General features: G+C 33.5%; 5 protein-coding genes, 1 long non-coding RNA gene and 1 pseudogene across 9 annotated transcripts; 2 read left to right on the forward strand and 5 right to left on the reverse strand.

Moving 5' to 3' along the window:
• Window positions 1-11,672: 11,672 nt before the first annotated feature.
• LOC143603880 (transcription initiation factor TFIID subunit 5-like) lies at window positions 11,673-15,706 on the forward strand. Its single transcript, XM_077080547.1, has 19 exons — window positions 11,673-11,944; window positions 12,075-12,156; window positions 12,242-12,320; window positions 12,404-12,501; window positions 12,603-12,659; window positions 12,773-12,860; window positions 12,958-13,067; window positions 13,150-13,257; window positions 13,335-13,486; window positions 13,555-13,665; window positions 13,754-13,823; window positions 13,895-13,931; window positions 14,033-14,197; window positions 14,288-14,364; window positions 14,441-14,557; window positions 14,628-14,893; window positions 14,975-15,070; window positions 15,160-15,235; window positions 15,421-15,706. Exons 1-19 carry the CDS (start codon window positions 11,784-11,786, stop codon window positions 15,472-15,474), a joined length of 2,004 nt encoding a protein of 667 aa, XP_076936662.1. The 5' UTR covers window positions 11,673-11,783; the 3' UTR covers window positions 15,475-15,706.
• A 36,986-nt stretch (window positions 15,707-52,692) lies between these two features.
• LOC143603892 (uncharacterized) lies at window positions 52,693-57,749 on the reverse strand. Its single transcript, XM_077080558.1, has 13 exons — window positions 57,331-57,749; window positions 57,020-57,159; window positions 55,855-56,058; window positions 55,589-55,770; window positions 55,383-55,509; window positions 55,104-55,292; window positions 54,887-54,934; window positions 53,728-54,816; window positions 53,381-53,638; window positions 53,206-53,304; window positions 53,064-53,137; window positions 52,925-52,976; window positions 52,693-52,859 (listed from the first exon to the last, which is right to left on the reverse strand). Exons 1-13 carry the CDS (start codon window positions 57,602-57,604, stop codon window positions 52,743-52,745), a joined length of 2,853 nt encoding a protein of 950 aa, XP_076936673.1. The 5' UTR covers window positions 57,605-57,749; the 3' UTR covers window positions 52,693-52,742.
• A 1,403-nt stretch (window positions 57,750-59,152) lies between these two features.
• Window positions 59,153-63,572, reverse strand: LOC143603901 (sister chromatid cohesion protein PDS5 homolog D-like). Of its 2 annotated transcripts, none has more exons than XM_077080571.1 (12): window positions 63,477-63,572; window positions 63,141-63,329; window positions 61,917-62,120; window positions 61,655-61,836; window positions 61,447-61,573; window positions 61,164-61,379; window positions 60,529-61,092; window positions 60,258-60,440; window positions 60,079-60,152; window positions 59,938-59,989; window positions 59,773-59,865; window positions 59,153-59,694 (listed from the first exon to the last, which is right to left on the reverse strand). In XM_077080571.1, the coding sequence occupies exons 2-12, from the start codon at window positions 63,237-63,239 to the stop codon at window positions 59,188-59,190; spliced, it is 2,301 nt and encodes a 766-aa protein (XP_076936686.1). In that variant the 5' UTR covers window positions 63,240-63,329; window positions 63,477-63,572; the 3' UTR covers window positions 59,153-59,187. The 2 variants fall into 2 exon arrangements, with proteins under 2 accessions (XP_076936686.1, XP_076936683.1); XM_077080568.1 differs by having other exon boundaries at window positions 60,216-60,440.
• Window positions 63,573-65,537: 1,965 nt separating this feature from the next.
• Window positions 65,538-66,527, reverse strand: LOC143604679 (uncharacterized). Its single transcript, XM_077081082.1, has 4 exons — window positions 66,436-66,527; window positions 66,302-66,353; window positions 66,143-66,232; window positions 65,538-66,064 (listed from the first exon to the last, which is right to left on the reverse strand). Exons 1-4 carry the CDS (start codon window positions 66,525-66,527, stop codon window positions 65,612-65,614), a joined length of 687 nt encoding a protein of 228 aa, XP_076937197.1. The 3' UTR covers window positions 65,538-65,611.
• On the reverse strand, window positions 66,226-94,250 carry LOC143604686 (sister chromatid cohesion protein PDS5 homolog C-like). The gene is made up of 7 exons (XM_077081090.1): window positions 93,936-94,250; window positions 79,833-79,931; window positions 78,211-78,417; window positions 77,939-78,129; window positions 77,732-77,858; window positions 77,446-77,643; window positions 66,226-66,808 (listed from the first exon to the last, which is right to left on the reverse strand). Exons 1-7 carry the CDS (start codon window positions 94,248-94,250, stop codon window positions 66,560-66,562), a joined length of 1,386 nt encoding a protein of 461 aa, XP_076937205.1. The 3' UTR covers window positions 66,226-66,559.
• Window positions 68,525-69,915, forward strand: LOC143602958 (uncharacterized). Of its 2 annotated transcripts, none has more exons than XR_013147955.1 (3): window positions 68,525-68,656; window positions 68,722-68,943; window positions 69,732-69,915. It is a non-coding gene; the product is annotated as an uncharacterized LOC143602958 (long non-coding RNA). The 2 variants fall into 2 exon arrangements; XR_013147956.1 differs by having other exon boundaries at window positions 68,748-68,943.
• Window positions 94,251-106,443: 12,193 nt separating the features above from the next.
• Window positions 106,444-110,251, reverse strand: LOC143602968 (NADP-dependent glyceraldehyde-3-phosphate dehydrogenase-like; annotated as a pseudogene). The gene is made up of 9 exons (XR_013147958.1): window positions 110,090-110,251; window positions 109,142-109,335; window positions 108,261-108,389; window positions 108,049-108,168; window positions 107,823-107,959; window positions 107,537-107,692; window positions 107,022-107,401; window positions 106,670-106,786; window positions 106,444-106,578 (listed from the first exon to the last, which is right to left on the reverse strand). The product of XR_013147958.1 is annotated as an NADP-dependent glyceraldehyde-3-phosphate dehydrogenase-like (transcript).
• Between the last annotated feature and the right edge of the window lie 3,511 nt (window positions 110,252-113,762).

Genomic DNA, 113,762 nt, shown 5'->3' on the forward strand with positions numbered 1-113,762 from the left:
TACCTGGCCGCATGGCGCTCAGTATCTCGTGGCCTGGCGGGTAGGCCTCCACAAACCGATCCGCCGTCTGTTCGAGGATGGGCAACTCGTTCTCGTCAAGAGCACGAGTACCCAGCCGAGCGGGACCACCAGCTTCCCGCGGATGCAAGAGCGACTGCAAGTCATTCCCCTCTGAAATAAAAAGAGTTAGAATAAAACCCTAAATCAACAAAGAAGACGGAGCATACCGTAAGGGATAAAGTTCAAACCGTATTCAAGGACGATGGGAATCTGTGGCGCCTCCGCCCCAGCATCCTTCCACACCCGGCTCATACCGAGCATCACCATCCCGGACTCCGTAAAGCGGTAAACCGGAGACTGGATCCGGGAAATCTTGGCAAACCATTCCGCCTCCTGGTAGTTGGAGGCGTGAAGGCTGGGGAGTGCTCTCCCGTTCTTGAATGTCATCGCAATAGGGACGACACGGGCAGAGATGTAAAAGAACTCCCGCTTCCAAGACCGAAGACTGCGCTCGGTAGCGCAGATCTTCAAACCCTTGATCCGGGTGACCAGGGTGTACCAGCCTTGGATGCACCTCCAGGAGTAGAAGGTCATCAGGCGGTCAACATGGGGCTCCATGACAAGAATGAGGCACACCCATTCAAAATGGCGGATCTTGGCGATCGCCATTGGGCGTACCTCCGTCAGGTGTACACCGTGTCTCTCCAAGACACGGTATACAAACTTCGTCAATGGGAACCTGAGATTCCCAAAGACGAAGAAGGCGGCATATAACCCTATTTTGCCCTTGGGGGCATCATACACAGTCTGGTGAGGCTCAGGAAACTCAGGCTCGAATGGCTCGAGCATGAACTTCCTGATGATATACTGGTAAAGCTCGATGGGAAGAGCACACTGGCATTCGCCAGCAGTGCTCTTATCGTCCTTATCAGACGTAGACGTCGGGTTCTCGACGTACACGTCAGACTCTTCGGCGGTAGCTTCAAGATCGTGAGCAGAAGACATGTTTTAGAAGTAAAGAATGAACGATTTCAGGAGAATGCTCGACAAAGCTTAGAGTATTCGCCGGAAATCGTTTAGAAGAAAGAAGAGAGAAGTGAAAGTGTGGATTAAGATGAACCCTCTCCCTCTTTATATACTCATCGCAATGAATGCGATGAATTTAATGCGGAGGAGAGAGAAAAGCGCTGGTGCAATGAAACTATGACACGTGGAAAAAGCAAGCTGGCAACAGCTGTTGAAAGGACGTGCGCCGTAAAATCCGCACCCACGCGCCCGAAAACTCGTGCCCACGCGCCTGAAAAAGCGTCTGGAATGACCACATACTGTCACGTCGTCATAACTTCCTGCACGTCCTAAAACTGTCAGAAGAAACCGTCGGACGCTAACGTCCCTTCAACAGTTTGGACTGTTCTTATCCTTTCACCAACTCTTCGAATTTCAAAGAAATTCAAAAAGATTCAAAGATTCAAAAATAAGAGGGAATATACCCCCTTACCTTGGTATCCAAGAAACCGTAAGACAAGTGCGGGTACAGTGTCAAGGCGAAACCCTTCACATACCTAGCACCTGCAGGGAATTGAAGCCAAGAATACCTTGGTATCCAAGAAACCGTAAGACAATTGCGGGTACAGTGTCAAGGCGAAACCCTTCACATACCTAGCACCTGCAGGGAATTGAAGCCAAGAATACCTTGGAAGAAAAGAAACTATAAGACGAGTGCGGGTACAGTGTCAAGGCGAAACCCTTCACATACTTAGCACTTGCAGGGAATTGAAACCAAGAAGGATCTTCTGGACCGTGCTTGCGGAAAGAGAAATAGCACATCCACATAGCGGGAACGTTGATAACTACCTTGTTTGAAACTTCAAGGCGGAATTGGTGGTTTAACATAACTGATCACTATGTCCGAAACTACCAAAATCTTGTGAAGAATCTATGCAAGTGAAACTCAACGCTCCCGATGTGCGAAGGGGTTAAACACCTACCCGCATCACAACCAAAGATCAGGCAGAAAAGTCGGGAATTTTTGCGAGTGGCATTAGGAAAACCGCGGGAAGAATCCCCACGGAAAACCTTAAAACTAAAAACCCTTTTCAAAACCCCTTGCTTAAGTCCAAAAGTTCACCTCACTTATTAACAATTCATGAGAAGAACATTGGACTGGGGGGACTTGAAGAGGTAGGTCCCAGCAGAGCCCAGTTGGACCCGCAAGACTCACCTTGAAGAGGGATGTCTGCGCAAGGACCAACTGGTTCCGCAGGACCAACCATGCTCAGAGATGAAGACCTTACGCGCAGTACGCCAGCTGTTCCCGCAGGAAAAGCCTCCCAATGGTGAAGTACCCCGCCTGTTCCCGCAGCTGCGGGTACAAGCCATCAGGGAAGGCTATCCGCACTAACAGCAAGGCTACACGCATAAGGCACTAACTCAATAATTCAGTAGTCACTTGAAGGAATGAGCAAGGCGGGAACACTCCCGCCCAAATGAGCCAGTCCGTACGCTTCTGGAAGGTCTTTTGTACTATACCTGCCAAGGTATGGACAAAATAGACAAGATCTGACCAGAGCGGCCCATGAACCAATCACAGGGTGACAGCTCACCGACAACAGTACGAGGAGCACGCTCTAGTACAAAATGTCACTATCAGCCGCTGCCTACTCACCAACCCTTGCGTGGCACGTACATAGCCTGCAGTTGGTGGAAAAGGAACAGTACACAGCCGGCCATGTCACTATCAGCCGCTGCCTACCCACCAACTACCAGCATGGCACGTGCGTAGCCCACAGTTGGTGGAAAAGGAATATTATACAGCTGGCTGTACCTGCTTGGAAACCTACCTTCGGCTATAAATACTCCAACACCTTGGAACGGTATCATTATCTTGTATCTTATCTTCTCTAGCAATCTCTCTTTATATACACTTATATTCAGAGCAATCTAGTCTGATTCTCACGCCGGAGGGTGGTCACAAGGAGGAACCCCCCCCTTCTCAGTGACGAGCTCACGGTGTCTGTTTTGCAGGTCATCAGAATAACCATCTCTGCCGGACCTAACCCTCGTGGAAAACATTACTTAACCCCCAGATTATCCATAATCTACTCGGGGTCGCCTAGTGTTTCTTCAGAACCAGTTTTCCACCGATTGTTACCGTGTTCCCTATCAGAACCCTAGGTGGCGGTTGTGTGGTGGTTCTCTGCTGAAGCGATGAGTGTTACCTACGGTGGTCTGAGTCATTGTCGATGATGTTCTCCGATGGCGCAAGGTAACCTGTATCTCTTCATCATCGTTGACCGTCGCCGCCGGGTTCTTCCGTGGAACCCTAGGTGGCGGCGATGTCGGCGTGGTAATGATGTGGTGGGTGGGAGCTGTTATCGCCTGTGATTCGAAGCTTCCTTTGTACGTTCTTCTCTTCAGTGTAACATTTTATTACTAATTTTGATTTTGTTGAATGGATAGCATCAACAACTATGAAATTCCGGCTTCGTACAAGCATATGTTATGTGGCACAAGCTTACTTTTTGATTTTTAAACTATATTTATATTTTAGTTTAGTTGGCCCTCAATATATGCTTTTTCACGTAACGGCCTACATTTGTTCCAGATTCAGGGGTATTGCTGGTATATTTATTTATGTTTTGTATGAGTTTAGATGTTGGCTATGATGATCACTTTAAATAATGAGATTTCGATGATCCAAGTTGTGTCTTGGCGGGGCAATTTCCGGATGGCACTGTTATGGTCTATGCAACCGTGAATTTGCAGCCATCACGTAACCCATAAGTTCTCTTTCGGAATCTCGGATATACAGATCTGAGCCTGTTTGTTTTGTTGTCTTCGATTTAATCTAGGAAAAGCCCCAAAAATAAGTTAGTACGTGAAAACCCTTTTATACCCACTTGGAGTTAAAAATTGGATGCTTAGTGACTCTAAATTCAAAACTTTTATGCCAATAAATCTATTATTTTTCAGTGAATTTATATATATAGTACTCAAATGCATTTTCCACTACAGTATTTTTTGGGATTCTCAATTTGGTAATCGGGTTAGAAATGTTGCTGATACGGTTAACTTTGCAATCTTCATACTGATTCAAAGGTATTTTAGGTTTGTTTACAAATGGTTTCAAATTTATATTTTTACCTTAACAGTTTGTTAGGTATTTGCTAACGTACATGTTAAGTGATCTGTTTATAGTTGTGGACAACTTCATAGTTAAACAATTCAATCAGTGTATGTGTGTGTGGGGGTTTTTTATATGTATCTTTTTCTTTCTTTTCTATGTGAGTTTTCCGTTTGCACTATTGTTGTCATGATGGCTAATGTGGTTTTGTAGTGTTTGGTTTGGGTATATTTCTCATCTTGGTTGCTGTTGTTGCTCTAAGATTTAAAGGTACATGCTTTTTATTGTTATCGTTTCGTATAATATTTTGCGTACTTATTTAGATATTAGGTAGATCCCCGCAAGATGAACTCCAAAACCATAAAAAAAATCGTCTTTACAGTTAAGTTATTAATACGAAATATGGTCATGCCATATATTATTGTACGTTTTTATTGCAATCTTTTTTTATCGAGCAAAGTTTTGATTTCTTTGGGTTTATGTTGGATGCAGGATTTGGCAGACTGTTGTCTTTGAAAATGGAATTCGTCAGTGAAGAGGTTAGTTATTTTTACATCCTTTTTTTCCGATTGTTCGTCTCCTAAGGTTTATTATTGTTCCAAAACACGTGTTGTTCCGGACACGCAAACCGGCCCACGCCAGACCGTCCCAGGCCCATCACGTGAGAGGTAAATCAGTCTCACTCAGCGGCAAGACGATTGGCGCTTATTGTTCCAAGTCTTACACCTTCTTAACCAACTAAGCTACACGACGGGGACCCTAAGGTTTATTATATGTTAGGCTGCTTTAATTTGTTTATGCCTAATACATGTTGTTTGTTTGCTTTGGGTGCAGCTCTGCTAATATTTCTTCTGCATTCTACATAGGGATGAGATCACACCTGACCGGTACGGGTACCGAAAATACCGATCCCAAATATTGCGAATTTTGTGTACTGGTGCCGAAATGCTCGGTTCGGTATCAGTACCGGGATGACACCAGTATTTAATGTAAAATTCGGGAATACCGGTACCGAAACCCACAACTTTAGTACCGATTTTGGTACCGGTACCGGTATGAATCGGTATCGGCATTACCAAATTTGTTCATCCCTCATTCTACACATATAATTTGATTTACAACTTAAAAAGTAAGTTTGATATTGTGATTATTTGCATTTAACGCATATTTTTTTATCTATAAAGGTAGTCGGCGGGATGTGTGAAATGTTTGGGCTTCTATGGAAAAGATTCTTACTTGATACGGATGCGATATTTATTTGTAATCTTTACTTATTTTATGCGTAGTAATTGGTTATATTCATATTCGTATATTACACAAGGAAACAAGTTGGACAGTTTATATTTAAAGTTATCCTTTTATTTTAATTATTCAGGGTATTCGCTTTCCAGGTCTCAATTCATGAATGCCAGAAGGTACTGCAGCTGTGCAGCATGACGGCGAATCGTCAGCAGAGGATCTTCTTTTGACCGGAAAGGTAAACTGATTTTGTTTAGTTAAGTGGCACCATAGCAGTGTGGTGATGGTGGTGGAAGTTTGGACCTCTTTTGGAGAATACATCACACTTTCATGCTTCAACGATATTCTAACCCTGCAAAGATATAAGTATCATCATTCTTTTCAGTTAGTAAAATTGTTTTTATTAACAATTTTCTGGTGTGAAATAGGTGCGCTTTAAAACATGTCTAGAAATTTGGGACAACACAAATGGAAAACACATTGTTATAGATAACTGGATATTGAATGAAGTAGAAGACAATTACTACAAAAAAGGTGATGCAGAAGCATCCGGTCCATTAAGTCGGCCCGGCCCGGCCTAAACGTTTATTTTTATTTATAAATAAAGTTGTTAGGTCTTTAGTTTCGTTAGTTTTTGATGAGTTTTATATTAAAGAACTTTGTTCTTGGAACCTATGTTCGGTTATCGGTTTTTGATTAACTAAAGTGTCATGAGCCATTTGAATGCTTCCGTTCCCGCATCATTCTCTCCACCTTTGAAAAAACTCGCCATCGAGTTTTGTCTTTGAACCGTAACCACCTGGGTCAAAGGGACCATCCATCCAAGTCATGTTAAATACTATCACCACACCTTCATCTTTAGGAGTTATATGTATGGGTCTATCACATATAATTACCACTTCATGTAATTCTTTTATATTTATGTAATCATCATTCACTTTTAGGCCCATCATATCAAGCTCAAACATAAAATATTTTTCTTTGACCTTCAAATGTGAGAAATAGTTGATATTTACGATAGGCAATTTCTTAAAATTTGCATCTTTATTTAACTCATTAATATGAAGTTTCAAAATAGTGGGAGATACCATGTATATGGAAGACAAATTCGAATCACCATTAACCACAATATCACCACCATTTTCTACCGTACCATCCCTTAAAATTTCATCAAAAATACATGAATAAATTGTAGACCACTCATGTTTTCTTTTTAAACTTTCAAGAACATCACCGGTTGCCCAAACATACCATTCCTCGTCCTCGTATTCATCAAACACGGGCCAGAAATCATAGATATTGTCCCCCTCACAAGCCATACTGAGCCAGGAATTCGGCTCTGATACCAACTGACGTAGCGTGGAGATAAAATTGGATGTCAAGCACGTTGATTCTAAGAATACCCGTGAAGAACTTCCCAAAACTCCCAGAAAAGACGTAGATAGTAAATAAGATAAATAATTGAACCTGTTGATTCACACGAATACCAGGATCAATTCTTCCAACTATCGTTGATTCACAAAAAATACCGATACTTAGGTCTTTCACATACTAACACACACTGTGATAGAGAGGAAATGATTTTTTTTCATATATTCCAAACCTTATTTTTTACATTACAAATCTCAAGTATTTAATAGAAACAGAAAACCATTGGGGTTTATAATGATTAAACCAAAAGACATAAATATTAATTTTAAACTCTTGTAATTCTATAACTCATTTCGTCATTATTTGGTAAACTTTTGATCTCCTCACATCATTAATGGACCGAATGCTCCTGCATCAAAAGGTCACCAACATATGCATGTTAAATTGTTTCAACAAAGGTCACCAACGATCGCGTATCGCTGTTGACACCTTCCAGAACGTTTGACCAAGCCCCAACGCGATACGCGATGGGCTTGTCCTTTTGTCCCGTCGCGTATCGCGATAGGACAAGAAAACATAATTTTCACTTTAAACCCTAAGGTTTGGAATTTGGTAATTTTAGTCCCTGTATTTTGGAAAGTTGACATTTTGAACTCGAAATTTTCATGATGTTACATCTTCTGTTTTGTTTCAGATTGTTTAAACATAAAATTTTGAACCCTAATCAGAGCTCGATTGAGTGTGTTATTTATGCAATCCCATAATCGATTGATGATTCTAAATACTTCTACACATCAATTCGATTGACTAAAATCATCATTTTGGTGTTTATTTTGGTCAAAACGTATAAACTTTGAGCAGAACGTTTAAACATGAACCCTAATCATAGCTCAATTAAGTGTGTTAATCTATATTTTTATAATCAATTGATGATTCTAAAGCCTCTTACACATCAATTCGATTGATTAAATCATCAATTTTTGATCAATTTGAAGATTTTTAATGTTCAGTGTCGTTCTATTTCAATTTTGGTTTTTGACTTTTGCGATTTCATACTGTAAGTTGTGATTAGAATTTAGAAATTGGATGAGATAGATTAAGGAGTCCTGAATTTGGATCAGAATCGATTTTAAATCGATAAATTTGATCGCGAACTACTGTTTGGGTTATTTACCAAACTGCCACCGCGTGAAATTGAAATCGATGATCAGGAGTGTCGCGTACGTAATGTACGATAAGTCATTATTGTACAATAACTCACCCCACCTCATATATATATATATATATGGTTGGTATTATTTAAGAACCCTACAAAAGTTAAGAACTCTTAGGAACTCTAAACAATCAAATATTTTTTTAATTTTTTTTATATATTAACATTATTTAAGAGTAGTTTTATCATACTCTATATAAAAAATTTTGATTACATATATTAATTACAAGTTTACATATGTATAAAATTTATGTACTACCAAATTTACATAGGTGTAAAACAAAACATATATATGTATAAAAACTAATTTTCAAAATTGTAATTGTAAATATAGATATGCAAAATGATGAAACTACACTCAAATAACATTAACATACAAAAATTTTTATAAAAAAACATCAGGTTTCAATGGTTCCTTTAAGTTCGTAAATATTTTAACAGTTATGTAATGATACTCATCCTCTAAATATATATATATATATATATATATATATATATTATTTTTATCCATAGAATGATCCTAACATATATTTGCACCCACTTACTTAGGTTGGTTCTTACTTTTTAAATCTTTCAACTTTTAGAATTTGGCATTTTTGTCTAGAAATTTTGACGGGTGTTATACATAACCGTATGTTCATTAGGTTCATTTTGACATCAAGTTTACAACTTTATGTTTCGTTTATAGCCGATCTACCTTAGATTTAAGTTTCAACATTAACCGTTAATGAAAATGAAATCTTTAGAATCAAGAAAATATGTTCTTTTGGTCTTTGATTAACTTGTTTATGAACTCTAAATTTTATATATAACTTGTATAATAAAGATCTAACACCAACTAACGCTCGTTTTGACTAAACAAAAACAATAAGACGGACATTTTTTGTTTATTATTATTTTTTAAAACATTAATAATTTGGAAAGTAATATTTTCCAGTTATATCAATCGATGCATAAGTTGCACACGTAAAAACAAAATCATCAGAAGCCCCAAATAAATAAAATACGAACCCTAATTTACCCGTATATCTCAATTGATCTCATATATCATCACCAATCTCCAATGATCATTCAATTCATCTCTCACATAACTGCTATAACGCTCTAACAAGCATCCAATTCATCTCGTCAACACACAATTTCGAGGTATGCATGTGTTCTACATCTCTGTAATTTTAACTGTTACAAATTAGGGCTATGTTTTTAGGTTATATCAAGCGTTGTTTTCACCCGTACCAATTGAAGTAGTTTGCAATCAATTATGCAACGTCATGTTCTATTTGTATTAAGTGAAACCCTAGCCACACTGTACCGTAGGTTTTTGTGGAATCAGGTTATTAGTTGTTGCTGTTAGTTTATTGAATAATGTGCAGAGCAAAAATTGAACCTTTAACCGAAACATTAACCAAATTATCATAACTGAATAAAACTGACTAGGGTTGAGCATGGTTTGGTTTGGTTATTAGGCGAAACCGAAATCGAAATTGAAGTCATTGGTTTTTTGAGTATACAAACCGTTTGGTTTTTGGTTATTTTCGGTTTCGGTTCGGTTATAGTCGGGTTTTTTTTCCAATTGTGTGTAGAAATGAAGTTGCTAGAGTAATAGAGTTTAAAATTCAACAAAGTTTTTAATCATAAAACACTAAATGTTTATGGTTATGGTTAATGTGTCTCTGTTAACAAGCGCTAACCGAAACTGGACCGAATCTTGTATGTTTATGGTTTTCCAAGTTTTTTCTCTATTTCCAACTTTTGTACATATGTTTCTAGCTTCGAACATTTAACTTTATGCTGCAACTGTTTATAACGTAGCTTGGAACATCATAAAAGCTTGGAACCAACATATTTTAGCTTTGGAAATTGAAACTTCATAATTGAGCTTGGAACACCATAACCGAACAAATTTTAACTAGAACAACTGAACAAAGGAAAAAAAAACATAGAAATACATTGGAAAATCACAGAACTTAACCGAAACCGACCCGTAAACCGACCATATTGTTATCGTTATGGTTAAGCAGTCTTCCATAACCCGTAACCAAACATTGGTGATTGTTATGCCCCTATATCCGGACTGGCTTTGCACACCCCTAGTTTTTTATTAAAATATTGAATATGACAAATGTGCTTTTAGAAGATTAACAAAAAAAACCCCTAAGAAAATACCAAACCATCAGATGCATATCTTGATCCTTAATTCCACACATTCATCGGGATCCCACTCACCACACCAGGAAACCACCGTTCTTCCATTGTCTATCCTTGCTCCGGTGATTGGATTTCAGATTGAAGAACGGGTTAGGACCATCGAATTCCAGTAGAAGTACGAATTTGATTGTGTGGAATTGAATAGCGGGTGTTGTGGGTGGGGTGAGGCTCCCATTCTGCCGTTTGTGGCACCGGAGGGTCACACCACAGCGTTGAACGCCGTTGGCGAGGCTTGTGAGTTTCTGAAACAGAGTAAGGCCATCAGTTCGGTGACGTGTTGAGAATTGCTCAACTACATCCTGGGCATGGTTTTGCTTCTTTGAGTATTATAATATCAAAATAAGAGCTGAATTTGACTGAATTATTTAACTGTTACTTTGATTCATCAATTCTCGATGATGGATTTCAAAATTCCCTTTAAATCCAATGCTTAATTCCACACAAAAGAGGTAGTTTTTGTTTGTTTATTTAGTAAATTAATGAACATGAATTTCATGTTATTTAATTGGATGATTTCTTTGTTATATAAATTGAATACAATCAAGACATTCTGCTCATTTATGACGGTTAATTATTTGACTGCATGATAGTTATATGTAACTTTTTTCATCTAATTTTCACAGACTATGGCAGAAGCCAATCTTGTGAAAATTTTAAAATGCTTGTAAAATGGCATTTATGATGCTTGATGAGTAAACTGCAGAAAAAGATTGAGATTATTTGATTTGGAAATTTTGCTTGAAAGTGTTGGCTGGTAGCTTATCGAGGTGATGGCTTCAGTTAGAAATTAGGATGTATGAGATAGACTTGATTCATTTTAATAGATTAATTTTAAGCACAAGCGTGGTAAAAGAAAAAAAATTAAAAGAAAAGAAACTGAAGAAAAAAATCTTAGTAAAAACACAAGTAACGAGTAAAATCATACAAAAAAGTAAGTTAAAATAGTTAAATATGCAATTTATAAAGTTATTATAAACGTAAGGGTAAATAGGCATTATATAAATTATTATTAATAAAATAAATCAAAATGGGTAAATTTGCACATTTTTTGGTTAAGGAAGGGGAAATATGCATTTAAAAGTTTGGGTTGGTAAATATGCATTTAAGCAGTTTTAGAGGGGGAAATATGTCATTGCCTCGAAAAGGGGACAATTGCATATCCCCCCCCCCCCTCCCACTAAACCATGTTTACTACGTATTTTTTTTTTACCTTTTTAAATAGTTGAAATTAGTAGTCTCTTCCATAATTTATCGTTATTGGTACATGCTGCTTACAACTGTGTTATGGACATGAGATATAAAGTAGTTAAAAGAGTCGTATTCATGTTTGTATCTGTGAGATACAACTGCCCCTAACCTGTTTAACACGATAAGACCTGTTTTGCCAGCCCTACTTTTAGGGATGAGTGAGTGTTTTGAAATCTAAGTTAACAATGCTAAGGATTTATCTTTTCAGATAGGTCTTTTGATTAATTGTGCTTAATATTAGCTAGACGTGATGTCAACTTTGTTATTTGTTCGTGTTTAATATTATCGTTTTGTGTACTGATTTGAGTTTATTTTGAACAAGTTTGGATTTGATCTGACAATATTTTATATTTTAGTTACAGAAACATAAAGGAAACAGAAATGGAAGACGAGTTAGATAAAATTGTATTTCAGTATTTGAAGAAAAAGGGATTTACACAAACTGAGCAGATTTTACAACAAGAAAAACAGAACAAGAACAACAAGAATGCCAATGATGCTTCAGACTCGGATCTTACTAAACAAATCCTCACATTCTCTGAGTACTTTCTTTACCCTCTCTTCACTTTGTTCCTGACTGTTAATTAGTTATTTGTCATTAGTGCATGCAATCTCTCTTGGAGGTTAAAAAATGCCCAATAAAATATGAAAGGATTTTGCTGCAAATTTCAGGTCTGAAAATATCCCTGCAATGTACCACGATGGATATAGCAAGTTGAGATCGTGGACTTATAGTTCACTAGATGAATACAAGGTGCTAATATACCGAATCGCTTCATGTTCTCTACATAGTATATATGTGTCATATCTTAACTTTATATGTGTTTTAACAAATGCAGCATGAATTGCTTCGTGTTCTCTATCCAGTATTTATTCATTGCTTCATGGATCTCATAGCAAAAAGTCATCTTCAAGAAGGTACCCACATTATATCTTGAATGTACTACATATTAATTGGATTGTCCTTTCTACTTTCTTAAAACTTGTGCTTGGATTTTCAGCCCGAGCATTTTTCGATACCTTCCGTGAGGATCATGAGATGATGCATTCACGTGATCTCAAAAAGTTAGCCGGTGTTCTTTGTCCGTCTCATCTGGATGTTAGTTATCTGATACCTTAAACCTCTCACCTGTGCTAATTGTTTAAAAGTTAAAACACTTTCATTATGTCCGAATAAATCCTTCTTTTATGAATACACAGGAGATGGAGTTTGCTCATACTTTAAGGCAGAGCAAAGTGAATATAAAGATATGTCAGGTAATACCAAAATCATGGTTTTGTTCTAATATGCAGATGATGTTATGTACTTAGCAAATTTGTTATAAATTTATGTTTCAAACAAGTTTTTGTAAATTTTTATTCTTGTGCAGTATTCTTATGAGCTTCTTCTGCAATATCTACACAACACTAAGTCGATTACAATGCTTGGTATTATCAATGAGCACATAAACTTTCAAGGTGATTTCTTATTTTCTTATTACAAATTAATATTTACTTTTGTATCCATTCTAAAATTGATTCCATTTGCTAATTAAACTTGTAACTGTTTTAACAGTTTCTCCTGGACAACCTAGCTCAATTTCTGATGATGCTGAAGCCTTTTCACTTGTTGGAAGTGGTCAAGATGCTGCTAACCTAATAAATCAGAAAGAAATACATTGGGGGGTTGGTCAATTTTCGGTCAATTTGCACATAGTATAGCGTAATAGAGTTAAATGATTATTATTGACCCTAAAAAGTTCTACAGTTGCTTGAAGATACAATAGAAGATCGGCTTGATAAAGCAGGCGGTTTGCTCTCAGATTCAGAAAAGACAGAAGGTGATGCTAAAGAAGGGGAGTTGGATGAAAATAAGGTATTTATTTGCATTTTAGCATATGCATTCTTTTATTTTTTTGTAAATTACAGATAAGCTCTGTGTTTATTGTTCAGAAAAAATCAGCAGAGGGTGGAAAGCAAGGTGGGCCCCTCAAGAAGTTAAAGAAAGACAAGGTTGGTGCTGCAGCTGTGAAAGGTGCTAAAGGGGAGGGTGACAAGTCAGCAGCTGCTCCACGTGTCAAACCAGAGCTTACTTTGCCCACAATGTATGGTTTTTTCTTTGTCAAGTTCTAATATTTGCTATATTTTATTGATTTTTTATTTATTGTCTCAGACCAACAGACGTTGAGAATTCTATACTTGAAGACCTTCGTAACCGTGTACAATTGAGCAATACAACACTTCCATCAGTTTGTTTCTACACATTTATTAACACACATAATGGGTATGTAATTAAATAATTATGTATGACTATGTGACCCTCTTGCAAAACTTTATATTTTACTAATTTTATCTTTGTATTCTTGCTTTAGATTAAATTGTTCATCAATATCCCATGATGGATCATTGGTTGTTGGTGGATTCTCAGATTCATCACTCAAGGTTTTTTAGCTAATGCTTATTTATTTTTATATTTTTATCTGATTTCTAAACTTTTAACTATTTGACACCAGGTGTGGGATGTTGCAAAACTTGGGCGCATGGGCAGTTGTAAGTCATTCTACTTGTTACCTATATTTGTTTTTAAAATTTTTGGAATAATAAAGACTTGTCTCTTGATGATGTATGACTAAAATATGGGATGATGTCAGCTATGCTTCAGAGTGAAAATGATTCGGGCCTGAATGAAAACACACTTGGTTCAAATGGTGGAAAAAGAGCTTACACATTGTATCAGGGCCATTCTGGACCTGTTTATTCAGCTTCATTTAGTCCTTGGGGAGATTTTCTTCTTTCATCTTCTTCAGATTCAACAGGTATGTTATTAGAAAAGTTACATCTTCTATCATCTTCATCAGATTTAACAAAATATATGTATTTACAAGATAGTTTATGATCTTATGCAGTACGATTGTGGAGCACAAAGTTCAATGCAAACATTGTTTGCTACAAGGGTCACAATTATCCTGTTTGGGATGTTCAGGTAAAAACCATTATTCCTTTACATATTGTTCCGACTTTCTTTTAACATTTTCCTTAATTTCTTTTCGAGTATGCAGTTTAGTCCACTTGGGCATTATTTTGCGAGTGCATCTCATGACAGAACCGCAAGAATTTGGTCAATGGATAGAGTACAGCCTTTAAGGATATTAGCAGGACATCTATCTGATGTTGATGTGAGTAATAATAATCGTATCTGTAACATTACATTAATTATGTTTATTAATAGTGGTTTATTTTGGGCAGTGTGTACAATGGCATGTGAACTGCAATTACGTCGCGACTGGATCGAGTGACAAAACAATTCGCATGTGGGACGTATCATCGGGAAACTGCATGCGGATTTTCATTGGTCATAGGAGTTCAATCTTATGTTTGGCCATGTCACATGATGGTAGATATTTGGCGTCTGGTGATGAAGATGGTACCATAATGATGTGGGATGTTTCTAGTGGTCGTTGTATCACTCCCCTTATGGGCCATACATCCTGTGTTTGGTCCCTTGCTTTCAGGTAAACTATCTTATTATTCATTTTAATCATATCCAAACGGTCTAAATGTGCTAAAACTCAAATGTTACCTAATGTTTTCAGCTGTGAAGGATCACTCCTTGCATCTGGTTCTGCTGATTCATCTGTCAAATTATGGGATGTAAACACAAGTGTAAAACCGCCAAAATCTGAAGACACGTAAGCTTTCTAGTCTACTTGGTTCTTTTCATTTTGTTGTAATGTAGACACCTAATATATCAATCATTTTTTCTGTTTTTGGTTAATAGTAAAAATGGAAATACAAACAGACTCAGATCAGTGAAGACTCTGCATACCAAATCTACTCCAGTTTATTCTTTAAGGGTAAACACATCACACTCGGTCAAACTTTTAGTTGATCTTAACAAGAATAGGAGTGTAAACAAGCCGAGCTTGAGCTTAGATGAACTTGGGTTTGGCTCATTTACATCTATAATTCAAGAAAACATCATTTAAGTGGATCATACTCTTTTAAGTTGTGCATTGAAAATAGTTTTGTTTTGTGACAGTTTTCGCGAAGGAATCTACTATTTGCTTCCGGGGCTCTTTCAGCAAATCTGTAAAATGTTAGTATGGAAGTTTTCCAGTGTAGTCTTTCTTTTGTTGCTGCAACTACCATGTAGTTTTTTTTTTTTTATTTTATCCTAAGTTGTAAAACTCTTATCATCGAAGCTTATTATGAGTATGTAATTTAGCTTTCGGATTTAAGCCTTAGAACTAGTGTACTTGTAACAATGTTCTAGCTATACACAAAGTATTGCCTGATTAATGACAAGCTGGCTGAGGTTAGCAAAAATATTGTTGTTTGGATTGGAGAAGGTGAGTTCATAAGATGGTATGATAAAAATTTAAAAAATTTTAAAACATATTAATTTTGGTCAAAACACCAACTCGTCACTAACCTTATTATTATTGATAGATCTTATTAACAAAAAAATTGAAAAACAAAATATTTGTCACTAGGACATATTACAGTCGGTACATGGGTTAGTAAAAAAATTGGTCGCATGTGGGAAATAGAGGTATACAAAAAAACTGGTTCGCAAACCGTTTCAAACCGCCAGTTTCAGGACCGGTTCATCTTAAGATCTACCAAGCTAGTTTTAAAACCAATCCGGCTTGAGGAAACCGGTTAAAACCGGACCGAATCGATGTGACCAGGCCGGGCTATCTTGCTTCTAAACCAGTTTATAAACCAAATTGGTTTTGTACACCTCTAGTGGGAAACATACTATGATGGACTCTCTCTCAACAATCTATCTGTCTATAACATTGAAGATAAGATTTCAGATAAGATTCTTATCCTAGTTTTTTATGTGTTTTTTAGTTGTTTGTTAAGTGGGAGACATTACTTTTGGAATACAAGTTAGTAAAAAAAGTTGTCACATGTGGCCATGTGGGAAACATATTGCGATAGACTATCTCTCAGCTATCTGTCTATAATACTGAAGATAAGATTTTAGATAAGATTCATATTCAATTTTTTAGGTGTTTGTTGGGTGGGAGACATTATTGTCGGAACATGGGTTAGTAAAAAAAATCGGTCGCATGTGAGAAACATATTGCAATGGACTATCTCTCAACAATTTGTCTTTAATATTAAGATAAGATTTCAGATAAGATTCATGTTAAAGTTTTTTTTAGGTGTTTGTTGGGTGAAAAGATGCTTTGAATAAGATTTTAGAAAAGATTCTTATCCAAGTTTTTTAGGTGTTTGTTGGTTGGGAAAATGGTTTGAGATGAATAGATGATCCCTCATAAATCCGTTTATAAAAGTGAAGATAAGATTTCAAATAAAATTTTCGAAGGTTTTTACTACAAAAACTTGCTATAAGTGTTTTCCTTTTTGTCTCAAAACCTTCCTATTTTCATGTATTATACCATTCTTGTTAATTTGGTGGTAATTATTAATTTGGAATTGACGGTCTCCAGAAACTCAGACATGGGATTGATGTGGACTTTGAGCATCCACGATAGGGTGTAAAACCCAAGATCTAGATGATGTGGATGATATAAGACAAAAAGGACATTACCTTTTCTTGTTATAGGCTAAAAGTTTGTTTCATAAGTTTGAGACTGCAAACTTCATACATACATCATACGTGGCAACTCACAACCACACATAATATGATTTTAACATTATGTGATGGTTTATGGAGGTTTGTTAAGTGAAGTTTTTAAGAAAAATTTGAAATATGGTGTGATAGTTTGTAGAGGTTTGTTGTTGTAGTTGCTCTTAGAATTAAATTAAGGCAATGTATGACAGCTTTTGCATCCAACTGAAGTTAAGGTAAACTAGCATACTTTTCAATCTAACTCTACACGAAGTCCATTGTTGACAACTTCTTTGAATACAAGATAGCTAGTAAGCTACATGGTAAGCAAACATGTTTCAAATCTCTTTAGTAGTTCTTCCAAGTTAAGGTTTTGAGAAGAAACAATAACTTCTTGTTCCTCGAAATCAATTTTTTTTATCTCAATTATGGTACTTTTGAAAATTTTGGAAATGCAGTATAATACAAAAATATGTGTATTTTTATTTGTAATATCCAAAAAATGCAATACATAATGTACAATAAATATACACATGTCTTTAAAACCAAAATGACTTGTTATGACCTAATATGACTTCGTGCCATTTAAATCATTGAACTCTCACATGCCAAAACCCACTAAAGTCCAATGTGTAAAGTTAATCATATTCAACTTTTTAACATTAAATAATTTGTTATCACATTACTTGTTTTGTGTAACCTAAATAAACTCACTAACACATTCTAACGCTCATAAGTGTACAAATACTCATAAACATACCTTTTAACAGCAAAAAAGGCTTGTTATGACCTAATATACAACTAATCTAGTAACCTGAACTAACTCAATTCACTAACACATGACAAGATCCACAGTGTAAAATTGATCCAGAGGTAGTACCATCTTCTAAAAAAATTATTTTTTTCGCAAATCCGACTCAATCACCCATACCGTACCAGCTCAATTAGAAACGGTCCAAACCCACTTCACCGAACCACCAAGGTCTGATCCGACCTAGAAAGCACTCCGAGAAATCGTAGTCAAACTATACAGATTCATGGGAGTACATTTTGGTTTTAAGACTCTTAATGAAACTAAATCTAAGAACATAAAACACTTGATAAATTCCCTTCAGCATTCCATCCACTACATTCAATTCAAAATCAATAAGAATAGAATTAATCAAAACTCATCTCCTCATGTAGTAGTGTATTTAGCTATAAAACTATGAAATGATGTCTTTAAATGTTGTGTTATTGAAATTAAAAACTCAAAACCTTTCAACTTTGAAACACCAGACAAAAAAAACCCTCGAATATAAGGTGACAAACATTACCCCCATAAAATGTTAGGCTCACAGTTTGTTTGAGTGTAATCTTGCGACTCATTCTGCTAGTGCCAAAGCGGTATAATGTATCATCTATATCTACTAGGCCGGTTCTAACTAGTGCGTTTGTTTTTAATACAATTGTGATATGTGCAGTTAGAAAAAAAGGAAAACATCGAAAATAGTCAAGTTAACAACCCTAAATCTTCAACAAATAAGCAAATCTAAAAAGATCGTTCGACATATATATAGAGCACCCGTGTAGCCAACACATAATAATCCGAGTTAGTCCATATCCATTAGATGTTGGTGTTGAATATTGTGTGACCGTGGCGTGGACCCAAGTGTCTCTGTGTGTTATGCTATGTCGGTTACGTACACAAGTGCCCCTCTACTCAACGTGCTTAGTTGATAATTAATATGGAGATTATTTTTTAAAAATAACTAAAGTCCGCCTAAAAAAAGCCCGCACAAAGACAGAGTTCAGCTCCTAGTACGAGATTGGAAGGATTTTATTTACTTACAATATAAAAAAGACATGATTTAAAAACTTAAGTTAATTAAAATACATCTGCAAGTCTTCATAAAAGTTTATATAAACCCTAATAGAGCCTAAAATTTCTTCATAGATGCTGAATGTAGCAACCATTTCAGGCAAATTGCATAGAAGATGCCACACTTAAGAAACATATAAGCAAGGAGAAACATCTAGTTAGTTAGTTAGTTAGTTATAGTACATTCAAGATGCAGTAGATTAAAAACATATAAAATACAATTTAAATTGTATAAAGACAATTTTAAAAGTTTACAAATAAAGGAAAATTATTATTGTAACATGCTGAAAGCAAACACTTAGCAACAACTTTCAAGTTTCAACTTCAAGAGCCACATCGAGCAAGCCTCATTGGGGTCCCCCACAGCCCCAGGCCTCTTCCAAGAGCCATTACAAAACTAATATTTAAAACTTAAAAGCCACTTGATCATGCACTTAGTAGCCTTTTAAAACTTGAAATCAGCTTAATCTTTAAAAAGCGCCATCTCTTTGAAAACACAATACAGATTGCGTATTTCGTATTAGTTTATTGTGATCATAGTACACTAACTAACAACCGGCCACTTAAAATAAAAGTATATAAACTGACCAGAAGCAATAAACAAGTATATTATCTAATAAGTGCATTGTTCACTAGAGCTATATATAAAGAAAAAAAATACAAAAATAAGAACGTCAAAACAACACTGTTATGCTAAATTGAATAAAAATTTAAACTACAATGTACGATTTGCTGAAAAGAAACATAATCGACAAGATCAAAATGAGACATGAAACTGCGTAAATTTAAAAAAAAAATACATGGAACTTACCAGAGTGTGTTTGCTAATTCAATAAAGAATAACATTGATCCAAGTGATATATATCACAACCTTCCAAAAGCACAAGCTGATGCATTAAGATCAAAAGAGGTGGCCTTCTTTAAAAAGATTACTACGCTGCAAACTGTGCTACAGAAACGTAAAATATACGCCCACGCGCGTGTATACAACAAACTAGCAGATTGAATCAAAAAAACCTAAAAATCTACATCAGTTAGTATATATGTATTTAGTATAGTGAAGATCTTAGCTAATATAGAATTTGACTACCAATAAGTTCAATGGCTATAAAATTAAACACAAACTACATAAAATTGATGTGTCACCTCTTAACGTACTGGTAAACTCTGATCAAGCAATTAATGTAAGCGTGTGTTGCCAAACAATTAAAATGCTAATACTTTGTGAACAGTATATATAGATTTCTCTGTACTTCCACAAGTTTGAGTTTTATACACACACTTGAGAAGTTATGTTGTCAATTTTTTCTTAAATCCTCAATTTGTTAATATGAACTCAATTAAACGATATTCAAATAGTGGGTTCAAATTGATCACATATATACAACTACATTCACTATATTCATAATATGCATTTAAATTACTTTTTTATTATGATAATTAAGACACTCTTTATAAGCATGCCAATATGCCACTCTTAAAATTCAGCTAGTAATATCAATAGCCCCAAATAAACTAAAAACCTTCTAAAATCTAGACTGAAAAACTCACTCAATGTATGAACGGAGATCATATACAGGTTTATAAGAAGTTCTCTATAGCAAACAGATATGAGGTTATTTCAAGACAACAAACCATCCCACAGAACAATTAAAATTACTAAACTGTAACATATAAATAAAGCACAAAAAAAACATGTTTGTGTTCGGTCGTCCAGCTTTAACCGATTAAAGGAACGAACAAGTACTCTTGTTCATCTTCGACCACAAATAAGAAAATAAGTGTGTTCATGTTTGTTTAATTCGGTCAATAACGGTATAAACAAATAGTTCACAACACAAAAAAATATTAAGAAAGGAATATACACATATAAAATTTAGATGAACGAATATAAACAAAAAATACAACTATACTAGGCAACCTAAATGGGCATAAATTGCAACGGGCCTAAACAATTTAAACGAAGACATAAACAAACTTAAAACAGTCAAACTTAAAAGAGCATAAACAAACAAACGGCACGTGCGTGCTCATATGTGCGTTCCCTTTGACTAAATGAACAAAAAGTTTTGTTCATGATCGTGTGTTTATTAAATAAATGAACATCATGTCAAAAGGTTCACCAAATGTTTGGTTCGTTTTCAGACCTATAAATAACTTTTGTATACTAAAAATTTTAATTACTTTCACAAATTTGATTATTCAATAGACTTTTTAACTTTATAATTTTAAAGAAGTGAAAATTTCGGTAAAACCTTAATAGCTAGTGATCAAAAACCAATATCATGTATTCCAAATAAACAATATGCAAAATTAATTCAAAATGCAAAATAGTAGAAAAAAAAATAAACGTAATTAAAAAAAAGATTAAAAAAACGCATCATCTAAAAAATCAGAAACGCAGTCAAAGTGATGTGATGTAAAGATAAAATAGTCAGAAACTGCCTTAATTAGGTTACAACCAAAGAAACATGTACACCCTGATTATGGTAACTTTCTGTGGGTAAAAATCAACTTGTTTTACAATCTTGAGGTGCTTAATTATTAAAATCTAAAAATGAATGAAAATCAAACAAAGTAAAAATAATTCTCAATTAATCTAAGATAACCCAACCTAGTTCTTAAAATTTTGTTAAGATTCTAACAAAATACTATTAAAACCTAAAAAAATAAAATTAAAAATAAACATAAAGATTAAAAAAATATAGTGAATTTATAGCTAGTCAAATACTAGTCAGTTTTCCGTTGATTTAAAACAGTAAACCATGAAATGTAACATTTTCCTAAAACTAAACCCTAATTAACTAGTCTTATCAATACTCAATAATATATTATACAAGTACAATCCTCAATATTTTATTCATTGAAATCCCAAACAAAGACCCTAACAAGAGACTGTTTGTGTATTTCAAGCCTGTTTTGCTTCTGTATTTCAAGCCTGTTTTGCCGGGAAAATCCCAACAAAATTAAAAAAAAAAACATGTTTGATTTTAATTAACAAAAAAAATGTACACCCCTTGAGCAGATTAAGAATGAAGATGACAGATAGAGCAGTGAGCACCCAAAACAATCATACAACATTTGGTACAACTTGACTTTGTGTGCTCACTCTCTTCTGTCAACTATATCTCTCTGTCCCAAATAAGGTATGAAATAATAAGACCAAAAGATTTCAAAGTCAGATCTGAGAAGAGAAAGCGAAATAATATACATTTAAGGAAATGTAACATCTAGGGTTTGGTATGTTAAAAAAAACAAAAAATCCCAGAAAACTAAAACAAGAAACATAAGTACTAGACTCTTACTCGTATCATTAAAAAATGTTACTTGGTGTACTTTGGTGGATGATGGGAGATATGAAACAGTACCGGTTTCTAGAGAGAGAATGGATGGTGAGGGTAGAGAGATGAAGGGAAGTGAGATGAACAGTTCCAGTGACTTTCGGGTTCTTATCGACTTGCTTTTGGTATTATTTTTGTTTATTTTATAAACATATTGTAACCTCTTAAAATTGTTATGTGAAAAAAAAAACTTGGTTCTCTTGGATGAGAGTTATTATCATTATCTATCATTTATCCATTTAATTTCGAACGGAACGGATGTACTTTGTGATGTGTTAAAATGGACGGAAATCTAGGTAAAAAAATAGGCTTCTGTGAATTTCTGCCAGATTCGCGTGAAGGTTTACTCTTCGATCTGCGAACATTCTTGTGTTTGGATGGGCGGGGATGCTTGTGTGGACTTTACTGGGGTGTTCCCTCTTGTCGGGCTTAAGGACACCGGGTTTGTTACAAGGCAGACTGTGCTAAAGGCAAAAGCAAGAAAAATTGCTAAACACGAGAAGGCGTGTGTTGAGAATCAACATACCTTCATTCATTTTGCTTTTGATACCTTTAGGTCTCTTGCCCCCGATATTGCTACGTTTTTATAAAGATGGGTCGTGCACAGTAACTCAATGACACCGAAGAACGATAACTTGGTTTTTAGTATGATCGGTTTTGCCATTCAGAAGGGGGATGGCGGCACAGGTTGTTGCCCGCTTACATGCCTCTCTATTGTAATTGGATCCATTTTTAGTGTGTTATATTATATATTTAGATTAAAATTTTCGAAACATTATTATAAAATGGCATGTAAATGAACAAGTTATGTCGTAAACATATGTTGAATAGCAAAACATATCCTACTAAGAACACTGGTTGTCTTTATTAGGAATGAGTTACTATACAAATGAGAGTTGTTGTATAAAGGATACAACACAACAATGGCACGTGAAATATGGTAGTTTCGAATATGCAATAATTACGCATAAAGTAAAATAATCAGGAAAAATATAATAATTTTTTTTACCAACACTAACTATATGATCATTGTGCAACCTAAATTTAAAATTACACACATAAATAATTAGCAACTTATGATAGTTATGCAACTTATTGTCATAATTACATATATACATAATCATCTATGTAATACGCACAACACGTGTCAGACCCTAACTTAGGCTTAGGAGTGTGATCAATAGTTGATACGTATTTTGTAAATATATCAGAGTTTAAGGTTGTAAAGCGTAAGTTTTAATTAAAATGTTAACATATTTCAAAAGTCGTGAACTAAACACCTGATGGTTGGTACCAAAGTGTTTAAAACATAAAAACCATAATTTACATTATTTTAATAGCAAAAACTTCATCTCAGCCATCAGATCGTCTAATGGTTATTCTTCATCTCCAAACACATATTCCTGATTACCGGTAAAATATTTTATAAAATACGTCAGCAACACATGCTGGTGAACGTGCTGACGCAAAAGCATTTATGAAAAACCTTTAGTTCATACTCGAAACAATTAGCGGTCCTTTAGACCGGAGTACCAATAATATCACATTAGTCCAGCCCTCACAGTCCTATAGACTGGCTCAGTGAGACGGGGACTCGGTACCACACGTGGTGGGGTATGCCTACCCTCTACCCACATATGTAAGGATCCTGACACAAGTATAACTCATACTCGAAACAATTAGCGGTCCTTTAAACCAGAGTACCAATAATATCACATTAGTCCAGCCCTCACAGTCCTATAGACTGGCTCGGTGAGACGGGGACATGGTACCACATGTGGTGGGGTATGCCTACCCTCTACCCACATATAAAAGGATCCAGACACAAGTATAACTAGCCCGATTGCCAGCAAATACTAAATTTTTAGGGATACATTACCCCTTGAAACTTGGTTTGGCCATCGCGAAGCCGCCCGCTAGATCTGATTGGTCACCTAGTAGCCTGCGCCCTTGCGCGTCAGGTGTTTCACACCTTCCGCTAGGACCACTGGTGCATGCATGACATATAAGAATATTATCATAGAAGCTTATCTCTTTATAAAGAGAGCTTCCAAATTTGTCTCACTTTTCATGTGGGATGAAATTTATCTTTCTTATTTATACCCATGTGAATGAATTCCATTTTCTTCCTTCTACGTGGGATGGATTCTTTTCCCCCATTTTCTTAATATGAAATTCTTCCAACTTAATAATATTATATATATATATATATATCTTATTATTTCTTTACCATATTTATAATAAAAATATTTTTGGGTCCTATTTTCAAAATTAACATTTTAAACCCAAAAATAAATATGATATTTTTCGAGATATTACATCATCCTCGCATTGGAACGAATCTCGTCCTCATTAATAACCTTAAACGAAAGAGAGAACCCCAAAAAGTAAAGTCGTGATGTATGTGCTCAAAATGATATCAACACGTGTTTACAAATGTATACGGCGCACATGGTAGTTGGTACCGGTAATTTTGATACCGATATGTATAGTGTTCGATCGAACATAATCAGTTTCACTAGGATGCTCATATATATATACTCAAACAAGATACCTAACAGTAAATTTGAACTTTAAAATACCCAAGATGTTTTGTTACGCAAATTTCAATACTCGTGATTGCTGCTTTCTGGACAATTCACAAGCCTGCTCTTTAAAGTGGGTGGCTGATGGAATCATAGCAGACAACTCTTAACAAATACCCATCTTCATTAATTAGTAGATATTTAATCCATTTTTCTACTTTAACCTCCAGCATCAACACTAACAAGAGAATATTATCATTATATTAAGAGTAAAAAGCTTACACCTTTTCCAATAAGACTGAATCATATCATATCAACCTTAACAATATTTGAATTTAAAATACTATTATTATTTATTAAAGTATTGCAGTATGTTATCATGCATGTTACTGTTCATTGCATCCGGACATCATAAAGCTAGAGACCAAAGATCAGATTAAATTATACGCAATTATTAAATTATCAATAACCAATTAGTGTCTCTCAAATATTGGACGGCTACAAATGCATAACGTCATCTTTCATATATAATAATTAACTATATTAGTTTTAATGGAAAAGGGTTGTACATAACTTAAAAACGAATCAAAAGACGTTTGACATGATGGTTAACTCTTGATTGATTTTTGTAATGTACTTAATTTACACGGTACATGAATGCTTTTTTTTTCTCTAGACTTATTGCTAGTGTATAAATGTGTTAAAAATTATGAATATTTAAGATGGTTAATAACAATATAATATACAATTAACTAGTTTGAGGCCCGTGTATTACACAGGTAATTATTGAAAATTTTAAACTTTGACCATTAAGTAAAATATAGTCAACAAATTGATCATATATTGTTAATACAATTATAATTAAATAAAAATTACTGAAATTACATAACTAAGATTACACAAATATGTTATAAATAGATAAAAACTTCCTTTTACATTATATTTGTGATTGTATTAGCAGGTATACATTGTTTATCAAAAATCAAAATTTTTAGTTCATGTCTGCTTGTAACTCTTAATAAAGTAACATATAAGTCTGCCTATAACTCTTGATATAGCTATATATAGTTGTCCGTGTGACAAAAAAAGGTTCTCCAAATACATATAAACTCTAGATAAATAATAATATATATCTATGATACTAATAAAAAATATTCATACACATAAAATATTATTGCTTTTAATCAATTATTATGATGTCATTTGAGAACATCTCCTCATGTTTATCCAAAAAAAAACATGATTATCCCAAAAATCATATACCTGAACTTTGATTAAATAATTATCTTTAGAATATTTACAATTTGAAATTGATTGATCATGATAAATTTGTTGTTATTAATATTCTGTGTATGACAAATTTTTAATTGACTTTATATTTTACAATTATAAATTGTATAATCAAGCAACATAAAATCCAAAAATTTAAATATAACAAAATGATTTGTTTATTTCATATGAATGTAATTGCCAAGAAAATGAAAAATACATACTAACATTAAAGCCATGTTCAAATAATAGTGATTATTTAGAGTTAAAAGAATATTAGAAGATTTAAAGTTGCTTAAAATGAATGTAGTGATTCTTATTTATAACTGCTGAAAGTAGGTCTGCCACTTTTACCCGTAACATGAAACTTAACCCAAGAAAACCCGTACTTGAACCCAAACTAACCTAACCCGAGAAACTCGAACCCAAGAAAATACTAACCCGTACTTGAACCGAAGTAATTCGGGTTGGTTCTTGGGTCCGAATTCTAGGTTTCGGTTTAACCCGAAAACTTTTAGTTTTAAAATCATATGTATTTTTAGGTATTAAAGGCTAAGCCTTAGCCGCTGACGTTATCAAAATTTAGTCCAAGTCGATTGTTCTCATTTCACATTTTATGAATCGAATGTTTATTGTTTATTATTTTGAATATAAACCATAATAAACCCTTAATTAACACTTCAAAATTCACTAATCGTCTCTTGTCAATCCATATGGAGAATACTTATTATATGTAGTAATGGATTTGGTTGGAATAAACCTATAATTTTAATGTCAAATATTGAAATGACTTAAAACGTAAGGACCATATATGAAAATTGGTTGAAAAATGTGAGAAGGGCTATGGTATTGACAAGTGAAAAAAATGGTAGGCTTTTATTAGGATAGACTAGGTTAGAACCCGTGTAATACATGGGGTGGTACTAAAATAAAAACAATAAAAACAAATAATATTATAATATAAATAATTAAAAATGATTAGCATCTTTATATACTACATGAGCTGAACAGCCAAAACGAATGCGTGTTTGTACAACTGAATAACAAATTCATCATTTACTTTTGTCACTAAAGTAATGACATTTTGTATTAAAAAACATTGATCTCAGGTTGAAACGTCTACAACTGTTGCATAAATCAATACAATAATAAACTAATAGCATTTCTATTCTTAAATCAGTACTATTAAAGTGTAAAACTTGCTAATAACTAACTCACCTGAATACAACATTGGTATATCTTCTATGTATTCCTTTGTTTAAGTTTCTTCCATGCATTCGAACAACATGCATGATGTTGTAATACACATGATTACAAACCATTAGCATCCACATATACTACATGCACTAATATTATGATAAAATAAACATCCACATCTTAGTTAGATAACATGGTCATGGCTTTTAAATCACCTTAGAAATCAGAAGTCGAACACTCTACCATTATCTTCTGCTTGCTTTTCTGAGTGCATGCTCTTTAATTTTCTTTATTGCTTTAATAGCTTCAATAATAATCGTTCATGTCACACCCCGACCAAAGGTGGAACATGACGGGGCGTAACGTATTGATTGGACAGTAGCTCAAAAGACACTAATTAAAGTGACAATAATTATTTAATTCATTAATATCAAAACAAGTACACAATTATAATAATCAAAACAATTACATCATATGTATTGTTTGGATAAATATCCTAAGTTAAAAAAAACTAATATCTTCAATCTTGATCAATGTAAATTACTTGTACCTGTAGCATGTATAAAAATAGAGTTTGACAACACGAATGTTGGTGAGAATACATAAGTTTTAGTTTTATATATAGAGAGAGATAAATCATAATTCATATGCAAATGATGAGTATTGCAATTCTTATGAAAATATAAACAACTAAATAGATGTGGACTCGTTCTTATTGATACGAAATCAACGTACTTGGGTAAATGTATGATCATACTAGATGAGGATAGATGAGGATGAGATACCAACCACCAAACATAAAATAAACAATTAAGCACATAGAGCATTATCATAGAGCATGCAATGATCACACATAAACATATATTGAATTGTGTTTTGAATAGATGTGAAATAAAAATGAGTAAAATAAAGTATACATGTTACCCCCAAAATATAAAAGATGGAAAAAGGGGGATATGTAAATTCACCTGATCAAATAAGCAAAGCGGGAATGAATATGACAAGAAAGCGATAAACCACGCTCGACGAGGTATATCAACAACGAATTTCCTAAGTAATATTAATTATAGAAATAATATAAGAATTCAACAACGAAACTAAAACTAGATAGAGGTTCGGGATTAAATGATCGAGTGAAATCTTACAAAAATTATTTATTTCATTAATTTATTATCAAGTTTTATTATAATAAATATGATTTAATTATATAAAATTACATAAAAATACTTAAGTAAATATTTATAAAATTGTTGGATAAATTATATAAAGAGATTTGTTTTAAATGTTTATTTCAGCTAAAAATACTTTTAATGTATTTATATATTTTTTTATTTTTAATAAAGATATATTTTTTTAACTATATTTTATAAATAATAGATATTAAATAACAATATCTTTATCAATCCTTTAATACTAGTATATATGCTTAAATGTATATACACGAACGAAAAAGTGAGTTAAACGAGTATCATAAAGTCGGTTTTTATTAAAATGGTCTTGATTGGTTATTATCATTATTAATATAACTAAAAAAATGATTTTAATAAATGTTTACCAAAAATAAAAGAAAACGAGATGGCAGAGGTTCGAACCCGCGGCCTCTACCCCCATAATCAAGTGTCAAACCAACTGGGCCATCCAGCTACTTGCAAACTGATTTAGTTTCCATTAATTATGAACACAAACAAAAACAACCAGTTTTGATTAACCAAACCCTAGAATCGATTTGATCAAATAGGTTATAACTTATCAAATTAACCATAGGGTTAATGATCAGCATCAAATCGCGATCCTAAACATGTGTTTAATTACCTTGTATGATGAACAAAAGCGGGAGAACGAGGAATAAATAGGGCCGGCCAAAGATGGTGATGAACGAGATATCAATTGATCACGATAGTCAAATTAATTATGGGTAAAGGTTAGCGATGGTCGAATGATGTTGTGGACGAGTTTAATTGAAATATAAACGAGTATTTATAGGGTTACCATGGTCAACAGGCGCGTATTCGTGATAATGACTAATTGGTTGTCACATTCTGTTAATTTCCATGTTTGCATGATGATTGAACGCGTAATAGACTCATTAACATGTGAGAATGGCCAATTCCGTATTTCCTGGCAGATTTTTATGGATTTAAATCACAAGGGGGGGGGGGGGGTCGACGGTGATAACGGGAAGGAAGAAGGAGGGAAAAGGGTTGGGTTATTTTTTTTGCAATCTGGTCCTTGATGTTTGGGTGTGGAGACAGAAGAGGCAAAAACAAATGTTATGGGTAGTTTTCATACTAATTAAATAATTATAAAGATTCAATTAATAAAAATAATCAAAACCGAGTGTCGGGTAATAATTAATCATCAAAATGATTAATAAATTAATGACGAACAACGATAGTCCGGGTAATAATAATATTATATAAATAAATAAGTAAATAGATAAATAAATAATTTAAAACAAGTCGGGTTTTCGGGTCCGAAAATTGACGAATGTTACAGTATTCACAACTTTTTGAAATTTTCGGCCCGAAATTATAGAAGATACATAACATAAAGAAAGAAAGTAATTGTCAAGAGATCCTCTTTTTTTAATATAACACAGATCTTCAGGTGACCCAAATTACGCTACAAACAGAAGACATGATAAAGACACTTATATATAGGATGTACCAGCGAGGTATCCACCATGCCCTTATCATATCAATATTTGTATCGTTACCCAAAATCACCCTTGGTTCTGAGTTATGACACACAACCGTATTCACTATGAGTTTCATGCGAGGACTTTGATAATTATGTACACTCATAATTATTTAGGTCGTCGCATGATGCACATAGTTCGTCCCGTTGTGCGGGTTCGAAAAATAAGGTAAATGAAAAACTTTTTAAGGAACTATCTGAGCAAGAGCAATAAAATAAAAAATAAATAAATAAATGAGTTAAATTTGATTAGCATAAATAGCTGGTAACAACTTTGCAAAATAAAGAAATTACTAAGTTAATCGTCAAAAGTAATAATAACTAAACTAAACAAATGATAGAGGGAATTTTGAATAGAAATACTTAGGATGACAACAAAATTCATGAATGAGTATTCACATAGACAATTCCACATAACAAATGAATCACATGATTAGAGAACTATAATAACATATGAGGCTCGAAATCAAGACTATAACATCGAATGAGAAAAGAGTGACGTGGGAATGAGATGAGCTTGGAGGGTTTGGGTAGTCATGCATTAAAATATCAAGATAAAATTTGTACATGTGACTCCTATTAGATAACTATGTACAACACATGTTCATAGTCCCAATTTCCAACACGTTTGTAGTAAATCGGCCATAGTTAGTTTATGATACAAATACGATACCATTAGATAACTATGCACATCACCGTGCATATAGTCCCGGTAAATAACCGGTCATATACCACTTAAATCTTGATAATAAATCGTGTAATATTAAATAGTGTACTAAACGACATAATAGGAAAACCTGAGAGATTGAATACCATTATAAATAACCAAAATTCTCATTCATAATAAAACTGGAGATTTAATAAAGTTAATAGATTAGATTTAAATGAAAAGAACTAAATAAAAGAAACGTCTTTTGCGTAGCATGTCTTCATAAAGGGTTAGGCTTAAACTTGGGAACCGTTGATGTAACACACTTGTCCTTGAGTAGCTTGGTCACTTGAGGTTGATTGGTTGATCGAGGTTTGGTTGACTTGAGTTGGTTGAATGGGTTGGACTTGAATTTCTTGGATGGGTTGAGCTTGGATTGGATGAAGTTGATTTACTTGGGCTTGGTAAGCTTGATATTGAGCGGTTTGGGTTGGGTAGGATTGAATGTGGTTCATGTGTGCGAGTCTTGGGCATGCATTGCGATAATGGTTAGGGTCTCCACAATTGTAACAAGCTCTAATAGTTGAGGGGGATTGATTAAACAGTTGAGCATAAGGTAAGTGTTGGGTAAGAGGTGAGGTAAATGGTTGCATCAGAAGTTGGTTGCGTTCACGGCATGTGGTAAAAAAGTGACCAAATCGATTGCAATGGATGCATTGTCGACACTTGAGGTCAGGCGAATGGTGAAAGTTACACGTATCACATAATGGGTGGGGTCCTGTGTAGGGTTTCTTGGTGTGTTGGGCTTATGATTGGGCCAATACATAGTTTTGGGAATTGGACTTTCTTTTATTGTTGCGGTAATGAGGAGAGTTGCTGTGCTTGAAGGATTCGGGCTTAGTAGACTCGGGTTTGGGAGATTCGGGCTTGGGTTCTTTGGTTGGCTCAGATGCAGACTTATCATTGGGCTTCTTGGAATTTTTCCGCGTCAAGGTCCGGGCCTTAACGTGGTTTTCGGTGAGGGTGCCGGCTAAGGTGATGGCATCATGGAGGGTTTGAGGGCCACGACTTAGGACGGAATCTTGGATTTTCATAGGCAAACCCGAGATGTACTTGTCGATTGAACGTTCAAGGGGAGTGACCACGTGAGGGATGAGAAGGCTCAGTTCATGGAAACGATCGTTGTATATAGCGCCATTTCCACTTTCTTGTTTCAAATTCCAAAACTCCTCTTCCAACTTCCGAAGCTCATGTTTCGGGCAAAACTTCTTGAGCATGAGTTTCTTGAGGGCATCCCATGGCAAGGCCATGACAACCTCAGCGCCAAGCGTGCGCTTTTCACCGTTCCACCAATTGAGGGCATTCTTCTTGAGCATGCTCGAGGCGTAAGTGGTTTTCTTGTCCTCAGGACATTCACAATAGAGGGATATGCTCTCCATTTCTTCGAACCATTGGAGGATAATGGTAGCACCGTCGATACCGAAGTATTCGGGCGGGTTGGCACTCTTGAATTGTTTAAGGGGGTAATCAATTGGGTTCGGAGTTGTGGATGATGAAGAAGCATTCACAGTTTGCAATTTAGATTGGGAGGGATTCCACGATTCCCTTGGCGATGCGGGATGACATGCTACGGCCCGAGTTGCTGGTGCGACGGTTACGGTTGATAAGGCGGGAAGAAGACATGCTACAATGACGACACGTGAAAAGTTTATTATGTTTTGGAAAAAAAAAGTTGTATAACTATGTGAAATTTCAAGTTTTGTGAAAATTCATGAGAATACCAGATAAAATTTTTAATAACCTTAACTTAGAGTATTGATGAAATTGATAATTTGAAAAAAAAATTCATTCTTAATGATGTGTTGTAAAACACACCTATTTTCCGCACCTTTTTACCATCTTTTAATGGCTTAATTATATAATAAATAATGATTTTCAATTGTTTTAGTATGATCTTACAAAGTTATTTATCTTTCGTAGGTTGCTGGTTTTAAAGGGGAAAAGAACCGAGTTGTTGCAAGACTTAAAGGCCATTTTATGATAAAATCTTGAAGAACCAAGTTAAAGCCTGACCCGAGCCCATTTATGTTAAGCCTTTCATACATATTATTATATAACACACAAAATAAAAAAAAAAAAACCCTAGCACTTTTTACCGGATTCCATCCGAACAGTATAGAAAAGAAAAGAAAAATATTAAACTAGATATATTAATCTCGATCGGAGTGGGGCAAGAAACAAAGAAATCAAGGTTTAATTGTTTTGGTTGGCTGGTCAACCATTGTGAGCTGATCATCTGGTGGAAAAGAATAAAAAAAAAACAATAATATTCAATCCTTAGATTTGGTCCGATTGGGCAGTTTCACAGACAAGAGAAAAAGAAATATCTTCTTTGAAATTCTTGAAGCTAAGGAAGAAGAAAGGAAGCCAAGGGGAGTCGAGATAACAACCGCAATAGGGAACATTATTTTTCTTCAAAGTGGTTTGCATTATTTATTTTATACGTTCATCTCTATAATTCTTGATATGATGATTATGACTTTTGAATCCGTCAAGTTTTCTTTGGTTATGATTATTGGCTAAATATTTGCACTACCTAGGTTTTGATGATTATTGACATTGTTTGACGGTTTATTTAGTTTTGACTAGTTACACGACGTGTTATTATTGAAAGCTTTGTATAATTTAATCTTTGATGTGTTAAATATTGTCTTTATATAATTATTGCTTATTGATTCAGCGTATTACTTTGATTGACTGATTGTGTGTCGTTCGGTTAGGGTTCTACGTTTAGGTCTTAGACTTGGTGTTTTTGATCTGTTTGTGGTTAGCGCGACCATAAGAATCTTGAGTGCAATTATTTATTAAAATTCAATAGTTTCACCTTCCTTGCGACCGAGAGGTAATAGGGAGTCGGTTTGTCTCGCGTCTTTATTTGGTTAGGTTAGAATTGCGCGAGAGCGAGTTTTGGTCTTATCCGGTTTAGTTTTGCGTGCAAATAAGTGTCTTAGATTGGGTTAGATATTGTTACCCCTTAATCCCTATTATTGTTAGTACCAATTTTAAGTGGGTTTTGTGTCGTTGAGTCCGAGAGGAGATGTGTCAGTAGGGTTCCTTAGTAATCTTTTTACCGGTGCATTTATTAAATATTCTTAGATTTGTGAGGGTTAGTTGGTGAGACCGAGAGGTAATCTAGCGAACTTTAATAAGTCTTAGTTAATTATTTTAAGATCCCGATGTCGTGTGATTAGTTAATTCCGTTAGCCGTTGAACCGTCAATAGGATTCTTGCCTAGGTAGTCGTTTCTCCACATTTGTTAAAACCTCGTTTAATGCAGCTAAGTTTTCTTGTTAGTTTCGTTAAGTTAAGTAAGTTAGTTTTAAATTAATTAAAATAAAATAAAAAAATAATAAAATCAATTACAAATATTATTAGGGTAGGACTTGGATTAGGGTCTATTATTTGAGCCGTTCTCACGTGTCTTCGAGTTCGATATCCGGACTTTCCTTATCTTTTTTATACGCGACCGGTAATTTGCCGTTTGTGTGAACTAGGATAGATTGTTTGGTTTTTAAAGCTTAGTTGCGATTCGTGTTTTATTTATATATATTTTTTCGCACATCAAGTTTTTGGCGCCGTTGTCGGGGACACAGTTTGAGGCGATTAGAGAACGACCCGAGTTTGGGGACTTACCTGTTTTTTTTACTTGCTTATTTGTTTTTAGTTTATTTCTAGCCTATTTAATTTTAGTTTTTCTTTCTTTCTTTAGTCGTATGCGTCATACCCGCTCGCAAGTACCGCCGGATCTTGAAACATCTGATGATACCGAGAAAATCCAGCCTGAGAGAGAGCGTTCTGTTTCACCAACAAGTTCCGATTCTTCTTCTTCTTCTTCTGTTTCTTCTGCTTCTCCTAGGGATAGGAACATGGGTGACTAACCGCCTAGGAGAGTAGTAGCTGACTATGGTAGGCCAACAACGAACCCTCATTCAAGCATCACTTTACCGAATGGTGCCGCAGCTGGCAACTGGTCCATTCATGCCACGTCATGCAACTCATCAAAACTGCACTCCAATTCGAAGGGCTAGAGAGCGAAGACCCTTCAAACCACATCAACATGTTCGTTCAAATCTGCGAAACTTTCAATATCGGCAACATGAACGATGAAGCCATCTATCTCCGTCTTTTCCCCTTCTCACTTACTGGCAAAGCCTACAAATGGTTGAAGTCACTACCTACTGGATCCATCACCACTTGGTCGGGCCTTCAAGAGAAATTCATGACCAAATTCTTTCCGCCATCTAAATCCGCTCGACTCCGTGAAGAGATTTGTTCTTTCCGCATGAGGTCCGATGAGTCTTTCGGGGAAGTTTGGGAAAGATTCAAGGACTTCCTTCTTAGTTGTCCTCACCACAGTTTAGACAAGTGGATGCTCATCGAGAAATTCTACAATTGAGCCACACAGCACGTGAGAGAGATGTTGAACCAAATTTCCAACGGGAACCCCCTTAAGAACAAAGATCCAGATGAGTGTGTCGTCCTTTTTGATGATCTAGCAGCGAGCTACGAGGGGCACGGGGGCAGAAATTCTTCCACATCATCGAGAGGAGTACTTCAGGTCGATTCGAGCACTAGCATGCAGGCACAGATTGATGCTTTGAACAAACTCGTTAGAGATCTTACCGTTAAGAGCTTCGCAAAGTGTGAGGTTTGTCGAGGGGGTAACGACACCATTGACTGTCCTGTTAACCCGGGTAGCAATCAGGAGGAGGTTGACTTCGTCAACAACCCCTTGAGATATCAAAACCCCGCCTTCGGCGGGAACACTGGCTGGAGAAATCAGAATAACTATCGAGGGGGACAAGCCAGTGGCTACCAAGCCCAATACCAAAACCAGCGTCAAGAGAATCTATTTGGGCAGGAGAGTTTTGGCAGGAGAATTCGGAACAAGTGAGAATTCGGAACAAGTGGGGAGAGAGGAGAAGAAAGCCTCACTGGAGGATATGATGACGGAGCTGCTGAAGCGAGATGAGAGGAACCGAGTGACAAATAAGGCGAAATTTGCGGAACACGATGCCATGTTTAAGAACCAAGCCACGTCTCTAGCTAATCTTGAGCGTCATGTCAGAGAGATTGCCAACCAGTTATCTGAGAGAGCACCGGGTTCACTACCAAGTAACACCGAGAAAAATCCGAGAGGGTTCGCCAAAGCAGTGACTACTAGGAACGGTGTTAGAAGAGAAAGATAGGCCGGTCCTTCGAGAGTTGTCACACCTGTGATTGATGAAGAAGAGCAGGTGGACGAGGAGATCCAGATGGAGCCTCCTCCGGCCGAGGCACACCAGCAGACTATTCCAGCGAGTACGAAGCCGACCGAAATACCTTCATCATCATCTAACCCACCTCTCAGAGTCTACAAACCCAAACTGCCTTATCCTGGGAGACTCCGATCGGACAGAGACGATGAGCAAAACTCCAAGTTCCTTGAACTTCTCAAACAGCTTCACCTGAACATTCCTTTCCTTGAGGCGCTTACTCAGATGCCCAAATATTCCAAATTCCTCAAGGACATTCTTTCCAATAAGGAGAAGCTAGCTGAGGTCTCTGCTATTCCGTTGAGTGCTGGGTGTTCTGCAGTTTTGCAGAGCAAGTTGCCTGAAAAGATGGCCGATCCTAGGAGTTTCACAATTCCCTGCATCTTAGGCGACGATACGGTTCGACATGCTTTGCCCGACCTTGGGGCAACATCAATCTCATGCCGTATTCTGTGTTCAGTAAGTTGGGTCTTGGCGAACCGAGGCCAACCCGAATGAGTATCCAACTTGCTGATCGTTCCGTGAAATACCCGCGAGGGGTGGTCGAGAACATGCTTGTTCGTATCGAAAAGTTCATTTTCCCGGTGGACTTTGTCATTCTGGATATGAATGAGGATGATGGTATTCCTCTTATTTTAGGCCGACCATTCCTTGCCACCGCACAGGCGTTGATCGACGTCCGTGAGGGCAAACCGATTCTGAGAGTTGGGGATGATAACGTCACCTTTGACGTGAGACAGTCACTCAAGCACCCCAAGTCGGCGGACGACTCCCTGTATTTTGTTGATACCATCGTATCGCATGTGCGGGAGTTTTTCACTGACATTTGTGGAGGACCTACCTTGGACCCACAGATTCTCGATAGGGAGATTTCAGAGGTCGAGATGGTTTCCATGACCACTCCACCATTGATGGATGACACCGTGTCACCACCCCTAGATTCTGAGTCAGTTGTTGAGATCGTGCGAGATGATCCGAGGGACCGACCCTCTGTTGAGAGACCTCCTCCTTCATTAGAACTTAAGGATCTACCCGATCACTTGGAGAATGCATTTCTGGACGAGGAGAGGAAGTTACCCGTCATCATCGCGTCTGACTTGACGGAGGTCGAGAAATTGAAGTTGTTGAAGGTGCTGAAAGCGCATAAGGAGGCGATAGCATGGAAGATTATCGACATCAAAGGGATTAATCCCTCATTCTGCACTCATAAGATCCTCATAGAGGATAATTTCAAATCCGTCGTTCAGCCTCAACGGAGGCTTAATCCGAAAATGCTAGATGTCGTTAAGAAAGAAATCATTAAACTCCTTGATGCGGGAATCATTTTTCCCATCTCTGATAGCGCCTGGGTGAGTCCGGTCCAAGTGGTTCCCAAGAAGGGTGGCATGACTGTCGTCACCAATGAAAGGAACGAGCTTATTCCCACTAGGACCGTGACCGGTTGGAGAGTCTGCATCGACTACCGCAGACTGAACGATGCCACTAGGAAAGATCACTTTCCTCTACCCTTCATTGATCAGATGCTTGAGCGTTTGGCAGGTCAACAGTACTACTGTTTTCTGGATGGTTTCTTTGGGTATTTCCAAATCCCGATCTCTCCCGATGATCAGGAGAAAACCACATTCACATGCCCCTATGGCACGTTTGCCTATAAACGCATGCCCTTTGGACTTTGTAACGCTCCAGCTACTTTCCAGCGATGTATGGTGGCGATCTTTCACGACATGATCGAAGATTCCATGGAAGTTTTCATGGACGATTTTTCTATCTTTGGGAATTCTTTCGATCATTGTCTCTCCAACCTTGATAGGATGATGGCTCGTTGCGTCGACACCAACCTAGTCCTCAACAGGGAGAAGTGTCACTTCATGGTACGCGAGGGCATTGTTCTAGTACACAGGATCTCGAGTGCGGGGATCGAGGTCGATCGAGCTAAAATTGAAGCCATTTCTAATCTTCCCCCGCCCACATCTGTAAGATCCATCCGTAGCTTCTTAGGCCATGCTGGTTTCTATCGCCCATTCATTAAAGATTTCTCAAAAATTGCGAGACCGATGACCAAGCTACTAGAGAAAGACACTCCATTTGTCTTCTCTGAACAGTGTATCGAGGCATTTGATCTTCTAAAAGACAAACTCGTTAACGCCCCAATCATGATTGCTCCCGACAGGTATGTGCCATTCGAATTGATGTGCAACGCGAGCGACTATGCCGTTGGAGCCGTGCTTGGACAACGGAAGGAGAAGCACTTCCACCCGATCTACTATGCGAGCCGGACCTTGAACAGTGCTCAGAGGAATTACACAACCAACGAGAAAGAGCTTATAGTTGTGGTGTTTGCATTTGATAAGTTTAGGTCATATCTTGTTTTGTCCAAAACAATCATCTACACGGATCATGCTGCATTCGTTATCTTTTCAGCAAGCAGGACGCTAAGCCTCGTCTTATCCGATGGATCCCGCTGCTTCAAGAGTTTAATATCGAAATCCGTGATAAAAAAGGGGCTGAGAATGTAGCGGCCGATCATTTTTCACGTCTTGAGAGAGCCGAGATTGGAGATGTTGGGGTCATCATCAATGACCATTTCCCGATAGAGAATCTCATGTTTGTCAAAGCCCAGGATGACGGCTACCCGTGGTTTGCTGATATCGCGAACTTCCTTGTCGACGGTTCCCTCCCTAGGAGGATGTCTCACCAGCAAAAGAAGAAATTCTTTGCTGACGTAAAGTTCTACATCTGGGACGACCCGTTTCTTTTTCGTATAGGTGCTGATCAGCTTGTGAGGAGATGTGTGGATGTTGAAGAAGGGTAGCGAATTCTGAGCCACTGTCATGAGAGACCGACAGGAGGTCACCATGGTGCTGTTCTTACAGCTAAGAAGGTCTTCGATTCAGGATTCTATTGGCCTTCGATTTTCAAAGATGCTCATGCGTTCGTTAAAAGCTGTGACCGATGCCAGCGTGTCGGTAACATCTCATCCCGAAACGAGATGCCCCAGAATGCTATTCAGGTTTGCGAGGTTTTTGACATTTGGGGTATTGATTTTATGGGCCTGTTCCCGTCTTCTAGAGGGAACAAGTATATACTTGTGGCAGTTTATTACGTTTCCAAGTGGGTCGAGGTCAAAGCCTTGCCCACTAATGACGCCCGAGTTGTAGTGAAATTTCTGAAAAATCTTCTCTCTTTATGGTGTACCGAAAGCCTTGATCAGCGATCGAGGTACTCACTTCTGCAACACGCAGATGGAGAAGGCGTTGCAACGATATGGGGTTACCCATCGGCTTGCTACTGCCTATCACCCACAGACTAATGGGCATGTAGAGGTGAGTAATCGGGGCATTAAATGCATTCTTCAGAAGACGGTTGGGCTAAACCGAAAGGATTGGTCCAACAAATTAGATGATGCTTTGTGGGCTTTCCGTACAGCGTACAAAACTCCGACCGGTTCCACACCATTTCAGATGATTTATGGGAAAGTCTGCCATCTACCTGTTGAGTTGGAGCACCGTGCTTCTTGGGCACTTCAAACAGTTAACCTCGATCTTTCATCCGCTGGCGAGAACCGTTTTCATCAGATACATGAGTTAGAGGAACTTCGCGATCATGCCTATGCACACTCCTACAATTATAAGCTGAAGACCAAAGAGCTGCATGATAGAAAGTTGAGAGGTGATAAACAGTTCAAGTGTGGGGATCGGGTTTTGCTATATAATTCCCGATTACGGTTATTTCCGGGAAAGCTGAATTCCCGATGGTCAGGCCCTTTCACCATTACTGAGCTATTCCCGTTGGCACAATTGAGATTGAAGACGAAAGCGGGAATTTTAAGGTGAACGGTCAGAGGTTGAAGCACTACATAGGCGAGCCGGTAGCAGATCAGACAGTCGAGGTGTTCTGCCTTGACCTGTTCACCGAGGCTGAGGCATAGACGCGTTGGATGCATCACTCGGGAGACCGCCCGAGTTGTAGAGTGTGTATTATGATTTTCTTTGTTATGTGTTTTATTTAATTTTTGTTATTTAAAAAATCAAAAATAAAAAAAATCAACAAAAAATAAAAAATCAACAAAAAAATTAAAAAACTACAAAAACACAAAAATATGTTTATTTCTTATGTTTTGTTTTCTGTTTTGTACGCCGCTACATGCGAGCGAGTTTGAGTTATTACAGGTATTATTTTGCGCATGGTAGCTCTGATGGCGTTTTGGAATTGGTTCTCCCGATTTTGCGGCCGTGAATGAAATGCTATACAGTCGCTCGATTGATACACAACTGATGAAGATTCTGCATATAAACCAGGGGAGTAACCCGTTCTCTGTTTTAATTTTGATTACTTTAAGTTTTTATTTTTATTTTATTTTATTTCTTTTCCTTTTTCTCATCGAGGACGATTTCGTTCTAAGTGTGGGGATGGGAATTTATTTTACTTAGTTGTAAAAAAAATTATAAATTATAAAAAAAATAAAAAATTAAAAAACAATAAAATAAAAATAAAAAAATAAAGAGTTTTAAAGAGAAAAATGTCCCTTGAAAATTGTTTTTTTGTTCTACGTTAAGCAGGAAATGATATTACTACCAATGTGCTAACGAACTCTCAGAACTTTTGAAAAATATTATATAATAATAAAAAAAAGGGATGGTTTGCATATCTGATTTGGGATGTGTCGGTAGGTCCAACTAGCTTTGATAGTCCTCTTTAGCATGTTTTTATATATATAATAATTTAAAAACGGTGAAACCGAATTTCGATGCTTAGGGAGGATTACCATAATCTGAAAACAAGTACATATTTATAATAATCAAAACAAGTACATCATATGTATTGTTTGGATAAATATCTTAAGGTAAAAAAAACTAATATCTTCAATCTTGATCAATGTAAATTACTTGTACATGTAGCATGTATAAAAATAGCGTTTGTCAACACAAATGTTGGTGAGAATAAATAAGTTTTAGTTTTATATATATAGAGAGATAAATCACAATTCATATGTAAATGATGAGTATTGCAATTCTTATGAAAATGTAAACAACTAAATAGATGTGAACCCGTTCTTATTGATACGAAATCAACGTACTTGGGTAAATGTATGATCATACTAGATGAGGATGAGATACTAACCACCAAACATAAAATAAACAATTAAGCACGTAGAGCATTATCATAGAGCATGCAATAATCACACATAAACATATATTGAATGGTGTTTTGAATAGCTGTGAAATAAAAATGAGTAAAATAAAGTATACATGCTACCCCAAAAATATAAAAGATGGAAAAAGGGGGATATGTAAACTCACCTGACCAAATAAGCAAAGCGGGAATGAATACGACAAGAAAGCGATAAACAACGCTCGACGAGGTATATCAACAACGAATTTCCTAAGTAATATTAATTATAGAAATAATATAAGAATTCAACAAAGAAACTAAAACTAGATAGAGGTTCGGGATTAAATGATCGAGTGAAATCTTACAAAAGTTATTTATTTCATTAATTTATTATCAAGTTTTATTATAATAAATATGATTTAATTATATAAAATTACATAAAAACACTTAAGTAAATATTTATAAAATTGTTGGATAAATTATTTAAAGAGATTTGTTTTAAATGTTTATAACAATATCTTTATCAATCCTTTAATACTAGTATATATGCTTAAATGTATATACACGAACGAAAAAGTGAGTTAAACGAGTATCATAAAGTCGGTTTTTATTAAAATGGTCTTGATTGGTTATTATCATTATTAATATAACTAAAAAAATGATTTTAATAAATGTTTACCAAAAATAAAAGAAAACGAGATGGCAGAGGTTCGAACCCGCGGCCTCTGCCCCCATAATCAAGTGTCAAACCAGCTGGGCTATCCAGCTACTTGCAAACAGATTTAGTTTCCATTAATTATGAACACAAACAAAAACAACCAGTTTTGATTAACCAAACCCTAGAATCGATTTGATCAAATAGGTTATAACTGATCAAATTAACCATAGGGTTAATGATCAGCACCAAATCGCGATCCTAAACATGTGTTTAATTACCTTGTATGATGAACAGAAGCGGGAGAACGAGGAATAAACAGGGCCGGCCAAAGATGGTGATGAATGAGATATCAATTGATCACGATAGTCAAATTAATTATGGGTAAAGGTTAGCGATGGTCGAATGATGTTGTGGATGAGTTTAATTAAAATATAAACGAGTGTTTATAGGGTTACCATGGTCAACAGGCGCGGATTCGTGATAATGACGAATTGGTTGTCACATTCTGTTAATTTCCATGTTTGCATGATGATTGAACGCCTAATTGACTCATTAACATGTAAGAATGGCCAATTCCGTATTTCCCGGCTGATTTTTATGGATTCAAATCACAATGGGGTGGGGGGGGGGGGGGGGGTCGACGGTGATAACGGGAAGGAAGAAGGAGGGAAAAGGGTTGGGTTATTTTTTTTGCAATCTGGTCCTTGATGTTTGGGTGTGGAGACAGAAGAGGCAAACACAAATGTTATGGGTAGTTTTCGTACTAATCAAATAATTATAAAGATTCAATTAATAAACATAATCAAAACCGAGCGTCGGGTAATAATTAATTATCAAAATGATTAATAAATTAATGACGAACAACGATAGTCCGGGTAATAATAATATTATATAAATAAATAAGTAAATAGATAAATAAATAATTTAAAACTAGTCGGGTTTTCGGGTCCGAAAATTGACGAATGTTACAGTTCATACAAAACGGCAAATCATGAAAATGGAAAGTTAGAAAATGATATTTTATACATATATATTGCATATATAAACAATGAAAAGCTACATTACAAGTATACAACTCAATTTTACATGTCTAAAAATATAATTTTATATATTTAAATTACCCAAAATACTCTTTATTGTAACAATGACTTCTATTAATGTAAAGAAAAGGGTAAAAGTAAAACTTCATCAAGGTTTTTTCAAGAAAGATGGGAAACCAACAAAAAACAGGAAAAAAATAACGGGTCCCTCAACCTGACCCTCTGTGCAGTATTTTTAAAATTCGAATGAAATTGAGGAAGGTGTTGACAGATCAGTCAACCCAACCAGTTTGCAAGTATTTAAGCTATCAGTAATAAAAAGAAAAAAAATTAGCAGGTCACTCACAGCATATATGCAAATATAAATCCTATTCATGACTTATTCAATTATAATAAAAAAATTAATTTGACAATATTTTTCTTCTCTATATGAAAAAGTATTTAAACACTTAAATGAAAATAAGGATTTGAATCATACATTAATATTTGTTTCTTAAGAAAAAAAATTATGTATTTCAAGATAATAATCGTTTTTAATTTAAACTTTTTAGGTCGGGTTGAGTCGGATCGACCGTGAACCCTTTCCCAAATTTTGACACATTTCAACTATTGCTAATTGTCTAACTTTTACAAATTTTGGGTTCGCCCATGAATGTTTTTCCAAATTTTTACCGATTTCAAGTATATCTAATCGCAAATCTTCTACAAATTTCAAGTCAGTTTGGTTTGACCGTGAACCTTTCCCTAAATTTGCACTCATTTCAAGTACAACTAATTGTTTTTAATTTATCCATACTCTGCAATAACTTCAAAAGAAGAAAAACTTACTACATACTAACAATGACATAAATAAAACCCGCAATAAAACATTTTTATTATAGATGAATATCGATTCTGATGTAGGGTTTATATCGAACACAAATTGAACCAACAATCATAAGATACGCTCTAAAATAGATTTAGGGTTTACATGAATAATAAACGAACATAGTTTAATATGAAAACAAACAATTGTTAAAACATTGATATCGAATCCAAATCAATAATAAACGCTATAATTGTTACAACCAGTCGAATAAATCATAATTGATAACAGTCACTTATTACTGCACCGCTTTCATAGTATTATGCATATTTTGAAGTTAAAAAGCCTTACCGTTTGTATTAGTTCTTCAAATAATGAAGAAAAAAACAATATAAGAATACTTGTATCAACCATATATATGGTGGTTCACTTGATAATTCACTACATATGTTGAAAAGTTATGCTCACATAAAAACAAATTATTTCATATCTTTCAAGATTCAAGATGACGAAAATTAGTAAAATCGAAAAAATAAATTAAAAACATAAAAAATAAAGAAAAAAGACATATATTCAGATTCTTATAGAAAAAATTTACATATCAAATATGTATAATCAAAATTGTTGATATATACACACACACATACAAATTAGGGTATAATCATCATAGAATTAGGGTTAATGATTACATTAAATATGATTGTTTAAATAGAAGCTGTGAATCGGATTCAATTTCGACATCATAAATCGGATTAGATTATCGATTTCAAAGACTGATTAGATGTTTAACGATCGTCATCAGGTCTAATTGATGTTGAATCAGATTAGATGATCGATTTCAAATATAAGATGGTCGATTTCAAATCTGATTACCTAAGATGTTGAAGATTGCTCGATTTCAAAGATCAATTGATTGTTTAACAATCGACATTAGGTTTGATACATACCTTTAAAGTTGAAGAGTGATCGATTCCATATGAAATGTTAAGCAGAATAGGTCTACGGTGAAAAGTAAGACCGCAGAATAAGGTTTGAAGATCATCAGCACGATTTAGATTTTGAAAAGAAATAAAGTTAATGAAATAAAAAAATTAGAAAATGTCATGTGGCACTTTGAAGACATTTGGTTAATTATAAAAGAGAAATTGGTGGAAAATCCACTCTTTTATTATATATGTAGAGATTTTGTAAAAAAAAATAAAATTAATGAAATAAAAAATTAGAAAATGTCATGTGACACTTTGAAGACATTTGGTTAAATATAAAAGAGAAATTGGTGGAAATACTCTTATATTATATAGGTAGAGATTTTGAAAAGAAATATAATTAATGAAAAAAATTAGAAAATGTTATGTGACACTTTAAATACATTGGTTAAATATAACAGAAAAATTTGTGGAAATCCACTGTTTCATTATGTAGGTAGAGATTTTGAAAATAAATAAAATTAATGAAACAAAAAAATTAGAAAATGACATATTGCACTTTGAAGACATTTGGTTAAATATAAAAGAGAAATCGGTGAAAATCCACTCTTTTATTACATAAGTAGATAGATAATAAAACCTATTTACATGTGTGTGAAAATATTTGAACCTGTTTCCTGGGCCCGTGTCATTCCAATGATAATTAAAGAGGAACAAATGATAGTCGGTATGTAACACCCCGGCTAAAGCGGAATACGCCCGGGTGTGACGTATAAATTGCCTAAAACACATGTGACACTATTTAGTGACAATAATATCATTAATTCATTCCAATCCTAAGTACACAAGTTCAACAAAACCAATGCAAAGAAAAACAATAAAACACATGACTTATTTATTTATTATTGAAATAACCTAACTTCTAGTGACTTCATCCGTTTCATCCTCTAATAAAGGTACCTGTAACATATATATAAAATAATGTCAACTAACTTAATAGTTGGTGAGTTCACACAGTTTAAATAATATGTAAAAATCATACAATTCCATGAAAACTTGTGAAAAACACGTAAGAGTTTTTTACACTAGAATAAATGGTCCATGAGTGTAATGAATAAATGAAGGTCTTTTCCAGTTCGGATTGTGCACCAACGTACTTAGATCGGAGTCCCTTTTCCACCAGAAACAAATGGTCCATGGGTGCAAAAGTGCGTTATATGAAACCGAACGATCGAATCTCACGAGCTAAAATAATAAAAAACACGAGAATTACTAACAAATTTTATGGAAAATAAAGGGTTAGTTTTAAGGTTCATGCATTATTATTTATATAAACTTTTACCCATTTTAGAGTATTTTAATAATGAAGTCTAACGGATTTTAACAAGTTATTATTATAATATTATATACAAGATTAATAATATTTAAGGAGTTTGTTGTTACCGGTATGATTATTAGTATAAGCGTTTGCTGATTTAGAATTTATAAAGTTACAACGACACTATATATATTATCTATATAATTATTTAACGAGTTTTAAACCAGCTGTTTGGGTTTGTAAAAGATTGGCTTTTGTTGGGTGAAAAGGTTAACGAAATCTAAAACAACATTTGTTAATCTATAAAAATAATTTTATTTATTTTATAAAGATTTATAAATATATATTTGCTTTATTATAACCAATAAAACAATTTTTTTAAAAAAATGTAAAAGGATCCGTTGTGACCCGGGTTTGAACCTGGTCTCCATGACCACACACAGCATGCCCAACCACTGGACCAGGTTGCTTTCATTGTTCACTGATGGAATCAAATAATTATAAACTAAATGCGCAACTTCATCTTCTTCATGTAAACCCTAGATTTTCAATTCTCCAGATTCGTTCTAGGTTTGGTTGATTTAGGTTATGGGGTTTTGTTAGAAGGATCAAAACACTAGTTAAACCAACCTAACAATTACCTCTAATGATGCCGGAATTACGTCGAACGATGAGTTGGCCGGAGGAAACTTGAACGAACGATTTGATTATATTAGGGTGTTTGTTTACATAAGTTTATGTTTGTAGCACATTTGGAAGGAGATTAGGGTGCTATTTATAGGCTCAGTTGATCCGTTGGGTGTTTAATTCGAGTAATTAAGTTTTGATTATAACCCAACGGTTGGGTGATTAAAACTAGTTAATTAGGTTGTTAATGGAGAAATTATTCGTTTATTATTGTTTGGCGTTAGAGGAGAAGTCATTTAGGAAGATTTAATGTGTCAAACGGACTTTTAAACGCGTCATTACGCCTTGCCGGCGCCGGAATCCGGCGGCCGGAAGCTCCGCCGGAAAAACGTGAAAGAAGAAAGGGGCAGGGTGGGGCTGAGCTTATTTTATTAATATTATATTATATTATTATTTGAATAATTTACAATTTCAACCCTTTAACTTTCATATTTCTTTTAAGTATAATTTAAAGTATATTTATATATTAAACCTTGAGCTTTAGAAAGTGTTAGAAATGGAAATAAAAGTTTAATAAATTTGAATTTATTTTCTTATTATACTTGATAGTTCGTGACTCGTTTAAGTAAAACTTTAAATATCGGAGTCTTGTAAATTAAAAGAAACGAATAGTAAACGATTGAATTATAACTTGAATTATCGAGAATATTGTATAGATAATAAACAAAATATACAAATACATCGAGACATCATAAGACGAAAATTGAAATCTATACTTATGTAAATACATATATCTATAAATAAAAACCGAAAACTTAAAACGGGTCGGGTTTTCGGGTTTGAAAAGTAACGAATGTTACACGGTACGTATCAAGAGATAACTTACCGGTAGGTTTTTCTTTTGAACAGAAACTTTTATTAAAAGGCAAAACTTAGTGTCGTTTTAAAATGAACTTTATGCACTCACTTGAATAAAACCTTCAATTTAGGTTAAAGTCAAACCAAAAACATATTAAAGGATGAAAATTGGACCAAAGTTAGACCAAAAACATATTAAATAATTAACATAACCTTTAAGTTATTTGAAAAGATAAACATATTCGTCGTTAGTGGTTTTCTTTGTAACAATAAAATTCAAAAAAGACCTCGAATTCTCATTTCGTTCTAGGTCTTCAAAAGGGTTGGGTTGGCCCTGGAAAAACTAGCAACCGTCAAAAGCCATTATTTCTATGGATGAGCAAATTGTATCGAGTACATGTACCGATTTGGTACCAGCTTTTTTTTGTTTAAGGATTGGTATTGTACCGATATTTTACCGAATTTTTGCTTTAGGTACCAAACCGGTACCAGTATCCATTTTCTTAAACTCTATACTGGTACCGGTTCGATACGGATATCACACCGATCTCATTCTTAGAGCATTCTTAATCCGTTCCCTAAAATAATGTGAGGAAGATTTGTAAATTATATAGTATAGTTATGAGTGGTTGTGGGTAGAGGAGAGAGAAAATGTTATATGGGAAAGTTAAATTTGGGGATTCACTGTACATACCGTATAAATCTTTAATATTTTTTTAAAGTAGTTGTGAGTAGAAGAGAGAAAAAATATAATGATAAAGGTATAAAATGTATTATTTAATTAAACATGAGAGAGAAAATGCAATAATTTTTAGTGTAATCTTATCTATAATATATATGAACGAAAACATAAAAATCCTACGTGTCGCAATGTGGTCGCCCCCCTTTTTTTGGAGTCACCAGATTTGCTTAATTTTTAAATGGAGGTTTCTCATGCATTTGACCCAAATTCACGGGTATGGGTCTCATCAAATCCAGATATTTCTTAAATGGGTTATAACATCTCATTAATTAAAAAGTTAATCTCACCATATATTTGATATAAAAATCCTATAAAGTAGGGATATATTAAAAATTAATATCTGATTTATTTAAAAAAAGATATATATTAATTATAATTAAAAAACCAATTTTATAGTAAAAAATAAATGGGTCTTGAGTCTCATCAAATCCAGATAGCTTTTAAACCGAGTTATAATATCTCATTTATTTGTGAAACAATTTATCATCAAACCATAAGTATATTATTAACCTTCATACAATAAAAAAAATAAAAATTCAAAAAATAAATAAATATTAGAAACAAATAATATAAAACATCTCCCGTAATACGGGGGATAAAAGTTAGTATCATATAATTACACTAAAAATCACAGTATTTTATCTCTCATATTTAATTAAATAATATTTTTATACCCTTATCATTATCTTTTCTCTCTCTTTCACTCACAACCACTTTTAGAAAATATTAAAATATTATACGGTATGAATAGTGAAACCCCAAATTTAACTTTCTCATATAACATTTTCTCTCTTCTCTACTCACAACTACTCATAACCATACCATATAATTTACAAAACCCCCTCACACAAATATAGGGAATAGGCTGACAATACTCTTAGGAAAGGGAAATATGTAAAAGTTTATAAGGAGAAATTAGATTAGAGATTCGATTTGAGAGTAGGGCTGTAAACGAGCTGAGTTGAGTCGAGCTAGGGTGTGTTCGAGCTCGAGCTCGACTCATTTCTTTATCGAGCTCGATCGGGGATAACATTTCATTAAATTAAAAAAACTAATCTCGCCAAATATTTGATATGAAAATCCTTTAAAATATGGATATACTAAAAATTAATATATTTTTTTTAAAAGATATGATTTATAATTAAGAAACAATATTATATTAAAAAAAAAGTGGGTCATGGGTTTTACCCTTTTACCAAACTCATATAACTTTTAAATGGGGTTATAACATCTAATTTATTTGTGAAACAATTGTCATCATCAAATCATAAGTATAATATAATTATTAACTTCCTTACAATACATAAAATTAAAATTATTATTTATATTAAGAAACAATTTTATAGTACAAAAAATAAATAAGCGGGACATGAGTCTCAAACCCATAACTTTTAAACGGGTTATAACATCTCATTTATTTGTGAAACCCTTTCATCATCAAATCCTAAGTAAATTACTAACTTAATTTGTTACAATAAATAAAATTAAAAATAAAAAAATATAAATAAGACACGAAAAAGAAACACAACCCCTGTAACACGGGAGATAAAAACTAGTCATATGATATATATATATATATATATATATATATAGGATCAAGATCATGAGAGAACCTTTTTGAAATTGAGAAATATGAGAACCATTTTGGACCACAAAAAACCCAAAAATAAAAAAAATCATAAAATAAAAAAACACAAAAATCAAAAAAGAATAAAAACCAAAATTCTTATTTTATCATCCCGGTTTCATAAAAAAAAAAAAAAAAAAAAAAAAAAAAAAAAAAAAAAAACTCGGTTTAGCTAAATTATATACACATATGTATAATATATACATATATGTATATTTACATGTTTTTTTTGTACACATGTGTATAATTTAAGATAAATGATACTGCACATATGTGTATATTACGTAACTAAAGATTATATAAAATTATACATATGTGTATTATTTTTTTTATTGAAACCGGAATGAAATATAAGAATTTTGGTTTTTTTACTTTTTTAAAATTTTTATTATTTTTTGTTTTATGATTTTTTTTAAATATTTTTTAAATGTGTTTTTAGTGGTCCAAAATGGTTCTCAAAGTTCTCAATTTGCAAAGGGTTCTCTTACCCTATATATATACATATATATATATATATATATATATACGGTAAAGAATGTGCTGGGAATGCTCTTAGAAGCCACACGTGATGCAAAAATATATCAAATATATTATAACTGGGTGGATATTTTAATAATGGATATGCTATTGTATAGATCGGACCTACTAATTATATCAAGATAAATAACTCAAATGCTAACGTTTAAAGCAAGCACACAGACCAAATGTTGTTCATCCTAGCTAATGTATTTCAGTTTATTTTCTTTTAAAAAAGTGATAGTATTTTATATGCTCGATAAATAAATAGGACCCGATTTTATTATATCAGGTTATATATAAAGGAATGCTCACGTTGATTATAAACATGGTTATTAGTTTCTCCAAAATATTATAGGTCGGAGTTAGAATAAGAAATGAGTGTTAATTTTCTTAGAAGTTTAAAATTAAAGATATCTAAGCCATTAGATCTAATGCGTTAAAAGTTGAGATTAAATCTAGTGGGAGAAACATAGCGTATTATAAGATGTAGGATGTTTTTTAATTAAAAAGTGAAACGATGTGTTGTAACATCTTTGTTTCATACGCTTCTTAGAAGATATTAACTTCTTATTTTAACACTATTATAATGTGATTTATTGATACTAATCATATGCTGTTTAACTTCCAAAAATATCTAACCAATAAAACTCGGGTTCTTTACCAATCGGGTCTTAATTTTTTTAGTTAGAATATGTATTCTCTTCTTTCAAAAATCATGTTATTTTCTTTGCTTAATTTTTTTAGTTACGCTACTAAACAAATGAGTATCACCGACAGATACTCATAACCCTCTCGTTGAAAGTCATCACCCATGAGAATTCGTCGGTGAAAATCTATTAGTAATATAGTTGTGGGTAATTTTGCTTCCGTTGGTCATTTTTCATTTCAGGTGTCGGAAAATCATCGATAATTAACACGGACGAGATTTTCCATCGGTATTCCCAACAGCCGCCAACGTGCGTTGTAATGTGTTATTCGATTGGTTTTGTTGCAAAGAGTCATCTTATGCCACATCAAATCATTTTTGGGCCTAAACATGTGTTAGTGGTTCATTTTGGTAACACAAAGGCACATTATGTTATAGTAAATCATTTGGTGTTAAATACTTAACTACACATATGACATATATGGTTAATAGTTCGCTATTAGGCCTGGACATCTCTTAGTTGGGTTTGTTTTGATTACATAAATACATGATAGGTTATAACAAATCATTATTGTTTTTGCTAAAAATGTGTATATAACAAATGGTTCACTATTAGCCTTGAAGGGTCTTTAATGCATGCATATGGACCTTCTTATTATTATTTGTATGATTATTAATATTATATTATTTTTGTTGCTATTATTATATGTAACATTCATAATAAAAAAAAATTTACATCATATGTTTTGACATTACAATCTTCACTGGTCACATGGACAACACATACAAATAAAAGACCTTTACATTTATGCACATGACATAACATGCACAAATCACAATTGCACACATGGGCACGACATGCCTTTGCAACTACACATGGTATGCATCGATCACAGAGTATGTAAATTTGTTCCAACAATGAAAATAATTCCGATACACTACAACTGTTCGACTATGTACTGTGATTCGAACCTCAGACTTACAACCACTATTAGAAGAGAATCAAGCGCTTACCACTGCCCCTTTAAACCCTTGAAGGTTAACACGATGTAAATATGCCTGCATCGTTTCTACGTATGAATAAAAATCAATTCTTCGATGTACCCGAGTAGAATTGTTTCTACATTTGATGCCATTAGTTAACAACACAACAATAAGACTTGTTAACTCATGCTATACACATTGGTTTTAGCATGCCTTTGACCAACTAGAACACCATAATTTTTGTAAATAAAAAAACCCCAATAGAAAGAGTACAGCAAAAAGTCACCAACAAATAATGTCAACTCTCAACAGTAATAATCTTAACACATTGATTATCCTACCTCATTTATAACAAAACCTAATCATAATCATAACAATAAACAATATCTTTCTACCAAACAATAGCATGAAAAACACTACCTTTTTAACCCTAAACACTACTGTCAACAACTCCTTATATCTCACAAACCCAGAGAGCAAAACACGATGCACCGCAGCGCCCTCTATGTCCTCTTCTTTCGTTTATTTCCACTCTTTGACCCACCCTTCGCGTTCTCAGTTGACTTCGTATCCACGGGTTCTTTGACATCAGATTTAGCCTTGGTGGGACCATTGGACTTGCTGCCAGTTGTGGGAGTTTTGACGTTTGACTTGCTGACCGTCTTCGTCTTGCTATTAGACCTGTTTTTCATTAATTTATGTATTAATCAATTTTGCTAACGCAGAACCATATATAATGATTATAAAGATAAAGAGAGAAAAACACACTTCTTGGCCGAATCTTTGATCTTTTCTTGAGACGCGGCATGACCTGATTTTGTTCTCTTCTTCTTGTGTCTGGAGAATGACAATATCAGATTGAAGCAAAACAATAATAATAATAATAATAATAATAATAATAACAATAACAATAATAATAATAACAGCTTGAATAAAATAATGAAATAATGAAAAGAAACACATACATTACAGGGGAGCCTTCATCACTTTGAGCCTCGGTGTTTTGCTCCTGTCAACCGAACCACATCAGCACAGACAAGAATATATTATTAGAGTGAGCATTACACACCAATCAACATGTTTCTAACCTCGTCATCACGCACAGAAAGCTCTTTCAAAATTTCCCATTTTTGTGTTTTCAGATTCAATTTCTCCTCATCTCCATCCACATATGAGACCTGCATAACTCTTGTTAGAACTTTCCAAAAAAAATGATTGAAATATGAGAAAAAAGATTATTGACCTTATGCTTCTTTTTAGCAGGATAAAATTCAGTAACAACACCTTCATAATACCTACAAGCAACAAAGGAGAAATGTCAGATGATATAAGTTCTGATCAAATGATGAAATCTTGAGATTTAATTCCTGTGAAACACTTACATTTTATCTTCAGGCCACCAAACTTTGACTTTTTTACCAACCAGGCTTTCATCATACTTTATAGTATCAGATGCCTGAAAAAATCCCAACATTTAGAAACTGATCCAAACAACATTTTAAGCTAAAACTTAATAATATTTACCTCAGTTTTGCCTGCGGAACGCTTCCGTTTTGCACTAGTCGCAGAGGTTTCTGTTGATTTTCCTTCCCTTTTATCTGACTTTGGAGAAATATCCATCTCCTTCATGATTAGAAAAAACAATTATTTTAGATCATTTCAAAAAGGGAATCAAAATATAAGTTTTAGAGTTACTAACATCATCTCCTGTCAGTGATTTTGCTTGATCTTTGCGTTGTTTTCCATCATTTTTCTTCCTTGAAGTGCTTCTTTTAGCAGACTGTTTAAGTGGTTTGTCATCTGAATCATCTTCATCATCCTCAATCTTGCTTTTCTCCCCCTTCTTAACAGGCGTTTCTAACTTCTTACCCGACTGCTTTGACCTCTTACCTGTTCGTTTAAGTGGTTTGTCATCTGAATCATCTTCCTCAACAGCAATCTTTGGAGAAACATCCATCTCCTTAATAATTAAAAGAAAAAAAGAACAACTTTTTAGATTGTTTTGTAAAAGAAATTAAAAAATATATAAGTTTCAGAGATACTGACATCATCTAACTTTGCTTGTTCTTTTTCTGCAACACTTTTACTGCTTGCACGTTTTTTTCCATCGTCTTTCTTCTTTGAAGTGCTTTTTCTAGCAGAAAGATTAAGGGGTTTGTCGTCTGAGTCATCTTCCTCATCCTCTTCGGCAGCAATCTTGCCTTTCTCCTCCTTCTTAACAGGCGTTTCCGACTTCTTACCTGACTGCTTTGACCTTTTACCCACTTGTTTTGTTGCCTTGGACCTTGACCTTTTCACAGGTTTTGCATCTGAATCACTAGCCTCGTCATCTTCAGACTTGTTTACAGTTTCCGCGAGTTTAACCTCCTTTTCAATTACTGTTTTCGTATCTTCTTGCTTTTGGTCTTCAGGTTTATCTTCCTGAGTCAACCCCTCGTCTGTGGGTTCACTTTTAGTTGGGGAAGCAGTTTTCACTTCTTGTGGAGCCGGTTCCTTTTCAGACCGAACTGAACTCTCATCAGAAACATTGTTGCTTTGAGCAGTTGCAGCAGGCTTACTTTCCACTGCTTCACTTTCAGTTTCTTTAGCATCTTTCTCTTCTTCAATTTTATTTTCTGATACTTTAACATCTTTATCCTCTTCATTTTGATTTTCTGATACCTTAACATCATCTTTTTCATTTTTATCTTCTGGAGCTTTAACATCATCTTTTTCATTTTGATCTTCTTGTTTAACATCATCATCTTTTTCATTTTGATCTTCTTGTTTAACATCATCATCTTTTTCTTTCTCAGTTTCTGATTCCTTAACACCATCATCTTTTTTAACTTCCTTATCACCTTCAACATGAGAAGAATCAGAGGGCTCTACTGAATTCACAACGGTATCAGCTTCATTTTCTGTTTTTACATCTTCTTTTGCCGGCTTGTCAGGATCAGAATCAGCAGTGTCCTCTTGTTTAACTGGTTCTTGATTTTTGTCTTCCTCTGGTTTCTTTGACTCCTGGTCAACTGGCGCCTCTTCTGCTTTCGGTTCCTTAACCGTCTCGTTGACTCCATTACTCATAACTGATTTTGGAGATTTGTTCACTGTAGAATCTACCTCTTCTTTAGAAGACACCTCTGCTTTTACCACCTAATTCACAAGTATTTTTCAACGTGTTAATAAACATTATATAAATTATTTAAAATACCAAAAAACATACTTGGTCCACATGATCTGATGCTGCTGTTGTAGCCTTGCTCTCATCAGCCTGAAACATTTGAACAGTTATAGCAAAATAAACACATTTATAGAATGAAATGAAACTAAAAGAAAATGAAAATGCAAAAAGTAGACGGATAGCATGCCTGCTGTGCCTCAGCTACAGAATCCTTCTCCAATTTGCAAACAAATTGTTTAAAATTATATAGAGACCATACCAGTTGTTGCTCAGCGTCATTGTCGTCAAAATTAGCAGCTGTGCCTTCACATACTGCAGTCACAACTTTATGGTAATTATCCAATGATTCGCCAAGAGCTGTCAAAGCTGGCATCATGTAAGGCTTTAGCTTCTCTGCAGATTTCAGAAGTACGTCTTTTCCTAACTTATGAGCTATCGGAAGAACACCCTGAGTTAAAAAGTAAATCACTGGTAAGAAATTTTCATGAGAAACAAGAAAACTTGAATTTAATTAACTAAGATTTAATGAACCTCGTACCACACGATCTTTTTTAACACTAGCCAGTAGTGGTTTGAGCAGTTCAACTGAAATTTCTTCACTTTCTTCTATAACCAACACCATTATACTCTCCATTGATGAATATATGGCATCAAGATGATAGTCCCTGCAACAAAAGTAAACATGTATTTTAAGAACAGAAGTACTTTAAAAGAATTATAAGTCTAGAACCATAACTAACACACCTTATTGAATTTAGAAAATGCTCAAACATTGTCACAATTAACTCGTCACATTCAAGATCAAGCATGATGACACATGATCTAACTTTGGAAACAGTTTCAAGAATTGAGGCCCGCTTGTTAAAAGATCGGCTGGACCGGTCAGCCAAATCCTCAAAGGAAGAAACAATCAACTGAAACACATCCTGTGCATAAAAATAAGGTTTAGAATACATACAAACATATGATATAGATTTATATAAAATGGAGTTCTTTTAGTTATGATGTACCCTCATTTGGTCATCAGTGTAAGGTGCATCAGGTGCAGTAATCCTTGTTATTTCACTGATGCAGGAAGCAACTGAAACTTTCACATCCATATCTGAATGTTTTAACAAACTATCCCGAATCAACGCGTTAATCGACGGTCTCAGCGCCTCTAGCATTGACTTTTTTGGTGACTGGTCAACCTTCAATAGAAGTTTCTCTAGTTTCTGAAGAACACAAAGAAAAGTAACTAGGGATGAGCATGAAACTGAAAAAACATATCCAAAACATCATCATCATCATCGTACTCAGTATATCCCACCAATAGCAATGCTATGGTAGGGTCTGAGGAGGGTAAGATGTAGACAACCTTACCTCTACCCCATAGGGATAGAGAGGCTGCTTCCGATGAGAACCCCGGCTCGATAGTAGTTTTGCATCAAGCCTTGGACATAAGGCACATAGCACTCAATCATCGGGACACCGGCTGATTGATGCATGTGCCCTTGTCTTTCGGCTATCAACGCCACCACATGATGCCTGATTAACCTTCCCCCACTTTTAACGTTATTTTCACGAGATTAGTAAAATAACGTCAAAATTAGTGCAATTTTACTTTTGCCCACCCGAGAGTTCACACATATATACATTATATGCGTGCACCGCCAGCAGGGCATACATATCCAAAACATGAAAAACCCAAAATAACCGAACCTGATCAAGAATCAACAGTTTGGTTTTATGTTGTCGTAAAAACCGAACCAAACTTACAGATTTTCATTTTAAACTTTAAGTAATTTATAATAGTTGAATATATAGTGTAACCAAAATATTTTAGCTCAAACATATTAACTAACAAAGAAATTTAGGCCCAAATTCATTAATTTTGGGCAACACTTTTTCTCGGCCGAATTTTCAAGCCTAAATAGTGAAACTGAAAGAACCAAAACTGAACCCAACCCGAAAACCCAAATATCTGAAACCAACAGTTTTCAGGAGCTTTTGTGCTTCTAAAAACTGGTTTTTGAGCTTCTGTTCGGTTTCAGATTTTTCGGTTTTCAATTTGGGTACGGTTTTGGTTTTCTCGGTTTTTGATTCGGTTTTAGCCCAAAATCAAACCACCCCATGCACACCCCTAATAGCATACACTTAATTTCACACTTGTGTGTGTATGTGGTTAAGGCTTACATCAAGAACAAGCAGAAGCTCATCATTCGAATCCAGCTGCTGCGAGAGCTGCTTCCCAACATCCTTAAGCTGTGGTTCTAGGTCAACATCAGTAGCCGCCATCTTCAACCTCAATCTCTTCAAACAGCTCAAAACAAACCCTAAAACAAAATTAAACCAAAACCCAACAAAAATTAAACCAAATAAACAAAACCCATATAAAAAAGCCTCTTAATTTCACAAATCTTGACACTAAAGTACGAAAAACAGAGTATACGTCAGCTAAGAAAAGAAACCCTAAAAAGCAAACTAAAAGGTATGAGAGAGGTTACCAGTGGATTTAATGAAGTGGGTATGTGTTGGATTTGTGATTTGTGTGATAAAATTGATGGATTGATGGATACAGGTGGTGTTATTATAATTGGGGGTTAGGGTTTGAAATTTGAAGCAGAGGATAGGAGGGATTTGGGGAAATAATAAAAGAAGTTGGATGGTGTGTGAGTATGCTCCTCCTTTGTTAATTTGTTTGTATTGTACTATTGTACTACTACTACTACTAGATTGATTGATTCTTATGGTTTCTCTTATTTTGGCTAATTTGCACATGATTGGAATTCTTGTGGGGTTTTTGTGCAATTTGGTGATAGTTTTTGACCATTTGGGTGTTTACAGGTGAAAAGGTTTTTGAAATGGGTATAACTTTCCTAAAATGGTTTATTTTTAAAAAGTAGAGGAATGTTGTGTTGATAAGTTTGTTTTCAATTGTAAATACTTTCATAGAACACTTTTGTTTTCCTTGCTAAATCACTATTCTTTCATATGTACATTTTGGTTTTACACTTGTATCACCCTTAGCTACATATCAATGATAGATATTCCTTTTATTCTAAAGGTAATGTAAAAACACATTAGATGTAGAACACATATTGGTGAATATTGACAACCGTTGGATGGTTATGACGAAATCTTGGCTGTACCGTGTTGTTCCATATGTTTCTAGATCTGATATGAGAATTATCTTACATTTATTAAGATGTAAACAGAAAAAATGTGCGTTTTAGATATATACTTAAATTGTATTTTTAATAAGACAACCATTGAAAATCTTTTAATAAGGAACTTGGTTAGATTCACTTGTATAACTAGCAATTACTGTTCTTGAATCGGCAACATGCGATAAGTGGAAAATTTACCAACACTCGATAGCTATTTAAATCGTATGTTTTCTGCTGTATATGTTGGTTTATGATAATTAAAAATTTACTGACGACTTTGTTTATGTTATTCCTCAACCATGCTCAGAGACACTCGTCACAATTGTAGCTCCGCTCGCCATGGTTATGCCGTCATACCTCTTGCCATCATCGATACTATGGCCATATATCCATTATTGTCGTTTGATTTCCTCTCTTATCTATGGCGATTGAGTAGTAGATAAAATATCTTAAAATTCTAGTAATTTTATGATAGCTAGAAGATATGATTTGATTTTGTTTTATTCTTAATTATTTTGATTGTACTCATATAATAAAAAGTATATTAATTTGAAATAATAAAGAATTTTATGCAAAAATGAGAATTATCATTTAAAAGAATTCTATTTTATAAGCATGACATGGGTTCTCCATCTATACGTGTGTATTATTATCATATGCTCTCATAGTGAGAAGTTACAAGTATATAATTGTTCAAATAGGAGCTAAACTAGAGTTACAAAATTAGAAAACAAGAAACACTAACCAGGTTTAATTAACTAAAGTAGAATAAGGGGTGGCCCAAAGCCTCCCTAATCGTCGATCTTCATGAAATTCAACAACTATCTTTTTGTCTTTATTAAACCGAGTCAACCCAAAAATAGCACTCTACAAAGTACAAACCCAATAGATTCTCCATCCATATCAAATATCAATACATATAAGAATCATTATTCTGTAAACTTGTACTAGATTACATCATTTTCAAAACAATGCACGTCTCATATCTTTTTTAATATCGTTTATATACAATTTTGACTATCTGATTAATGACAATAAATTGTAGTTATTCAAAGAATAAGGAAACTCAACATGATAATTAATTAGTTCACCAACATCAAATTCCAAAACAAATCATTAAAGGTGAGCCCAAAAACATGTTAACTGAACATTCAAAATCATATGTACTAGTCTTCGATTTTGACGCCGATTATCTCAAGCATGATTGCATCTCATTATGATTTCCCTTTGAAGTTTCTCAAAATATAGTCGTTGCATTTCTGGCATGACAGTCACATCCATCATCATAATTCGGTCATCTGATTCCTTCTTTGAAAGCTTCAGTTTTTCAGCCTCCAATCTCAGTCTTTCGCCCTCTAATCTCAGTCTTTCGTCCTCTTGACGGATTTTACTTCGCTCCTTTTCAGCTTCAATCCTCAACTTCTCAGCCTCCAACTTCAGCCTTTTATCTTCAAGACGTAACTTTTCCTTGTCATACTCCGTCTTCTCGCCATTGGTATTCGATTTGATCCTACTGGGAGGCGTTTTACCCTTTGACTCATTGACCGTCTTCTTGCTACTTTTTTTTGACGTTGCTGCTTCTTTAGAGGTGGTGGCTGCTGCATCACATAATTTGCCACTAGTTTTTTGAGTGTCTTTATTCTTTTCAGTGGTGGCTGCTTCAACATTATTATCTTCTGCAATTTCCTTGGTGTTTTGCTCCTGTCAACTGAACAACATCAGCACAAACAATAATATATTATTAGAGTGAGCATTACACGCCAATCAACATGTTCTAACCGTATAATCTCGCACAGAAAATTCCTTTAAAATTTCCCATTTTTGTGTTCTCAGGTTCAGTTTCTCTTCATCTCCATCAGCCACATATGAGACCTGTATAACTCTAAACTCGTTAAAACTTTATAAAACAAAAGATGATTAGAAATTTGAAAACAGTTTAACGACCTTATGCTTCTTTTTAGCAGGATAGAACTCAGAAACAACACCTTCATAATACCTACAAGCAACACAGCATAGACTTAAGCATTTAGTAAGTTCAGAATTATGTTCATCTACACAAATTACATAAGTTCTGATCAAACTTACATTTTATCTTCAGGCCACCAAACTTTGACCTTTTTACCAACCAAGCTTTCATCATATTTTATAGCATTCGATACCTGAGAAAATTCCAACATTTAGAAACTGATCCACAAGTATTTTGAATTTTTAATACAATATACTTCGTCTATGTCTGTGGAATGCTTCCGTTTAGCACTACTCACAGGGGATTCTGTTAAATTTCCCTCCCCTGTAACTGTTTTTGCTTTTCCTGCAACATTTTTACCGTTTCCTCGTTTTTTTCCATCGTCTTTTTTCTTTGAAGTGCGTTTCCTAGCAGACAGTTTAAGTGGTTTGCAATCTGAATCATCTTCCTTAACAGCAATATTTGGAGAAACATCCAGTTTCTTAATGATAATGAAAAAAAAAAGACAACTTTTTAGATTGTTTTTAAAAATAAAAAAAAAGTCAAAAGAAAAGTTTAGAGTTACTGACATCATCTCCCAAAAGTGTCTTTGCACGATCTTTTTCTGCAACATTTTTACCGCCTGCACATTTTTTTCCATCATCTTTCTTCTTTGAAGTGTTTTTTCTTGCAGACAGTTTAAGTGGTTCGCTGTCTGACTCTATATAATCTTCGTTTGCAATCTTGCTTTTCTCCCCCTTCTTAACAGGCATTTCCAACTTCTTACCCGACTGCTTTGACTTCTCACCTGACTGTTTTGTTGACTTAGACTTTGACCTTTTCAGAGGTTTTGCATCTGAATCACTAGCCTTGTTATCTTCAAACTTGTTTTCAGTCCCTTTTTCTACTGAAATTATAGTGGTATCGACTTCCTTTTCAATATTAATGAAAACCTTTTCTGTTTGTGAATTTTCTTTTAACAACTTGTCAGCATCAGTATCATTACCGTCTACTTTTTTAATAACCTCTTGCCTTTTGTCTTCCTCGAGTTTCTTGGACGCCTGGTCAACTGTCGTTGTTTCCTTAACCGTCACAATTACTCCATTACTCACAACTGATTTCGGAGATCCCGTCTTCAATTTGCACTCATTGGCCTAAAATCAATTAAACAAATCACATTAATATATAAGATCATTACTTTGTTAAATGATATAATAAATCATACCAGTTGTAGCTCAGCATCATTATCATCATTAGCGTCATTATCATCGTTACTGTCATAATCAGCAGTTGTGCCTTCACATACTGCAGCCACAACTTTATGGTACATATCTAATGATGCACCAAACGATGACAAAGCTTGCATTATGTAAGGCTTTAGCTTATTTGCAGATTTCAAAAGTACTCCTTTCGCTAACTTATGAGCTACCGGCAGAACACCCTAAATACAAAATAATAATTACAAGAGAATTTACATGTAATTAGTCAATATTTTATAAGGCCCGTACCTCACGATGTTTTTTAACACTAGCAAGCAAGGGTTTAAGCATATCAACTGAGATTTCTTCACTTTCTTCTATAACCAATACCATTATATTTTCCATCGATGAATATATGGAGTCCGAATGATAGTCCCTGAAATAAACATGATTGCATACTTAACGGAGCACTTAAATGAATAATTTTAAAAGTTATACGTCTAGAACCATAACACACCTTACTAATTTTAAAAAATGCTCAAACATTTTCAGGATTAGCTCGTCACATTCAAGATCAAGCATGATGACACATGATCTGACTTTGGAAACATTTTCAAGAATTGAGGCCCGCTTGTTGTAAGATCGGCTGGATTGGTCTGCCAAATCCTCAAAGGAAGACACAATCAATTGAAAGACATCCTGTGCATCGAAATAAGGTTTAGAGTACGTATCTTATAGAATACACATGATAAAGTGGAGTGCATTTAGTTATGGTGTACCTTCATTTCGTCATCAGTGTAGGGTGCATCAGGTGCTGTGATCCTTGTTATTTCACTGATGCAAGAAGCAACTGAAACTCTGACGTCAATATCTGAATGTTTTGATAGACTGTTTTGAATCAACGCGTTTTTTGATGGTTTCAGTGCATCTAGAATTGACTTGTTCGGGGCCTGGTCAACCTTTAATAAAAGTTTTTCTAATTCCTGAAAGCACAAAGTGTTGTAAGCTGGAAAGGACTGATATGCCAAAGACCAAACAACTGATCATTAAAATCAGTTGTTCTTCACTATAAGCAATAATGAATAAAAGATTGTTCTTCTAAACGCTTACTGAATTGAAGGACTGCTAATATGAAGATGTACTGATGAAGATAAAGGACTAAAGACTCATCAATAGTTTATTGTGTTTCTAGTTTATCCGTGTTCTTGTAATGTAACAGTATCAGCTGTTTGTAACTTATCTGGCCAACGTCGCTTTCACCCCTTAGCTCATCAGTAGTGTACACCTGTATATAATGATCTAGATAGTCTCTTGATCATTACACCTTTGTGACTACAATTCGGTAAAAATGTACAATCAAAGATGATGAGCTAAGGGTGAGGGGGGTGCGTTGAGAATGCAAGCGTTGTAATCGTTTTATTATAGTGAAGATCATATTTTTCTATATGAATTCTTAGCTTGTTAGTTATTAAGGTTATAATTTCGCTGCAATACTAATTGATAATTCAAACAAATTGAATCCAATCATCATGATTCTAAGTTTCTAACTCATAAAAGTTAGAACAAGTTTTAGTGTTAAAGTGAATCATATACAATGTCATACTTTTGTGTAGGGCTGTAAACAAACCGAATGTTCGCCGGGAAGTTCGTTTATGTTCATTTGTTTAATAAATGAACTAACATGAACAAGGAATTCCGTTTGATTAACTAAATGAGCGAACACGAACAAAGGCCACGTTCGTTCAATTACGTTCGTTTTTGGTCCGTTTACGTTTACTAATGTTTTTTTTGTTAACGAATGTTCATTATGTGATTAAATTATATGTAAATTACAAATATGAATATGAATATAAATGCAATACAAAAACCGAACCGTTGACACTGACAATGCCAAATCAAATAAAACATTGTTTGTGTTCGTGAACTGTTCACGAACAATAAATTGTGTTCACTTAGGTGTCCATGAACCGTTAGCTTGTCGGATAAAAGCTTAGGGGGCTTACATCAAGAGCAGGGAGGAGCTGGAGAGAATTCGGGGGATGCGATAACTGTTTGCCTGCATCCTTAAGCTGTTGCTCTAACTCGACATCAAAAGACGCCATCTTCACCCGATTCGATTGTTTTCCAACCACAAAATAAGCCAATTCTAATTTAATCTACTATCACTGTTCTAAACCCTAGCAAAACTTAACCTGAGCAAAAAATAAATAAATAAATAAAACCTTAAATGAAATCTCACAACATAAATACAGAACACATAAAAATAAGTAATAACAATGCAGCAGGAAGAACAGAGTGTTTATTAGTATAGATACAAAAAAAACATATAGAGAGGATACCATTCGGTTGCATGGCCTGTAATACGTATCATATAATAGATACAGAAGAAGAAGTTGTAAAGGACTAAAGGGAGTTATTAGGGCTTCTTTCAAGAGGCATTGTGAGACAATTTTTGATTTTGGCTTCTACGATCTTAAATTTTTTTAGGTGTTGGTGACATGAAGTTTCAAACGTGTGTTCATCCAATCAATTTATCATGTTGGTACATAATCAAAGTACTTCTCATAGTTTCAAATGATGTAAACATGATTTTGTGATTTTTTTTTCATGATAATTTTTAAAAATATAAATTTTTGCTTATTATAAGTTTTGAACTTATAACTCATTATTTAGTAACAACCAAGACTATCACCATATCGATACGTTACTTTGTGTTTACTCTGCACAGGGCGTAGCTTTAGTTGGGCTAGGGGTGGCCTTGGCCTCCTCCGTTTTTTCGCTCGTTAGTGTAAAGTTATCTTTTTTTCGGCCGAAAATTTTTATACAGAGTGTAAATTTACTCATTTTCGACCGAAATTTTGAGCCCAGCCCCTTGGTTTTTTTGCTCGGTAGTGTAAATTTATCCACTTTTTGCCTGAAAATTTTATACATAATGTAAATTTACCCGTTTCGGATCGAAATTTTGAGTCCGACCTCCTTTTTATCACCCGGCGGTGTAAATTTATCCTTTTTCAGTTGAAATTTTTTATACATTGTATAAATTCACCTGTTTCTGACCGAAATTTTAAGCCCGTCCCCCTCTAGTCTATGAATTTTTTTATACATACTGAGTCCGGCTCCCTCGACATGTATGTCCAAGCTTCGCCACTGACTTTACCCATTATAATATTATATATATATATATATATATATTATATATCACCCAAGTCCTAGATAAGACTGTAACACCATTTGAAAAAAAACCTTAAATTTGTAGCAACCAAGTCGTGAAAGCAACCCATTTTGCAACCTTTGTCCATGCCATGGGTCGTGTTGTAAAAATCGTTAGTCGGGCGGTGGGGTGGAGACTAGTAGACTAGCGATTAATCGCGATCGGATCGGACTTTAATGTATATTTTTCAGTTTTATATATGCACGCACACATTTTTATATGTAATTTTCAGTTTTATCGCCTTTGGTTGAAATCACGCAGGAAATCGCTGATTTTGGTCGGAATCTCGCCGGAAACCGCCGATTTTTGCTAGATTTGACCGTTGACCAATTAATTAGCTGACTAACCCAAACTTAATCAGTTAAGTGAGGACTAGCGATTAATCGAGGATTAGTCGGTGCCTAGTCTAGATTTTTACAACACTTATACAAGAATTGATGTGCTTTTAGTTTCATTTTATTTCATAACAATTGGTTTTAGCTATGATCTTGATTTTTTTCTAGTAGCGTGCAATTTTTAAGTTTAAAATTAATAAAACTAAAAAAATAGTTGTGTTCGGTTTGTTTTTACAAAGTACTTGATTGGGTTCATCTCTATAATACTATATCTAGGTGTATATACTTATCCAAAGACTTAAAAATTTGATTTTCTTATATTAGTATATATTCAAGACAATTTATTTGAAATTTAGGTTGAAGTTCACTATGTACATTTTGCATTAAAGTTCACAACTATTAGAAATATCTTTCACAAACCCAATAGATTATCCATTCCTATCAAATTATCAATACAACCAACTAACAATGTCATTTTCAAAACATTACATGTCACATTTTCATCATTATCACTATCATGTTATATAATATGTTTCTATTCTTTTATTTATTATTTCTGTTTATTTCATTACAAAATTTAAGTATTGACTATATTGTCTTATATCTTTTTTCTAATGCCTATTTTTAATATTGTTTTTATACAATTTTCACTATCTGATCCATGATTCAAAGCATAAGGTCAAAGAACTCAACATAATAATTAGTAAGTACACCATCAAGCAAATTCCAAAACAGCGCATAATTATATTTATAGGGAGCCCGCAACGTTCATATTTTAATAATAGCAGTAACACCACCACCAAATGATAGCTAGTAATATTTCCATATGTAACACCTAAACATACAAGTATTTGGTTGGCATCATGTAAACTAAACATTCTAAATCATTTGTACAAGTCTACGATTTTGAAGCTGATTATCTCAACTCTCAAGCATGATTGCATCTCATTATGATTTCCCTCTGAAGTTTCTCAAAATATAGTCGTTGCATTTCTGACATGACACTCACATCCATCATCATAATTCTGTCATCTGATTCCTTCTTTGTAAGCTTCATTCTTTCAGCCTCTAATCTCATTCTTTCGTCCTCTTGACGGATTTTACTTCGCTCCTTTTCAGCTTCAATCCTCAACTTCTCTGCTTCCAACCTCAGCCTTTTATCTTCAAGATGTAACTTTTCCTTGTCATACTCCGTCTTATCGCCATTGGTATTCAATTTGCTGCTACTGGGAGGGGTTTTACCCTTTGACTTTGCTGCTTCTTTGGAGGCGGTGGCTGCTGCATCACATATATTGCCACTAGTTTTATGAGTGTCTTTATTCTTTTCAGTGGTGGCTGCTTCAACATTATTATCTTCTGCACTTTCCTTGGTGTTTTGCTCCTGTCAACTGAACAACATCTGCACAAGCAAGAATATATTATTAGAGTCAGCATTACACGCCAATCAACATGTTCTAACCGTATAATATCGCACAGAAAATCCCTCTAAAATTTCCCATTTGTGTGTTCTCAGGTTCAGTTTCTCTTCATCTCCATCCACATATGAGACCTGTAAAACTCTAAAACTTTCTAAAACAAACAAAAGATGGTTTGAAGTATGACAAAACAGTTTAATGACCTTATGCTTCTTTTTAGCAGGATAAAATTCAGAAATAACACCTTCATAATACCTACAAGAAACACAGCATAAATTCAAGGATTTTGTGTGTGCAGAATTATATAAGTTCTGATCAAAAGATGCAAAGCACTTACATGTTATCTACAGGCCACCAAACTTTGACTATTTTACCAACCAGGCTTTTATCATATTTTATAGTATTAGATACCTGAGAAAGTTCCAACATTTAGAAATTGATCCAGATTCCAGACAGTATTTTTATATAAACATAATAAACTTTACTTTATCTCTGCCTGTGGAACGCTTCCGCTTTTTCCCATCATCTTTCTTCTTTGAAGTACCTTTTTTTACTAAATTTTTAATGGTATCGGCTCCGTTCTCAGTATTAATGAAAACCTTTTCTGTTTGTGAATTTTCTTTTAACAACTTGTCAGCATCAGAATCATCAGTGACTTCATTACTCTTAACTGATTTCAGAGATCCCTTCTTCAATTTGCACTCATTGGCCTAAAATTAATGTAGTGTAACATCCCGATTCTCATATAATATAACTTTTATATTATAATGTAAATATTGGCATTTGAAACGAGTTTATTTAAGGTGGAAATAGTACTTGATAAATCCTATAAAATAACAAGTTGTACACAACTAAAAGTTAATAATCAAAAATTGATTTGGGTAAAAGAATATCTATCTATCTACCCTACCCTCTGTAATAATAATTGTCCACTCCTAAATCATCCCAGATTTCTTTTTCCCGCCTACAAGGTTTTATTAATTTTCACGGGTGATTCATATTATAAAATTCATAACATCTGGCCCACCCTATTCACAATTACGTCGTACATTTTTCTTCATCTCTAATTCCTAATAGCCGGATTGAAATCGATGTTTTGATATGTTGGTGAATCAATGAACGACGGTCAATCGATTATTTAAGGTATTCGATTTAGGTTAAAATCTGGTCAATAGATTTAGGGTTTTTTTATTCCAATTTGTTGATTTCTCTAGCTATATATCGACGATTTAAAGTATCTGATTTCATACAAGCATCAGACTGTCATCTCTCATCAATTTCGTAAGGTATTCGATACAATCTGTCTATTTAGATGTCATGTTCTCGATTGCTTCAAACATGTTTCTGAACGTTTTATTCAATGTTATAGATCATGATGTCGGAGATGAATGCTTAATTGGCAAGCTTGCCAATTGTATTTCTTTGATTTAACTGTCAGATTCACGGGCCTTGTCGATGACGGTAAGTTTATTTTCTTTATAATCTTAATTGATTCGTTTTTTGTTAGCTAATTGGAAGAGGACGAAAGCTGATTTTAGATATCAGAGGATATTTGTGGTTGTAACATGTATTTTGTGATTATTATTGACGAATATACAAAAATTGAGTTTATATTGGTGTTGCTGGTCCTCTTCTGGCCAGTGTATGAAATTACTTGAACAAGTCCTTCGCCGCCTTTAATTAGGAAGGTTAATATTTAGGTTTAAATACATTAACTGATGACCAATGTAAAAATAATTAACTGATGCCTTATGTTTAAATAATTATTTAAGTTTAAACACGTTACTGATCACGTATGTTTATATTTGTTTAGTCATGTTTTTGTAATAATAATTATTTTTAGGACCTTTATTGATTAAGTTGCAAATTATCATAATTCAGAATGTTGATTTTCTTATGTAGTTACGTACGAATCATGAGATCGTTAATATTTGACTTCATGTATCATGACTGATCAATGAACACTGTAACCCCATAGCCAGATTGTTACTTCTTTACTTTGTGTATTATAACTGTTCACTTTGATTTATTTGCTAAAGGAAAGGATAGGTTTGTTGCTTTATATTGGTTAAAAGAAAGATAATACGCCTGAGATTGTTGTTTACGGTTTAACATCACAACTTATGATATAATTCAGTTTTGAACATGAAAATTAGTAAAATACAAGTAATTCCAATGGACAATTTGTTTTGTGACACCTTAAGACACGGATGTGAACAATAATTTTGTGACAAATGAAGAATTGTGATAAGAAATGTTTATTACTTAATGTTAGGGTTGTTCACGGCCCGGTTTGGTCGTGGTTTTTTAGACAAACCAGGGGTGTGACAGTTTAACCGTCTTTATATATATATATATATATAATTCATGTCATGGTTTTCAGAGTGTATAATTCATATTATAAAATGTTTTTTTCTTTGATTTTGATGTTAGACGCTTGGTGAATCAAAAATGGAATGACCTTGAATTTGTTTATATGAAAACGCTGCAAATGGATACAACGTTAATGCAAAACGTCATTTCGGTTATGATTATTGAAGCCTGCAAACTTGGAAAAGGTATTTCTTTTATTATTATGCTATGGTTATTGATTAACTATTTAGGGATTGTTTTGTCAATGCAGTAATATTTGTCAATGAGGGTATGCAGGTTGTTTTGTTTAATGCAGATAAGAACTATGACCATCGTTACAATTCGATGAATAATTCTATTAATGAGTTGGAGTAATAAGAGACTATGACCATAGCAAATGAAGACTAGGTACACTCAGAACATGTGCATATTGTAACTTTGGTCATTAAATGCAAACAGTGGCTATGAAGATAAAGAACACTACAAGGAGCAGGTATGTATAAGATTTAGTGTTAGAACCAACTTCAATCAAACCATTTTGAAGTATGTTGATGTTTTGATTAATAGTTCTTTAATTTTCATTTGATTTTTCATTTTTGAAGGTGGTTAGCACATTTTCAAAATTTGATGACTGCATCAAAATATGTAATTATATATGATTATATGCCCAAAATTGTTAGCTCCTATTGTACAAACTTTTATAAATTGTATTTTAATTATACACTTTTATAAATTGTATTTTAATTATAAATGTGACTACATAAGTATATGTATCATATTCATGAACCATATTTTTCATTTTAAAATTCTAAATACGAACCAAATATTTTAATAATAAAAAATAGTTTACACCACCTGACCACCGAAACTTAACATCCAAACCACTAAAACCCAACCTAACCGCCATGTTCGGTTTGTCGTTTCCGAAACTGTAATCGACGGTTGATTTGGGTTATGTTTCTCTAACATGCCAAAAAGGGTGATATTAAATATTAGTCAATTAATAATACAAGTCAAATGCCTCAAACATGTATTATGTATATTCAATCCATAACACTTTGTATATTATTTTATTTAAATTGTTAGATTTCTAATTACATATTATAGTTTTTTTGTTATTTGTTTCGAGATTAATTGCTAATAAAAAAAACAAAAACTTTTGGACAAAATGTGTTTTAATTAGACCAATTATTTGTTTTTGAGTTGGACCCTTATTGACTGTTATGTTCATATGTGTACATCTAATTTTATATTGTGGGTTTGTAAATGTATCGTGTGCAGGATGTTTGGGGTTCCCAATCATGGTTTAAAGGATAAATGATTAGGAGTCGCTTCGAGCATCACAAATTGATCGTAAAGTCTGCTTTGTACAATGTACAGCTCAAGCAAAAAAGTCTATCAAGTTTATGGAAGGTCATATGTGCGGTAATAATTGTATTAATTATTATAAGCCGATTAAAATGCGCCAAACCGAAGATGGTGCCATGAAGTCCCACATGTTTTGAGGTTAAATAAAGTTGGTTTTATTTCTTCGTATGTTTTGAGTTTGGTTTGTATTTTGATTGAGGTTGATTTTTTTTGTTTGATACTGGTATATATGATTTTATAAGTTAATGTTTAAAATTTTTTGAAGTCTTAGTATTTTGTTATCTTTTATACATTTGACAATCAATTAATGTATTATGTATTAATTAAATTTTCAATCTAGATCAAACATATTGTACTATAACAGCGTAAATTAGTTTTCATATCACATTATATGTATGTACATATGTATACACACACGCCCATCATCCCTAATTATTATTTGTCTGTTTATACAGTTTAGACTTGTAAAATTTAAAATTTTTAACACACGGGTACCTAACCTAGTAACTATATATAATAGATATTAGAGAGAGAATGTTGAGATGTTGAAAAATAAGAGTTTTACAATGTTTAATGCTTGAAGTACAACTCACCATTGCATGTTTAAACCAAGCCTTAAATCCATAAATGCTTCAAGCGACGACGCGGGCATCTCAAACTATATTCAAAATTCAAATTTAACACTCTAAATCTCAAACACAGATTCAGTTGTCAAACCCTCAAACGTAGCAGCGGCGATGGTGAGAATCGTTCATTCTCCGGTGACTCGAAAACAACCCCAAAATCCCCTACGAAAGTGAGAATCCTTCCAGCATATGTCGCTCAATAAAGAACCCTAAATCGATTTTCGCACTCAAACTCATCATTGGCTGGGCGAGCAAGGAAAGGTATATTATAGAATCCTGCTGTCAATGTTTTTAATCGCAAATGATATTCATCAAATTTGGAATTCTTGATGTGGGCTGTGAGAAAAGGTCACGGATTTGGGTTAACTTATTGTTTTAAACATAAACAATTTCATGATTTGGAATTCTTTAAAAAATGCATGGATTGGGTTATTTTACTGTTTTTTTGAAATTGGTAATTTATTGATGCTCAGTTTTGACTTATAAAGTCAAACGCACAGATAAAATATAATGTGAAAATCAGAAGCTAAAATAAGATATTATATCGGTCTATGTGCCCAAAGCGCTTCAGGTTATAAACCGAATTGGTTTGGTCAACTTTGGTCAAAACTGAAAGGGCTACAAATCGGTTCGGTTTGGAAACTGGTTCGGGTCTGTCCGAAATAGTTTTGTTTTATGTAGATTTTGATCATCGTCAAAGTTACCCTGGTATCGGGTGTTCATACATTTTTTATTGTGGGGCCAAATTAACCCGATAAATCATTGTTATGAGTGTTTTTTTTGTTGTTGTCAAAGAGTAACCTGGTAACCCGTTACACATGTTTACAAGGTCTTTATTAACGTGTCGAAAATAACCTGATAACTGTTTCAAAGTGTACGCATTAACAAGGGCTCTTGTGTTTTTTGATAAAGTTATGTTATATTTTTAAACTTTTATGTATTTATATAAACATTTATATGATATGTGCATGTATAGATCAGCAACAGTTGCATGCTTTGATGAAGGGAGAGTAATTTCCCAAATGCAGTCGTGTCGGGCCAACAGAAATGACTTTGGATCGATGGGATTCTTGAATTTGAATTCGAAAATTTACTTTGATTTTTTCAGCTGGTTTACTTCAGGTAATTGATGCTTTTCGGTTTGAATTAAGCAATTTTATAATATTGATTTGATTCTCTCTCTTTTTTTAATCAGTAATTTGTTCAATGTTTTGAAGTATGTTTGGACTGGTTTCAAGATGTGAGGATCTCATATCAGTAAAATCGGGCAGATTTATGCTCCCAGAGACTGAAAACAATCTAGGCTAAAGGTCATAAAGACACAAGTTTACAAGAGCAGCTGGGGAGCCGTTAAAAGAATTTGGGTGGGGGGGGGGGGATTTGAGTGTTCCTCTCACAGCTCGGGTATCAAATCTGACAACTGTTCTGTTTTTTCTAAGTTAACTAACTGTATATTATATTAAATAATAATGTGTTTCATTTGAATAAACAGATGCACATTCCTTACCAAGACTCAAAGTTGATTTTTATACTACAAGAATCTCTTACAAAGCTTGCCATGCTCATATGCCTACATGTAAGCTAATCTATACTGTTTAATAATTGTTAGTTAACAAAAAATTTGGGCCCAAAGTAAATTCATTCTCTCTCTCTGGCCATTTTTTTACCCAAAATCTCAAGCAAAATGGTAAAACGAAAAAACCAAAAGCAAAGTAGAAAACCCAAAAACCTGAAACCAAACAGTTGTTAAAAACTCAAAATCAAAATTTTGTTCTTTGGTTCGATTTGAATACAAAACGGCCTATGCACATCCCTACCAAGAATGAATTTAGGCCCAAAAGGGTACAATGGTCACTATTTTTTTTTTTGTTTTTATTATTATTTTATCACATAAATAGTAATGATTTGCAAGTAATTGAGTTATCAGGAAACAATAAATGTAAATGGTCTTTTTATATTGATATTAGTATACTAAATAACATTAGTATACTAAATGACTAAAAAAGAGAATTAATTAAAATTGAATTATAAGTTTTGTTAGAGACAAAACAAAAACTAATTACAAACTCGAGGGACAAAATTTGCGACTTCAAAACGGTAAAATGCCTTTTTAAGGAACAAAATAGACATGTGCTCATGTTCGTTCGTTTAACCAAATGAGTGAATAAACATTTTTTCTAAATAAACGATCATAAAAGAGTTTAAAATAAAGGACATTTAAAAAATTGTCTGTTTACTTGGTTTTAATTAACATTCTCATTATAATCATAATTAACGCATTGCAAAATTTGTTTGGTGGGCACCCTAAATTAACTTGGTTTGTTTCAATATGCATACAAAATAGCACATTTTAAGCTAATCAGTTCTGACCCGCTACTCAGCTTGGGCATCTTGTTCGGTTCATACCGTTATGATGTTTTCTAATTGCAGCCTAAAAATTTTAAGATTGACCAGCCAGTCAGCAGAATAAGTTGGGTTTCGGGTTGCTAGGGCTTGCGATCAACAGTTTTTATGCTTACCCGAGTTCGGATAAATCGAGTGTTTATTTTAAATTAGATATAAATGTCCAACTGATGGTGTCATTTGTGTAAAAAGTTCAAATAAATGGACTTTTAATGTTGATCATCTTTAAGTAACTACGTTTATGAACATTACCTTCTAAGCCCAAACATTTGTTTGTTTGTTGTTACTACAAGAAGAGTGGCTTCGATTTTTATAATTATTTAAAGGCCTATTAGCACTAGATGTGTTTGTTTGACACAAATGATCAAATGTGTGATAGGTAGTTTGGGTATTTTATTTCTTTTATGTTATGGCAGATTAGCATGCTAGCATTTGCATGATGTTTGTTGCTGATACGGGTCAAAAGAAATTTGTCACCAAAATCAGGAAGCCCACGTCTGTATTTCTGTTTATTGTCTGTGTGTGTGTTTTTTTTCCGGGTACTTTCAGCCCTTATGTTGTATTGCCTATCAGATCCAAGTAGTAGTTTTCATCAGATTTGTGATGATTGCATGCTAATAAATTTGTAGTGGAATTCGCGGCCAATGTATGTGTAGTTTATTACCGAGTCGTTTCAGATTAAGAAAAACTAACAGTTTCTATACAATATATCATAGACAGCTCGATAATCTATTAAAACATATATTACATTGCAAATTGTCGTCGGCCACCGCCGCAACTCGCGGGTTTTGTACTAGTATATAATAATAGAAATAAAGAATGGGGTTTTACACCCAAATTTAGGATTGTTCAAAGGGTATGACCCGACCCTTTTACCCAAGACCCGACCCTTTACCCTTTTATAGGAAGAAACATGGACCCTACCCTCTAAACAATAAAAGGGTCAGGTATAAATAAGGGTTTCAGGGTCCAACCCTTTACCATTTAAGGGCAATAATCGCATCTCATTTTCATTATCTACTAATTGCATATCTTATACATGACTTTAATATATGAATCCTGGAACTATGCTTTCATTTAATAACATAGTAAAGTCTAACTTCAAAAGTATATCAACCATTTGAACAATTGAACTAATGCAAATAATATTCAAATTCAAAAACTACATGTAGAGAAAAGCTCAGCTGCTCAGTGTTTCCCACATATTTGTTTCCAATCTATGGCCCTTCATTCATAATTTCCTAAGTAGTTGGGAAATTTTGGATGAATCATATGAGTATATGACTTACAAATCTCTCCTAAATTTCAAATGAATCGTGAGTCTGATGTATATCTAGAAACTGGTAAACGGGTCATAAGGGTCGGACCCTTGAAACCCTTTTACCCTTTAAGGTGACATTTAAAGACCCTTACCCGACCCATATTATATACTATATACCCGGGTCTAATTAAGGGTTTTATGAGTCGGATGATCAGGTTTCAACGGTGCGACCCTTATCTTGCTCACCCCTACCCAAATTAGAAAAGCAAATGTGTGTGTGTGTGTGTGCATCGATGTGTTTGGAGAAGAGTGGGAAGAAAACTGATTTCATGCAACTGATGGAACTTGGTTCAAAGCTTTAATATCATCATCTAGCTTAAAGAATGCTTGTTGCTTAGTATGTTGGAGCGTGGAGGTCAACGGGTCGGTAGAAGAGTTCAAGCGTTAGCCAAATCCTACGGACAAAGTAAGTGATTCCTACCATAGTTATCAAATGCGTTAGGCGCACTCAAGGCGCATAGGCCTCGCCTAGAGCCTAGGTGTAAGGCGCAAAAAAAGCGAGGGCCTGAGGAAAAATAAGCACGCTTAAATAAAGCATTTAAAATATATTATTTATATGAAAAATAATGCTATTCTTTAAATAAAATAAACAAAAGCTATTATATAACATTTAATATCATCTAATTAGTACCAAAAGCTCTAAAATAGTCAAGATTCAAATGTGATTCCAAAACTTGAATAACAAAATGTATCAATATAATGCCTTTGACTTCTCCTAGATCTAAGTTTCAATAGCAACCCTTGCGTTTCTTTTGCTTGGCTTTTATGTTGTCATGTTCTTGGCATAGACAATGCCGAAGCGCTCGCCTAGGAACTAGAATCACATTTATTGAGCCTCATCTGAAAAATGGCCTAGGCGCAAGAAGCGAGGGCTTTTAATAACTAAGATTCCTACACCTTACATATGTGGAAGTTATTTCGGGTATTAAACAATTATGTTCTTATGTGAAATTTAGGGTGTGTTTGGGATTCCTTATTTAAGTTCAAAAGGACTTTATGTGAAAGGAATTATAAACTTATGACTTTTTGAAAAGAAGTTTGTATAAAAGTGTTTGGATTAGCTTATGTTAATAAGTTGTTTTTTAAGGAGTGTTTGGAAATAGTATACCCTTTAAGTTAATAAGTTAGAGAATCATAACTTTTCAAAACCCTCTTAGTTTGCCTTGGCCATAAGTTAACAACCATAAGTCCTTATGGTTTGCTAAACACCTTTTACACATTATTAACTTTTCAAAAAGTTTATAAGTTATAAGTTAATGGAAATAAGGAATCCCAAACACCCCCTTAGTGTCAACATTCCCGACACATTAATTATGGATCCTATGAAAGGTTCGAGTCAAAAAGAGTTGATTAAGAGATCATATCGTGCTTGCAAAACCGATTTACACATGCTGCAATAACTGAGTCAGCCCACTTGCAGAGACTTTTTCAAGATCTTAACCAAGTTACTTTTACATGATTATTGGCGAGAAGTTTCCTAACACCATAATTAGTGTTTGGTAATTTTTATTTATTTTTCTGAAATGTTTTGAGGCGTTATTGCGCTTGGTTTGTCCGAAAGATAGTTGCTGACAGCAACCGAGTCAACCCACTGCAGAGGCTGTTTAGAGGTCGTAATGATTTCATTTTTACACGATTTTTGGTAAGAAGTTTCCTAAGATCATAATGGATGTTTGGTAACTTTTATATATTTTTCTGAAATGGTTTTATGGGTTATTACGCTTGGTTTGTTCAAAAGATAGTTGCTGACAGCAACTTGGTCAACTCATTTGTAGAGGTTGTTTCGAGGCCTTAACACTTTTAGTTTTACATAATCTTCGGTGAGAGCTTTGCTAACTCCTTGATAGACTTTTGGTGAATTTTATAGATTTTTGTGAAGTTGTTCAGTGTGTTATATGGGTGTTTTATAAATAAAATAGTTATTTAAAGCAGCTTGTTTAATAAGGTTGTAACGGATTAAGAGGGTGACTATATAATCTTCATAGTTTATTTAATGTGTTTGGTTAAATATTATGATGTTTATATGGGTTTTTTTACCTTAATTAATTAGTATTCAAGCAGTTAGTTGATGTTTACATTAGCAGTATAGAAAAGTGATGGTTTTGACCCGTTTACATTAAATCAAGAGGGATTAAAAGTATGACCTTGGAGACACCAGCTTTGTCAAGGTAAATATCATACATTAAATCCAACTCGTGACCCGAATACAAGGTATGAGTTAGTGTATTTTTACATGTGAGCTAAAATATAAAACAGGTCAAAGGTACAATTCTAGGCGTAGCTTACACCGGTGATCTTTTATGGTATGCTGTATAAACTTTGTGAGTCTTCATATTTTTTAATTGGGGCTTAATATATCTTACTTACACATAATCTTATATGTTGTTAGTACTAATTCCTGGTATTATCATGCCTTAGGTAAAGTTCCTGAATAGATTTACATGGACGAAAAATTAAGGGCTCAGAACAGAACACAAACATACATATCGGATCGGTTTTACATTTGGAAATATTTAACAGATTTAAATCGTGGATTAGTCTTTTTACTAGTCACTATTGTTTTGTAGTTATATAATTCGAAAAATTAAGGTATATTGGTTTTTATTAATCCCAATTATCGCATTTTGGTCGTTGTCGGTCCCAACTAACGAATTGGCTTTTGACGGACCCAACTTTTAACGTATTTGTTCCCAACGGTCAGCGACTAACAGAATCTTAACGTTGTTAGTTGCAAGTCGCCGGAAAAACGTTTTTGGCCGGAAACTCACATTGTTTTCCCGGAAAACACCACCTGAACACCGCCACCACCACCAATTGACTCACCACCAACCAACCACCACCACTTGAGCACCACCACCCGATTCCGACGATGAAGGTTCCTAAAGGTCCGATACAAAGTTACAAAGATGTTTGGGACGAAAATGTTGAGTTTTTCGGGGGGAAATGTGAGTTTTCCGGCCAAAAACGTTTTTCCGGCGACCTGCAACTAACGACATTAGCATCCTGTTAGTCGCGGACCGTTGGGAAAAATTCGTTAAAAGTTAGGGCCGTCAGGAGCTAATTCGTTAGTTGGGACTGACAGCGACCAAAAGATAATAGTTGGGATTAATAAAAAACCAATATACCAAAAATTAAATGTAAGCCAAGGTATATATTGTTGAAAGAAAAAAAGGGACCAAATTCCGCAATAAATGTTTTAATGAGTTGTAAAGTTTTGGGTGTAACATATAGTAACCATATAAGATCAACAATTTGTTAAATGAAATAGAAATCATACCAGTTGTAACCCAGAATCATTATCATCAATATTGTCCAAATCAGTAGTCGTGCCTTCACATATTGCAGCCACAACTTTATGGTACATGTCTAATGATTCACCAAGAGATGTCAAAGTTGGTATTATACAAGGCTTTAGCTTATTTGCAGATTTTAGAAGTACTCCCTTCCCTAACTTATGAGCTACCGGCAGAACTCCCTAAGTTAAAAATAATAAATGAAATGTTATTTTTTTTAAAGTAAGAAAACTTTAATTTTATTAATTAAGACTTTCATAAGCTCTGTACCTTACAATCTTTTTTAACGCTAGCCAACAGCGGTTTGAGCAACTCAACTGAAACTTCTTCACTTTCTTCTATAACCGACACCATTATATTCTCCATTGATGAAAACATGGCATCAAGATGATAGTCCCTGAAACAAAAATATTTATATATTTTTCTTAAACTGAAGTACTTTCAAGAACTATAAGTCTAGAACCGTAACTAACACACCTTACTGATTTTAGAAAATGCTCAAACATTTTCATGATTAGCTCATCGCATTCTAGATCAAGCATGATGTTGAATAATCTGACTTTGGAAACAGTTTTAAGAATTGAGGCCCTCTTGTTGTAAGATTGGCTGGACTGGTCAGCTAAATCCTCAAAGGAAGAAACAATCAACTGAAAGGAAGAAACAATCAACTGAAAGGCATCCTGTGCATTAAACAAGGTTTAGAATAAATATAACAAACATAAAGTGGAGTGTATTTAGTTATGGTGTACCCTCATTTGGTCATCAGTGTAGGGTGGTGCATCACGGGCTGTAATTCTTGTTATTTCACAGATGCAGGAAGCAACTGAAACTCTGACGTCAATATCTAAATATTTTGAAAGACTACTATGAATCAACGCATTTCTTGATGATTTCAGTGCATCTAGAATTGACTTTTCTAGGGCCTGGTCAACCTTCAATAGAAGTTTTTCTAATTCCTGAAAGTACATACAAAGAAACATACATGTTGGATCAAATGCTAAGTATACTTTATTTTATACTTTCGTGTAGGGCTGTATATGAACCGAACCGAACAAGGTCTTTGTTCATGTTCGTCCATCAAACTTTTATTGGACAACAGAAGTTTCATGAACACCTAAGCAAACAAAATTTATTGTTCGTGTTCGTTCATTAAGGAAATGAACTTGTTCATTATCGGTTCACAAACAAAAGTCGTGTGTGTGTATAGGTAAAAGATTCAATACAATAATCCCACATTACGTAAACGACTACTAACACCCTTCGATACCAAAAAACAAGCGAGCCCTAAACTTCATCATCATCGCCATATCCTCACCTAGGGTTGAAATTCATCATCATCGTTCAAGCTTTGAAGTTTGAACTAATTCTCCAGGTAATCGATCTGTTTTTCATATCAATTTTTGTTTCTATGATGTTCAATTCGTATCTCAATTATCATTCTATGTCCAATTAATCATCAATTCATCCAAACAAACACATCTGGATCTTCAATCGAATCAATTCTTGACTTGAGCTTAACTGGTTTTAACCTTAACCTTGAACATTCTAAGATTTATCCTTAACGTTTTAGGTTTTGGAATTTGACTTGAACATATATATAGGGTGATGATCCTAAGATAACTTTTTGAAATTTAGAACTTTGAGAACCATTTTGAACCACAAAAAAGCCCCTTCAGATAAAATATTAAAAAAATTATAAAACAAGAAAAAACCGAAAATTTTAAAAAAGTAAAAAAACCAAAACGTTTATCTAGCATCACGGTGTCTTAAAAAAATATCTCGGTTTTGAATGTATATTGTATAATATCATTTGATCTCCAGTTACATAATATACACATATGTACATTATCATGCATCTTAATTGTACACGTGTGTATAAAAATAACATGTATATATACATATAGGGTGTGGATCAAATACAAATGAAATTAACGTGTTAATTGTGAGAATCAAGTAGAATAATTATATATACAAGTAGAGTAATTACATAATTAATTTATTTGTATACATAATTATTCTACTTGATTCTCATAATTAGCACGTTAATTTCATTTGTACGTTAACTTCCCCCTATATATATATGTATATATGTGTTTTTATAAGCATTATGCGTGTATGTATAATTTAACAAAACCGAGATTTTTTATATACAGCCAGGATGCTTGGTTATTTTACTTTTTTATTTTCACATTTGTTTTGATTTTATAATTTTTTTATTATTTTTCTTGAAGGGTTTTTGTGGTCTACAATGGTTTTCAAACTTCTAAATTTTCAAATGGTTTTCAAAATTTTTTATAATTTTGCTTAAAGCTATAGAAGTCATATAAAATATTATAAACCTTTAATAAACGAATATAAAGGAAGAGATTACATTAAGAACATGGAGAAGTTGGAGAGAATTAGGAGGATGAGAAAGCTGTTTGCCTGCATCCTTAAGCTGTTGCTCTAGCTCAACATCTGTAGACTCCATCTTCAACCACAAACAAAATCACTCAATTGTTCGAAATCCCTAGCATAATTTAACCTGAAACAACACAAAAAAAAAAACAAAAAAAAACAAATGAAATCTCACCAGCAGATATACACAACACATAAATAAAGATAAAAATAATAATTATAATGTAGGAAGAACAAAGGGTTTGTTTTACGTCCATTCAAACCCCTCACCTCGTATGTTGTGAGTAAAGTCTTGAATCAACTAAGCTAGCCAACTATTGTCATGTTTCTAACTATTATTGTTTTACGGGTTTTTTAGATACACCATGGGGTGTTTCTTAAACACCCACCCATTAAGCCGCGGATCGACCAATCGGCCGCATATTGGTTGGATGTTTTGGAAACTTGTGTTTTTTTTGTCATTTTGCTGTCTTTTTTCATTATTTTATTATTTGTTGTCTTTTTGTTGTCTTTTCTTTTATTTCTTTTCTTTTTATATTATTAATCTTAAAAAAAATAATTTTTTAATATTTTTCATTCAAAACCAAGTTTCAGGTAAAACCGAGTAAAAATCGAACTTCTCGTTAGAAAAAATGTGTTTTTTTTGTCTTTTTTTGTCTTTCGTTTATTATTTTATTGTTTTTTTTTGTTTTTGTTCTCTTTTTTGTATTTTTATTTCTTGATTTTGTTAGTTTTGTTTTTGTGTTAGGCCGTATGTAGTGGGCGGCGAAATAGGGAGAAAAGAAGCGATAGGGAGCGCAAACACCCCCTGGCGATAGGGGGCGGGGTTTTTGTTGCCGTTAAATATTATTATATTAAAATATGACCGTTGGGCCCCAAACGATCATTTATAAAAAAAACAAAATTAATTAAAACAATATATACATATATGCATATACTATACCTCTTCTTCTCCAAACTCATATCCATTTCATATACTACACATAACCAAATTCTTCATAAATACAACAAAAATGAATCCTAGAAACCACCTGAACCACTCATTCCCTCCTTTCGGTCAATTCCATGGTTCGCAAAACCAACTGAACGTAAACATGTAATGGAACCCGAATACCCAAAACCAACCAAACCAAAACAATCAGTTTCCTTTTCCCGACCCGAACCTAAACATGTATGCCAACTACCTCATGCCCCAAGACCTCATGTCGGCGTTCGGGTCTACCCAACCGGGGGAGCCGATGGCTCAACATGATCCATACAAGCAATGGACCGAAGAGGAGGAAGTAGCGCTCACAAGGGCTTGGATCGTCATTTCAGAGGATCCCAACGTTCATAAGTTTTTTAATATTAACTATTTATATAATTTTATATGGTGTTTATTAAAAATTTATACTAACTGTGACACGTGTTGCATAATTTATAGCCCCTCCTTAGTGCGGTGTAACCAATTTTTATTTTCAATATTTTTTTGTTTTCAATCTATCGGTTTTAAAATTACAGCGAAACAACAATTTTAAAATTGAAACGAAACAACATAAACAAAACAAAAATTATATAATAATATTAAATACATAACAACGAGTTCGAAAAAAAGAAACAAAACACAAAAACAAATCTAAACTGCAGCACAACCCGCGCCGTCGTCTCATCTGCGTGTGGTGGGCTTATCCCCAGCATCATCGTCATCGTCGTTCTACCGTCGTGACATCTCTGATTTTTGTATTTGTATTCGTTTATGTTTACCCGACTCGAGACTGTAATTCGGAACTTTCTTATTAATAAAAACTTGTATTTGTGAGTATTTAATTTTGTTTAATTCATTTTATATCATCGTATTATTTAAACTCGTCAAACAATACTATTTAAATATATGAATTACTTCAATAAAACCAGTTAGGGGTGGCAATCTTGACCCAAACCCTTTCAAATGAGTCAATTTGAGTTGTTTTAAGAGTTAAATGAGTTGGTTTGGGTAAAAGGTTTTAAATAAATGAATCAAAATGAGTTATTTGAAATTCCATCATTTTATTTTCGGGTCAAAATGGGTCGACAAGTTCAAAGAAATGGTTCGATTTGGGTTAGTATCCTAAGGAAATGTGACAGGTTTCGGATCGGAACGGGTTTTCGTACAAGACAGATTTCGGCACGAAACGGGTTTCAGATCGAAACGGGTTCGGTTAAGGTTTCAAGTCAACACGATTTTTCACCACGACGTGTTGGGTTTTGGTTTCTTTTGTTTCTTTCTGGTCTATTCCGGACTCGTTTTTGTTCGTTTTTTCAGTTTTGTTTTTATTCGGTTTGAATTCTTTTAGTTTCGTTTTGATTGTTTTTTTCAATTTCGATTGATGTAGTCCGGTTTTGGCTTTTTGTTTCTTTGTTTCATTTTCGTCGATTCTTTCGATTTCGGTTCGATTCTAGATGGTTTTTTTTTATGGAACGAGGACAACGTATGAAACATTTTAGTGTTTTTACTTTTTTTGTTTATGATTTATAATTTAAATTATAATTTTTTTATTATTATTTTTGAATATTTTTTTGAGAATTTTGATCTTAATAGAAAACCCCTAAAAAATTCAAAAAAAAAATATTAAAAAAATCATAACTTATATAAGTAAAAAACAAAAAATCTAAAAAAACTAAAATGTTTCCGCCGTTATTCTCGTTCACAAAAAAAAAAGAAAAAAAAAAGAAAAAAACTGGTTTGACCCTAACCTATTTTGACCCAAACCAAAACAACCGTTTTTTTAATTGACTCGTTTTGGCCCAAACTTATTTTGACTCATACTCGTTTTGACCCATGACTCATACCCATGACTTGTTTGACCCAACCCAACCCATTTGCCACCTCTAAAACCAGTAGCTTAAACAAGTTTGAGAATTTTTATTAATGAAAATCCCGAACTCGGGTTTAAGAGGATGTAAATCCACTCGATCTTGGTATTAAACCAAGTTTGGTTCCAACACATCACAAACTTAAAATTTAAATAATATAAAATGAAACATAAATTAAAAATGTTAGGAAATATTTTTGTTGATTTGAACAGTGACTAGCTCGTTAAAACGAGAAGTTTGACGTTTACTCGTTTTTTACCCGAAACTTGGTTTAAAAAGAAAAATATTTAAAAGTATTTTTTTTAAAGATTACTAATACAATATCATAAACAAACAAAAGAAAAAAAATAAAAGAAAAGAAAAGACAACAAAAAGACAAAAAAAAATTAAAATAATGAAAAAAAACAACAAAAAGACAAAAAAAACACATTTTTCTAAAAGACCCCACCAATGTGTGGCGGATTGACCGATCCGCGGCTTAGTGGGTGGGTGTTTTTAATTTTGGATGGTATCTCTAGTAGAACCCTTGTTTTAACTCATATAAACAATAAAAAATAATAAAAACATTGTTCGCTTTACAAACTTGCTATATACCATAAAGGGTTAAAATATAAAGTATTACAAAAATGGGGTAAAGTTAAAATACAAAGAACAACAAAAGTGAGAAGGGTGAGAAGGAATCTAGTCCATTGATTTTAGATTTGAATGGTTGAGATTAATTTAATAAATAAAAATTGATCAAAAGGGCATTAAGGTAATAACCCACATTTGTTGATTTTCTCTCTCCACATGCAAGGCACATGTCAATTCCCCCATCATTTTAAAATGTCCATAAATTTTTCATACGACATTATTTTTAAAAAAAAATACACCAAAATAATAAGTGTTTTTATCTTTAATATGAGTATCATATTGTTATATAAAAATAAAAAAAATTAATGGGTTTTTTAATTGTGTTTTTTTGTTGTTCATTGTGTCATTGTGTAATATGTTGTTTCCATTACGTTTTACATTTCAAGTCATTGTGTTATATATATTCACCATTGTCTGTTACGTTTTAGGCCATTGTGTTATACGTATTCGCTATTGTGACTTACGTTTTAGGTCATTGTTTTATACGTATTCACAATTGTGTTTTACATTTCAAGTTATTGTGTAACATGTATTAATGGCGAAAAAAGACACAATGGTGTGCGAAAATACACAATGGCGAAAAAAGACACAATGGTGTGCGAAAAGACACAGTGACGAAAAAAGACACAATGATAAGCGAAAAGACACAATGGTGTGCGAAAAGACACAATGACGAAAAAAGACACAATGGTGTGCGAAAAGACACAATGACGAAAAAAGACACAATAATAAGCGAAAAGACACAATGGTGTGCGAAATGACTAAATGACGAAAAAAGACACAATGATAAGCGAAAAACCACAATGGTGTGCGAAAAAAGACACAATTATAAGCGAAAAGACATAATGGTGTGCGAAAAAAGACACAATGATAAGCGAAAAGACACAATGGTGTGCGAAAAGACACAATGGTGTGTGAAAAGACACAATGACGAAAAAAGACACAATGGTGTGCGAAAAGACACAATGACGAAAAAAGACACAATAATAAGCGAAAAGACACAATGGTGTGCGAAATGACACAATGACGAAAAAAGACACAATGATAAGCGAAAAAACACAATGGTGTGCGAAAAGACAAAATGGTGTGCGAAAAAGACATAATTATAAGCGAAAAGACACAATGGTGTGCGAAAAGACACAATGACGAAAAAAGACACAGTGATAAGCGAAAAGACACAATGGTGTGTGAAAAGACACAATGACGAAAAAAGACACAATGATAAGCGAAAAGACACAATGACGAAAAAAGACACAATTATAAGCGAGAAAACACAATGGTGTGCGAAAAGACACAATGACGAAAAAAGACACAATGATAAGCGAAAAAGACACAATGGTGTGCGAAAAGACACAATGACGTGATTTTTGTTTTAAATTTTATATAACAAAAATCATACTCATATTAAAGATAAAAAAAACGCTTGTTATTATGATGAATTTTTATTTTTTTTAAATATCATACGAAAAAATTATAAACATTCTAAAATGATGGGGGTATTAACATGTGCGTTGCATGTGGGGAGAGAAAATATGTACAATTACCTTTATACCCTTTTTCCTTTGGTCTTCACTTGACACATGTCAATTATTTATGGCTTCTCACACTTCTCATTTTTATTACCCTTTGTAGAATAACTTGACCCTACAAAAATAAGAGGTGAGAAGTTAGATGGTGGAGATTAGTTTGAGAATAAATATTGATAAAAAGGGCATGAATGTAATAACCATTTATAAAGGTAATAACCACTTATGATAATTTTATCTTTTCACATGCAAGACACATGTTAATTACTCAATCATTTTAATACGCCTATAACCTTTTCATACGACATTTCTTTTATAATTTTTTACCATAATAATAAGTGGCTTTTTATCTTTAATATGAATATCATATTGTTATATAAAAATAAAAAAAAAGTTAGTGGGTTTTTTATATTGTATTATTGGTTGTCCATTGTGTTTTTTAATTGAGTTTTTCTATGTATTTTGTTATAGATTCTGGTCATTGTGTTTTTCAATTGGTACTCATTAAAGATAAAAATTAAAACAAATATTATATCATTGTGTCACTCTGTTCGTCATGGTGTCTTTATGCTCAACATTTGTGTTCCACTTATCATTGTGTTTTAGTCATTGTGTCCAACATTCACTTAAGTTGAGAAAAATAGCATTATGTTCATTGTGTATTACGTTCAAGTCATTGTGTAATATGTAGATTCCATTGCGTTTTAAGTTTCAGGTCATTGTGTCTTACGTTTCAGGCCGGTGTGTTATATGTATTCATTATTGTGTTTTATGTTTCAGGTTATTGTGTAATATGTATTCATCATTGTGTTTTATATATTAGATAATTTGTTGGTATTTTTCATTATATTTACATATCATTACACAACAGTGTTTTTAGTATTTAAAAAAAAAACACAATGATCAGTTGAAAGACACAATGGCAAAGAAAACACATTGACAAACAGAAAGACACAATGACGAAAAAACACAATGACGAAAAAACACAATGGTAAGCTAAAAGACACAACGACGTAATATTTTTTTTATTTTTATATAACAAAATCATACTCATATTAAAGATAAAAAAACTTTTAAATATCATATGAAAAAGTTATAGATGTTTAACAATTGATGGGGGAATTAACATGTGACTTGCATGTGAAGAGAGAAAATGTGTACTATTATTTTTATACATTTTTTTTCTTTGGTCTCTACTTGACAAATTTAAATTAATTATGGATTCTCACACTTCTCATTTTTGTTAGCCTTTGTAAAATAACTCAACCATTTACCATAAAGAGGTTGTTTTATATTTGTTCGTTTCTAATATTTATATATTTTTAAAAATTTTAATTTTATCTATTGTAAGGAAATTAATAATATACTTAGGTTTTATAATGAAAGAGTTTTACAAATAAAATGAGACGTTATAACACAGTTTAAAAGTAATGTGTTTGGTGATACACATGGCCCGCTTAATTTTTTACTACAAATTGTTTCTTATTTATAAATAATCTTTTTTTAAATCGGATATTAATTTTTAGTATATCCCTATTTTATAGGATTTTCATATCAAATATTCGGTGAGATTAATTTATAACTTAATAAGATATTATAACTCATTTAAGGGTTATCTGGGTTTTGGTGAGACTTATACCCGTGAATTCGGATCAAATGTAGCGAGCAACGAGAAAGCTTTTAAAAATTTTGTTTATATTTATTTAAGATATATATTAAAACAGGGTTCATTCCTCAACCTTTTTAACTATCTACTATCACAACTCAACCCAACGCAATCCAATCATTTATTAAGATAAAGTTAAAAATTCGAAGGACAATAAAAATGAGAATGGTGAGAAAAAATATAATCCATTGATTTTATGTTTGAATGGTTGAGATTAATTTAATAAATAAAAATTAATGGAAAGGGCATGAAGGTAATAACTCACCTTTGTTAACTTTCTCTCTCCACATGCAACGCACATGTCAATTATTCCATCATTTTAAAACGTCCATAACTTTTTCATGCGGCATTTTTTAAAAAAAAATTCACCATAATAACAAACATTGTTTTATCTTTAATATGAGTATCATATTGTATATAAAAATAAAAAAAATTAATGAGTTTTTTTAATTGTGTTTTTTTTTGTTCATTTTTCTTTTAATTGAGTTTTCATATGCATTGAATCATAGATTTTGATCATTGTGTTTTTCAATTGGTACTCATATTAAAGACAAAAATTAAAACAAATATTAAACCATTGTGTCTTTTTGTTCGTCATTATGTTTTAGTCATTTTGTAATACGTTCATTGTCTTTTATTCGGATTGACATATGACATTCACTTAATTTGAGAAAAATAGTATTACGTTCATTGTATATTACGTTAAAGTCATTGTATAATATGTTATTTCCATTGTGTTTTACGTTTCAAGTCATTGTGTAATATGTTGTTTCCATTGTGTTTTACGTTTCAAGTCATTGTGTTATATGTATTTAACATCGTGTCCTACATTTTAGGTCATTGTCACACCCCAGCTTAGGGCCTAGGCGTATGACCAATAGTTGGTACATGTTTTGTAAATACATCAGAGTTGCGGTTTGTTTTAGCGGAAAACTTTGGTTATAATAAAATATTAATTTATTTGAAACTTTTCGGGTAATAAATACCCAAGTGTTTGATTTATAAATCTTGTTGAAATCTTGTTTATAATATTTTAATAATTTAAAACTGAGCCATTTCTACCTTGCGAGCATCTATTTCCATGAATGATTATTTCCCTTGCTACCTGTGCTAATCTGTTTCCCTGAAACGTGGGGAAATATACGTCAGCTATATGCTGGTGAACACGTATGACTCTATAAAACAATTTGACTGACAATTACAATACAGTTATAGTTTTCTGTACACTCAGCAGATGCACGTCCACGTCTGGGCTTTGTACTAGGGATGTCAATTCTTGACACGACCTGAAACCCAACCCGAACCCGACACGAAAAAAAAAACAGGTCTTGAGTCGGCTAACACGACCCGTTTAAAAAACGGGTCAGGTTCGGGTTGACCTGTTTTCTAAACAGGTCGGGTTCAGGTTGACCTGTATAAAAACGGGTTGACCCATTAACCTGTTTAATTTTAGATATTTTAAAATTAAATTTATATTCCCTTTTTAGTTTTAAAATGGTTGAAGAATTTAATTATTATTCATTCCCCACATTACCTTTTTAAGTCTCCTCTTAAATTCTATTTTTCGTGAACGACAATTTTAAGTTCTCAACCAAAATTTCATTACCCAAAACGCATTTCTTCTACCTATTCACCAATATGCATGAACATATCGACAAATCCATCTATATCTAAATCGACTCATGCTTAAATTTCATTTGAATTTTGCAATATATGGTTTGATTTTATTATAATTTGTATGTCTGATTATATAAATTAACTTGTTTAAAAAATATGGGTTAAATGGGTCGTGTTCGGGTCGACCCGAATTTATGTGTGTGCGGGTTTGGGTTGACACGAATAATAATATGGGTCGGGTTCGGGTTGCACATTTCAACCCGTCAACCTGCCAACCCGCAACCCGCCAACCTGCCAACCCGACACGTTTGACACCCCTACTTTGTACCACTCCCCTACACACACACGGTTGTTCCCCCGAGCTATATGCGTATAGCCCCTTCAAGGAGAACTAGTTATGACCGTTAGCCCGCGGCCACACCGGCCATTGATTGATGGGCTGAACATTTATGTTTGAATCCAGACACATGTGTACTCGGTCTGAGTTGATTTTATTGTCTATATTGTATTATAACGTTTTAGAGATCATATAATCTCATGTAAACATTGACTGACTCGTTAAGACAAACACCCGTTCATCTTATCGAGTATAAATATATTTTGATTGATTGAAAAGGTTAACGTATTCACGTTATAAAAGGTTTGAACGTATTCACCTGTGATTGTCTGTTCTGAATGATATGGTGATCTCGTTTGAAACCTTGACTGTGAATGAATGATTGATTGACTGATTGATTGATTGATTGACCTATAATAAAATAGGTATATAAATATCCGGATCGTTTCTTGATCCGGCTATAGACCTTTAGTCTAGTTTTGATAGCTTTAAACCTTGATTGATCATTTGTTTAAATAAAATATTGAGACTTATAGTCTTTTGGTTTATTTACCAATCATATAACGAGTTTCTTCTTAATGAAGAAACATCTATAATCTGTTTCTTCTTCAAGAAGGAACATTCATTGACTGCTAGCTTTGAATTTAAAATTTTATGTTTCTTAATCGTGAAGAAACTGTAATTTGACTATATCCTTATGAATGAAAAATATGTGTTTCTTAATTGTAAAGAAACATTACTATAATCCTTGTATGTTTAAAGCTTATGTAAACATATTTATGATCAAGGTTTGGGCTATACCCTTGACTATGGTCTAAGCCATGTAATATAATAAAATAATGACTTAGGCAGAAGTCCTATCTTACACGGGTATTTAAAGTTCTTATTACTAAGATAGATTGAGCAGCACTTCCACTCTTCTATCGCGTTCTAGAGCTTAGACTGTCGGAACCTCAGAGCTTGGCACGCAAAACGAGGAGGCATATGGTGGTCGTCGTGTCGTGCACGTACTTCGAGATAGAATGTCGGGTTATTTTTGGGTGGCACGCACTTCGAGGTATCGTCAGTATATGGCACGGATTACGAGGTGACGATTGTCGGTTCGGGGCACGGAAACCGGGGTAGTGAGAGAGTAATTCTAGAGAGAGAATGATTTAGGTGTGAGATTTGAATGAGCCGTAGCCCCCCTTTTATAGGCTGATCTCGCATCCCATCGCTATACGCGATGGGTATTCTCTAACCCGTCGCGTATCGCGACGCCGCAATTTTAACGCCGCCATACCAGCTTGTGACACGTGTCCGCTGATTCACCAAGGTCCATCGCGATACGCGATGACCTGTGTTCTGGGCTCATCGCATAGCGCGATGGGTTCCTAAATTCAATCTTTCACTTTTGGTCCCTTGTCTTTTGGTAGCTTGTTACTTCTGGGTTTAACTCCCATTTTCCAAAAATACTAAGACGGCTCTCAAGCGGCTCATAGATAGTTTGAAAATATTCACGATTCTTATTTTCCTTTGTGTGGGTGATCCAAAACTAAAAGCTATGCATACGTGTGCTTTGAAAATATTCCCGATTCCCAATTTGTTCCCCTTTCTCTATATATATATTTTTGTGTAAACCAACTAATAGTATATAATTTTAATTGTAAACTTTTCAAAATTCTAGTTAAATACACATATGGCAATAAAGTAAGTATTACTTTATCATGAAGTAACTATGTTGGTGAACTTCGTTATAACCAGTGACGGAACCAGAAACCTTTTATCGGAGGGTCAACATAAACATATATGTGTATAATTGTGGTCGGTTCAGATAGCCAACTAAGGTATTATTTTAACTAAATGAAAAGATAAATAAAAAAACTAACAAATTAAAAGTAAATAAAATTAACTCATTCATAAAATAGTTCATATTAAATATTTCAGGTCATTCAAGAAAAGAAAAATAAGTTAAATAGAAACTGGGAAAAGTTCTTTAAGCTTTTGTATGTAGTACTAGTACACCATAGAGTCATAGGTTTGTTTTTATTGGTTGGATTTAAATAATAATAATAAAAAAAAGAAATCTGTATTACCTAGAGAATTACCATAATACCCTTGTCTTCTTCATAAAACCCCCTGCACTTCGTCATCTTCAAAATTTCCGTTGAACTCAGTTTTGTGTCACATTTCTTTGTTTACTTTAACTACTAGATGATTTAAATACTCTAAACTAGCGATATCAAGGGTTAAAATACACAGATCTAGTAAAGAGATGATATCTCGTGTAAGTAATACTTGGGTGGCCGGAGGGTCAACGGACCCTCCTGACCCCCTTGTAGTTCCGTCCCTGGATATAACGTGGCAAATTTTTAAATGATATGTGCATGCATGATAGTAATCTAGAGGCTTTAAGCCGTTATTGTGTACATTGTACATGTATTAATAATATATACTATTAGTACACATATGTCTTGCACTTATTACTATTACTATTTATCAATAGAGGAGTATATAAATATATATTGTAATGATACAATAATATATATTTATGAAACTCAAATTGTTTTAATGTTTTTTGTTCGTTAAATGTCCACTAACTCAAGTGTTTGTTTATTTTGCTAGACATTGGAAATGGTAATATTTTGAATATAAACTAATATATGTTTAAATCCCAAAAGGGCCATACCATATATTTGTGCTCATTTCTTGTGTCGGGTATTTTCTTTTGGTCCTTCAACTCTAGTAAGTTGTCAAATTTATACCTAAATTTTTGGGATGTATTGAATTGAAAATATCATAACTTATAAATAATGTTTGAAGTATCCATGAAAATTTTGATAATTAAAATTACAAGTTAATATATATATATATATAAATATATATATTTTATTATATAAATAAAAATTTTTGAGATCCGAGCGTGTGAATCACACAATTTTTTTTATAAAGATTACAATAATTTTTTTTATTGCTTATGAGGAAATTTAGAATAAGTAAATTCAATGTCAAAATTTGTTATGAGGTATCAAACATTGAATGATGAGTTTCGTTTTGGGAATATAAAGTTGCGAAATGAAAAATATTTTTTTTATTTTTTATTTTATATATATATATATATATATATATATATATATATTTATATATTTTTTACCAAGTTCGTTACTTAATATCGTGTAGTGAAGAATATCATGGTAAGTTAAAATGTCCGGCATTGTAAATCGAAAAATCACGAGCAAACGATTTTTTTGTCTTTAAAGTAAAGTTTATATGAAGTTTTGCATGAGGGTTTCAAGAAGATTACAAGTTATTAGTTTGTGACTTTCTTGAGAAATCATGACAAAACTATCATAAGAATTTTAAAACGCGGAAAATCATATGATGTAAATTATTTTTTTTTATTTATTTTTTTACCACGTGTATTATATAATGTAGTATAATTAAAAATGTCGTGAGAAGTTTAAATAATTAAAATTTTGAAGTGATCGTCCAAAATAAACGGAATAGTTACAAAAATAAAATTTTTATAAGATTTTTGTACAAGGACTTTAAAGACAATTTAAAGTTTATACAATAGGAAATTTACTTGAAAAGTTAAGGTGAAATTTATTATAAAACTTTTTTAATATGATTATATATATATATATATATATTTAAATCATATTGAAGAGATCATAATGAACGAAATTTGTAATAAAAATCATCGTGAAATCAAAATGAGAAAATTGGTGTAAAACTTTACCATATAAAATCGAGATATAAAAGAATTATTAACAATATAAGAGAATATAACATTTGTAAATGAAGACTTGTGATAAGAATATATAACAAAATAAATGGAAAATGGTTTAAATTCTTGAAATGTAATAATAATGTTTTAAGATTTATAGGTGGAGAAATCGTGCATGAGCCACCACGACTTGATATTCCGACACTAAAAACCTTTTTACAAAACTACCATGTTGGAGTCTAAACATGTGCACGTACCACCGCATCTTTTTCATGTTCTCGACTCAAATAACGATTGTAACAAAAATAATAAATCGGAATACAACGTCATGTCAAAACACTAGTCCATGTACCACCGTTGTTCTATTGTTTTAACACCGAAAATTTAGGATGGCGAGCGGAACGCTCGCATTCGACTACTTAAAGTGGTCATCTCATATGAGACAATCTTTAAGGGGATTTGAAACAACGGGATCCAAGTTAAGCTCGTGATCCATAAAACACAATGAAAACTAATGTTTTTGTGATTTAAGGTAAGGATACCTTGGAGTACTATGAAAGTGTGTGTATGTGTATGTTTATGATTTGATATAATAAATAAGTATATAAATAAACAAGTGTATTGAACAATCAAGTAGGGTAAGCACGTATAGGCAACACGTATAAGGATCCTAAAGTAAAGACTATACTAGTTCGTTACGTCTAACCACCTATCTTATAGTAACATGCTATGATACCAATCTGTCACACCCTGACCAAAGGCGGCGGAACATGCCAGGGTGCAACGGATTGCCCAAAAACACAAGACACTATTTAAAGTGACAATATTTATCAACTCATTTTATTTCAACAAATTAATAAACAACACATCTCGTCCACACAAACAAGTTGAATACAAGTAGCAATTATGTTGTTCGTTTTACTAATATCCTAATAGTCTTGGTAACGTTTTCGTCAAGTCCTCGAGTCAACAAAAGTCAAACCTGTAACAGTTCTAAAATTTAGTTTGTCAACACAAAGGTTGGTGAGCAATTCATAAGGTTGAGCATATAAGTATATAGTAGTAAAAAGCCACAAAACTTGTATACAAAACAATAAATAATAGCAACAATTTAGATATTCAAAAGATAAATAATTCGGGGTCTATAAAAAGCCACAAAACTTGTATAAACTTGTATACAAACATCTATTTAGTTATGATAGAGGTCTATAATAATATTATATAATAATTAAATAAGGTTCTAAAAAAAGTTGAGTCGGGTTTACGTAATAAAAGTTTACAAAACGGTTACTAATCGAGACTCAAATTTGACGGATGTCACACATGTAATCCTTTACCTCATGATCTTGACGGATTCCTTCCGTTTATCAATTGTACCCTTCGAACTTTAAAAGTTCAGATGTTCTTATGTCTTAGTTTAATTCATTCTCTTTATTTCATCTTACTATAGATGATGATTAAATAACATAGTTTCTTGAATTTCGAAAACTTTCGAAATTTAACTATATCTTTTCCTTTACACATACGCATTCTTGTATAAAGACAGTATCTGTATGCTAATATCTTTCTTTACATTTATTAGGGATTTAACTACCCTCTTCTCGTTTAGACACAAGTTTACAAATGGCTACTAGAGTGGACTATCTATTTCTTATCCTCTTGTTCGCTTTTATACTTAGTTATCAGATGATCCTTGTTTTTCATCCTTTTTAGTGTCGCTGTTGCCGATCTTTTCATTGCTTATTGTGTTTTTGAACCTTCACTTTTAAGATGTCCTTTTTCTCCACATTTGAAGCATGCAACTGCTTTCCTTCTACGGTCTTCTGCAGAATAACCGTTTTTGTTGCAGAAAGTACATGTGATTGATATATTGTTCTTGTTTTGTTTTCGACATTTTCCATAATGTCGTTTACCACGTTCTGACATATTGGTCTGTTGTATTCAAATGTTTTCTCTTGTTTGATATTCTTCATTTGTTTGACTGTAGCTTTTTCTTTCTTTCTTATACTATTTTTCTCTTTAACCTCCGTTTTTCTTTCCATACTATTGATCAAATATTTGGCCAATTCCATGGCCGAGGAGGTTGTTTGAGGCTTATGGGTTTTATTATATCTCCTATCTCTTTGGGTAATCCTGATATGTATTGAATAACTTTGTTTGTATTATGAGTCATTTATACGCGGAGTTGATTGGCCATATTCAAGAAACTTAATATTGTACTCTAAGAGATTTGTAACATCTATCTTATTGGAATATGATTGGCTTCTATTATGGGGCAAAACTGTTGTAATACAAGTTCTTTGAATGTTTCCCATTTCATTTGATACAAGGTTTCTCTGCCCTTTCTTACGATTAGAGTGTTCCACCATTCCAGATCTTCACCTTTAAATTTTAGATATGTGTACTGAATCTTTTGAATTTCAGTACATTGACTAATGATGACGATGGACTCGATTTCCTCAAGCCATCGTAAAGTTGATATGACACCTTGGTTTCCGTAAAATTCTTTTGGTTCATAGGTTTTGAAATCCCTAAAACTACAACCTTGAGTTACTAAAGGTTTCTTGAGCTTATTATCGAATCGACTATCAGTTTTGAGATTATGAATGCTTTCATCATGATGTGCAGGTTTTTGATAAGGATGGTTTCTAACGACCTTATTTGAGTGTTTAACTTTATGTATCTCTTCTTTCATCGCATCAGTGAGAGGAGTTATTGTGTCATGAATTATCTCTCGCACTTTAACTAAATATTGTTCATGAATCTCACGATCAAGTTCTGTCATGTTCTTGTTGCTTCTTTGATTGGAGACTTCATTATTATTTGATTGACTGTTTAAATTCGACATTCTGTATATAAAATTGCATCAGTATGAAGAAACTTATATACCAATGATGGTATGTGAATCTTAATGCTATAAGTACTAGAAATCTTTTGATTATGAAACGTCAAATAAATTTTGTTATATTCTTAGAAGTATTTCTTTCTAACTTTGCTTCTTCTTTTTCTTCTTGGACCTCAATTATCTTTTCCTTAGGGTTATTCGTTTTGTTCGAGCATAATCCATATGTTTTTCCTTTTGGTTAAGAGATGATATTAGGGAAATTGTATATCACCATAGCAATTTTCGAATATCTTGATGATGATTGATAAGGTCCTATTGAGGTATAATTACTTTGTCCTCTTTTGTATGCTCTTGAAATGATTAGTACATACCTTGTGTACAGATAACCCATGAGAATTTCCTTATCTTCTAACTATACAGCCGAATCCAATTAATTCAATGTTTTACTCACTATCACAACCTAACCCAACCTAAACCAATATTTTATAAAATAAAAATGCTTTATTTTATATAAAATTTATATCCAAATGTTCAATGTTTTTTATAAATAAAACTATGTCGTAATGTTTTAAAAAAAAGGTTAACGTTGTAATTTTCATGAAAAAACTAAGTTATATATAAAAGTTTGGTCGCAAACTTAGGTTGCTGGAACAACCTAGGTTGCAACCGGCTGTGAAAAAAAAATATTCCAAATTTTTAATTAATGGGTTTGTTTTCTTTTTGTGTTACAACCGGTTGCGATAAATGGTCATCATCATAGTGGATACTCTTATTGTATAGTATATACAATAAAGTGATAAATTATCATGTTTGCTTGTTAATGTTTTTCGACTACCTAATTACTTATAACGATCTTGAAAAATTAATGAATTTTATTTACATAAATCAAAATTCTCACTTAAAAAACACCTAATTTGTAATCATGACATGTGACTATCAAAATCCTCATAAATCCAAATGGCAATTATTATTGAAACGCGTATAACATATCATATCGTCTCACATTATAATATCTGACCTAAGACCATCAAAATTACAAAAGTATTACATGTATCTTACAATACTAATAAAAGAAATGTTGAAGTTTAGGTGTCAACTCTATACTTCTTCTAATTTCTAATCTCTCATCTCATTCATTCTAGATATCTATGGGTCATGGGTCAAAATCATTTTGTTAATGGGTTATAACTTATAACATAGTGTGGATTTTATTCATCATTGAGTTAAGTGTCTTTTCATACCCGAGGTTTGACCAACTATGCAACTTTAGTACCTTTTTTAAATTTCATGCAAATAAACAATTGACGTTTCCGAAATTATGATATTTTAGTACTTTTTGTTAACCTTTTTATTTTTTCCATTAGGGATAAAATAGTTTTTGTTTCTCTCATTTACTTAACCATTTGGTCAAAAACAAATGAGCCAAACTATTTTAATAAAAACACAAACCGAATCACTCTTTTTTAACAAAAAGAACCGAACTGAACCACTTTTAACAAAAAAAATAAACTTACTAATGTCACACCCCAACCTACGGCGGAAATGTTGGGGCGTGAACTGATTGCCACAGCTCACAAGGTACTATCATGCAATTGTAAAGCGACAATATCTAATTAATTTATTAATTGTCAACGAACATTTAAGTACAACAAAAATAGAGAAAATTACAATACAAAACCAACTATTCTTGTTTATGTTTAACATCCTAAGGTCATCTCTACGTGAGCTTCAGTTCGATAAGCAATCCAATATGTAACCTGCAAATGCGTACAAAATATATATATTTGTCAACAACACATGTTAAGTGAGTAGATTCACCAGTTTTGACACGAACAAATGATAATATATAATGATATAAATAATAGAGTAAAAATAAGCAAAACTATTATCTGTGAGTATAAACATTGAAAGTGTTAAGCAAGTAATGAGTATCGGTGAAACCATTGCCAATGCGATCGGGCTTCGGCCACTATGATGGTCGTATGATCATACTATAATGAGATTATGTTGGACCTCTCTGTGACACCCGGTAAATTCCCAATCCCTTAAACCAAGTAATCAACCTAAATATTAGGTAATTATGTTATGTGCGCCCTGCGCGAGCGCGCCATGTTAGTCAGCGCGTGCATTGGTTATGTGCGCCCTGCGCGAGCGCGCCATGTTAGTCAGCGCGGGCATATTATGTGCGCCCTGCGCGAGCGCGCCATGTTAAAAACCAGCGTGGGCATATGTTATATGCGCCATGCGCGAATGTTTTGGCTTTATGTTTTCATGTACCTTAACGTTATGTTGTCTAATGGGTTGACCGTCACGCATGATGCTAAGGCGGGTGCACCCTAAATCGTTTATGCGCGTGCGGAAGGGAACTAACCTCCCCGCATGGCGGGAACATTGAGAGCTAGTTTGTCTGAAGCTCCAAGATGGAATTGACTTCAACATAACTGATCACTATGTTGAAATACCAAGACCACCTGGAGAATCTACAAATGAAACTCAATGTCCCTAACTGCGAGAAGGTTACGCACCTACCCGCAGCAAAGAAATGTCCTTCACGCAGAAAGCTATGCGCACAAAGTGATACGCACGGAACACTTAGTCTATTCTCCAGACGTAAGGAGATTACTCCCGCCCAAAAAGGAAACAGTAGCGTGTTTCAGAGATTTTCCATTTTTTTTTACTGTACACTGACCAAAGTACCTGAAAAAGCTCACTGTAACACGAAAAGTCAACTGTCAGCCACCCTATTCTCACCAACCCCAGACCTGCATGTCCTGACCAAATCAAAATCAAAATCTTTTATCCACTACTCCACTTTTAAATAAATAATAATAATTTCCATACTTTATCATCATTACCCCTAGATATGAAAAGATTACAATCCCCTAAAGCAAGGGATTGTGTTCCATTGAGTTTGCCTATAAATATGTAACCTAAATCATCACCCAAAACACACTTCAAAGAACTGCAAACTTGCACTAATCCTCTCCCAAGCATCCGTTGTTTTCATTTCCGATCCTGTTACTAGGTAAGCCGAGAATATAACCTTGAGATCTACTTTCCAACCCTTATATTCTCCTATTTCTTGATCTTAATATATATACTTCTTGTTATTTAATCGTATTCTAGACCTTCGATTCCGAGGCCAACACCAAGAAAACCCGAATCTCGATTAATCCCTTAACAAGAACCACAGGTGAGTCTCACAGCCCCTATTTTCACTGTTTTCACTGTTTTTAAACTGTTTTCGGGGCGAGGGACACGTACTTAAATAATGTTTTATCATGGTATACTTACAAGCTATGCAAGCGATTATGTGTTTAAGTTATGTTTCATGATGAGCAATGCAAACGGTTATCTTTGGTTTACGATGTATGTGCGCCAGAATTCGAGTAAGTGATCACTTTACCATTGGAACTCTAAGGGTAGGGACTGCTGGTTTGATCCACCCACTCGTAGGGGTCGCACCTCTTTGCATGGACGAGTGCCTAGTATGGTCATGGGGCAGTACTATGGGTTTGAGCCCGCTCGTAGGGGTCGCGCCTCTTTGCATGGACGAGCGCCTTGTTTTCCGGCACAACGTCCGCGCGTAACCCGCGGGACGGTATTACTTATTTTAGCTCGTAGTGGCAGCGCCACTTTGCATAGACGAGCACAATTCCCAGAAATGTTCGCGCGTAACCCGCGGAACGATTTTATCAGAATATGTTGATAGAACTATGTTTTACCAAGCATGTGTTTTAATGATGCTATCAGAATTATGTTTCAGAATGATTTGTATCAGGATTATGATGCAATACGATTTATCAAGTTACTAAAACTTGTGAACTCACTCAGTTTATACTGATTCAAATGTTTTTACGTGTCTTTCAGGAGATAACTAGGTAGCGCATGGAGTCACACTTAGAGCACCTCACGCTGAACATCTAAAACTAGCTTTTTGGAAGATTTTAGTTCTATCCCATCGATGCGCGTGGTTGTTCCCGCCGCGCAAGGGGATATGGCGTGGAAATCTTCAACAGTTTTTATACTTGGATGTTTTTATGTAAATTTTAAACAATGTAATGTATTTGTATTAAACATTTCATGCGCAATGAAAATCTTTGAATGTTTGCAATGGCGCGTGCTTAATTATCAATCCCCACTCGCGCGCGCCCGGCTGTTTCCGCCGCTCAGGGCCGGGTGTGACACTCTCCGAATGCGATTCAAGTAAGCAAGTAAGAAAATAGCAAGTAACAAACAGTCATTCAATTGATACACAACACAAAGATCACAGTTTGCGTTTGAAAAATAATAAGATAAATAATTTGATAAATGGTACGCAAGTGTCCCCAAAACATTTGAAAACAAGTAAAATAGGGGAGTGATTACTCACCTGATCGGATGAACGAAAGATAAGTGAGGATGATGTGAGAAAGATGAACCTTTTGGGATACACCAACAAGGATTCCTAGTTAAATATAATAATATAAATTAATTATAAATGAGAAAATATGTTTAATGAATTAAGATTTAGATGAGGTTAAGTTATGTTTGGGATTAGAATGTTTAATGATTGATCGATTAATCTCCAAGATCATTGTTATTAATAGTCTTATTAATTATAAATTCCCCAATAATTACCCATGATATAATACATAATTAAATACTTAAATAATTTAATTAATACAAGATATGCTTAAAATAACAAAATCTAAATAGATAAATGATTAAATATACAAATTAAATAAAATAATTTAATTAAATATAAATTGATATATTCATATAATAATAATAATAATATCCAAATAAATAAAATAGTTATAATAACGTGTAGAAAGATATAAATATTTTGTTTTAAATCTTTTAAGGAAAATCTGTTTAATACGTTTAGTTTATATAAAATAAATATAAGTTTATAAAGACGCGTAACGACAGGAATCTCAAATGATGATGTTGGGTTTAAATAAGTTAAAGCCTATTATCAATATATACTTACAATACTTACATATATATGTATATGCATATATATATATATAACTTAACGAGATTAATTGATAAAAACGTAACCTAGTAAGGTTGGTTTAATGAAATAATGTTTGTTTTATATTTAACTAGTTTTTATCCCCGTATTACGGGGGTCATTTTATACCATTTGTTTTTAATATTTATCTATTTTTTGAATTTTTAAATTTTTTTATTGTATGAAAGTTAATAATATACTTATGGTTTAATGATAAATTGTTTGACAAATAAATGAGATGTTATAACTCGGTTTAAAAACTATATGGCTTTGATGAGACTCAAGACCCGTTTATTTTTTTACTATAAAATTGGTTTTTTTAATTATAAATAATATTTATGAAAGTTAATAATATACTTATGGTTTAAAGAGACCCAAGACCCGTTTATTTTTTTTACTATCAAACTGGTTTTTTAATTTAAATAATATATATATATATATATATATCCTTTTTAAAATAAATAAGATATTAATGTTTAGTATATCCTATTTTATAGGATTTTTACATCAATAATTTGGTGAAAATAATTTTTTATTTATGGAGATGTTATAACCCATTTAAGGAATATCTGGGTTTGGTAAAACCCATACCCATGAATTCGGGTCAAATGTATGAGAAGCCTCCATTTAAAAATCAAGTAAATCTGGTGACTCTAAAAAAATGGGGAGCGACCACATCGCGACACGTAGGATTTTTATGTTTTCGTTTATAAATATTATAGATAATAATTATAAATCATTGAAAACCATTAAAAAATGAAAGAACAAAACTGATCTGGCCAGGGATTGAACCTGCGACCCTGGGCTCAGATCTTAAACATACACACTCAACCAACTGCACTACCAAGTGAATTGGTTAGAGAATGAAAACAAAATAATAACTACAGAAGCTTGCGAAACCTCCAATTGATTATAAACCCTAAAATCCTAAATCGTTTAATCCGTTATTTGTAAGATCAAATTAAGTTAGGGTTTATGTTATACGATACCAAACGAACACAGAAGCATAAACAATTACCTGTAACGATGACCCGAAGGTGGTTAAACAGATCGCAATACCGGCGGCCCTAAATGGATCAAGAGCACCAATTGAACAGCAACGATAATGCAATTGAATAAAGGGTTATTGTTCGCGAGGTGGAGAAGAGTATATCTTGAGGTTTAATTGAAATCATATGCTCGCTTGCTTGCATAATAAAACCAAATCAGTGCCAGCAAGTCTATATACAGAAAACGATTAATTGTTGATTGATTAACCATAATAACACTGTCGGTAGGCCAAATATGGTATGTATAACGCGAAGGTTGATCAACTTTCCATATATTCTACGAGAATTGAGGTCCAAGATACCCCAATTGAAATCGGGTTTGTGAAAACGGGTACGGGTTACGGGTTGGTTAAAGGGTTTAGGTTATGGGTTATAATATAATATAATAATAACATAAATTGAAAATAGATCCCTGAACTTTAAGAATGGGAACACAAATGGGTTAAACTAAAACTTTAGGGTGTAAAATGAATATAATTGAAAGTTATTTATTTATATATATATATATATATATATATATATATATAGTATTAATTAAGAATAACATAGTATTTAGTAATATTTACCCGATAAACGAAATATAAAAATTTTCCGGACATGAAACGGGTCGGGTAATTGATGTCAGTAAAGTAAACGAAAACCCGAGTTGTTACAGTCTCCCTTACTTTAAGGAATTTCGTCCCGAAATTAAATAATACTATAACAAAACCATTACATTTTGAGGAAGGTTTTAAATATAATTTTTAAAATTTATCATAACACAGAACATTGAATAGTTAAAACAACGCTCCAAATGAAAATCTGATAAGGGCACTTATATATAGGATGTACCAGCGGCGTATCCACCATGTACTTATCATCTTTACATTTGTACCGTAATTTCCACTACTTACAATTCTATATTATGACACATAATTATTCAGATTATGATTTCCATGCGAGGACTTCGATAATTATGTAGGCCTCCATAATTACTTAGATCGTCGGATGGTCCACATAACCCGTCTCATCGTGTGGGTTAAAAAATATTTGAAAGACATGATTTTGTGATAAAAGTTATTAATTTATTATAAATATGAGGAAAGTGTTAACATATTATAAGACCATTGGGAGTTGATTTATTATGAGTGTAAAATCAGAAGATTTATAAAATATTTCTAATAACACAATTTAGGTGAACTTTCAAGTTTGATTAATGAAATTAGTGAAAATTTTAAAGTAACTTAAAAGTTAAGAGAAACGGAAACATTGAAGTTGGGATAGATGATGTGTCGACAAGATCGATTGTGAAGAAAGAGAGTGGGGATACGAGCCAACTAACAAATTTACGTGAACTTACCAAAAATTCTATGATTGCAAGGATAACATCAACAAAAGTTTATGAAGAAATTAATTGATAATTGATAACATCAACCTGTGAAATTTTTATTTTTTTATATTTTATTATTATTATTTTTTAAATATTGCAACAATTCGACGTAGAATTCATAAGATCGAGAGCACAAATTTGAACAAGATTAAACGAAGACCTTGAGGGGTTTAGTTTAGTTAAATGAGAAACTCATGAAATTTAAAGAGAACTTTATACAACATTGAAATGTCGCAATTGTGTATTTAAGATGAGGTAAATTAAAATATTAAAGTACTGGTAGTAGTAATTTAGAATGCAAAAATATTAATGCAAAAAAAATTTATGTATACAAACAAATTGTATATAGATGAAATTGGGAAGCGGATATTCACGAATCACCGCAGGTTTTCGACAACAATCGTGCAAATGTCATTAGATAATAGTGAAAACTAATAATAAAATTCCAATTAAATCACCGTGGGAATTCAATGAAATTCGTTTTTTTAATAATGAAAATTAATTTAAATAATGGAAAATAAAATCCATAGCGGAAATAATTTTGTTTAAATGAGGACAAGTTCAATTAATAATATAACTATAACAATTCAATTTCAACGATAAAACTTTACAAGATGAAAGGTAACTTGTAATGCACGAGATCAATAAATACGCGACGTACAAAAATGTTAAAAATCAAAGGTGAGAGTAGAAATTGACACGTTGTCAATAATTTAATAAGCAAACAAGGTAAATGAGAAAAGTCAAATTGAATAATATGGTTAACTAATAACTGACTGTCGGAATTGTGTCTTTTATAATTGAAAAGGGAAAAAAAAGAAAATTTGTTTCGATTTATGAGAATCTAAATATTTTGATAAGTTGACGAAATGTTAATGAACCAAATCCTATAATTTTAATTAAGTAAAACCAAACGTATAGATAAGTACGGCAACCAACGATGTTGATCTTTAGGAATACAAGAAAAAATTTTATTGTATGCGAAAAAGATACTTTAAATGATGGATTTTTCAGTTGAGTTTGTTCCAAAATAACTAATTTAGCCAAATAATCGTTTAAGGTATAATTGAATGCAAAATACGTTTAGACGAAAATGAGGAAGACGATAAAAATCTTCTTTGTGAAAACTTAACTACGATTGGTTTGATTCAAAACACCTTTGTTAAATGAGCTTATGAAAACTTAAATAATTGAGATCGAATGATTTGGGGCACCTCGAATAGGTTTGTGAAAACGAGGTTTGACTAAGGTAAGCTTGATGAAATTAAGTCTTGCGAGTCTAGAATCGAATAAGCGAGAAAGACCTTGTTACATGAAGAAAACCTGAAAGGCATAGAGTTGCTTGGTTTAAGCTAAATGAGCATGGGTAATATGGTACGGTGCCAGTGTAATTTGAACTCGACGTGAATGAAAAAAGAACAATGCGTTGCGTAGGTGATTAGGGTCTCCATAATTGTAGAAGGCACATGTAGCAGGTGTATAAAGCTAAGTCGACGGCATAGACCGTTGTGGGATGTCTTTGTGTCGTAGGCAGCGTACGGAAAGTGTTAACGGGATAACCATAGCGGTTAAAGTAAGTGTAAGAATGACACAATGATTGAGTCGGATGACGAAAGTCGCGAATAAGACGTAACGAGCGTATTCCGGTGTAAGGTTTCTTGTTTGGGACACTATGATTTCGTTGAAAATGATAATTGGTTTACTTAATAACCTAAACTCGATTATTAAGCTTGCGTTTGTTATTATCGTTGTTATGAGGGTGAGTAAGGGTAAATGAGTCGAAATTTCTCTGAAAGAAATTAGTGAACAAGATTAAATGGATTGTATTAGTGTTTTGAGTTAGAATTTATGCCCTAGAGATTGTAGGAGCTATCTCTTTGACTGTACTTATGGTCATAAAGCGGGTGTAGAGAATATACGATCTATATTGTTTGATGTGGAAATCATTTTATAATTATGTAAATTGAGATTAAATGAGTATAAATGATAAGTTGTGTAAATATCTTATTAGTTATTAAGGAAAGAAAAAAAATGAAATTCGACATAAGTTGTGCTAGCGTTAATCATGACTTAAGGATACGTCAGAATTTAAATGAGATAATCTATATGACAATTTGTTAAGTAGATGATATAATCAATGAGGTGATTTGACATGAGATTTTTGTCGAAGTATAACAAATTAAAATGCTAATACTTAAAATTTGAGGGTGATAACTGAGATGAAACTGATAGTTATTGGGGGGTATTGAGTTACTTGTGATAAGTTCGTTAATTGATAACGTGATAATCGTGAACATGAGGGATATTGTTCAAATATTAAGGTATTTAATAATACTTTTATTATATTTGATAGTTTGATGATGTTGTAATATGTGTATGAGAAAATAGTTATTAATTGCTCTTGATAATTTGTGAATGTGATAATATGAGTGCGAGATAACCGATTAGATAATTAAATAGTAAGTTGTTTAGATGGACTTGTGATAACAGAGTCCTAGTGAGTGAATGATTTGTGCTCCTTTATGGAAATAAAAATATTTGTGAGTATGTGAATGAATTGAATCAGTAGGTCTTGGTTCGATGTAATTGAATAATTAAGTAATTGAGTCAAATCGTAACTTGTTTCAAATAAAAATAAAATACATAAACAAATAATAAAGTACGTTTCTCGATATATTGGGTTTCCCATGAGCTTGTTCATGATATTTTTGTTGGCCCATGAGTGTTAAGTGCCGTTTTAACCGACCAACTAAGTAACGAATGACAAATGTAAGTATGAGTAGTTGAAGTATCTCGTGTATCACTACGCGTGATAGTGCTCCAACCAAATATCGTAAATATAATAATTGGGAAATGAATAGTTGGCGTGTCCATGGCGTCCCATGGATTTTTCACCCGACCATACATTTAAAAAGTAATAAAATAATAACAATAAAACACGATGGAAAAAAATGTAACCGTTAACTAATTACGGTAAACACTAAAAAGATAAAAACAAAACTTAGGAAATCTTAAAAGAAATTCCCGTCAACGAAAACAACCAACAAAAATTTAAATGTAAATATATATCTTGGGAATGAGGCATTGCGTCGGAGTTATAAAAATATTTTGAGGATGAGACACAGTCTCGGGGTAATAAAATATTTTGAGAGTGAAGCATAGCTTCGGAGTTGTGTGTGTGCATGACAATAAAATAAACAATTAGCTAAGCAGTTAAATATGTATTTAATCTAACAAGTAATTACGTAAGCTGTAAACAACCAAATAGAACACATCAGGTAAACAAATAAGCACGTATGGGGCTCCTAAGCATGTTACTAAGGCACCACTAACGACATATCTTAAACCTTCGGCTCTGATACCAATCTGTCACACCCCACCACTAACTACTTTTGTAACAAAAATAAACGAATTGAACTACTTGAAAATGCAAACAAACCGAACCACTTTTTTGACAAAAATAAATGAACCGAGCCACTTTTTTAGCAAAAATAAACGAACCAATTCCCTTTTGCTAATAAAAAAATAAACAAACAATGACACTTAACTCTTTATTGTTTAAAGATTTGTAAATTTCACATTTATAATCACCTTTAAAAACAATTGATGCTAAATACAATCAATTATTGGGTTGGTGGTTGTTTTTCAACACCATAGAAAATATATATTTAGGTATGCATTTATATTGTTTAATGACATTATGATCTAGATTATTGTTTACACACATTAATTATTAGTTTTTAAATATTGTTACACGAGAAATTACATTAAGTTTAATTTTTCGATCATGTAGTACACGGGGTGAAATATGGACACTCACATTTCATAAATCGTGAATTGAAAAAAATAATAATTCATAATTTACTTCGACATTAAATAAATTCATAAATATTTTGAGAATCACAATTAAAATAACGACCTTATGATTTTTATCACTTGACAAATCCCGTGTAATACACGGGTTCAAAAGCTAGTATTATATATACACACATGATTTCTCCAAATCATTAAGTTTAAAGCTTTGCTAGCCCATGGTGTAGGAAGGTGTGGGCAAATTGATAACTGTACTCTTGACTTTAGTCATCATGTTGATACTATTGGTCACTCCTTGTGAACCAATTCCACTATCTTTCAAACCCTATTCAGAAGCATGTTTAATTCATTAGCAATCAAGTTCAGACCATAAAAGGTTAACATATTTACAAAGATAATCCGAAAATAATATGAACCTGGAATGGGAAATGGTCAGGTCCACGAGCCGGTGCTGAGTTTATTTGTACGGTACCGGTCTCCATTGCATCACTTATCAAGATTGCTTTGTTGATGTCTTTTGTAAATATGCAACCCTGAGAAAACCAACATTAAAAATTGCATTTGAGGTCAAAGTCAAACTTCTTACTTTAAAAGACTTTAAAAAGATAAGTATGTTGTAAGAAATATGAGGCCAACAGTTTCCAGATTAAATAAGATATTATAAACTAGAAAAAGTTTGTCACTTTTTTAGAAACATAATGAAATCACATAACAAATTGAATAAAAAAAATTATATCTTTGACCAGTAAAAGTCAAAGTTGATGTTACCTGAAGTCCAAAGTTGCTTGCATTACAATGATGAATCCCTTCTTCAACACTAGAAATCCTTATAACGGGTAATACGGGCCCAAACGGTTCTTCCCATGCAATTCTCATATCCGGTTTAACGTTATCAATCAAAAGCGGCCATATAAGATTATCTTTTCTCTTGTATTCTTGACAAAATGTTGCTCCCTTTTTCTTGGCATCCATGACCAAACCTTCTATGAAATTAGCTGAGGATTCTGTGACTACGGGAGTGATGTCACAGTCGTTTTCAGGTGGGCCCACGGTTAATTTTCCGAGCTTTTCGTTGACTTTTTTTCACAAGAGAATCTGCTATGGATTTCATTACTAATACGACTTTAACCGCTGTGCACCGTTGACCACTGATACATATAAAACAACACTAAGTGATTTAGATTTTAGACTAGTTGACTTAATCATGTATATTGCAGTAGTTGACTAATTATCTTCATTTTTGACAACATCATATAAATCAAGAATTAAAAAAATGGTGTCACCTGTAAGAAAAGCCTCCTTTAACAATGCTAGATGCGGCCAAATCCAAATCCGCATCCTCAAGAATAATGCAAGCATCTTTTCCACCCAATTCCATTTGTAGCGGAATCATTCCCGCCTTTTTTGATATTGCAATACCAGTGTCTCCACCAGTGAAGCTGAGTGACAATGATAATGGTTTTGTTATTGAGATTATAATAAGTAGATAGTAATAATAATAATAATAATAATAATAATAATAATAATAATAATAATAATAATAATAATAATAATAATAATAATAATCACCTTATGCAGTTAACCGCGGGATGCATTGTGAGAAAGTCACCGATTTCAGAACCTTTTCCAGTTACACAACTGATTACGCCTTTTGGGAATCCTGCTGAGTGAAAGCAATGTATCATATGGAGTGCAGACACTGCGCCCTGAGTCGATCAACATTTGACAGCACTTGTTAGTTAAAACCAGGCACAAGGCTTCCTAATATATTTGTATTAAATATAATTACTCATACCTGTGTTGGAGGCTTAAGTACAATAGAATTGCCTGCAATGAGTGCAGGAGCAATCTTTGAGACAGACAGATTGACCGGATAATTGAACGGTGGGATCGCTAAAATTATACCTAATGGAATCTGAAGTCATCAAACACAGAATGTCATCTTCCACTATGTTCATATTATACAACAGAAAACAAACAAATCATAATATTACTGTAACAATTTACCTTAGATGTTAGGCAATATTTTGTCCGTTCGTTTCCTGGGAAGCTATCTGACACCAAAAACTTCCCTTCTCCAAGGACTCTCACACCTTCCTCGGCACAATACGACACCAAATCACCCGTCCTCACAACCTTCAAAATAATATATACACAAAATTCAAACTTTAACAAATCTTCCGTAAAGCTTGTGTCTTTACTTGATTCTCTAGAATATGGCATAAGTATTATTTTGGAATAAAAGATCAGCTTCTAGTGCTGCATTTTCCATCTCTTTAGTGTGTCACTAGAAATTGTGAATTCTGTTGCTAGTAGGCTTATTACCAAGATTCAATCTTTTATCACCCAAATTTCATATCTTCTACTTCTTGAAACCAAAATCATTTTTTTACAAAAGTACCCCTCAAGGCTCAAAGTACACTAGGCTTCATTATTATTATTATTATTATTATTATTATTATTATTATTATTATTATTATTATTATTATTATTATTATTATTATTCTATAACTCAATTTCCCTTAACAAGCTTTAATGATGATTGTTTAGGAAGGTTAATTCATCAAATGTAATTACAAATCGGCAAATAAGAAATCTTTACATTATGTTCTACGAAAGTTTTCTAACGATATAGGTTCAAAGTTATCAATTTTTCCCCATTGATAAAATCACAAAATATGACTAAAATACCTTTAAATTACAAAATAACAAAATATTAACATAACATGTTCTTCACCTCTAGTCAGAAAACATGAATGCAATGTGTCATTATCAAAAATCCAATCAAATCGAATTCGATAAATGGATCACTCCACCAACTGAATAAAGCAAGAAATGACTCAAAACACAGTAAATAATTAACTAACTGGTGATCAAGTTAAACTTACTTCAGTAGCAGCATCTTTGGCAGCTTTTGCAATCTCCTTTACAAGACAATCAGCTATGGGCTTCTTGTGATCTTTAAGAATGGCTGCAGCTTTGTGCAACAATTCGGCTCGTTTCCATAAAGGCGTTTTTGCCCATAGTTTTTGTGCAGATTTTGCTGATTCCATCACCTTGTTCACTTCTTCTTGTGTGCATGCTGCATCACAATATATATCAATAAGTTCAAATCCCTTGAAAGTGGGTTCAATTTCTTGACTTTAATTTGTACCCCCACTTTAAAATATATAGTGATTATTTGATCATTATTAACAGTCAATTTATCAGTTTGATAGCAAAACTGATTATCCACACTAGGGGTACACATGGTTGTAAAATCATGCCTAGGCGCCAACTATTCGCTAGTCGGTACCCATCGACTAATTGCCGACTGATCTTTATTCGGTCAAAGATTGAAAATTTATGTATAAAAATTGGTATGTACGTGTATATGTGAAAAGTTACATATAAATTCCAGTCTGAATATTCTCTTCTCTAGTCGGTACCCCACCAGCCGACTAGTGCCTAGTGAGTTCTACAATACCGGGTGTGCATGGGACAAAAAAAACCCATCCGAAGGCCAAACTGAAAAAAAAATAAACCGAAACAAAAAGTGGTTGTTTGGTAATATGTTTTTGTACCAACCGGACTTATGGTTTGTTTTTGGTTTTCGAAGCGAATTAAATTTATAGATTTTCATATAATTTTTTTGGTTTAAGTAATGTATAATAATTTAATAATTATGTACTGATATTTTAGTGCATGTGTATAATAAGTTAAAAAAGTGAATAGTTAACTTTATAACTTAGGCCCAAATTCGGTATTATGGGCCAAACTTTTTTCTTTTTCATTCAAATATTTTCAAGCGACAAAATTGAAAAGGCTAAAACCGAACCAAGCCGAATGAATACTACCTTGGACTTTAAACTGGATGTTTCTGGTGGTGAGGTTGATGATGGGCACCCATTTTCCAGAAGCAGAAACTCTCCATTCGCCTTCCGAGTAATATTTAAACGTATCACCTACTACTATGGCTTCAAACACTCCATTTTCTCCCATATTGTTGTGATAATTTGTGTGTAGTGTGTGTGTGTTTTGATCAGGGAATAGTGAGAATAATATAAAGGGATGATCATATAATAATATCAATGTGGAATCGAATAATATATAATTTATATATATATATATATAATGGGTTATCTGTGGGTTGTAGATCAGAATGGACGTCACAGTTAACTTTGTACAAGGTGGTAGCAAATCTTAACAAGTGTACGTTTATATTTGGATATATAGTCAATTATTTACGCATGGTTTTTGACTCTGTTTTTAGCATTCTATAGGCATCTTCAGAGGTATATCCAACTTATTATTTTATTATTACGCTAGTATTTTAGGCTTTTTTTCTAACGGAGGAAATAAATTTATTAAGTTTGCTAATTAAAGGATATGTATCTGGTAATATGTGTGAACATTATTTTTATTTATTTATTTGTTTGTATCACAAATTAAATATTTTAGATACTTTAAACATTTTATAGTGATAATGTATCAATATTTTAGATACATTAAACACCTTCCTCTTACATTTTTTGGTTTGGTGGGTTGAAATGTTGAATAGAAGTTTTATTAACAGTGTATGTGGTGCAGTTCGGTATGGTTATAGACTTAAACCAAATCATAAACTAAGGGGGTGTTTGGGATTACTTATTTTCACTAACTTATAACTTATAAACTTTTTAAAAAGTAATAAGATGTTTTGGATTGCTTATATTGTGAAAGGAAAAGTTTCATAAGTTAGACTTTTGTAACTTATTAACTTAACGAAAAGTTATAAGGAGACAAAATAAGGAATCCCAAACACCCCTTAAAACTTTAGTTTTTGGATTTTTTTTTAAATCGTTTGGTTTTGGTTTTTTCGGTTTTGGTTTTACGGTTCGGTTTTTTCCATTTAAACTTGAAAATATTAGGCCGAAAGAAAATTTTGGCAAAACATAATGAATATAGGTATAACTAACTTTGTTAATATTTAACTAATAGAATATTAGGGGTGAGTTATTGTACAATAATCAGTTATCGTACATTAGGTACGCGAGCTTTATAAACGTCGATTTAATTTTTACGCGGTGGCATAATTGTAAATAACCTAAATCTAATTCTACGATCTAATTCATCAATTAATTCATCGGGCGTCCATCCATATCAATATAATTCAATCGTCGATCCATATCAAACTAATCTACAGATTGACATCAAACTAAATTGAGTTATGTAAACCTAAAAATGTTCTTTACCTGCGAATAAACTTTAAACACAATCGGTCAACTTTTTACAATTAAACAAACGATTGTTGTTTGTTCTTCAAATTTGAGCCTGATCATACAAATTTGAACCTTCAATTTTACAGCTGCAACTTATTTTGGATGTTAAACAAAACTGAAGACACTATAGATTTAAACGTTCTGACAGAAAATGAACACCTAAAAACGTTCAAGTTTAGAAGTTTTGTACAAAAACTTTAGAAGTTCTAACAAAAAAGGTTTAGAAGTTCTAATAAAAACTTTAGAAGTTCAAGCTAAATTCCCACCCTTTAAACATTTAAGGTTAAACCTTTAAACATTCAGGCAAAATAACTTAAAAGTTTAGGCAAAAACTTTAAACTTCAAGCCAAATTTTCATCTTTAAACGTTCAGCCTTAAACCTTTAAACGTTCAGGCTTAAAACTTTAAACGTTCAGTTAAAACTCATCACTCAAAACTCAAAATTGATCAATTAAAACTTCAAATTGATGATTAATTTGACCAATTTCAAAGTTTAATTAATCAATTAGTTCAACAATTTCAATTTCAATCGGTTAATTTTATCAACTGACATGTGAACAAGTCATGACGGAGGAAGATGGTGTACGGTGGACGGAATCGTTGGATGTTAGACGGTGGAGAGAATCGTTGGATGGCGACGGATTGCTGAACGGTCATGGTGAAGGTGAACGGAATCAATGGGAGCGGCGGTGGACGAAGACCGGCTCGCCGTTATTGCTCGCTATTCTGATCGGAGAACCCTAGATCGCTAATTGTAATCGAACGTTCCATAGCCTCACGTACGTAATGTACGATAATCAATTTTGTGTTTTATCATTTATCTAGAATATTATACATTTAACCAAAAATATTTAAGTTGCATATATATTACATTCTTACAAATTACTTAAAACAAAAATAAAATAATAAAATTTAAGAATTCGGTTCGGTTTTTTCGGTTTTTATTACATGCAAAATCAAAACTGAATCGTTAGTTCGGTTTTTACGAAAACATAAAACCAGCTCGTCGGTTTTTGTTTCAGTTTGATTTTTTCGATTTGGATTTTTCGGTTCCATATCGGTTTTTTCGGTTTCTTACACGCCCATAAGTTTTATAACTTAAAATTTTATTGGTATAAACTTATATATTCATTTTTGTTAAGTTTATACATTTATATTTCACAAATCTTTTAAAAACTTAAATATATAAGTTATAATATTACTTAAAACTTAATACAAATAAAGAGCAAAGGAAGTAAACTAGCAGGCCCACCTATAAGATTTCTGAAAAGTTGTGACTTGTGAGCCATAAACTTTAATCTTTATACAAAGTATCCAAGAACTCACCCCACATTGGCTGGTATTGGGCCTCTTAGGCCATGACTACTAGTACAAAAAACATCATAGACATCGCATTATAGTTGGTACTAGTTGGGTGGTATTGGGCCCTTTCGGACATAAAAGATAGAAAAAAAATCAACAAATATTTATAAAAAAAAATAGCAAGATCTACACATGTTTTAATTATCTACAAGGATTGTTAAATATTATCTGTAAAGAATTTTAACATGCTAGTCAGCATTACTCGAAAGTGAGGTTGGATTTATGTTAAAAATGTGGAAAATGCCAAAAGCTAACTACAGTGCAACAGGTATCTGAAATTGTTTGTAAGAAAAAAACAATTTAATAAGTTGTCCACGTTTGAGTCATTATAATTAGAGTAAAGTGTCATTTTTGTTCTTATGGTTTGATAAATAATGCGAATTTAGTCCAAAAAGTTTACTTTTTTGCATATGGACCCTCAACGTTTCTCAGTTCTTGCCAATTACATCCAAATCACTAACCGCGTTAAATTTAATCGTTAAGTCAGGGGTAGACATGTCTTTTCACTACTTTATTATAATACTTATTTCAGTGAATTGCGGTTTTCGTCCTTGTGGTTTGTTCAAATCTGCGATTGTCCAATTGTTTCAAGTTCGCAGTTTTCGTCCTTGTAGTTTTATTTCACTTGCAATTAAACCCGAATTTATTAACCTCGGTAAGTCTGGTCATTAACCCATTTGTGTGCCTCTCATGTGACGACCAGTTTTGTTGCTTTTCTCTCCAAATAAACCTAAGTCCTAATTCGCAAGCCCCCTTACGTGAGGAGCTGGGGTGTATTTGGAGAAAAAGGAAAAAAGGAAGGAACAAAACTGCCCCGTCACGTGAAAGGCATACTGATGGGTTTAACGACTAGACTTAACATGATTAGGGAATTTGGGTTTAATTTTAAGTGAAATGAAACCATAGA

Source organism: Bidens hawaiensis, unplaced genomic scaffold (genome assembly GCF_021521415.1).
Source record: "Bidens hawaiensis isolate Kalapana, Puna unplaced genomic scaffold, B.hawaiensis_p1.1 tig00001961_1, whole genome shotgun sequence".
In the NCBI taxonomy this organism is placed as follows: domain Eukaryota; kingdom Viridiplantae; phylum Streptophyta; class Magnoliopsida; order Asterales; family Asteraceae; genus Bidens; species Bidens hawaiensis.

Bases quoted from the DNA above. Each gene is read 5' to 3' on its own strand.
- LOC143603880 (XM_077080547.1), top strand. From the start codon at position 11,784: ATGGAAGACGAGTTAGATAAAATTGTATTTCAGTATTTGAAGAAAAAG. The intron at 13,487-13,554 runs GTATGGTTTTTT...TTATTGTCTCAG, and splicing joins GAGCTTACTTTGCCCACAAT to ACCAACAGACGTTGAGAATT. The intron at 15,071-15,159 runs GTAAGCTTTCTA...TTTGGTTAATAG, and splicing joins CCGCCAAAATCTGAAGACAC to TAAAAATGGAAATACAAACA.
- LOC143603901 (XM_077080568.1), bottom strand. From the start codon at position 63,239: ATGGCGTCTTTTGATGTCGAGTTAGAGCAACAGCTTAAGGATGCAGGC. The intron at 61,574-61,654 runs GTGTGTTATGGT...TGTTTATTTCAG, and splicing joins CATTTTTTAAAATTAGTAAG to GGACTATCATTCGGACTCCA. The intron at 61,380-61,446 runs GTACGGGCCTTA...TTTTGTATTTAG, and splicing joins GTGTTAAAAAACATCGTGAG to GGTGTTCTGCCGGTAGCTCA.
- LOC143604679 (XM_077081082.1), bottom strand. From the start codon at position 66,527: ATGTTGGAACTTTCTCAGGTATCTAATACTATAAAATATGATAAAAGC. The intron at 66,354-66,435 runs GTAAGTGCTTTG...TGTTTCTTGTAG, and splicing joins TGGTGGCCTGTAGATAACAT to GTATTATGAAGGTGTTATTT. The intron at 66,065-66,142 runs GTTAGAACATGT...TTCAGTTGACAG, and splicing joins TTTCTGTGCGATATTATACG to GAGCAAAACACCAAGGAAAG.
- LOC143603892 (XM_077080558.1), bottom strand. From the start codon at position 57,604: ATGTGCAAATTAGCCAAAATAAGAGAAACCATAAGAATCAATCAATCT. The intron at 53,138-53,205 runs GTAAATATTATT...GGATTTTTTCAG, and splicing joins GTTCCGCAGGCAAAACTGAG to GCATCTGATACTATAAAGTA. The intron at 52,977-53,063 runs GTAAGTGTTTCA...TGTTGCTTGTAG, and splicing joins TGGTGGCCTGAAGATAAAAT to GTATTATGAAGGTGTTGTTA.
- LOC143604686 (XM_077081090.1), bottom strand. From the start codon at position 94,250: ATGGAATTGGCCAAATATTTGATCAATAGTATGGAAAGAAAAACGGAG. The intron at 77,859-77,938 runs GTGTGTTAGTTA...TTTTTGTTTCAG, and splicing joins CATTTTCTAAAATCAGTAAG to GGACTATCATCTTGATGCCA. The intron at 66,809-77,445 runs GTATGATTTCTA...CATTAATTTTAG, and splicing joins ATGATTCTGGGTTACAACTG to GCCAATGAGTGCAAATTGAA.